At 37.8% G+C, this 144,179-nt stretch overlaps 1 protein-coding gene across 2 annotated transcripts; it reads right to left on the bottom strand.

The window, feature by feature from the left end:
• Positions 1-20,102: 20,102 nt before the first annotated feature.
• Positions 20,103-106,253, bottom strand: LOC121318796 (transducin-like enhancer protein 4). Of its 2 annotated transcripts, none has more exons than XM_041255871.1 (21): positions 105,497-106,253; positions 104,925-105,022; positions 103,992-104,055; positions 103,638-103,682; positions 90,643-90,705; positions 86,510-86,584; positions 72,479-72,680; positions 69,538-69,554; positions 51,179-51,298; positions 50,900-50,953; positions 50,533-50,685; positions 47,990-48,122; positions 45,793-45,986; positions 42,389-42,465; positions 38,820-39,069; positions 36,528-36,775; positions 35,771-35,918; positions 31,653-31,803; positions 31,007-31,083; positions 22,308-22,774; positions 20,103-21,919 (listed from the first exon to the last, which is right to left on the bottom strand). In XM_041255871.1, the coding sequence occupies exons 1-20, from the start codon at positions 105,539-105,541 to the stop codon at positions 22,667-22,669; spliced, it is 2,322 nt and encodes a 773-aa protein (XP_041111805.1). In that variant the 5' UTR covers positions 105,542-106,253; the 3' UTR covers positions 20,103-21,919; positions 22,308-22,666. The 2 variants fall into 2 exon arrangements, with proteins under 2 accessions (XP_041111805.1, XP_041111796.1); XM_041255862.1 differs by having other exon boundaries at positions 72,479-72,683.
• Between the last annotated feature and the right edge of the window lie 37,926 nt (positions 106,254-144,179).

Genomic DNA, 144,179 nt, shown 5'->3' on the forward strand with positions numbered 1-144,179 from the left:
ACTATTGTCATACATTAAACTGTATCACCCACCATGAGCACTACAGCACGCACCCAGGACTAATGACTGTGCTTGTACATTGTGGAAGGGATACTTATTATTATTATTATTATTATTATTTACCCCATGCACTACACATTGCTGTGTATTGCCTGGTATCATTGTTTGGTCACCAGAAGTGGATTGTATAATAAAACTACTTTTCTAACTGGACAACAAATCTGTGTCTGTTCTTTGCGCACTGAACAATGCATGAAGAAATAGGACCATGGGATGTTTACATACTACATTAATAAACCACCTCATGACAATATACCACGCTTAAATGAAACTATAGTTGTCGCCTGCCTCTTTTAAATTAGGTTTTAGATGCGTTAGGTAACATTATTTGCCTGAGTGGAAATTAGGGATTTATTACCTCAAATGTTGACCTTTCGACTAGAAAATGTGATTTAAAAGAAAATCACTGTGTAGGGGAACAATGCTCTCAAAATAATTGCTTATCCTTAAAGGGCCCTCACTACTATTCTTGTTTACTGCTACTACTACTACCATGTCTTTTAATCTCAAAGCTATTGCAGTAGAAGCATTATGCAGATGAATTTCTGCAAAATCCTCCATAAACTCACAAAGAAACATTGCTTGCGCTATTTTGCTTGCCATTTTGAAACTGCTCGCTCCTAACAGACTGTTCAATAACTGCTAACATATGTTACGGGGCGCCCCGAGAGAGTACTCTGCTATTGAACGCACTCCTAGTCTTTTATACCATTGCCTTCTGGGAGATGGTAACTACATCTCTCTGGCTCCATTGCACCTGCAGTGGTACATGGGTTATACAGTCCTAGCAATACAGGGACCAATATATCTCTCTTCTGCTATTCTACCCCATACTTTACCACTATGTATATGGTATACATGGTATAACACGGCTTGGAAAAATAACAACCTCTGATTGGTTAAAGAGCATCACATGACCACATATATATATATATATATATATATATATATATATATATATATATATATATATATATATATATATATATATATATATATATATATATATATATATATTATATATATATATAGCGTATACCATGGCTTGTATACTGGTGAGCTGCTTCACACTGAATAAATCACTATGCACCACTATATTCTAAATTCCATGATAAACTGCCATTTTATTTGTTATTAGTTACAAGACCACTGCCTAAATGACATTCCTCCTTTAATATATTTGGGGATGAAAACAGATAACTGTTACAACCCTACTTCCTGAGTGAAGACAGCAGTTCACCTGAAAATAAATAAATAAATAAATACATGCACCAGCAAAGGTCAAGAGTAGACACCTAACAGTAGATGAGGAACAGCTAAATGAAATAAAAGAAAACTAAGATTTAAAAAAACACTAACAAAAACGACAGCATGTGCTGTTAATGTACTTAAAGGCTGGCTTAAAGAAAAGAAATATGGACATAAATATGGAAATAAGTCCAAAAAATCTCAACAACATTAAAAGGGGATTTTATGCCAGTCCAAGAAGTTCAACTGGCGATGAGTATTCAGTCTCCAGTTTTATAACACTGAGAGCTAGTCTAAATAGATATTTTAACAGTGGAAGTGTTAACATCTCTGTTGACAGCGAGTTTAAAACCAGCAATAATGTACTCCTGTCAGTCATGAAAATTTTTAGAAAAGCAGGTAGACAAGGCCAGACACAACCTCCCAAATTACCGGCCTGGATTTGAAGCGTCTGCGGGAAATTGAGGCACTGTCCCAACACCGCGGTCGGATTGGTGTGTAAAGTCTGGTTCGATCTTAAACTTAATCTGGCACGACGTCAACACAATGGTGTTCAACAACTAGCAAAAACATCTTTTGAGATCCAAAAGGATGAAAACAGACTTTAATATGTGTGTTGCATATAACAACGTCACAAACTCACTTTAAGATCTAGCATCAGCCTCCATCACAGCTGCTCTCCTCAGTCTCTGGCCTTCCTTAGTGTTATTTGAAATTCCGCCCAGACTATCAACATCATTAGCTTGTGCTCAGTCCTCTAGTTTCCAGATGCCACTTTTGATGCATAAATTCACAAGAAACAGAGACATGCAATATTCAGTTCAAAACTGCCACACAACACCACTTTATTATGAAAAGGAATTTGAAATCATCCTAAATACATTAGTACATATTTTTAATAACCTGACTTATCCATAGAAAATGTCTTTTTTACACAGTAAAAAATGACACGTTCAAATTCAGCCGTAACAAATATTACCAAACATTTAAACACCACGGTGCCTTTTTTTTCCAAGTAAATACTTTCAGACATCTTATTATGTTAGAACACAAATAAACATACACATTAATCTGAGAGGCTGGCATTTCACACCAAGTATCAGTTAGATAACGTTTAACAGGAGAACGCCACTTTCCAAACTGAAAGTGTTTGAATGGGCTGTCAAGGAGACTCTCAATAAATATGCTCAGTCTAACAGAAACAAGACCTATGCAAACAAATCAAGTGGTGCAGAAATCCTTTGCTGAAGACCTTAGGCCAGGGCCTTCACGTTGACACCGTGTGCGAGCCAAATTTTGATGTACTTTGATGGCTGACCTCCAACTCCTGACATATTCATTATATTCCAGTGTGTTGGACAGATTGTATTGAAGTGATGACAGCTACAAGACAGCCAACAAGGAATATGGACATTCTGGCAACAGGTGTCCTTTCACTTGTGCTGTGAAAGTTAATCTAGTTTATCATCAAAGTATATTACATTCAAGGGAATGTCATAATTTGAGAGTTCAGGTGACAGATCAAATAGAGAAAGCATTCTCCCATGGAATGTGACATTCTTTTCAACCAAAAACCTTCAATTTGCTGTCATTGTTTATGTTTGATTATATATATATATATATATATATATATATATATACATATATATAGATACACACACACACATACATATATATACACACACACACAAGATTTCTTTGTTTTTGAAGGCAAGGTTTGAAACGTCAATTGAAAAGCAATCAGCTAAGAGCAATATTCCATCATACTCTATATGGTTTGCCAGCCATTCTACATCTGGGAAGGGGGCACAAAATTCATCTATCCAAACCCAAGCTGCAGCCATGTATTAATAGTAGATTATTAAGAATAGATGTTGTATTATGTACATTTAAAAAAAAAAAAAAAAAAAAATCCTGTATTTTATTTCTTAAAGTCATATTTCAAGCTATAAATAATTACAGGTACATAAATAAATGGGAAGAAATGCATGCCATTGTCAGAAGGAACCATGTTATATATTGGCAGCAATAAGAAGCTGTACTAATTCAGTAATTTTTCAGTCAGTTAATTTCTTTAACTATCCATTCAGTTACTTCACAGTGTGTTACTCAACTAAGGAGCTTATCTAATAATACAATATACAGTACATTGTTTGAATATACCATGTAATATATATATATATATATATATATATATATATATATATATATATATATATATATATATATATATATATATCTATCTGTGTGTGTGTGTGTTATTATTAACTTTGCTCTCAAAAATATTAGTAAGCCCTTGGTGGAAAATTAGCCAAATAAATATTTAGCAGAAGCAGTAGTGAGTGGCACAGTAATGTAACACACAGTGTTCACCTTGGGAAACTATACTTGAAATGTGGCCTCTGTTGCATCTGATAGTGAGCAGGTGATGCAGGGCTGTCCGTCACACTGCTGCTGCCCAATAAAGAACATCAACATTCGTGTTGCACCACACTGCTTTAGACTAATACAAGCAATGTCTGTGGCTATTTATAAACATATTATACACGTCTCTGTAGAAATGTCTGCAGTGAAGTAATTTAATTGAGTGGTGGTCCAAGAAACTAAACAGAATATCAATTATTAAACAATGATCACAATTATTAAACACATAAATCAGAAGATAGTTGATTTTATCTTTGCCTGACGCTGACACTACCGAACAAATTAAATAAAGTAAAATAAAGTAAAGTAACAAAACAGAAACCGGGACAAATGAACAATTTTACTGTTTCCGACCTGGATAAAAAATTTAGGATGAAAACTGGGACAATCCCAGTTTTCCTGGAATGTTTGGTGACCCTAATAATAAAGGCAATCCTATCTGTCAAGGTCCCTGCTCATCTTGACTAAAAGAAGTTGGCTAAACCACCACTTTTGGGAATCATAAAGGGTTTGGCAGATTTGAAACACAATAAAATACTATATTCACACTGCAGGATCCATTTAAAGACAGTTTTTAAGTATTATTTTATTTGTTTAGTTTGCTCAACAAAATGGTGAAAAACAATTAAAAACGTATCCAGTGGAAAGATTTATGAAGGCAGAAAGATTGTAGAATGATGATTGATATACATTTGTATTGAACTATTACATAGTACTGTAAGAGTTCAGTGTTTAACTATGCTTTTAAAAGTAGGATTATATGGCAATGTATGTGGTTTGGATTTATGAAAACGGAACTGGCTAAAAGTGGAAATAGAGCCCAAAAAATCTGTGCATTTTTACATACTGTGTGTAGACATCCCTGATTAAGAAACCCTCTGCATTTTCAACATGAGTTGAAAAAAAATCTTCAGAAAGTGGACACTGAAACTGGCTGAAGAAAATAACAAAGAAAAAAAAACTCCATAAAGAGCAGAACACTGAATAGCTAAAGCTTTGGTGGGTTTCTTTTGAAGAGTTTTTGTTGTCCAGTTTGTTGTTCAAATCTTTTGTTTTGTTTGTGTTTAAATATCTTCAGCCAGGGTCTCGTCCGAAAATACATTGACCAGTTCACAATATATAATCAGAATGAATATGTGATTTGTATGATAATGCATGATAAAAGATTTAAATGAGGTTCTGAATAATGAGATGAGCTTTATTCACATCGTTTTTACTAAATGGTGATAATTGTAGTGTGCACCTTAATGTGAGTGATAATTTGTTCATTTGGAAACCAGACTTTAACCACTTATAGACTATTTAAACCTATTTTTCTGGGCTGAAATCTATCTGGAATCATGGTGGCATTACTTGCATACTGAGGCCGTATTGGTAGCTTCAGAAAATGAATTTGAAACAAAATATTTCATCTTTACTTGAAATTTTATGTTTGAATAACTAACAAAATTATTTTGCAAAAATGTTTAAAACCTGTTCCTATTCCACATCGAATACAAGGAACAAGTCTGTTTGCCTCATGAAATTCAGCATTTACTTGCATTAAAGTTTTCATATAGAGCAGTGAAAATTACCTGTAAATAAAAGGATATATTAAGAGTGAATAAACGTGAATGGATGTTATAATTTCTTACAAATAAAAGACGGTTTAAATAAAACACTTAATTCTTAATGGGTACCTCTAGTGGTAGTGCATATAGAATAATTTCAATAGAAAACATGTGGCTGAAAACTTGAGACAATTTATGATATAACAGCATTAAAACAACATTACGCTTCTATGCATTGGGTCTCTCATATGGCGCACAGGATATGATGTCAGGTCAAACACTGCTAGTCTATAGCTGCAGCTAGCAAAATTATTTGCGTCAGCATTTACCGATTATTATGGATTATTAAAAAAGGTGGTGTCACAAGGCTGGCTGTAGCGGTGATGTCAGACCCGGAAGAACACAGACTTCAAACAGTGATTGGCGGGTGCAATTGAACGCAACGGCGCTCTGTATTAATAAATTTTAAAGAAAACAAAGGTTTAAACAAAACCAACACAAACAAAAAGGCACGTAGGCCAAACAAATAAACACACAAATAACAAACAAGCACGCTTAGCAATTGTTACCTTCCTTCACAGACTTGCATCTCTCCTCTGACACTCCTCCTTGAGAGCAGCCAGCTGCAAGCTTTTATATTCTGGCCGAGGGGTTAATGAGCTATTAATTAATTACCTTATTACCCTTCGGCCATAGTCTGCATGAGATTAAATAAGGATGCGTGACTGTCAGCTAGTTAAATAATCAGTAGCTGATCAGTCATGCATCCTCACGAGGTATTTAAAAATAAAAACAATAACCTGGCAGACGGCGTCTCGCTCGTCCGGCCAAACAATACATACTAATAATACAACAAATAATAATAATAATAATAATAATATCGGATGGCTTTCGCATACGCATTAACACAAATAATAAACAAAGGGGAGGGACTCTCTGCCACAGAAGGGTACTTATATGAATCATTGAGGTCCGTCTGCCCCAGTTCAGCTTTGTCGGGCAGCGATAGTGAATATTTAGACTAGGATAAGAAGGAGTCTGCAACCAGCCTAATCTGAGAAAACTGAACCAAGAAGGCCCCAAATACTTTGTGCACACGAGACAGTAGCCATTAAAATTTGTACACCATGTACTTTTAGAGGTAGCGTACTGGAAGATAATTTTATAATCTTTATTAAAGTGTATACTGCATAATAAAAGGTTTATATTAAAAACCTATAAGTGTAGGATTTTTGCATCGATTTCTGTCTTTTCATCTTTCTTGACAGGGGTGAGTGCAGTTTTGACAATGTCTATTCTGAGCTTACTGTCAGCGGCATAAGATGAGCATAGGCAGTATTCCACAGAATCTCACAGAAACCCATAACAATGGCGAAAACTAAATGGGCAAGGATGAAAATGACATGCCTTCCTGTCTTCCGTTCTCATTATATATTATCTGCTTAATAATACAACATTTCTGAGAGTTAAACATGTAGAAATTAATTAATCATTAACAACCACATATGGAAATGGTTTGCATTTCAAATGATGCATGTCTTGTGCTTGAGAGATGAAACTCTCATGTATAAAGGATGACACAACCCAGCGTCCAGGGCTAACATGTCCATTCTACTGAGACCAGAACTAGCTACTCTGATTGTATTTTATTACTACAATAAACTATACCTTAAATTTACTACCTTTACATGTTAGTGCTGTATGTTTTTCTTACAGTACATTTATATGCCACACATACATCAAATTTCTTTCTCTGGAGATGGCGGGGTTTCTCCCTTTTGCACTGAAACCTGGTGCAGTTCCCTCTAGGTTGTGGGATGTTGGGTGGTCGCCCTCCCCACAGTCCAGATACCACCAGTTCAGCCCCACTCTGGCTCCCCCCTCTTGGGTGCTGGATTCTCAGGCTCCCCCTTTTTTGGCACTGGACGCTCAGGCTTCCCCCTCTTGGGCGCTGGACAGTTGGGCTCACCACTAACTCACCACAACCAGAGCACCACTCATCTATCTATAGACCTGGCTGACGTCCTGTGGTGATGCGCCGCTGGCATTGGTTTCTGGCTGCTGGTGTAACGGCTGCACCTCCTCTGTATCCAGGATTGAACAGTCAATAACGGCGTGTCCATACTGCTTGCAAAGGAGGCACCACAACCTTGACTCTCCCAAGCCTCAACGAATGGGCCCAACTCGCCATCCGTCATTGCCTGGGATGTTGACAAGTACACAGAGGAAATCGTGTCTGCCGCCGGTCGCTGCTGCTGAGGTTGCTGCTGTTATGCTGCAGCTGTGTCTTCCCATTAAAAAAAAATATCCTTCTAAAAAATATTATATATATATATATATATATATATATATATATATATATATATATATATATATATATAATTTCCTGTAGTAGTACTCTCCCTGGCCTGACTTCCTGGAGGTGCACTGCTGTGCTGATATTTATTAAATAACGGAAAAGGGCACAAGGGCCAAATTAAAGGTTTTCACAAAATACAAATAAAAAATAAATACATATATTTGTTGAAAACTAGGTAGCATTAATTTTCCTTGCTGTTCTTTCTTTCTCTCTCTCTATCTGTTTCTCGCTCCACCATACTCAACAGACAAATGATTTATCCTGTTTTTTATAGTATGTGGCTGGAGCCCAATTAATCAATAATTAACAATTACCTAATTAAGGCTCCAGCCACATTGTCACATGTATTTCCGGCAGGGAGGAATTTAGAAGAAAGAAGGTTCTTTCACCAAGAACAAGTAGAAGATGTGTGAGGAAGGTTAATAACAATCAGAGATTGACTGCCAAAGATATTCAAAGTGAATTGGCTGCAACTGGGACTGCAGTTTCCATTTCAATCATAGGATGAGTATTGCATGGTGAAGGTCTCAATGGTAGCAGGCCAAGGAAAAAGCCACTCTTAGGAAAACGTCACAAGGACAATCACTTAAAGTTTGCAAAACTGCATTTGAATGATGGATATGAGTTTTGGTCAAAGGTTTTGTGGAGTGATGAAACAAAAATCGAAGTATTTGGTAACACCGATAGTAGTTAAGTTTGGAGAAAGTCTGGTGAGGCGTACAAAGAACACCATGCTTAATGTCAAGCATGGTGATGGTAATATCCTTCTATGGGGCTGATTTTTCTCTAATGGGACATTAAATGTAGTTCCAACACATGGTAAAATTGATTCCGTAGCATACCAAAAGATATTGGCCAATCATCTTAAACCTGGGCAAAAAGGTATTGTGATCTCTCCCATAAACCTGTAACAACCCCAAGACACATTTTACCATAGAAAAGCTGTAAAGCTCTGAATGTTTACCAAAGCATGATGACTGTTAGCAGTCACAGTTTCCTGCTTTCAGAGAGAGCAGTAAAGCTTATATGCATTTATCTACAAAAACATCACATGCATGTTTTATCTGCAAGAAAGAAAAACAGCTTTTATAAGCTTCTGGCTTACTAAAGCTTTAAAAAAAAATGTAATTTATGTAATGATAATATGTGAAACCCTACCTTCCCCACATGCTACCACAATTTAGTTTGATGGCAGCCACTGTAAAGGGTTAAACATTTTTCTGTTCCTCTGTCGGCTTCCTATACAAGCACACATCTTCCTGCTACATGATAACATGTTCCTTTGTCAGTGGTCTGGCCACATTGGGTATGTTAAAGCAAAGCGGGCCAGAAAAAACATCCACAGACGGCCATGGCTGTTGTGGCCAGTAGTGGAAACACCCCTTTTACGACCATCACCGGCTGTGAACAGCCATGGCCGGCTGCGGAGCAGCGAATGTACCGGTACATTCGTACTACTCAAAGCTGCAAGCCCTGCCTGACATAAGCTGTCTAATGCCTCGTTTCCACTCCCTCAAGTCCCCAACTGTCCTTATCCTCTCATCCTTGAGGGAGGGTTAGTTCACAGTCCGGCGCCCTCTTGGTGGGACCGAGACCTTGCGACAGGGGACCCAGGTACTGTGGATGGGGCGTCAGGAGCACAGGCAGGCGACCTGTTGGCTACAGCCCCAGGCAGAGGTGCGAGCCCAGCGACCATAGACTTATCAGTGAAGCAACTCAACTCATTTTATACGGGATATATCCAACGTGACTGTAGAGGTTTACAACGAGTATCCTAGCAATGCGCTGACATTGTTTATCTACCGTAATAGCACTAAAAGAAATGCACTCAAGGTTTTAATGCAAACAGCAAAAGGAGACTTCAACATTGATTAATTGCTGCACCACTAATAGTGACCCTGTATTAATAGATTTTAAAAAGCCATGTGTAGTACAGACTGATGCATCTGATGTGGGTCTGATGGTAGTGTTGTCACAAATGATGAATGGTGAGGAACATCCGGTAATCTAACTAAGTAGAAAATTATTACAGAAGGAGCAGCGATATGCCATAGTAGAACAAAAATGTTTGGCAGTAAAGAAGGCAGAGTGTGGATGAGTGTAAACAGAGAAAAGAATGTTAGACAAAGTGGTTTTTAGCCTTGTAGCCATACCCTTTACATTAAACAGAACTGGTTCAGTAAATAGGAAGGATGGTCTACCCCCAGCACATTGCATCTGGGCTGGGTCCACTTTAACCTGAGGGTTCGAGCTGAGGGGGGGGGGGGGGGGTATGTGGTGCAGTGATGGTCGATAAGTTCCACTGTTAATGAAAAAAACACCTTGTAGTTCCTTTTGGGTGTCCACCAGGTGTCATGATCGCATATATACATCCCATAAAACTTCAAATAATCGCAGGTCTCCAATACTTGCTGGGTCTCTAATAAGCGCCGGGGCTTCTAGGACATATGGTAAATAGACGCCGGGTCTCTTAAATGCCAGGTTATGAATAATAATATAATGCACATCATACTGAATGTTCTAGTCAATACACATACATGACTGTACAGCGAGCTTACCAATTTGTTTTTCAACAGAGATGAAGAGACCTTGAGGCTCAGGATGAATGAAAAGAAAACTGAATTTAATTTATTTTAAAAAGGTACACGTAATCCATACAGTTTTTTTTTAATGACATTATTACTTTTAAAAACAGTTATGAAGCTTTTCTGAGCATGCTGAAAGTAAATAAAATACAAACCTATTTTTTGATATTAACAGGGTTGCCTTTCAGTGTATTTGTACGTGTTTTTTTTTTGTTTTTTTTTATATATTAACAGTATTTCATGCATTTGAGTCTTGCAATGAATATTCATATTTTGCTATTTTTCCAGCATTCTTATTTATCAGCGTACACGTTATAAAAACAAATTTGTTTTAGTTTTGTGATAAAACTGGTACTTGCATTGATTTTATTGTTAATCTTTAAACAGTTTGAAGCATTTTTGAGTGTGTTGTGGGCCAACAGCATGAACTTACTTTTCGTATTAACACAGTATTTCATGCAGTTGTTTTGCAATGAAGATTCGTTGCTTGTTAATTTTTCATTGATTGTCTATGATTTCCAATATACACATTTTGAGGGTGAACAATAAATATAGTATGTGTTAATAAAGATGATACTGCTTTTATTAATTTTAAAACCACCTTAATACACACTTGTGTTGCAATATTTACAGGTTGTCTTCAGTGGATTTTGCTCTTTTTATTATTATTATAATACAAATGGTTATTACCCACTGACACAACCTTTAATGAAGTTGCTGGAATGTTGTAATTTACTTATGTCGTTTCTATAAGGTTGTGCGCAGGCAGCTTTTTCATGATTGCAAGTATTTGAAGATGCTGGGTGCTACTGGCAAATATTGTAAATAAATGCCGGGTGTTTATTTAAAGTTTTATGGTATATCTGTTTGTTTCATTGGAAGAAAATCCATTTTTTTTATGTGTTAAACTGAAAGTGCATATTGTTTGTTTTTTTGCTCAGTTTTTCCTTAAAGTCAAGGACTGCTGATTTATTTTTTTTATTTTTTATAAAGGCTATGACTATGATACTTTTTTAAACTGAACATGAATTTATGGAAGCCCATTTCTGCCAAAAAAAAAAAAAAAAAAAAAAGAAAATCTGTCTCAGAATTTTGACTTACTTAACTGAGCTTGTGTGCTACAATTTATTTATTTTTTCTCCAAAAGACTGGGACATAACTTTTTTCTAGAATAAAATTCCACAATCTGAGATCTATACAAATAAAAAGCAAGATGTGCAGCCTACAATATTAAACACTTAGGCAGATGGAGTTTCCTCTGCTCCTTTTAACTCACCTAACAAACAAGAAGGCATGTGCAGACATCAGAACAACATCCCAAAATGCCAATAAATGTCAGGAAAATCACTGCAGCTACTCAAAGAAAATGTCTTCCAACAGCAGCAATAGTTTTGCAGGTTAAGGTAGGTTCAAGACTGGGGAAAATAAACCAGTCATCTTGAAAGCTGCCAGTGTCTAAAAGGAAACCCTACCACTGCCTTACCTAGTTACAGTAAATTACATACATACATACCGGTACCCTTAACATGGGGGCAGCATTACACAAGCACTCAAACACATATAAATCAACTATACTATACTGTACATGTAACATTGGGCCTCAAGGCCTATGGGGGGGATTCTAAAAGTATTACACACTTCTATAAAGGTTCACATGTCAATATGATATATAAATGACTTATTAGAAGGCGTTGAGGTTCCACCATATGTGTGTGTGTGTGTGTGTGTCTATATATATATATATATATAAAATGTTGGCAAGGGAGTAAAGAAATGTAGCTCTGCTAAAATTAGAAAGCAATCAAATGTAACTAAATATTCTGAAATGACAACTTAAGCAAAGTCTGCTAAAGTAGTTATTCAGTCTGCTGTTTATCATGATAGTTATATGTATACAATCTCAAGTACCTGTACAGGAACACATTTAAGATGTTGTTTAGGGTTACAGTGCACTGGCAACTAAAATTAGATGGGTTTTCAAACCAAGTATGGGTTGGTAACACATTATAACCTAATAAAATGTCCTAAATTGCAAGTAAAGCATTCTTAACATTAGAAACCTAGTTACAATTTGAACAATGAAACATGCAAGCAGTCTCTTTCCTTACTACTATCGTTTATGTTTCAGTATATTTAATGTCTTCATACTCTTTTTTATAGATAAAGGGGATTTATATGTAAAATAAGATTGTGCTCTTAAGAACAGAATTCACTTTTCCTAGATGTATTCCAAACACAGGGTGTTATTCTGTCAGATTTACTTATGAGATGAAAGTTAATAGAAGTATAAACAAAGGACACTTATATTACTTTTAAATGAAACTTGCATTACTATACCACAGATAACCATGACCAGGTGAGAATAGTGTCTAGCTGCTAAACCTTATCCTGGAACTAAGATTAGTTGACAATGTTTTGGAACCTGGAAACCTGTTATGATAAAATTTGCTTTGCATAGATTTTCAAATACAGCTTGTTTAATAGCCAATCCAATCCATTTAATATCACTGATAATGCCACCCTCCCTCTGCTTAAAATCTTAAAATAACAAGAATAACAAGACCACGCCCCTAACTGGTGCAGAGCTGTCCGATATCTACAACAGCCACAACGACAGGGACTCCAGGTAATGAAAAGCTGGATTATTTTGGAAAGAAATCAATTAACTAGTAAATACATTTGAGAAAATTGCATAGACTTTCACACACAGCCTGGAACACTGACAAAGGACTTGAGTGAATGTTGCAATGATAATTGAAAGCATGGTTATTACCCTTTCAATTGGGTAAATAAAGCAAGATGGGACAACTAATATACAGTGCCTATAGAAAGTCTACAGCCCCTTTCAAATTTTTCACATTTTGTTGCCTTAAAGCCTGGAATTTAAATGCATTAAAATAGTCATTTACCTACACATCCTACCCCACAACTTCCAAGTGAAAATAATATTCTAGAAATTTGTAGAAAATTTATTAAAAAAAAAAACTGAAATAGCTTGGTTGGATAAGTGTCAACCCCCTTGTGATAGCAATCCTAAATTAGTTCAGGTGCAACCAATCACCTTCCAAATCACACACCAAGTTAAGTGGCCTCCACCTGTGTTAAATTGTAATGATTCGCATGATTTCGGGATAAATTCAGCACATCCACAGTGAGTGATTTAGTGCTTTGGTGCAAAGACAGCTTATCGTGAATAATGGTGCAGTGTAGTCTGGATAAGTGATGGCCCTCGGCGACAGCTTCGGATCGTGTTCAGTCTTCTAATAACAACAAACAAAGTGGCTCCTTTTGGACCGTCAGTCATGACCCCTTGGTTAACTAGTTTAACCACTCCTCCAATCCGAGGCTGCAATGTCGTTTCCCTTCTGGGTCGTTGATTTAGTGTATCGTAGCTCTGCCCCCTCTCTAGATGACCAACTTCCGTCTAACCCTGGGAATGAATGGTCTGGCCAACCAGTTCAGGGTATTCTGTTCCCCTTACGCAGCGCCCTTACAGGGCAGGAGGGAGATTTATCATCAAGAATCATTCTGTGTTTTTCACAGGAGCACATTCATTTTTTCACACACTTTATTATCTTTTCTCAGTTCTAAGAGTGATTTCTATACAACACCAAAGCAATCAACACACAAACACAAATACTGTATGTGCAGGGGAAAAAAAAACAATAAAAAAACTGTAATTTGGGGTACCACCATTTGTAAACCACAATGGATTACTGGCAAACTGTCACATTATCTACTTGACTAATTTTCAATTGAAAGCTTGCTATGTGAAATTAGTTAGCTGTATGTTAAGTTATATTAACAGCTCAGAGTTTAATATAAATAAGATGTGTAATGGCAGATTAGGCCTAATGGAGTAGGTACTCTTGCTGGCTAATTAGACTGCTTTACATATTAAAATGGAGCAAACAATGCTAATTGGAAAATCATGCTGTTACAGGAATGGAAAGGTATCATTTATATTTGTAATTGTAATGATGTCATCACGCTGTCACAGAACATGTAAATGGAAATATTACAATTCGGGGGGCGACAATTCGGTAGTACCCCATCCCTAGCATACACCATGCTTTTACATGCGGAAGCAATATTGGTTTATTTTTCATCCTTCTTAAATTATAATGGAATAATTAGAATTTGTACATTTCAGATACAATAAGTGGTGTATATGTATTTTTTATTGTTGTTGAACTACTACTACTTGTTAAAACGCTTTATATTCCTGTTGAAATGTATTGTACTGTGGTGCGTTAAAGGTCTGTAGTGGATTAGTTACATTTTGTTTTATATAAATTATACCAAATAGTAATTTCCTGACCCAATGTAAAAGACGGAATACCTTATATTTGTACTTACTTATAAGTGCAATAAAAGCAATATTAGAATCATGGTAAAGCACAGAAACATGGTACAGTATTGTAAAACAGTTGGTATAGAAAATTAAAGCTGGCTCATTTGTACAGAGGTATCAGCGCTATGCTTTAGTGCGAGAGGTCCCCGATTCGCACCCGCCCCCCGGCTGTGAGTTGGTTGCCTCGCCCTGTGATGCACCTGCCTGCTTTAACCAAGATCACTACAATATTCTTTGTCCTCTTTAAAATACTAGCCATCTTTCTTTAAAAATAAGATGGTACACACACACTAAAACAAGCACCTTTTCTATTAAGGAACCTGGAAGGTTTTCTGATTTATATACATACAACGTATGTACAGATGTACTTCATTTTCTCAAGAAACCACAATTCCTATCCAAATGTGTAAATGAACAGTTTGTTCTCTCTAAAGAAAAGGGGAGCTGTGTGTCAAGGCATGTGCAGTTCACAGCACTGGGAGGGTTTAAACACCTTGAAGTAAACAGTCATTTGATTTCCTGCTGTTAACAGGAGACCATTTTGACACCCTTAACAAGTGTGGGTTGAGTGGCATCTGACAAACATCACTTAACTTTCCAGCAGTCACACTTAGGATGGCTGACATCTTTCAAAAAACCAAATCAACAATTTCTTCCTTCAGAAATGTCTTTCATTTCAGACGTACACACATTGGGAAACTTACTGTGGTGTAAGAGTATGATGGCAACAGCGTAGAAAAGAAAGTAGAATGGTGTTTCCCTAGCACAGCAATCACTATGTGCATAGATCTATTAAGCAGCAGGTGGATTTTTGGGGTGCTTGCTGAAACAGTTTAGGGATAAAAAGCTGTAACTGTGATTCTTCCCTTCATTTGATTTTTCCGTGCTGCCATTCAGCCTCTCCTTAGCCCCCTGCATGTTCTCAAAGTGCAAGAATGCCATCTTGGCCCCCTTGTGGCTGCAAGGGATCAGTGTGTTGAACTACCTGGACAACTAGTTGATCTGAGTACGGTTTACCTGGGACTCCGGCTGACTCCCTTACAATGCGAGCCTACCAGTCAGACGACAGAGTGGTGTTGTCAGAAGTTGCTGGGTCTGATGGCCATGTCTTCATCAGCCCTCCAGCTGGGATTACTCCATATGCACCCGCTTCAGGCATGGCTCAATGCCTTCCAGCTACATTCCAAAAGTGACAGACACCGTCGGCTGACCGTGTTTCACATATGCTGGGAAGTCCTGTGCTGGTGGAGGCAAGCCTCTCACATGAATGAAGGTGGTGACAACAGACTCATCCAACTTAGTTTGGGCCAGCAGAGGAGTCTGCGAGTCCTGGTCAGGCCGTTGTAGATCACTGCATATATGTGCTGGAATTTGCGAGCGGTTCACTTTGCTCTTCAGCATTTTCTCCTATTGCTCCAAGGGAGACATGTCCTTGTCAGGATGGACAAAATGTTGGTAGTGGCATTTGTCAACCACCAGAGAGGACTTTGGTCTCCAACGTTACATCACATAGCCTATAGATTACTGAGTTGTGATTACTGGCACAACGGAACCAGTTATCCCTCTGGGCTGTTCATCTTCCCAGAGTGGTGAATCGGGCGACAGACCGCCTCTTGTGGGAGGGTCCTCACCTGACTCCGATGGTAGCGTGCATTTGGGAATGTTTCGGGAAAGCCCGAGTCGATCTCTTTGGTTCTCCTTCCACCGCTGATGCAGTCCACTAGGCGTTGACGCCCTAGTGCGCTAGTGGCCTAGGACGCTCTTATACGCATTCCCACCAATACCGTTGCTCCCAGCTGCCTTAGAGAAGATGCAGAGAGAGAAGGTGACAGTTCTCCTGGTGGCCCAAGAGAATCTGGTTTTCGACCCTTTGCAAGCTACTGCAAGGCCAGCTCTGGGAGATCCCACTACACCTGGATATCCTGAGTCAGACGAGAGGCACTCAGAACCAGACAGACACCAACTTCTGTCTGCCTTATGGCTCTCAGACGCGGTCGTTAGTACACTGCAGGCCTCCTCCACAAGGTTGTTTTATGCCTATAAATGGAGATATTTTCAAGATTGGTGTATGACCAGAGATCATGACCCTATCTCTTGCCCTATAGCAATTATTTTACAACTCCTGCAAGTATTGCGGGAGCCAGGTAAATCCCCCTCTACACTGAAAGTGTGCCTGGTAGCCATATCTGCATACCACATCCCCATTGACTTGGGTGTCCCCAGGCAATAATTTCCCCATTTTCTGAAGGGTGCTCAGTGGTTATGTCCTCCTAGAAAGGATCCAGTTTGAGCCTATACATTCCGTACTCCAGTAAGCGGTCAGTGAGCTACAGGCTCTCTGTGCACAGACTCTGTATGCGCATCTGGAACAATGGAAACAGGGTATTGTTACATACAAACCCCGCATTCCTCCCTAAGGTGGTTACAGCTTTCCACTTAAACCAGTCAGTGGAACTACAGGCATTCCATCCCCCTCCTTTTTCTTCGGAGGATCAGTGACTAAACTCCCTCTGCCTGGTTTGGGCATTGAGGTGTTAGGTTGGTAGAGAGCTCTTCATCTGTCATGGTGTAAGGACCCTGGGCCAGGCCCTCACAAAGCAGCAGCTTTGCAGCAGCTGTCTTACTGGATTGTGGACAGTCTCGACTGCATGTACTAATGCTGGCCTACCCCCACCTGGGCGGGTGGCCGTGCACTACCAGAGGAATGGCTACATTATGGACCCTCTTTAGAGGAGCCTCACTGACTAACATATGTAGTACAGGTAGCTAGGCTACTCCACATACTTTCACCAGATTCTACTGAATTAATGTGATAGATCACTACGCCTTCTTTAAGCACAGGGGTCTTTGAGGTTGCATGCTCGCACCACTGTGGTTTTGTGGTCTCAAGACATCCCTCGTCTGCTGCCTCCGCTAACATGCCTTCGTCTTCGAATTGTAAGGGAACATTAGGCTACAGATGTAACCCTGGTTCTCTAAAAAAGAAGACGACCACCAACCTGTGAGGTCGCATCGGTCACTTTTGCGGGTTTGATGCAAGAGAGGAAGTGAACTGCACGGAGTGACTTTGTTCTCTCGGGAAGCAGGACCGAGGACGTCACTCCCCGGCAGGGCCAATTGGCAGCTCTGACATAAAATGCTCAGTGAATACCTTACCTGTGGCAGGCATACCCCAAAAGTATTATTGGTGGTCGTCTTCTCTTTCAGGGAATCGTTTTTAGTTCTCCCTTGTTTTCTGAAAGATAAGAACTGGCTGTGACCTTTTAACTCTTGACTCCCCCTGCCTCATATCAACAGTTGAAAGATTGCAAAAAGTGAAAAAATAGCAAAAGACAATAACAGGCAGTTACATTGAGCTAGAAAACGATAAAACAATTTAGAATGATTGCAACTCATAAAAAGGTAACAGCAAGGTAAACAAACAATTTAAATGGCACCAGTAGTTGTATGTTTTTTAAAGTTACAGATGAAAAGCATAATAAACAGCAAAATTACTGTGCAAATCTATGGTAACCAGCCAGTTTGGTCTGTTTCCTCATCATGAACAATGGGAGAAATTCTGGTAAAGATTTTTACAGTATCTGCCACATGAAAGCCACCATTAGGTTTCAAAGACTACAAAATAACCTAACAGCTGCAGTTATTTGGAGAATTTGAATTTTAATGGGGCTGAAAAAAAGGTCATCTTTTATGACTAATAAAGCTGTGCCTAATGCAGACGGCAGGCTTGAATTATAAGACATGATTTGAGTTTTACATAATTCATATTTTTTTATTATTATAGTTTAATCCGTGCACAGCATTAGCATGTGCATACACAGTGATTCCATATTTAATAGGTTAGGCAGCTCAGAGGCTTCTGAATTTATTTTATTTTTTCTCTGATTGCATAAAACCCCCAGGGTTATATGTAAGTGCAACTTCTAAACCTTTTGCTCCAACATAGTTCAGTGCTACAAAAGCAGTGCCTACTCCATAGCAACTGGAAATCAATTTGTTTACTCTGTCATATTGTCTTGATTTGCATATTATACAGTACATTGTGTGCTGGCCCAAAATAGCATAGATTGTATAATTATTATATTAACATACATCATTAATTTGTCAAACTTGTCCTTCTAATACCTTAGTTAATGTGCACATAAACCCTGGGTTGTCTATCAATTGTAACTGGTACCATGCTGGACAGCAAATCTATCATACAACTTTTGCAAGATAATTTTTAATGCATTTAATAAGTACATATTCAAAGTTAATTTGTAGCAGTTTTAAGTATGATGTAGGTCTAATTTAGTATTTAACATTGTGGCAGGGGATGTATGTAACCGACATATGTTATTGTTAGTCTGATTTCGATTCATGGTATTATGAAACAGGACAGAGGATCCTTTCAATCACATATCATGCAATCATTTGCCCAGAAGTGGTTGCAATTCCTATTGACATGCTATTATAACAATCCTTTACACCATGATCCATTATTGCTTCATTTAATTTCTCTAAATCAATTTTCCCTTCCGATGTCCTTGAACTGGTTACTGTTGAGTAACCCAAACAGTATAGTCTTTCCAGTATGACTCCCTTTAGTTTAAAAGCTAAAACCAGAAGTGCAAAAGCTCAACACAAAAGTGTATATGTATGACACAATACATTTCCTATTGCACTGCAGAAGTCTAACCTACTGTTTTCTTGTAACCTAGCCAGAAAATAAATTTATCAAAAGTTTTTTTTTTTTTTTTTTAAACTGCGAGGTTGAAATGTTATACTTACAGGAAGGAAAAGGAGAATCCATCATGTTTAGTTCCACTTGGTTCAAGAAACAGACATTGCAGGTGTATTATTTAAGAGCTTGTCAACATGGTTTGCTTAAGTTCACTCTTCCAGGATATTGCACACACACAGCAAGAGCATCATTAAGCTAAAAACTACCATACAGGGGTTGGAAACACCTGTTAAATGTAAAAAGAATGCAGAGCTATCAGTATAAGCAGAAAGTAGATCAGTTTGGCTTGCATTTCCAAAATGTAGGTGTTACATTGACATGATTTACTGGTCATACATTTTCTTTAAAAAAAAAAAAAATCTGGTACCATACTAGGTTAAAGAAAGTGTACTGTTTCACTTCCCAAGTTACTGGTTTCAAAGCATGTCAGTCACTAGGGAAGCATCGGGTTGGTTAGTGACAGGAGACGTTTTTAATGGGACAAATACGCTCTCCTAGTGAACTAAGAGCATAAAAATTTGTGAACGCAAGGAATGCAAACAGGGATTTTTTTTCACTTCTGGTATACATTTAAAAAAAAAAAATGTATATGACATAAGCTTATTACAAAATTATTGAAGCGACACCTACTTTGCAAATAGAAGTGCATGAATGGCTATGAAAGGGAACTTGTGAATCATAGCCCCCCCCCCAAAAAAAAACAAACAAAAACAAAACAAAAAAAATCACAAGATTCTTGAAATTATCATCAATGCAACGCCATAAAGGTTTTTAATAAAGTTAGACACAGACTAGAAAAAAGACAAAATGCATGTTGTATTAAAGAAACACCAACACCTAGCAACAGGTACTTTTTTTCATTTTTTACAGCATAAATGTTTCATTGTTTGTATAAAATAGTATCTTGAACAACTATCCAGTACCAAAGCAAATCCTACTTATCAATTTGTTTTTGTTCAAAAAAAAAAAGAGAGCCATCCATATAAAATGGCGATGATACAGAGCATCCTCTATAAAAATCAATAAAAAATGGGCAATGCCATTCTTTGTACATTGGATGGACAGATTGGTCAGCCATCTGCAGAAACCTTTTCTAAGAAACATTACTTAAAGGCATTGCAAAATATGACAATACTTGATATATTTGTCAATCTCTATAGTTAACAACATGTTTACTTATTTTTTAATATACTTATTTTCAGTCAATAACTAAATGTATCTTATAAAAAGCAGAATGTCATCCAGTCCTAGGAATGCAGGTTAAAAAAATAAAATAGGGTGTTCTTTACATTTTCCAATGGCTTTTAAAACTGAATATTGTTAACTTTTTAAATAAGGCAGGCAGAAAGAGAATATAAAACAAGGTTCTCATATATTTTAAGCTGGGAGACATACAGTATGTTTTATTGGAGGCATGCCATTCTCCTTTATATGACAGAAAAAGCACATTTAAAAAACTGACTGGTTGTCAAACTTAAATACCCTAATATCTGTAATGATGGGATAATGCATCGAATTAGGAAAAATAAACATATCTTTAGAGAGAAAAAAAATCAGACTCAATTGCTGCAAGCTATGCTATACTGTATTTTATGTACATAGGAAACTTGGCCAAGACAGGCTAAAAATCTACATGTTGCGCTTGAGTATGTATAAAAGTAATTTTAAATGACAGATCCACAGACTAACAGCTACTCATATGTATACAGTAGGATTCTATTTTAAGTACTTTAATGTGTAATCGTGTATTACTATGATCAATAAAAAATACAAATGACTCCTCTCTGGCCAAGGTCTCCATGCTTACAACTGTTTCCACCAAAGAAAAAAAATGTGAAACCTTTAGATCACTTTGAATTACTTACAAAACAAAAATTCTGAAATTTTACAACCTGCAAATGTTATGTGCAGTGTTGTTTCACACCCTACTTATCTGCATGAGACTTGCTGACATGGTGCATCAGAAATATATACAATCACAAGTTTTTGTATCAAAACCATTCAGCGTTGCAGTATTCTGAAACTGTTCATGACAAAACACCAAGAACTCAGAACAAAGTTGGCTACCACTTTCAGAACTCAACTAGACAGTCTATTGTAAACTAAATATTGTGTCTCTATACTCTAATACCAAATATAGTACATCTAAACCAATACAATATATTACCTATATTAAAGGTTTGATCTATAGCAGCAAAGGCACTGTACATCAGCAGATCCACAGACTTGGTTCTTTTAAGCATTCAACACACAAACTGTCCAAAAGTATTATTTACATTTTACTTGCACACAAATTAGTGTCTGCTGGAAGGATTTTCAAAGCAAGTCCTGTGAAATAGTTGTCAACAATCCACGCCTGGAGGACATTAACAATCATCTTGCTAATTTCCATTGACTCCTGTATCTCTTCAGGGTGATGGGTAGTTGTCTCAGTTCCATAGGCATCAGTACGAGGAGTCACATAAAAACTTCCAACGCAACTCACTTTTACATAATCTTTAGTAACTGGAATGTAATCCAAAAGCATTAAATTCCAAATGAACATTGTTGTAAAAATATTTGGCTTTTGCAAGAGAACAGAACTTCCTTCCCAAGTCTGGAGATAATTCCATCCTTCTGCAAAAACAAAATAGATGGAGAATGGGTTAATAACTAGATTTACTCCTTTGTAACCCAATGAAATGCAAAAGTAAGACAAAAACACAAGGAATGTGGCTTACCAGAACAAACTGTATAAACTACACCAATAACCTTTTTAATCTATTTACTTTATATGAAAGTCTAGTTGTTATCTGTTGATTTTGCCATCTCATTTCTAAGAAAGGAATGTAGTACTAGATTATATAGAGGCTTCAAAACAAACATATCGGAGTAAATCCACAATTTACCACAATGTTAATTTGTGTAATTAACTAAGACTATTAACACACAAAAAAAGAAAGAGTTCTGTAGTTACATTCAGGTTTTTAAACTACTGAAACACTGGAAAAATAATAAGACGTACCTTTAATTTCAACAGACGTGCCTAGCAGCTCCATCCAATTGAATTTAAGTATTGGTTAGAAAATATTCTTAAATAAATAGAATAAACTATTGTACATAGTTAATGTGTTCAGTTCATGGAAAGTAAGCTCAGTTCATTCTAACAGTTAATTCTGCTCTGAAGATTTGGTATCAGATGTGTTTACTGTACATCCATAATATAGTAGTAAAATAAGTTGAAGTCAGTGCAGCAGATGCCTGTTTCTTTGTTTAGTTTTTTTTTTTCTTTTTTCAACAAATCTTTGCTTCACTAGTCAGTCTTAATGATCAACTATAACAAAGTGCTTCGGTAGGAGTCCTCTTTGTATTCAGATTCTCTGTCTAATAAATAACTTCATAGACGGTGGCCTTCTTGTCCCCGGAGCCTGTGACAATGTATTTATCATCCACAGAGATATCGCAGCTAAGCACGGAGGACGATTCCTTGGACTGGGAATGAGAAAAAAAGAAAACGAAAAGAAACAAATATATCTTTTTTTTATTTTAAGTTAAACTCATTTATATATCAGGATTCATCTTTTTCTCCAGCTATTCAAGGAGAACAAACAGAAACACATGTTTTCAGGCTAAATTAATACATCCCTCCACCATAGCAAACTTGTTTTTATGCTGCCAAAAATGAATGATTTCATAGATTATTTTCTCAGTGGTTGCTGGCAATTGGGCTGCATAAAGTTAGTGTGTTGAAAACATTATCTGTCATACTTGGCAGAACTAAAGACTTAAGTGGTTTCAAATGCATTAGAAATTATAAAAAAAAAAGCTGTTATTTTTCTTGGATGGAAACGCGACCACTCTACCAGATAACCTCTATGGAAAAGAGGCATTAACAGATTCACAACCTTTATGAGTTCCACCACACATGGTTAACATTTATTTGTTATATTGAATAACTGCTGAAAATTGCTGTTTCTGAAGTCTAATTTTATGGGGATTAAAATGTCTAGCCAAAATGAGCAAATTAAAACTAAAATATGAATCTAGTTGTACAAAGAAAAAACCTAGAGAGGATGCAGCAACCATTACTTTTGATTTATTTAAAAAGGAACCTTGTCAAGAAACCATCATTTGGGCTCAGTTTGGTGTATTAAAAAATAAATAAATAAATAAATTCAATTATTAAAAAAAAAGGCCACACATACATACACACAGTGCTCCCTCGCTATAAGGCTCTTGATTATAACGCGCCTCAGATATAATGCTCCTACAGCATATGATTCAAGTAAATACAGTACCAGTGTTCAAACTGTAAACAACTCCTCAGTCTAACCGTTTCTGTCTTTCTCTTTTGATACAGTATCTGAACAGAAGAAAAGCTGCCCTGGCACTTTATAACACAGACATCTTATTCAGCATCCGTTTTATAACTAAATATTAGGCCTACTACGTGGTCTTTCCTAATATATTTACTTTTATGCTGCGAGAGGAGCTGCAGCTTTCTCCGGGAGATGAGAAGCTTCAGCCCTGCTCTGGCAGCTGAACCTGGGATGAGCCCATTCCCTCTTCCCCTCACCCGAGCCGCTCTCCTTTTCACACTTGGTTTGCTTGTCTGTCGATTCGAACTCAACTCCCGGCCGCTGTTTAGCCAGGCTATTTATAATTTAAAAACCGTTAATTCAAATTAACTTTTAAATCCCTTTATTCTATACATTATACGCTTTAAAAAAAAAACGAATTAAAAAAAAATTCCACTGGTGCAAAATAACGTGACAGAACCAATATATAGTATTTCAGTCCAGTTTCAAGTTTTAGTTCAATGGGATCTCAGTCTTTCAGAGAGTGTTTCTCATATGAGCAGAGTAAGCTGTCAACAACGTCTCTCAAAGCTGTCCAGGTCATGTACCATTTGAAAATAAGCAACACCCCCCCCCCCCAAAAAAAAAGGCATGCAGCACTCTCCAACTGCAGGTCTCCTTGGGCAGGGGAAGCTTATACAGCACCCTCCAGACAGGAGCTTCATTCTGTTTACTTTTTTGCTGTATAAAACTTTTAACACTACCACCGCCACAGCTAATTTTTGAATGGCTTTTGAAATTCAAATTTAAATATCTCCGCGTATGTGAATTTCTTGTGCATGTCCGTTCTTAAGTATCACTAAATATTTGAATTAAATACCCACACGGTGTCTCAGCTGCAGGATCGTAAAAATGAATAAGTTATAAGCACTTGCTTCTTCAACCACCAGACCCGCAGTTTATGCGGCATATTGAAATCAATACAATACTGCCGACAATTTAGTCTGGGCTTTGTAATAAAATCAAATTCATTGTGAAAGAATGTATTATATTATCCTGTCGAGTGCTGAAAAACTAATGAAAGTCATTCTACACATCATATTATTATTATTATTATTATTATTAGCAGTTGTCACTAAATATACACATTGAATCACAATAGTATGACATAGCTACGCTACTTTTTTCTAGGCTGCCTGTCCTGTGAATCAGCTCTGAAGTTTGTAACTGTCCCCCTGCGCTCCACTTCACTTGATTTTACTACAGTTTTTCATGTTTATGTCTTTGTGCTCGTTTTGGAAAAAAGAAGAAAAGTTTTATTTTCTATTTAAATACGGTGTTTCTGCTCTGAAAAAGTTGTGTGGTGTTCATAAATCAAAATGTTCAGCTGTATCCGATAGTTTGTTTTCATTTTCATATCAAAGCCGTTTTAAAATGGAGCCACTCCTTTTGCGGGTGAGCCTGACGTATGTAGATTGAAATCTTGGCGGTTCTAGTGTTAAACAGAGGCTCAAGAGCTGCAGTGTTGATCCTGCGTTGATCCTAAATCCGATAGTTGTTATTTAATCATGGAGGCCATTTAATATATAACTAGGACCATCTATGGGCGTGGTGAGCCCTTGGGGGACGTTATGTGAATTGAATTTCCTTGTGCGTAGTTCTAGTGGTTTTTTTAAAAAAAAGAGGGGGGCTTCAAGATGCTGCCAGTGGGGTAATCCTGCGTTTATATATATATATATATATATATATATATATATATATATATATATATATATATATAACAAATAGGCTTCTATTTTGTATGTGAGATTAGCCTTGTGTATATTAATCTCACATATCACACAGAGCTCTTTTTCATTTGCCATGTTTGAAACTGTAGCGCAACTTTTGGCGAGGCGGTAAATAAGTGCAAGGTATTTTTGTAATTTCTAGCAAATATGAACATCTGTATTTGTTAGCCGAATACATGTAAAAAAATATTAGTTCAAATATTTGTCCCAGCACTTTATATTTTTATATATATATATATATATTTACAGACACACACACACACACACACACACACACACACTGTGAAAAGTTTGAGTGCACTTGCTGGAAACTAGGTTTTTTTTTATAATTGACAATGTTTTACGTCGTATACATTTTTGTAAATACTTGAAAATGAAAACACGTTACAATATACAAAACAAAACATAAGGAGTATCAAAGCAATGTTCAAGAAAATTGAAAATTGTCTCTAAATCTTGGATTCCTCAAAATAGCCACCCTTTGCCTTAATAACAGCCTCACAAACACGAGGCATTCTCTTAACAAGTTTCAGCAGGAAATCACCCGACCTCTTCTACAGCAATTCCCAGAGATATAGGGCACTTGTGGGTAGCTTTGACTCTTCTGTCATGAGTGCCAGTTTCTTCAAATCGTCTTGGCCACAGCAGTTACAGACACTTGCAAAGTTCTTGCGATTTGTCTTAAAGATTGACCTTCATTTCTTAAATTAATTACAGACTTTTTTCTTTGCTTAACTGAGTGTATTTTGCCATTTTCTGCTCCCTTACATTCAGGAATGACAAACTTGTGCCTATGCTAACTACATTTATAGTAATCATGGACCCTCACCTGTTAACAATAATTGGGGACAAAAGGTTAATTAGGTAACATGCTAGTTAACTCAGAAAACTTGTATACTTAGGCCAGTGTTCTAACACCGTGTTACACACATTTCAGACTTTTAACACACTTGGGCTTCAGACTGAAATCACCTTGCTTTGGGTGACCATTTCATTGAAACTGACAAGATTTACATTTTCATTTAAAAATAAAATTTTTGAATGCAATTCACGTGTGATTATCAGCTTATATAAGTACATGTATCATATAATGAAATATTGAGTGTTTATAGACACGTTTATACAGTTAAAGCATAGATAATCACGAAAAACCTGGTTTCAAGCAGGTGTACTCAAACTTTTCACTGGTATACACACACAAAGAAATAATTTCCATTCTAAACACTATTGGGTAAATTTTCATTCACAGAAAAAAAAAAAAAAAGGGTTGTGCCACTGTGAAACTACGTTCTATTGAAGCAGTGCCCTGTTCACTTAAATGTAAGGACTACTGTAAAGAGAATCTGTTTTTTTAAAGCCCATTTTGATTTATTAGATTAAGTTTGATCTTAAAACCTTTTAGAAAAGGATTTATTTTCAAACCACTGTTTAACATCTAGAGTCCTTATAAACTCTCAAAAAGTCTTAAAAAAAAATAAAAATCAGGGTCCATGGTCTGTCTGCATAAACATATTTGCCAAGTCACATGCTCAAAAGAATGTACTCTGATTGTCCAAAAGGAAAGTAAAAGCCAGGCCTCTCAGCGAAACATGTTTCTGGAAACATATTTGCTTGTGTATGCTGGGTGCTAGTAAATTCTAACACACTCACACATGCAAGAGCTGAGTGAATTTGCTTACGCTAACAACCAAAAAAAGAAAAATCAGAATAGATTATGCCGTTTTATAATTAGCAATAATTAAGAGAAAAGAGACTAAGTTGAAAGATTTATGAGTGCCTCAGGTTTGTTCCTTGAAGGGGACAATGTCCTGAAATCTTATTCAGTCTGCTGATAAAATATTTACCATGACATTATCCATCTGCATGCCCTGAACCCTCATCATTTTGGTCACTAAAATACATGAGCTGGACATCTAAAATTAGACCACCTCAGCTTTTCCGTACCGTATTCCTTCGAAATTAAGACACCCTCGAAATTTAAGATGCAGCCCAAATTTCCCACCCTCAATTTGAGGGAAAAAAAGTCAAACAAATAAAAATGTGTATTTACAAAGAATCAGCCACAACTGTACATATAAGAGTCATTTATACAAAGGAATGAAATTTAATACTACCACATTTAATACTATCAGCTTTTATTGTGACCATACTACACGCTGTAAGTGGTGATTTTAACATCGTCTGTCACTGTATTGGGACCTGATAAGTAATATTCTTAACATTTTTGAGCTTTGAATTTACCTATCCAAGATTCTTGTTACTGTACTATTTTTTTATTTTTTTAATTTATTTTTAAATAAAATTTAGTCGTCTCCAATTTTTTACCCCGGTTTTTCTCCCCAATTTGGTATGCCCACCGTGTAACAATTTTTTTTATTTTTTTTGGTTCCTGGGTAGTAAGTGTTATTTCCTAATTGCTTATGCCTCAAAAGTATAGAAAATGGCTATTATTCCCCACAAACTTTGCTTTTGTGACCAGGACAGTGATATTTTGAAATTTACCTAATTTTCCAGAACATTCCAGATAGATTCAGTGCTGAGTAAACTTGGAGTAACTTCTAGAACTTTCTAGAACTTTCCAGTAATATAAATAGTAGTATAAATACAGGGGCCTTAAGCCCACCAGTTCAGTTTAGTTCCAGCTGCCTAAGTGGATACATATCTGCATTTTTCTGAGATGGCATCAAGAGGCTGCAAGCATCCGGCAGTTTGCGGCCAATTTATCAAGACAAGAGTGAAAAAGTACTCCATGAAAGCATCTGCTAAGATGTGTGAGGCCTACAAGGCATATTTCTGCATGCCTGTCGGGCATCAAGACAAACCCTGGGCACCTCATTTCACCTGCGAGCACTGCAAAAAAAACTCCGGAAGGTAAGATGGACAATTGTTGCTCGGAATTTTATGTTATAAAATGTGTTAACATTTTTAAAATTGTAAAAGTTTTTAATTTTAAAATGTTTTACAATTTTCAATGTTATTGAAAAAATATATCATATATGAAAAATGTTGCGAGAATCTCTCACACATTAGTCATGGGTGAAATAAATGTATTTTTGTAGGATGGTACAGAGGGGAAAAGAGAGCCATGAAGCTCGCTATCCCAAGAATTTGGCGGGAACCCACTGACCACTCAAGCAACTACTACTTCTGCACGGTGGACCCTTCCAAACGTCGGACTGGCAAGAATGCACCTGCTATCACGTATCCGGACCTTCCTTCATCCATCGCCCCGGTGCCACACTGCCATGAGCTCCCCATACCCACTCTTCCAGAGAGAGAACAGCAGTCTTTAGAAGAGAGCAGCAAGTCAGAGAGCGAGGAAGACGTTGTAGATCTAGTTGACAATTTCAGAGGTGGAGCCGAGGAGAGAAACCCATACTACCCCAACCAAAAAGACCTCAACGACTTGATTAGAGATCTTGGTCTCACCAAGTCCAATGCCGAGCTCTTGACGTCTAGGCTCAAGCAGTGGAACTTGTTGGATAAAAGTGTGCAAGTCGCAGATCAGAGGAAGCGTCACCAACCTTTTTCCAGCTTCTTCACCTGTCAAGATGGGCTCTGCTTCTGCCACAATGTGACCAGTCTGTTCGAGGCAATCGGAATCGCCTGTAACCAGAATGAGTGGCGCCTCTTCATTGACAGCTCATCCAGGAGCCTCAAAGTCATGCTGCTCCATAATGGTAACAAGTACCCGTCTCTTCCCCTGGCTCACGGTGCACCTCAAAGAGGATTACAACAGCATCAGGACCTTGCTGGACGCCTTGAAGTATGATGAGTACGGCTGGGAGGTCATAGGAGACTTCAAAATGGTGGCATTCCTGATGGGTCTCCAAGGCGGTTTTACCAAGTTTCCCTGCTATCTTTGCCTTTGGGACAGCAGGGACACCAAGGCGCACTACCACAGGTGGGACTGGCCACAGCGGACCGAGTTCTCTGTGGGGAGGAACAACGTCAAGTGGGAGCCACTGGTGGACCCCCGGAAGGTGCTGATGCCACCACTGCACATCAAATTGGGCCTTATGAAACAATTTGTCAGAGCTCTAGATAAGGAGTCGGCAGCCTTCAAGTACCTTCAAGACTTCTTCCCTAAGCTGTCTGAGGCAAAGGTCAAAGCCGGTGTCTTCGTCAGACCACAGATAAAGAAGATCCTGGAGTGCAATGAATTCCCCAAGAAGCTCACTAGTAAGGAGAAAGCGGCTTGGAACAGCTTTGTCGCAGTGGTTCGGGGCTTCCTGGGCAATCACAAGGCCGAAAACTATGTGGAGCTGGTTGAGACTCTGGTGAAGAACTACGGCACAATGGGCTGTAGGATGTCCCTCAAAGTCCATATCCTTGATGCTCATCTTGATAAATTCAAGGAGAACATGGGAGCGTACTCGGAGGAGCAAGGTGAGCGCTTCCACCAGGATATACTGGACTTTGAACGCCGCTACCAAGGACAGTATAACGAGAACATGATGGGAGACTACATTTGGGGGCTGATTCTGAAAGTGATTTAAAGTATAATTTAAATCTGATTCACAGTATAATCGTAAATCTCGAAAAACTACTCACTTCTAAATCTTTTGTAGTCATTTTTGTATTACTTTAGTATAAATACATGTTAATTTGGATTCATATGTTGTTTTTTTCTGACTGTGAACGAAAAGACACAAATTCGCCCGTTTTCTCATTGGAAATAGGTAAATTTCAAAATATCACTGTCCTGGTCACAAAAGCAAAGTTTGTGGGGAATAATAGCCATTTTAGCCAGAATAATAGGCATAAGCAATTGGAAAATAACACTTACTACCCAGGAACAAAAATTGTGTTACATAATGTTATCTGTATCCTCAGCTCACTGCTCGCAAACCCCCGCTGACTCGGGGAATGGAGGCTGGAGCGCGCATCCTCCGAAACGTGCTCCTGCCAATCTGGCATTCTTCACGTTGCAGATCTACAGCGAGGCCACCAGACCTATAGTGCCAGAGGACAGCACAGATCCAGATGCTCCACTGCAGAACCACAGGTGCCCTATCGGCCACAAGGGTCGCTGCTGCGCGGTGAGCCGTGGATTCCCCTGCCGACCTAAGCCCTCCCTACGCAGGCAGCGCTCGGCCAATTTGTGTGCTGCCTCTAGGAACTCCCGGTTATGGTCGGCTGTGACATAGCCTGGACTCGAATCTGTGATCCCTAGACTATAGGGTACATCCTGCACTACAGGTGGAGCGCCTTTACTGGATGCGCCAGTACTACTACTTTTAATGCTTTGTGACAAAGTTGTTGATCGCGACACTGACTCAAAGTTACACAGTAATCTGACAAGCTGTAGCTTTCCTGACTCACAGCACCCCCTCTGTCATTATCTCTTAACCCCCACGGTTACAAATTAGCTGGTGTCAGCAAGAGATCATAAACAGAACAGACAAAATTGCTTTCTCTGCGGCTTCATTTTCCACAAGTCCTGCCAGAAGAGAAGGTGTCTCTCCATAAATTACTCTCACTTTGACCAACTACTGTAGGAAAATAATTTAACTTGTGTCTGTAGAAATATTAAATGGAATCATTGCAACACACATTCTGCAGCCACCCTTCCCACTTATTCAAATTATGTAACTCCCACCCCCCACCCCCACCCCCCAGTTTGAGGGTTCTACCTGGAATATGCTGGCTCCGTAAGGGGTCCTCCAGGCATTCAGCAGGTTATCTTTCCCAGTGCTCACAAACCATTTACCTGTAAAAACATTAAGAAAAAAAATAACTTTACTTGAATCAAAGAACAGGCATTTTCATTACCTAATTAAGAAACTCAGTATAGCAGATCCAATTGGAAAGGTTTCAGTTATTGGTCTATAGTTGTGTCTCTTGAGCAGAAATTGCAATCCAACATTTTGAAAAATGCATATTAATATTGAAAAGGAGAAAGATGACATCAGGGGAGTTGCAATGCTGAGAAAGAGTTGATATTGAGTCGGCTTCAAATTAATATGGGCATGGACGTTCATTAAATTGTTAAAAGGTACAAGGACAAAGAGCTATGTATAGACTAACACTACAGGTTTAAGTTTTACTAGGACTTGACACTTGTAGGGATCCAGGAACAATGTTGCAGGTATTTTTCCTTGAACGTATTTCAAGGAAATCAATAAACCCTTTAAACCCGGTGCTGAAGAAAAGCTTTCTGTAGCAAGCTTCTGAGACTGCCCTCTTTCTAACACATGCAATTAGTGAAAGAGAGCCTACATTCCTTTCAAATCTGAAAAGTTAACACATTTTTTAAAATAGACTTGAAAATATCCTCACCACAATGGGCAAATTTCAGTGACAGCACACAGCTCTCATGGAGATGTAACTGGTATTTGTCTGGTTTTGTGACATGCAACACCTCCACATTACTGTTCTCCATTCCCACAGCCAGCCATTCTCCTGTAGGGCAGTATCCCAAAGAAAATATCTGCAATGATAAAATCAAGGGTACCATTCAACAATTTGCATGCATTAGTAAATCTACAGTAGCTCAGCTCAGATACAAACTGAGTTTGACACCATTCAATGAGCTTTAATTAATTTAAAGCTTCTTTTAAACTCTAGTAGGACAAAAGCTATGGTATTCTCTGCTACAAGGACAAATGCTACTGTTGATTTAACTTTAGTTACATTAGATAAAGTCATTGAGTTAGTTGACAAATGTAAGTATCTGGGTATTTGGCTGGATTCAATTTCAATGCCCAAACTGAAATTCATAATAGGTTTTCTGTATAGACTCAGATCTTGTTTTTCTGTACTTACAAAAAAAAAAGGCCAACTGCTTGTATATTTCTTATGGTGACACAGTCTATAGATTTGCATCACCCTTAACATTAAGCAAATTGGAGCCCACATACGTGCAGCCTTGAGATCTGTTACAAACTCAAGTTATAGTACTCACCATTGTGTGTTACATGGTTTGGTTGGCTGGACCTCTCTAGCATTGCTAAGGCTGAAACACTGGTATATTCTTTTATACAAGGCTATACATGTATCTCCATATATAAAGGAATACTTTACAGTCACTTGTAGTAACTAAAGTCTTAGATCACACTTATTTATATATTTTACAGTTCCTAAAGTGGGTACTGAGCCTGCGAAGATAATTTGCTTATTTTACTCCTTGGTCTTGGAATGACTTACAGTCTAAACTTAAGTTGCAGTCCCAAATAACTTTAGTACAATTCAAGAGATAGCTGCACGAGTATCTAATTGAGAGTTGTGCTTGTTTTAAGTAGTTGATTACACTTATTGATTGTCATTAATTGATTGTTTATTTTATTGAGTATGACTCGTCTGTGTTTTAAAAGTATTTTATTTCTGTATTTGCATTTTTGTACTGTAATTTTTTTTTTATTACATTGCTGCTATCTTTCTTGGCTAGGTCTCACTTGCAAAGGAAGTTTAAGCTCAATGTGATCTTCTAGTAAAATAAAAGATTTAATAAAATACATTGCTCGATGCAGAACTTTAATAATAAATGAAGAAAACAAAAAAAAAAAAAAAAGATTTGTTAACGATATCATACGTCCTAGGAAAAGTGGGATTGTTCCAGATTCCAGACTTACTTTCTTGTCCCAGACAGAAACAACAAAATTGTTTTGACATTGTATTCACAGTTTATAAAACTGCAGGCAAGTTTGTTTATATATATATATATATATATAGATAATATATATCTATATATTATAATATATATGATATATATATATATATACACACACACACACACACACACACACACACACACACACACACACAGCATGTCCTCAGACTTACAACACAATTGGTTCCTGAAAGTCGCGTTGTAAGTAGGAGCGTCGTAAGTCAAAGCACATTTTCCCATAGGAAAAATGTTATAAATTGGGGTTACGTTCCTAACTCTTCAGCCAGATAATATAGTTTTACAAAAATCACCCGTTATATTGTATGTAAATATTTATTTAACTCTGTACATTCAGCCCGGTGATTATGCGCATATTACTCAGAAACCTACCTGGCTTGTTTAAAAGTACAGGCTAGGGGCTTTCCAGTGACGTTTTCAGTGTGCGTATACAGTATTGCTACCCGGAATTACAAACGTCTGAAGTTAAGCCCCTCATGTGACAGAGTTCACAACGTAGGTTTCGTTATGAATCAATTGCTCTTATCAGACATTGTTAACGGCAAAAAAAAAACACGCTCAGGGCGATCACGACAAGAACTGTGGTTCAGACATAGAGCATGCGCACATGATGCATGGCTCAGGTCTCACTTGTCGTAAATGGCGTATCGATGTTGTATTGTAGGGTAATAATGCAAGAGCCGTAAGTGCCGTGCGTTAAGTCGAGGATCGCCTGCCTGTATGTATGTGTGTGTATATATATATATATATATATATATATATATATATATATATATATATATATATATATATATATATATATATATATATATTTATATAATATATTTCTATTAAAGGTATAAACCTCAACGGGCTGTGTGGTTCCCATGACATATAACACCCCCAAGTGGTTTATACTGCTTATAACACAGCTACCTGTCATTAATGGGCAGAAAAATAACTAACACATTTAAAAATTAAGACAAAACCAGAAACTTATTGTGTATACATCCGCAGTGTAATATAGTCCCAAATTTAATTTAATTCATTGTTCACTTATTAAAAATAAATTGCACATGTTCGACTATTGTGAATTTCTGCTTCAAAAGTGTCATCTCACTAAAAACTAGAGGACTGAGTACAAGTTGTGATGATAGGAGTTTCAAATGACACTAAGCAAGTAAGGCGTGCAGCTGCGATGGAGACTGAAGTCGGATCTTGAGGTGAGTTTGTAAACTCGTTATGCGGGGCACGTATATTCTAGTACGTTTTCATACTTTTGGATCTCAAAAGATGTTTATGTTAGTTGTCGGAGACATCGCGTCCTAGTCGTGCCAGATTAAATTGACGATCGGACCAGACTTTACGGTGTCTGACCTGACATTTTCTAAGAGTTTTCCTGACTGACATGAATACATTACTGCTGGTTTTAAACTTGCTGTCAGCAGAGATGTTAAAACCTCTACTGTTAAAATATGTATTTAGTCCAGCTTAGCATTATAAAACTGGAGACTGAATACTGGTCCCCAGTTGAACTTCTTGCACTGGCATACAATTCCCTTAATGTTGTAAAAAAAAAAAAAAAAAAAAAAAAAAAATGGACTCTTCTCCATAAAATGAATGTCCATTTGTTTTCATTTAAGTACATTAACCAGCATTTGTTTTCATTTAAGTACATTAACCAGCAGTGTAGTTTTTTGTGTGCTTTTTTCTATCTTTGTTTTCTACTATTTCATTTAGCTTTTCCTCATCTACTGTTGTGTCTGTTCTTGCTGGTGTATTTTTTTTCAGATGGACTGCGGTCTTCACTCAGAAAGTTGGTGGTGTAGCAGTTATGTGGATTTTCATCCCCAAATATATTAAAGGAAATAGGTGAAATGTCACTAATTTCTGGCAGTGGTTTTGTAACTAATAACAAACAAAATGGCAGTTTGTCATGGGATTCAGAATGTAGTGGTGCGTAGTGATTTATTCAGTGTGAAGCAGCTCAGTAACCAATTATATATATATATATATATATATAATATATATATATATATATATATATATATATATATATATATATATATATATATATAATAATATTCATGTGATGCTGTATAACCAATCGGAGGTTGTTATTTTTCCAAGCCATGTTATAAATATAAATTACACACACACATATATATATACACACACATATATATAGATACACACACACACTCACGTTTTAGGCATTTCGGAAACAAATGTCTCTTCTCTTCCATCACAATTTTAATTCCCAAACGACTCGCTCCAAATTATACATAAAGTTTACAAACGATAGAAGCCATTTGGCCCATCTTGCTTGTTTGGTTGTTAGTAGCTTACCGATTCCAGAATCTCAAACAGAATTAGAATTTTGAATGCTTGAATCAGATCGCCATGTACAGTAGTCTTTGTTGTTCAAGACTGAATAGATTCAATTATTTTAGCCTGTCTGCACATGACATGCCTTTGAAACCCAGAATAATTCTGGTCGCTCTTCTTTGCACTCTCTCTTGAGTAGCAATATCTGTGGTAGTGGCTGAGCCTTGATTTTAATATTTTTGAATAAACCTCCCAATTTAAAAATGTAATTTGTAGATCTATTGAAGAGATCTGCAAAGGTGCATTTGTGTGCTGTGTGGCTATAGTAACAACATCTTTGTATCTATAGCCACACATACAGCAGTGAAAAGGTAATCATGACAAATACATTCATAGTATAGAATTCCCAAAGTTTTGGTATATGGAAACTGAATGAACAGCTCAGGTTACTAGGTACATGTACCTGGGAAGTGAAGTCATGTTGCTGTAGCTGCCTTCCTTCTCGGAGGTCCCAGGACCTGACTGTGTTGTCCAAGCCTCCCGTCCACAGCTTGGTGCCATCATTGGAAATATCAATACAGCTGGCTCCATCCGTGTGGCCCTGGAATTGCCTGATCACAATGAAACAAAACAATTTCAGGAAGTTTAAACTACAAAAAACGTACAAATCTCCTTTGATTAAAAAGATCAAAGATCAGCACGGTTCTCCTTGCATTTCATTATTCTTTAATGGAGTTGAATGTCAAAATGAACCAGTTTATTTCACTGTATCAAGACAATATTGATACACCGTATTTATTTTTGTTAGTATTAAATAGGTCAGTCAATAAATATATTTTCTTTCAGGACAATAGAGGCCCGTTAAGAATTAAAAGGTGCTTTCCAGTTCGATGGGCCATTAAGGACAAAATGTTTCCTAAGATGTGTCAGCGCAGTTAAATATGTGCGCATGCAGACAATAAAGCAGATCTGTTAAAACTGTTTAAGCCAAGTGTTAAAAGAATAATGACAGCTGGGAAGACCTACTAGGACAATGCAGAATTGTCAATGATTCTTGAGCATCAATTTGCATACCAAGTCACTGGCTACTTTAGCTTACAAAAAAAAAGAGTCTTGTCAAAAAAATGTAGATGGTCAAGAGAGGCTGAAGAGGTCAGCCAACTTGATTTAGTCACATTTGGCCAGCATTACACCATTCTTTGTGGTGTAGAGGGTCTTACCTGACTAGTGTCTGGTTGTGCAGGTCCCAGACTGCGATGTTGCCGTCACTGCAGCAGGAGAAGCACACCTTGGAGTCAGGACTGATGGCCAGAGCGTAGCAGGCAGGCGCCGAGGACGTCAACTCGGCCTTAATGCGCGGGGTGGGAGCCGCCAGGTCCCAGATGGATAACGTGCTGGCCTCCCCGCCGACAATCAGGGTGCGCCCGTCGGGGAGCAATCTGCAGGAACGGATGTAATTATCTCTGTTCTGTGGAGACAGGAGCCATCAACAGATTACTCATGAGGAAAGAAAAACAATATTAACATAAGTGCATGAATCCACAAAAGTATTGTTTTCCCTCTTTGTCAATGAGGCATTTGTAATGACTACAACAGAGTGGATTAATGCCAGAAAAAAATGACACAGCATTAGGGAAGTGTTTAAACATTATCAACATTCTCTGCACAGCACAGCATTTAATCTTAATTATCATCAGAAAGCAGAGGCCTACACAAAACTCAATGTAAACATAGCGAGACACATTCCACATGGGTTCCTCACTGTTGACATGAAAGACATGTGAGGTGAATGTTAAAATGAACTTGCTTAGATTTCATGAAAATCGAAATATCACTGCATCATGGGAATGTTAATGAAGCCAATGTAATAAAGTTTAAGGATGTTTTCAGAAAATAAGTAGGCTATTGCTAGACAGGGAAAAATAAAATAAATTCTGCTATTGACGATTTGGAATAAAGAATCTAGTCCAGTGTGTACTGTGGAACATTTACTTTGGGGCACAGTTCATTCTTGTCCTAACAGCTTTGAACTTCTGAAACCCATACATTCTTATTGATAAACAGAAGAAAAGGAGAAAAGGCCTTTTGGCCCATAAAGGCTAATCCCGTGTGAGCATACCATGCTTTCCTACCAGGGGGGTGGGCCTAATTTAAAAGCACAGAATCTAGTATTTTTTTTTTTTAAATGTTCCCATGGTTTTAGATCTTACCACTGTACGTCACCTAGTAAGGTATTCCATGCATTTATAACTGTGTAAGAAAAGTGCTTCCTACCTTCCACTCTAAACTTACTTTTACTTGGCTTCCATTTATATCCTCTTGTGCTAACTTTGAAGCAGTGTCTTGGGTTGACTATCTATTACATTTATGATTTTATAGACTTCAAATCAAGTTCCCTATTCCCCTTCTTTTATTAAGGCTGAAGAGACGTAATTATTTTAACCTGTCTTCATAGCTCATGCCGTTAAGTCCTGGGATCAGCCTAGTTGCCCTCTGTATCTTCAAGTGCATAGGATGTATTTTTTTGTAGTGAGGTGACCAAAACTGCACACAGTATTCTAGGTCCGGGGTCAAACTAGGGCATTGTATAATGTTAGGATGACCTCTCTAGACTTGTATTCAGCATTTTTTGCAATATAACCTAACATTCTATTTGCCTTTTTAATTGCCTCACCACACTGGTCGAGATACTTTTAAGGATGACTCCACTATGACCCCAAGATCCTTTTCAGAGTCCTCATCCCCTATTTCTATCTTGTTTATTTTATAATTATAACCCATATTATTACGCCCAATATGCAAAACTTTACATTTTTAACATTCAAATGTATTTGCCACAAGTTTTGCCCAATTACAGAGAAGGTCCAAATCCCTCTGAATTAGCTGGGCTGCAGATTCAGAGTCAACTCCTCCCCCAAGCTTTTAGCTCAAGTAATTAGAGTTAAAGACTGACTAAAGGTTGGGTGGAGTCCAAAATCAACCAACTTTTGACTTCTTGATCCGATCAGGCTGAAACATACTTTGTGTTTTTTTGCCTTGAACAACCTGAGCACCGAGTTTGGTGTAAATCAGAGAGGGTAGGGTGTTACCTGTTGGGTGATCTGTCACAGAATGACTGAATTAATTTTCATTTAATTGATTGGCACCCTGGTACTATATACAATAAACATAAATGGTACATTTTATAAGCTATGTGCCCTTGGCAAGCATCTTTTTATGTTCATATTATGAACATAACATTTTTTGTCATTCACGTTCGTCTATTTAAATACTTTACTAATCATGTGCTGAGAAACAACAGCACAACAATGAAAGTCACGGAAATCTCCAATTCTCTCCTCTGTGACCATTGCGAATGCACAACACCCTATCCTCTTATCTTGTATCTGAAATTCTATAACCTGCTCTACTTTCCACAACCCAGGAACACTGCATACAAAAAGTGAGGCAAAGTTCTGGTTAATGTAAACTGGAATCTAAAAACATCAGTATGGCACTTAACAAGCTCTTACCAGACAGTCCAGCTGAGACACTGGGCTCTTGTTGCCAGGGTGACTGATGTCCCAGACCTTCACACAGCCCTTGCCACCAGTATACACGTGTCTAGTGGGATTACTGATGGTAACTGCGCACACCACCTCTCCGTGACTCAAAGTGTTGATCTGACGGGCATGCCGAGGGATCCCCGGACCAATCAGAGCATCAGGAGGGAAGGGCACAGGTTGCATCTGTCCGTCAGCACTCACATGAAATGAGTATGCTCTATTGACAAAAGACGAAAGTGATACTTGCCTTATGGTACAATATAACAGAGCCAAATCCATCCATCTATATAGACACACACACACAGCCTATTGAAAGTCTACACCCCCTTTCAAAATGTTCACCTTTTGTTGCCTTATAGCCTAGAATTAAAATGCATTAAAATAGTTTTTTTCCCCCCATTTATCTTCACATACTACCCCACAACTTAAGTGAAAAAAATATTCTAGAAATTTGTAAAAAATTTTATTAAAAATAAAAACCAAAACAGCTTGGTTGGATACGTGTCCACCCCGCTTGTAAAGCAATCCTAAATTAGCTCAGGTGTAACCAATCACCTATATAATAACATATAATTTTGTTCTCAATAAAAACTTTTTTTCCCCCCTTAAGTGTGTAGATAAGTGGGGAAAAAAAAAAAATTCTAGGGGACTGAGGCACTGACAACAAGATATGAAAAAGTTAATATATTGCACACATATACAGTGGTTTGCAGAAGTATTCAACCCCCTGCAACGTTTTCACATGTTGTTGGCACCTGAGCGTATTCCACTATGCTTTCAAATTAGACTTTACATGTAGAATCTACACAAACTACTCCATTGATAGTTACAAAATGCATCTAGAATGTAAATAAGTAAGATTTACAGAGAAAAACAGATTAATCTCAGTTGCACAAGTATTCAAACCCTTTGCTACTGCTACTACCTAAATCAGCTCACGTGATTTCTTTGAAAGGTCACAAAATTAGTGAAATGTTTCAGCCTGTGTGTACTCAAAGTGTTTTAACTTGTACATAATTTCCCTCAGGTATATAAAGACTTTCCAACTGCAACTCACATAGTGATGCAACAAAGCAACCATGAAGACCACGGAGCTTTCAAAATAAGTCAGGGATAAAGTGGTAGAGAGACACAGAGCAGAAGAAGGGTACAAGAACATTTCAAAAGGCGCTGATTATCCCTCTCAGCACAGTGAAGTCCATCACTAAGAAGTGGAAGATGCATCAAAAAACCCAGATACTACCCAGATCAGGTCGCCCCTCCCAAACAGAGCAGCCAAGCAAGCTGGTTTGGGATGTCAATCTGAAGCCAACTGACCTTGCAAGATCTGCAAAGTTCTGCATCTGAGATGGGAGTCAGTGTTCACACATCAACAATAAGCCAGTCCCTACACAAAGCTGGCCTGTATGGACGGATGGCAAGAAAGAAGCCATTACTCAAAAAGCCTCACCTTAAAGCATGTATGCAGTTAATGAACATGCATGTAGATGATACTGCAGATATGTGGAAAAAGATTTTGTGGTCACACGAGACAAAAATTGAACTTTTTGGTCTAAATTCCAAATGTTACGTCTGGTGCAAGCCCAACACTGCACATCACCCAGTCAACACTAGCCCAACTGTCAAGCATGGTGGTGGCAGCATCAGGTTATGAGGATGCTTCTCTTCAGCAGGGACTGGAAAACTTGTCAGGATAGAGGGGAGAATAGATGGTGCAAAGTACAGGCAAATCCTTGAGGAAAATTTGTTTGAGTCAGCCAAGACTTTGAAACTGAGGAGGAAATTCACATTTCTGTAGGACAATGACCCGAAGCTCAAAGCCAAAGCCACACTGGAGTGGTTGAACAAGAAAAGAATTAAATGTTCTTGAGTGGCCCAGTCAGTCATGACTTGAATTAAAATCAATAAATTTATTGTAAGACTTGAAGATTGCAGTCCATCAACGATCCCCAACAAACTTACCAGAATTAGAGCAACTTTCCCATGAAGAATGAGCAAAAATTTCGCCATCCTACTGTAAAAAGCTAGTAGAGACTCAAAGCAGTAGTTGCTGCAAAATGTGCCTCTACCAAGTACTGACTTAAGGGGCAGAATAGTTATGCAACCAGTAAGTTTCACTTTGTACATTTTCTGTGCATACATTATTTGTAATTCAACAAACTGTAACATTATTGGTAGGGGGTGAATACTTCTGCAAACCACTGTGTGTGTGTGTGTGTGTAATATATATATATATCTATATCTCGTGCCTCCGCGCTTCAGCAGATAAACTTCAAACAAACAATCACAAGTGTTCAATCACAGCAGGGCATTAGATCAAAACAGACTGCTTACCAGAATGCTTACAGACATTAAACATCTGCCTCTTTTTTATCTGAACTAATGAATTAAATATGCATTGCAAGGTTAGCATGTGTGGTCTCACAACTTCTTGCTTTCCCGGGGAGTCCACTCAGCAAAGTCGCTGAGGGTAAGCAGTCTGTTTTGATAAATACTGTATCTAGATAGATAGATGATTTCTGTTCTCAATCTCTATAAAACCTCAGATTAGAAATGTCTGCATATCTACTTGACTGTTATATAAGTAGAATTTCTTACAGAAGCCTTACCATTGCTTTTGATCTTTTGAAATGTAGTACCAAAAAAATAGTGCCTCAATTATATTGGATAATGTATCATTTGATGCGTCATGGGTTTTGGACTGTACAATTGTTATTGGTTGGAACAATTTTTTTTCACATTACATAGTCTTCATGCAGTGTCAAATTAACAATTTTAGAACAGAATTACAAACACAATATAATTAGCGTAGTCTGCTTATACAACAGTCACAAGCAGATATGCACACAGATTTCTAAATCTGCTGGCTTTATAGATTGAGGACAGAAATCCAAACTGTTGGCTGTCCGAGGCCTCCCCAAGCACACTGTGGAAGAATTAAAGCCAGTTCGTGCTTTTTAACTTGGCTATATAGAACCTACGCTGGCAGTTGTGAATTTTTCCTGCATGCCACATTGTTTAGCCTTTATTGACTTCTAGGATTTGCAAAAGAATTCTCTCTTATACTTTGGTCTTGAAATTGTAGAGGACAGAATTTGAAATTCTCTCATAAAACTAGTGTATAAGTTGTTGGTCAGAGTTGGTTGGTTATCTGTTCTTGGCTGGACTCAAGACAAGACCACAGAGCAGGAAAGGCAGAGCATCGAGTTCTATTCAGTCCTAAATGGTCTGTTGTCGGAATTACAGAACAGCCACAGAGCCTGGCTCAATCAACAGACTTTGCTGAAGGCCACAGCACCCGGTTCAATGGTTTGATACTGCAAACCTTCAATCATAACTCAAATTACAACTACAAGACAGTTATCATAGATACAAAAGCTGATATTTCTTAGTGGTACCAAACTTCTTACAGCAATTATAAAAGAAAGAGTGATGTTGAAATACATTACAGAAAATCAATCAATCAATCTGTGAAGCAACATATTAAAAGTGTTACAAAAATAAAATAATAAAAAAAGATAAGTATAAAAATGTACGGTTTTCCTCCAGGGATGCCAGACAGGTTCGGCGGGATCCCAGGAACGCGCATATGGTGGTGTGGATCGAAGCCAACCTGCAGTTTCCAAAACAAAAGTGATTATATGTATTTATTTGATAAACTTTTATATTGCAAAGCCCTATTTTTGTAAATCACATACTATTTGTTATGCATATTGGGGCATGCTTGTTTACTACATACTATTCTTCATTGGCAAGACTACTGGTTACTTGGGTTCTCTGTATAATGCTACGATATGAAGTCAGGACCAATGAGCTGAATTCCAGATGGTAAAGCACACTGTTCGTAATGAAAAAAAAAAGTTAGATTATTACAGAACCCCGGTTCCCTGAAAAGAGAATGACAACCATTACTGAATGGGAAGAGACGAGCCTCTCTGACTACACTATGTAACACAATTTTTGTTCCTGGGTAGTAAGTGTTATTTCCTAATTGCTTATGCCTCAAAAGTATAGAAAATGGCTATTATTCCCCACAAACTTTGCTTTTGTGACCAGGGCAGTGATATTTCAAAATATCACTATTTCCAATGGGAAAATGGGCAAATGTGTGTCTTTTTGGGTTTTTTTGTATGTACAGTATAATCGTAAATCTCGAAAAACTACTCACTTCTAAATCTTTTGTAGTCATTTTTGTATTACTTTAGTATAAATACATGTTAATTTGGATTCGTATGTTGTTTTTTTCTGACTTTATGTGAACGAAAAGACACACATTTACCCGTTTTCACATTGGAAATAGTGATATTTTGAAATATCACTGTCCTGGTCACAAAAGCAAAGATTGTGGGGAATAATAGCCATTTTCTATACTTTTGAGGCATAAGCAATTAGGAAATAACACTTACTACCCAGGAACAAAAAAAAAAAATTGTTACACGGTGCTATCAATCTCTGAGCAAATATAAAAAAGGTGCCCTATCAGGGCCCTGCTGTGAGGGGGAAGTCCCTCCCACCTCCTGTTGAAGAGGGACGTCCTCACAGTAGCACGTTGCCATTTTCTTCCGAAAACAGAAGTCAGCTGAGGACTCGACCTCAAAGGGTAATGGTTGTCATTCTCTTTTCAGGGAACCAGGGTTATGGTAATAACCTAATGTTCCTTTTCAATTCGAATGACAACCATTACCGAATGGGAAAGCTGTATCAAAGCTGTAGTGGGGCTACAAATTACGGTCAGTGCAGCCCTCCGCCGATAGCCAGAGAGCCCACATGATGCCTAAGGGTATGCTGCCTGCAAAACTCTAGAGCCCAGAGAGGGTCTCGTTCGGTTTGTCACATCAAGGTGGTAAAATCGCACAAATCTCTGACTACCTGTCCATGTAGCAGCATTGCATAACTCATCTAAGGAGGCGCCATGAAGGAAAGCCCACAAAGTTGCCTGACCCCTGGTAGAATGGGCCGTAATGTGTCTCATAGTCGAATGCAGTCAGGTGTCATGGGTGCAGCACTGTCATGGGACATTGCCGTTGGTCAGTCCAGTTTGGTGGCAGCAAGGGCCCCTCAGGGGAGGTCTCTCTTGGGCTTGGGAGGGGCCTGCCTCTGCCTCCCTGCCTGTCTACTCTAGGCTGGAGAGTGGTTTTCAGACCCTTTTACCCCAGCAGGCTGTGCATGCCACCTTGGGTGCTGACTGTAAGCCGGAAGGCGCGAGAACATTTGAGGTGACCTCCGTGGCCTTGTGCGCTGTTTCTTCAACTTTGCATTCGGCAGGAAAAAACACGGTCAATGCCAGGGTGTGCAGCTGATTCAAATCTGCGTGGTTGCCAAGGGCAAGCGCAGCTGCGCTAGGAAAGCCAGAGGATTGAAAGGGAGCGTTAGGCCCGAGATGTTTTTTTTTTGGTTACTGTGATTGATTCAATCAGTGTAGAGGATGACGCCATGAGCCCCTGGGGTCTCCTTACAGCACCACAACAGCTCTCACACGGTGTATCCACTACACAAAGCCTCGTGTAGTGAGAGAGTAATGGTCGCTTGCTAATCCCTGAAGAGGGGTCAAACCAGCTCTAGCCAGAAAACTGACTCGAGAATATAGCGAAAGCCAATTTACCAACTCTCGAGAGCGTGATTACCATGGATTTTTTAAAAATGTATTTGGAAAAACTAAACAAAAATCAGCCAAATTCGGTACGCAAAAGCTATCTACAACCTGTCTCGGAGAGATGAGAGAGAAAGTGGTGACGTGCCACTGTGAGGACGTCTTTCTTCAACAGATATTGAAATTGGAGAAGGAATCTATGAAAAAGACCTAGGAGTTTTTGTTGACTCAGAAATGTCTTCATCTAGGCAATGTGGGGAAGCTATAAAAAAGGCTAACAAGATACTCGGATACATTGTGAAAAGTGTTGAATTTAAATCAAGGGAAGTAATGTTAAAACTGTACAATGCACTTGTAAGACCTCATCTTGAATATTGTGTGCAGTTCTGGTCACCTCGCTATAAAAAAGATATTGCTGCTCTAGAAAGAGTGCAAAGAAGAGCGACCAGAATTATTCCGGGCTTAAAAGGCATGTCATATGCAGACAGGCTAAAAGAATTGAATCTGTTCAGTCTTGAACAAAGAAGACTACGTGGCGACCTAATTCAAGCATTCAAAATTCTAAAAGGTATTGACAGTGTGGACGCAAGGGACTTTTTCAGCCTGAAAAAAGAAACAAGGACCAGGGGTCACAAATGGAGTTTAGAAAAAGGGGCATTCAGAACAGAAAATAGGAGACACTTTTTTACACAGAGAATTGTGAGGGTCTGGAATCAACTCCCCAGTAATGTTGTTGAAGCTGACACCCTGGGATCCTTCAAGAAGCTGCTTGATGAGATTTTGGGATCAATAAGCTACTAACAACCAAACGAGCAAGATGGGCCGAATGGCCTCCTCTCGTTTGTAAACATTCTTATCTTCAACAGTTCTGGGAGGGACTCCCCCCTCACAGCAGGGCCCTGATAGGGCAGCTTTTGTATATTTGCTCAGAGATTTACGGTCAGAGAGGCTCTTCCCTTCCCACTCGGTAATGGCTGTCATTCGAATTGAAAGGAACTGTTTGTATCTGCATATAGGTCTACACCTGCTTATTTAAAAAAAAAACACAGCAATCAGTAAAAATGTAACACTCTCCCTCAGAAGTTGTAGAACTCCAGTAGGCAGGTCTCTATACTGCTGGCAATCTTAAATAAATTACAACTTGTTTAAAGTAGTAAGGACCAAGCTTTAAAATCCACTTTCTCCTTAGTATTACATTCTCACAAGACTAAATAAGACTATTTTCACATTAACGTTTCAAGGACTTTTGAGACTGTTGTAGTGCTAATGAAGGGGGAAATTAAAAAAAAAAAAAGCATGGTTATTGCTCCTTTAACTCTTCTGGCTAGCCCATGTTTCTCGGGTACTCACCACCTGTGATCGGCCGTAGGCAGCAGCGGCTGCAGCGGCTGCAGCGGCAGCACTCATCTGTGGAGAAATGCTGTGCAGGCCAGCATAGGCTGTCCCTGGGCTGGTCAGGTCACCGTTCATGCCAGCATGAGGAACAATGCCAAAAGGAGCCGGGTAAGGGCATGGCACTGCCATGGGGGTCCGTAAACCAGGAGCTGGAAGGAGTCCAACATTTAAAAAAAAAAAAAAAAAAAAAAAAAAGGGGATTGGTTTCAAGCTGTAAGGGAATTTACCCTATTGGCTGTTTAGTATAGAAAATAAAAGATTTGATGCCCCCCCATTAATAAAACAATAAAATAATAAACAGTATTTAAGAATTTACAAACAGTTTAATCCCTTAAGCATCCTGGTTCTCAAGAAAATCCCCACATTGGTGTTTTGGTAAAGCCATTCCATGGACAGGGGTAAGAACATCTACCAATTTTATTAATAATCATTTCTAGCACATTGATGTAAAAAGTCAATAAAAATAGCATGAGTATCAAAATGTGTGCAATGACAATACTGGGGACGGGCAGTGGGTTCTAGTTTTCTACTCCTTTTTTATTTCTGTGATTCAGAATTTTAAAAAATAAATACAAAAAAAAATTAAAAAAACTAGATAATTCCACACTAAAGCAATCTACTGGGATAGGAAATGATCAGATTATAAAGTTAAAGCACCAAATCCCTTGTGCAATTAGCAGGTTTATTTACTTTTCAAGTAAAGAATCTAATTTTGCTCAAGAGTAATTGATGACATCTTAAGTAGCAGAACCCTTATGCTCATCCCTAGTCAATTTATCACGGTTTTTTGACCTGGTGAAGCAGCTAGATTTTACAAACCAAGAAACTAAAGTAAAAACAAATAAATAAAACACAACATAAATAAAATATAATAAAAGCTTTCTGGGATGTTTTCAACAGTCACCTCTGGCAATGTTCAACCAAAGATAATCAAAGGATTGGGAACTTAAGTTTGGTTCCCTTCAACAGGTCGAGATCAATGGGAACTTGTACTATTGTTATTAAACTGTATGCTTAAAAGTAAGCATTTAGGGGATGACTAGTTCATTCTCACCAAAGAGAAATTTTCAGCTCTCCAGAGCAGTTTTGGGAGCTCACAAGCAGCTTAGGAGACAACTGAGCGAACGCATCCTGATTTATGTTATATCAGGTTATGCCATCATCAGTCTCCGATAATCGAAAATGAAAAAAGAACAAAAAAATCACTTGAAAAGCACGATTTTGTACAGAACCTCAGGCTGAGACTTTGTAGTATGCTGCATAATTTAGCTGATGCTGTGACAGGGATAATAAGTGTTCATGTGTAAAGCTGATGCTCATCGTATCTCATCAGGTGATATCAAATCACTGATCAATACGGATTCTTGAGGCCAACAAAAAACAATTGTGATAGTGGTCAGGAAAGGTATGTGATCCTGCGGTACAACATAGCATACAGCAATGCTAAATAATGGGTTTTCTGTAAATTCTACAGCCTGTTCGATAACACTATCCTGAAAGCACCCGGAAGCTATGCTGCTCAAAGATTTTGCGTTCCATGTGCACTTGTAAGCACGAGGTAAGGCGCTCAGCAAAACATTAAAAAGGACTGCACCACATCTGAACAGAAATGTGTACAGCACTGTTAAAAATGCCCATTGTTGGTACTGGAAATTATTGCTGTGTAGATATATCATGCTGTTTCCAAACATCTGCCAGAGGCTATTTACCTAGCAAGATTCTGACATTTTTTTTTAATACTCTTAAAAAATCAAGCATTTTTATATTTATTACAAAATGTAAAATGCACTGGCCTTTAAAACAGACAATTAAAGAGCCAGACTTTTCACTCCTATTTAATTGAAAATAAGAAAAAGGCCTCTTATTTTTGGACGACCCTTTCCTAATGCCTACTAGAAAACACAGCAGACATCTCACTGCTGCCAACAGGCGGTTCCTTGACACAGCTAAGTGGCTCCATTATTGAAGCTTGCAAAGCCAGAGAGCAGACATACAACACACAGCAGTTTCTTGTTTTAATTCAATTTCACTGAATTCATCTAAATACAAACAGGTTTGCCAGGGAAGCTGGTTTACATATAGACAGGGAAACATGCTGCCAAAAGCTTTGTAACCCTGCACACCCTAACAACCCCTGAGCTGTTTCTCTTACCTAATGGGTCAGCTCCTAGTAGCTTGCCAGGTACAGCCCGCAGTCCTGGAGTGGAGTTGCTGCCTGGAGTTGGAGCGTCTGAGCGTGGAGTTGGGGTGCTGGATTTTGACACTGGAGTAGTAGATTTCTCATTCTGGGAATACAACAGATAAGAAATGAGCAACGTCAAGTTTACTTACGCCTTCTTATGCCACTGAATCAAACTGTGACTAAGGATTACTATTGGGCACATATATACCAAAACAGATTGAAGGAATTCTTTGGAGACTTAACACATATGTTTAACAAGGTTGTCCCTATAAAAAGTCAGTTTTACTTGGCTTGTAATGGAATAATTACTCCAACGTAAATGTTTTAAACCACAAGTACCGAGTATAGATATAGATAGATAGATAGATATATATATATATATATATATATATATATATATATATATATATATATATATATATATATATATAATATATTTTTTTTTTTTTTTTTTTTTTACAGAAATAAATTTAATATTTTTTTTTGTTTTTGAAAAAAAAAAAAAAAAATCTTTTGTTTTTTTTACAACATTTAAAGTATAGATTGGTTAGTAGCCATGCAAGGGGCAACACACTACCGGTCAAAATTGTAGTTTTCAACATTTTTTACGAAATATTACGCAGTAGTTTAATGTCTCAATGTACTCTGAAATTAAAGCACAGAACAAATAAACAATTGGAGATAAAAAAGAAATCATGGAATCGTTTTGTTTAACAAAATTTAATCTAAAATTTTGACTCAAAGTAGCCACCTTTTGCAGATATAACAGCCGAACACACTCGTGGCATTCTTTCTACAATGGAAATCAAATATTGTTCAGAAAGTTCTTCCCAACACTGTTGCAGAAGTTCCCACAAATGTGTTGCACTTGTAGGTTGCTTTGCTTTCACCCTTCTGTCCAGTTCATCCCAAACCAGCTCGATGGGGTTTAAGTCTGGAGACTGTGCTGGCCATTCCATGATTTGAAGCCTATCGTCTTGTTCTTTTCTTCTAAGGTAGTTCTGACATAGCCTGGAGGTATGTTTTGGGTCAGTATCTTGTGTAGGATGAACCCATGACCAACTAGGCATATACCAGAGGGTACTGCATGGTGCTGCAAAATGCTGTAGTAGCCGTTTTGGTTCAGGGTGCCACTCACTCTGTACAAGTCGGCAACTCTGGATCCAACAAAAGAGCCCCAGACCATCACGCTTCCTCCTCCATGTTTGAAGGTTGGTGTCACACACCGAGGAACCATCCTTTCGCCTACTCGACGGAGTACAAAAACCCTGCGTGATGAACCGAAGATTTCAAATTTTGATTCATTGGTCCATAAGACCTTCTTCCAGTCTTCAGTAGTCCACTGGCAGTGCTTCATGGCCCAGGCAAGCCTCTTTTTCTTATTTTGCCATCTTAGCAATGACTTTCTTACTGCCACTCGACCTGTCAAACCTGCAGCTTGAAGTATTCTCTTCACAGTTGAAACTGAGACTTGCTTACGAAGCTGTTGTCCTGTGAGCCGCCTATCACGCAAGCTGTTGACTCTCAGAAACTTGTCTTCTGATTCTGTTGTGGCTTTGGGTCTGGCAGACCTCCTCCTGTCAGAGTTTCCTCCAGTTTCCAAGTGCCTTTTGATGGTTTAGGAAACTGTACTCACTGACACCTTGGCTTTCTTTGACATTTCTCCAAAGGAAAGACCTACACTTTTAAGGGTTATAATGGTCTGTCTGTCTTCCTTTGTTAATTGCCTTTGTCTTGACATTATGATAGCAACATACTACTTCCTGCAGTACAATACTGTCCAAATAATGCTTAAGAGGGTGTAGTAACACAGTCTGTTCCAACACTGGTTTTAAGTTTGTAAGTAATCAACAAAAGTTGGGACACCTGTAGGAATTGTTAGCATCAGCTTTCAAGGCTTAATTTGCTGTAAGTTGTTAACCCATTACTTGTTCCCTGAAAAAGGCCTTTTTGTATAACTCTGAAATGTACATTATTTTTCAGTTTTTGGTAACCTAAACTCTTTTTTTAACCTCTGCCAGTTTACCGCTTACCTTTGTACCATTTCAGGTTATTCACTGGACTTGAACTGCTTAAATTTCAATAAAAACTGGAAAAATGGGGGTGTTTTAAAACTTTTGACCAGTAGTGTATATGAAACATTTATCTGTGAAATAATCTGCTATTTCAAGTCTTGTTGGATCAAACTGCAGATTGGTTTAAACGAGTTGATTATGTCACTTAGAACATTTCTAAATTTAGTCAACAATGCTTTACCCATGTAAATATAATTCAATTACATTGATTTGTTTACTGTGGTTTATTGAACAATATTATAGTTTTCATTTGAACTATTCATAACACTTCCTGAAAAAACAGTCCTTATTTTGTACAAATAGCCCTTATAATTAAAAACCCTGAAAACAGATGGATGGAATGCTTTGATACAAGACTGAAGCCCAGGTTTTTGAATTGTTATGAATTCAATGTTACATGATTTTAAGATAAGAAGACCTATCTGTGCCTATACTCACAAGGTTAAGCTCTTTTGACTTTGACGATGGGGTGCTGCTGGAGGAAGCTAGAGAGGCTGGGCTGATTGGAGCATCCTTCTTGATCAAGCGTGGCTTATCCAGGCCATTCTCTCTTGGGGAATGTGCTGGGCTTCCTCGAGGAGAAACTGGGTCCTGAAAATATCATGAAATTGATGTATTTATTTTTATTTATTTAACCAAAATGAGGAACTACTTCACATGTCCGGCTACACAGTATTTCACTAGCATCAAGACATCTTTTTCATGGCAAACCCTTGGATGCAGCTGTGTTTACTCTATATTCTGTGAAAGCTTTAGAAAACGGGTAAAGTACAGAGTTCTGATCCAATGATGACTGGGCACCTACCTCATTAGAAACATCAACCACCAAGTTGTCATCACTCTTCTCTCCATCGCTATCCTGAGAGACAAACAAAAAGATGGGTCAAACAGTCTATCAACTCTCGAAAGAAACACACAAACTTGCTTCTCTGCCTCTTAGCAAGTACTGTCATTTTGATTACTACACCAAGAATGAAAAATAAATAAATAAATAAAAATATGTAAAATACACGACATAGATCATAGGGAATCGTGTCTGGTTCTCATCCCCCTAAAAACAAAATTCATCTACCATGACACTTACATAGCGGGTTGCCAAATCTTTGTCATCAGTCTTCTGTTTCTTGCTGTCCAAGGAGTAATCCGTCGAGTTCCTGTGTTTCTCTCCTGCTCTGAAACTAGCCGATGGTGACACAGACGAACTCTGAAAAGGAAAATGTCTTTAAAAATTAGGCTTTGCTCCAAGAAACCTGATATTTTTCAGACTGTTCCCTTTATATGCACATTTTCGCAACAACCACAATGAATTAAAAAAAAAAAAAGAAGGTTTAAACCTGCATTATAAAACACTATAAATATACTCAAATATACACATGCATGAACTGGACACCCAATGTTAACAAAGACTTGTGTGTTATGTTATAGACTAAAACTAAAGCGTGATGACAGTGGTGTTTAAATAGTGAACACATTAGGACATGGATATACACTTTTAATATTAGGCAATGATCTTATTGTGTCTATTAAAAGGACTCTTCCCCTTTGTCTAGGGAAGTTAACAGACAATCATTCAATTTTTCTGGGTCTGATTACATTTCCTAAAAAATAAAGGTTAGAATATGTAGCAATAGAAAAAGAAAAAGGTATGAAGTTCAAACACAACTAAGTAGATAATCATTTGCTTTGGAAATCATTCCACAGACACGTCATAACTGACAAGATCATGGCATTTTATTATAGCAAAAACATCAACATGACGCATACGAAAATGTTTAATTTATGTTCACAGAAGTATATATAATATTCAACCCCTTGTTGTGTCCCTCTGATACTGCATGGAACATCTCCAAACTATATAGCTGATTGTGAATGAATACATTTAGCTACAGTATTTCATAATTCAGATTAAACATCTGTTTTCAAAAGTGCTTTCAGCAATACTCCATTATATCAATCACTGCTTACTCAAAACATGTGGCAGGCAGTGTAACACGTAACAAAATAAAAACAACTTCAAATTCCTTTGAAAATGATAACTGTTCAAAACTATTTACAATTGAAATGTACTACAAGGTCACGAACATAATGCAAGTAAACTAAAAATACCTAACTCATCACAATGTTTCAAAATCATCCACAAGAAACTACAAAACGTTCCTGTGCAATAAGTCATCTATTTTTCAACCTGTAGGCTTGACAAATTTCACCAAACACATATTTTTTAATGTATTAATTTTAGTAATTTATCATCCTAAATGATAAATCCATATCCGACTGCTCTAGTGCCACAGTAAGGGTGGATATTATAAAAAGGAAGGGGTTTGGCAATTGCCTCCAAGTAGCTTTTCTAATTGGTGCAACAGAAGATTGACACTAAGGGCGGTTTTTATTCTCAGTCGATCTGATGCTTCATTGGTTCACTCTGTGTTCATGCCGTAGTGAGCGTGGTATGGTAGCCAGTCCACATGGAGCAAGAAAGTCAGTAAGTATTTTTTCTGATGTTTGTTACATATGTTTTTTAATAAAATGTCATCTCTAAACAAAGGAATGCAGCGAAGCCACGTGTGGAAGTATTTTGAGGAACCGGACGAGAAAACCATGGTATGCTCACTCCCTCCCCACCACCCTCAGCATACCCCTACTATTCTACCCTCCTTCTCCTGCTCCCCCTCTCGGACTGTGCTCAGTGCTCCACAGTCATAAACACACCATGTGTGCTCTGGACCCCCCTCACCACTCACCTCTTCCAGACATGGCCTCTCTCTCCTCAACACCTCTCTGCTCTCTGTCTGTTGCCTTCAAACAAGCCTGCATCACCCCCATCCTAAAAAAATACCTCCTTGGACACCTCATCCCTCCTGAACTACCATCCCGTCTCCCTCCTCCCACTCCTCTCTAATACCCTTGAGTGAGCAGTTCACTGCCAGCTCTCTGCTTTCCTATCAACACATTCTCTGCTCGACCCCCTCCAATCTGGTTTTCGCCCGTAACATTCCACTGAAACTGCTCTTCTCTCCGTCACAAAATCTCTACTCTGCTGTGCCACCTCCCTCTCCTCTGTCCTACTTCTCCATGACCTCTCTGCTGCCTTTGTTACATTTGACCACTCTATTCTCCTGTCCTCCCTTGCCGACCTGGGACTCTCTGGCACTGCTCTTGCCATGGCATGAGACTCAGATTCAGCACCTAGGAAACTGATTTAGCTGGCAAAAAAGCTAGACCGCTCATTTTTTCTATAAGCTTGATAAAGATGTTAATTACAGTAAAAGCAGATGCTTAATTGGGCCATACACCAACAGATATTGCCTCCAGCACTGCCAACTTTCAGGTAAGGAAACCCTCCAAGTGCCTCTACATTCTAAACATTTGTAACACTGAAAAAAGACTAGCAACTAGAACTGATCCATGACAATATACAGTAACTTTCATTTATATTCCATACTGTAGGATTTGTTTTTTGGTGGAATGGTGGTATTCAATTTCCTTTACTAACCAACTATTTTTAGTACCCTTCACTTATACTGCAAAAGATGTACGTACTCAGAGTTTACTAACTGCAGTAATACTGAACAGTACTTTCCCATCTGTAAAGCCCCCTCTGCTTTGTGGACGTTCAAAAAAAACAAAGACCCTGAAAAGACCCTTTTCTGTTAATTCCTAATTGCACTATACCAACCCAGCATAAAGAAGCAATAATGTTTTCCTCTGTATTAAAGTAAAAAAAAAAAAGAATACCTGCAATTACTGAACTGCTGCTGTAATCTATATAGAAACTGCTAAACACACACACACACACAAAGACATCATAACTGAAAAACATCATAATTGTCTTCCTCTGGGTAAATAGTTTTTTCTTTTCTTTTTTGGTTATTCCTCCAATACAGTTCCATAACTTTGAAGGTCAGACAGGGACCTAACATTACATAGTTTACTCTGCAGTGTGAATTTACCACCGCTGCCTAATATAGGAATGCAATCATATAAACATGTTCAACACAATGCTTAAGCAATTGAAAACATTCTGCATACACATTCCAATGCAAGCACAGAGGGGAGACTGAAAACTGCAATCCAAAAATTTAAATATAAAAACTGTACAGCAAAGGGATTTGTTTTAGTGAACACTGCAGGTTTATTTCCCAGGGCTCTATGTTGGATCCCGCATCTTGCGGTCAGTTTACAGTAAGTACATACTTTTATAAAAACACACATAAATATACATACTGGGGTCCATTCAATTAATCTAAACAGTAGCAGACCTATTAACATCATTTTGATATTTAAAACAGGACATCCTGGCATTTAACCAAAATCCTCTAAAGAGATCTTGATCATTTTAATAGCCCAACTGTAGACACTCGAGCCTGAAAGCTTCTGCTGAATATACAGGTGACATCAGTACAAATATGGAATATATTAATCCAATGTTTGAGTGTTGGTGAAGGAAAATACAATAAATAAATTAATAAATAAATATGTCACCAGAAAAACACTGACAGATATGCAACAAAGGTTTTACGATGATGCAAGACAGCCACATGTAAAACAATACAATTAGCATAAATTTAACAAACCTTGTGAAGCAAAAACAATAAGCTGTTTTGAAGCAAATTTGCTGGTGTTCCATCTAGCTAAACCAAAATTAGTACATTCAAATCACTTACAATATGTACTCATTAACCTTCAACAAAGTAATAAGCTCATAAATTAAACCCTCATGTAAATCCTTCATTAACATGAATCTAAATTAATTTAATTACATAATGACAGACTCAGGTGCTGCTTGACTACTGCGTTTCTGGATATCTGCCAAAGCCAAAGAATGTAATATACATATTCCAAATGGGAAATACTAAAATTACTCTAAATTTCAAAAGAAATCCAGTTTACAAGCTTACAGTTAAATCGCAGGGCAACTAAGGGGTAATTTAGAGAGTCCAATCCACCTAGCCAGCATGTCTTTGGACTGTGAGAAAACCCACGTGAATACAGGGAGAACATGCGAACTCCACGCACAGACCCCTGAGGCCAGAATCGAACCCAGGACCCTGGAGGTGTGAGGCAGCAGTGCCAACCACTGCGCTGCCCATAGGTGACTGCAGATATTGGAGATATATATATATAGATATAGATATAGATATTCTGCCATACTGACATGATGATTTTAACAATATATTCAGCAAACCCAAACATCAGTCCACATTACTTGTCAAACAAACTAATTTGTCACATCACAAAATGAGAAGTGTAAGCTAAAAAGGTTTGTTCTAGCCAGTACTTATGAATCAATGGTTGCAGTGGACCAGTCATCATTAACAATTGTCCAAAAGGGGTCAACTTTAGACACTATCATTCTAACTTCTGGCTTTCTATATAAACTTAGCTGTGCATATTTAAATTTGACCAAATTCTGATAGAAACATCCTCCATAGAGATTCAACTGAAAGCTCATTAATCAACTTTTAACAGTAACGCAATGAAACAGGTTACAGTTGCAAAGCAACCCACTGATAGAATGACGGTGAAAAGAAGTCAAACTGCAGGAGCAGTCTAGATATTACTCAAGTAGCTACAGGCTACAAAATGGTTAGCTCTAGGAGCCAGGAGCCATTTCCCCAGGGGTTAACGAAGACAAAGCCACACAGCGGAAAACGCTCCGCACACACACTGTGTTCCAATCACATGTCCGCCATTTCCTCTTTCAAATGTAGGTCACGAGCACCGCGAGAACATTTTTCTTGTGGTATCTGCAACCTACCTTTCTCTTCCTGACAGCAACTGAAAACAATTACTAGGCTTCACTCAGCCTGAACACCCCAAGGGAAGAACAGGAATCTCATTTATTCTTAACATCCAAGGACCACTGCCATAAAAGGCTGCTGGCAAGTACAGCCTGGAGGACATAGGCCCAACCATAACCACACCACCCAGTCACAGAAATGTGAAATGTTTGATGACCAGAGTAGGGCAACTTGTTGACTTCATTATGATCACCCTCACAAAGAACAAAATGGGGATCGAATATTTTTCTGGAAAAAGGGGGGGGGGGGGGGGGGGGGCGTGGTGCATTCATTTATACAATTTCTAATTCTCTTGACAACTGTCTCTTTAAAATTGTACGAGTTAGCCACTGCCATTAACACCATCCATTACACACCATGACAATATTGCACTACTCTGGTTTTTGACACTTACAGGTTGCAATCAAAAAGATTAATTTCAACAGCCCCAACAGTAATTTAGATTTTTGATTTTGACCACTAGGCAAAGACAGCTCTCAAAGGTCAGATGTACTAAACAGATATTATTTTCAACAAAAAGGTGGCGTTTATTTTTTACTGCTATAGCCAGCCAAGCACAGAAACTGGTGATGGAGAAGTACCAGACAATAAAACAAAGAGGAAGTGAAAAAAATTACTTATTACCTATAACTAATTACCTGATTTCAAACAAGCTAGGGCTCCACAAGTACCTATTTGTGTGTCCTCCTTTCCCCTCAATAGAAATCACTATTTTTGTCAAGCACTGCTGTTATCTCTATCTTTTGTTTGTTCCCATTTGTATCTAATGCCTTTGTCAACAAACCGACAAAAGGAAGAGCAAACAAGCAGTACAAACAGCGGGTCTAATAGCACCAAAGCTAAATCCCCCACAATTATCCACCCAGCTGCTCAATCCATGTTCAGACTGGTTATCACTGACAGCACAGTCAACAAAGGCAGTGAAACCCAATAGCTGCGTGGGTCAATACTGTCACTGTAAATCCTCTGGAGCAGGAAATGCTATTGTTTCAACAAATTCGAAGGATAACTGAAGCACAGAGGGAGTGTGTGTTGGTTTTAGGGTTGACTGCTTGTGAACCATACACTGGCAGCCATTCTTAAATGTTCCTATTTACAAGGCTGCGCTGGGTGGCTGCTAGAGGTTAATGCAGACCTATCACCAATATGAAAGATGTGAAAGGTATAGAGAAGACAGGGGGTAGGGGTAAGTGAATGACTCTGTACTGGGGGGGGGGGGGGGGGGGGGATACAATGGATTAATAATGAACTGTAAAAAAGTTGGCAGGGTGGCAATTCCCTGTGTTTATGTGTCAACCCTCTGCAATCTAACACCGTGAATTTGAGAATGAGAGGGAGGATTTAAAATTTGGTGCTGAATGCAGTGATGTTCCAGCTCAAATGTCCTGTGTATGGTGCATACCTGTAGTATAGTGAAGGGGACTTTGAAAACTTGCAAAATTCTATACTGGTTAATCACATGCTACCAGTAGGTGTTGCTAAGAAGGAGGCAGTGCAACACTAGGAAAGGAATTGTCACAAATTACATACAAAATATTAAAATACCTAGCACAATGAAGTCTATTTATTATTTTGCTGTAATGTTTGGTTTTCCCAAGACTTTATACTTTCAGTTTGACACAGCAGGAGTGAATTTATCCTACCCTCCTGTCAGAAGACTAGGACATTACTAGGAGTAGGTACTAGGAGACTAGGAGAGTACTAATACCTGCTGTACATTACACATTTACATTGTGTTTGTAGGTAATCTATAATCGCAAATAAATACACACATAAATAAAATATATTCAAATACACTTCTTAAAAACTAGCCCCAAGTCAGACCACCTATTAGAACAAATATTTTGTAGCCATACCATAGCTACCTGACAAGACTGCTACAGATCCAGTAGCGAGTCAGACAGCTACTGTCAAAGGTTACTGTTGCTTGCAGCTCAGTGGCATGGGGATTCAGCACTAACGCCTGTTGTCTGAGCTTTCAGTTTGTTCATCAGCTGTCACATACTCCTTAACATTCACACATCATGGTGGCGACCAGCTCGCATTCTACAGCTACTTTATAAGTATGGCTGAGGTGTCGTTTGATGCAGACTGAAACTTTGCTTGTCCTGCCATTTCTTCTTTAATGTATCCCAATCTGCCCTTGCACTGTCAGGTTAGCTCTCATGAAGCACTGTGCCAAACTACCTCATTCATCATCTACCTTCTTCTGGAACTTCTGCTTTGGCATACATACAGCCCTTTCCTGATGCCCTCACATTAAAAAAAAAAATAAATAAAAAAAAACCCTTTAGTACACATTTAGTGCATAGATAAAAAGGATACACAGGTTGTATGAATTACTGAAGAGGCCGCTTTGTATTTAAAAAACAGCAGGTTTTTATTTGTTGTCTATTTCCTCTCTAGAAACCGCTGCAACACAAGTAACCCACAGCAGATGTTTATAGCTGCAGAAGTGCAAACAGCTGTCAGAAGCCATCTTTGGGGCATGCCACATAGAGCCTACAATAGTTGCAATGGCAGATTGATTTGTAGACAGGCTTCCCAGCAGCCAGAGGTGGCATACCTCAGAGCTTACCAACAAATACAATAAACAATGGCAACAAACATGAAGAGACAAGAAACAAAGTGGTGGCTCCACAGAAAAATGCAGTTTTTCAAACATAGTCTTAACAGCTGGATGCTAATAGAAATGCTGGACAGAGACAGTTGGGGGGGGCAAAAATTATAAATTCATCACTGAAATTTATAAATTCATCAGTTATTTTCTTTCCTTTTTTTGCCAGACATAAAAAATAAAACCTTCACTAATGCCTACATTTACTTGAAAATGTTCTATTAATTTCCCTGCTGTAGCAGAAAGTAAGCTAATAACATCCCACCGAGAGTGCTGTCAGGCTAAATCCCTCAACCACTGAAAGCGCTGCCTAGATAAATCTCACTTCACTTTTCCATTCCGCCAACCACTTAGGGCAGGGCCCAGGGGAACTCTCCAGCTTATCCCTCCTCATGCAATGTCAGACAGAAGCCAGAGTGGCCCAATCAGTGCAAAGAAAAAAAGAATAAAATAGAAAGATTAAATTCACAGATGTTCATGCATTGCACATACGCCATGCCCTGTGGTCTGTTGCTAGGGCAACCAGAGACCACCAGTGAGAGTTTTATTGGCTTTATGAAGTGCATCTTAGAGACTATAGTCCAAGAAATGCTGCTTGATAATAGCGAGGGTTTCAGAAGCCTTGTTCTGCATTTATCCACATTTAACCCACAGAGCTTTATCAAGCAGCACTGCCATGCAATTCCTCAGAACAAAGAGCAAATCAGTTTCACACAAAAATAACAGAAAATAAATGAGAAGTGATTGCAGTGGTGGTGTGTAGGGAGGTAGGGATTGTATTGTGTTTGCCTGGTCTCTATTCAGTTAGCATTAGTAAAGTGGATTCATTTTAAAATCCAAATCGTAGCGTCTTGCTCCAAGCTGAATTTTGGGGTTACGGTATCCAGAAGTTATTGGTCGATTCTAGCAGGATTAGCACTGGTAAAAAAGGAAGGGGTAGTTTTGTGAATACTATGGATATGGCAGAATCACCTTTCAGCAATTAAAGGCTTAATCTTGCTGAACTAGTTGTTATGAAGACTGGATGCTAAATTAGTTATTAAAAGGGAATTTGCATTGTGTGTAACAGGAGCAGGCTTACTCAAAATAGATTAATTTCAAATACAAATCTCTGGATGGTAGAAGGCACACTGCTTTTGTGCTTACATTCGTAATTACAGAGGATAAAAACCAAGCCTCAGTACAACCAATATCTTGCATTTCAAAGAGCTATGAAAACTCTGCTCTTGCTAGCTTTTCCCCTTAAGTGGGATTCCTGCGAGCGTGGAACACAAAAAAGTTACATACATTTTATTACCCACCACTTACATTAATGCTTACCCACTAGTTGTGTCTAAAAGAATAAGTGCAATGTATTAGACTCTATTATTAAAATTGCTTTTCCCCCTATATTTTGGTAAGATCTCAAAACTGACACCATGATTGAAAAATCAATAGATTTCCAGAGGACCTCATCCAGAAGAAACTGTCTATGTATATATTTACTGCTCACTTTATATTTATGAATGCATGCATCATGCACAAAGACACACACAAAGTGCACAGCAGCAGTTATTTTTATGCTGCACCAGTAATTTTCAGTATTTTATAATTTAACGTGTAATTCGTATAGACCTTAATATTAATTGACATTTAGTATACAAACAATTTCAATTAATAAGTCACCTAAACAATCAACTTTTTTGCACAATATATAGCCAGACCAGTGCTTATCACTAGGCACAAGCTGTATAGACCTGTATGACACAAACATTGACCCTTTTTATTCCAGTCACAAGCCCTTACGAGCAGGATCTAACAGGACCAGACTGGTCTGGTGGATTAGTGTTGACTCAGAGAAAGTGTGAAAGATCAAGAAGAAGAAAACAAAAAAAGAAAAAGAAAAAACAGCCCACAAAAGAAACCCTTGCCGGGAAAGCGATACATACAGAGATCGTTATTTCCTGGGAAAAAGCACTATTTTAACCCTGAACAAGAATAAGCTTATTCAGACTGCCCCTTGCCCCTTTGTGGCAATGTGCTCCATGCATGACAGCAAGCCAGGGCCCCTTAATAGGATTTTTATATTATTTTCAACAGCTGCCTAGAAGTTATTTGTTTATGTTAAGGGGGTCAGAAACAACTCCTCAATTCAGACATCTGCTTCTAGGGCACTTCTTAGGAGACCACAGAGAAAGCGGCTTTGTTGCCATGGAGACCTATTTTTCCCCCCACTCTTTTACATTATTGGATAGTATAGTGTTTCTGATTTTGTTTTGCTTTTTTAAAGGCCAAGTGTCTATCAACTGAGCAAATCAACTTTTAAGCCCACTGCATTAAAAATATCATATTTGATCCCATTCCCAGAGCTGTCAATTAAACAGTTTTTTTTTTTTTTTTGTTGTAGCTGTGTGCGAGTATTTGAAATGCATACATCCAATACTCCAGGGAGTACAGAGGTGTAAAAATACTAATTGCACAAAATGAGTACATTATAACTGAGTGAGGTTTTATCTAAACCAGAGGTTACCCTGTATTGGATATTCACTATTCCAATATTTTTTTTCTTTTTTCTTTTCTTATAAATGTTTTACCGTGGGCTGCTGAGATGGAACACTGCACATCATGCAAGGTCTTTCTTGCTCATAATATTTAAAGCAGGGAGGCATGAGAATCAGAAAACCTGCCAACAATCACACACTAAGTGGCCAAGGTGGGATTCAAACCCACTATCTCCTTGCCATTAGACTTTTAGCTCCAACCATTAAACTGTTATCTGCATAAATCCAGTATCAAGTTGGTAACAAATTTGCAAGGAATTGTTCATTACAAAGTACCATATGTAAATACAGGGCCAGCTGATGTACTCAGTTGTTAAATCCTACCTGAGTGTCAGTTTGAATTACAGCTGCCCAAAGTGGGTGGACTTGGTAGTCCAAGTAATTAAAGGGCTACAGCTCCTAGTCCTACAGAATGTTCTGCTCTGGTAGCTTTGCTCTAGGCATGAGGTACCATGTCCATTATTTAAACAGAAGGTAAAACTTACATGTTTAAATCTGTGTACTGAAGGCACTAGCCAAAACATTTCTCTATTTTTTTTTTAAGTTTCAGCCTATTGTTTATATAAATTAAATGCAACAGGCCTAATGCTTGTGTCTAAACTTTGCCATAATTCTGATTTTCAGCTGCAGGTAAGGCTCCCATTTTCACACTGCCTACCTTGTGAGAGACAGGCATGTTACAGGGGGTATTGCTGGGATAAAAACAGAATGCGCATAGGCTATTTATCATGATCATATATGGGAGTATAAGCAAATATTCCATGCAGCTTAAAAAATAAATAAATAAAAAATAAGTATAGCACCACAGTAAGATTCTGGCATTCACTCAGCCTCTGCCCATACCTTTAGATGTATTTCCAGGGAAACTCTTAAGCTGTACTGCACATAGCTAGACAAAAGGCCAAGTTTCAAATTCTGCAACAAACCCAAGCTCTCTAGACATAAATCACAGTCTCAATGTGTGCAAGAAAAATATAAAAGCAACCACATTGCAGTGAACTACCAGAGTAGTGATAACCACTTCACTAGTCAACAGTACAATGAATCAAAACTTGTCAAAAAGCTGTGTGAAAGGATTATCCAAACATACAATGTAAGGTCTACCTATGTAATAGTTAGGGCTTCTGTTTTTATTAATTTAATTTTTTTTTGGTGTTCATTTTTAGCTATTTGAGTTTTACGTAAACAGTTTTTTATATACTCTATGAAATTACTGTTTTCGGTTAATTTATGTATAGTAACTCTACTGTATTTGCACACTTCAAAATTGTACCTTCTTTCCTTTGCGGTCTTCCACAATGAAATCCTTATGGTCACAGGCACATTCTTCTGGCATTTTTTTTTTACCTTCCGCCACAATTTGAAATTCTGTTTTATTCTATCTAACTGTAATACAGCTTTAAATCCTGCAAACAAGCCTTCTAATTGTAATCTTGTTTTAAATCTCACAAGCAGAGTCTCCAATAAAAATGTATAAATTTGCTGCCACTCAGTACTGGGAAACGTAGCTTGTTTTCGGTTTTTGTAGTAGTTTTAAAAAAAAAAAAAAAAAAAAAAAAACGGTAAAGGGGTGAAGTCAGTGTGAATTGAAAACCATTCAGTGTTTTTCTGCAGTTTTTCTAGTATTTATTGGCTATACACACATTATGTTATATTATGTTTTGAATGGGGGGGGATTATGTTTTTTTTTTTTTTTTTTTTTTTTTTTAAAATCAGAAGCCCTAAATATAGCATACAAATGGTGAATAGTACCAGGATGTATACATGCAGACATTTACTATTTTCTTAGACTCACCAATCACATGCTTTTTTCACCACACATTTAGCTTTTTGGAGGATGGTTAATAAAATGAGAAGGTCTTTTTTTTTTTAACAAAGCACTAATGAAATAAACAGCTAGGCTAATGCAACAAACTGTGCTTTGTGAATTCATATTTGTTTTACTTCAGTGGACAGTTGCTGGATTAGACTATAACAAATAACGATGTCATATCCAATTACATCACTAATCTATCCACGTACACCACCTGAGCATTTGTCATGCCCCCAAGATATTTATTCATTTGTTCCACAAACAATTATAATCCATTTTTGAGAATTAAAAGGTACCTGTTAGGTTCTGTGCATTCATTTGCCAGAGGCAGAGATCAATTATTATCTAACAAATTGCTACAGCTCACCTACTGGAACACAGCCCTTTAATGAAACAGCGACGTGTGATTATTTGCCACCCTTCCTCACCGCTGCCTTTATTTGCAACATCTACACATTTACTCAGCCAGTTAATGTAAATAATGAGTTGAATACAGAAACTGTTCATTCATCATTTGGCAACGGCATGCATTCACTTGCATTTAATTTCCAGTACTTACAAACCTCTAACCTCTGGAAAAGCCCAACTATAAATTCTAGAGCAGGGATTCTAAATATAAAACATCGTGTACCTTGAATAAATCGGTCCAAGCTCAGTGTTTAGAGATTTCACCACAGAATACTGCCAATGTGGGACTAAAAGCATATTTATAATTAAGGATATGATTTTGGCACAGTCATTTCTAGTACATTTCACGGACGAGTTGTGGAAGAATCCACGCAAAGGTCACGGAAAGGCCACGAAACAATGTAGGTTTGGCTACATCAACACACACAGAGCTTTTAAATAGTACACCAAAACCAATAATATAAAGACTATTTCTTTTGACTGCTTGAAGTTTAGATGTTACTTTAGCAGTATAAATCTTAGTTAAAAGGTCCTTTCACGCCAACATAATTCTTTTTTTAGAATACTGTATGATGCAGACTTTCACACCAGCCGTGTAACGAAAGACTGTCTGACAAACTGTGTCCTATTTCTCTGTGCGCATCCGGCATAAATGTACATTATATATATATATATATATATATATATATATATATATATATATATATACAAAATCAGCATGTCAAATAATTGTCTGTCACTCTGTCAGACTGGAAAGGAGGCAGATAGAAAGCCTCCAATTCCACAGACTGGTTGACATGGAATGCCAAGATAGTCTTCAGCAAGGCAGGATTGGTACGGAGAGTGACCTTTGACCTGGCCTCTGTAGAAATTAAGTAGGCTTTCGCAATGGAGTATGCCTGCATCTCACTCACCTGCTTTACCGAGGTGAAAGCGAGCAACTTTAACCCTTAGCGGTCCATTTATTCAGCGCTTGTCAGGCACGTCCTCGTCCACCACTCAGTTTGTCACCCATGCAGATGCACTGCCTGCAGCGAGAAGAGGTTCTCGTGCATCCACAGCAAAAGATTGTGATGGACGATGGTTGACTGGTCGACCTGAGGCCGCCTTTGTGGTTGATGCAAGCTACCACTGTTGTCATCTGGACGGACAAGCACATGTCTCCCTGCAGCCTCCTGCAAAAAATTCTACATAGGCCAGGTACACACTGATGTGAAGACCCTGCCAAAGGGGGGTTTCCCACACATCTTGCTCACTAGGGCCATTCCACACGAACTCCCTTCCGGATTACACTGCCCAGCGCTACGCCTAGGCGTAGATTGGCTGGCTGTGTCTGCCAAGAGAGTGTCTTCAGATAGTGGTGGGACAAGTTCAATATGTGGTTGCAGTTCAATGTGGGCTGAAAAATCCTGCTATTGAAACAGGTCTGCAGAGGGTGCATGCGCAGGTGATCCAGTGGAAGGGTCTGAGAAGCTGCTGCCATCAAGCTCAGAAGTTTCTGGAACATCACTACTGTGAATGCTCTGTTGAGATGAAAGAGTTCCAAACAGGAAACTATTCTGCACATTCTGCCATTTGACAGTGTGGCTAGCATGGACCCGGAGTCCAAGCACACCTCTAGATAGGAGGCTGTCTGGGAAAGCGAAAGCTGCCTCTTCGCATGATTCACCATAACGCCCAACTGGGGGGGTGATGACCAGTTCTGTGCGAGCCTCTGCTGAAGACTGAGTACAAATTAGTCAATTGTCCAGAAAATTGAGCACTCCGATGCCTTTGAGTCTCAATGGGGCCAAGATAGCTTCCATGCACTTCGAGAAGGCATGGGGAGCTGGAGAGAGGCCAAATGGCAAGGCTTGTACACAGCTCCCTGAAAGGCAAACCACATGTACTTCCTGTGCACTGGCTTTATGGAAATGTGGAAATAGGAGTCTTTGAGGTCCACAGCGGTGAACTAGTCACCTGGCCTGATTGATTATCAACATTTTGAACCTCCTTCAGCTTAGATACAGATTTACTTGACTGAGGTTGAGGAACGGCCTGAGGCCACCATCCCGCTTGGGCATGTGCAAGTACCTGGAGTAGAACCCTTCCTCCAACTGGAGGGGGCACATCCTGCGAATAGCCTGTTTTTGCAGCAGAGCTGCTACCTCTTGAGACACCACAGCATCGACATGTGTGTGCGTGTCTAATGTTACAGTCAAGCCCTGAAAATGGAGGGGGAACGTGCTTGAACTGCAGTGAATAGCCAATCTGAATAGTAGTAAGCACCTAGATGTCTGTGGTGCACCAAAGCTAACAGTCCAGATGGCTTCCCTGGTGGACCCTGGGCCTGTGGCAGCAAATTCCTAAGGCTGCTTAGCCTGTAGCTTGGCCTGCGGCTTCTGTCTGAGCAGGGCAGTGAAACCTATTAAAGCCTCGATTGCAAGGAGTCACGGACCGGTTCCAAACATCACCTCTGGCAGGGGGTGCAGCCGGTTATGCCAGTCTTATGCAGTGAATGCACTGTGAGAATAGGCTCTCCTTTAGAGGATCACCTCAAAAGACCCAGCACTGCTTGTTAGGTTAGACAGCGTCCTTAGATAGGAGTGCTAAATTTGACTCCTGGACGACAATAGAAGCCTCAACCAGTGGAAAATAGGCCAGGCCCAGCTTCTCCACATCATGCACTCTATATAAGGTGTCCATCAACTGGGAAAAAGCAGGAACTGTTGCTGGACGGTCCCAGTAAGACTAGAATTCAAAAAGAAAATCTGTGTCAACTAGGAGGATATGGGAGAGGTGGTAGGCTTGTCGTCAAAAATCGACTGCCTTGTTTCTCCTGCTGTAGGCCCTGGCACATGCAAGATTGCAGTGGCCCTCTTAATTAGCGGCATAAGCTCTGCAGACAGGGACAGCTTAACCGCAGCTTAATTGTGGTGTCTGACCTCCCGCAGGGGACGGGAGGTCAGACACCACATCCTCAGACAGGAACGACAGCTCCTGTTCACCCACCTCCTTTGAAGAGGCGATGGACAGTATATCCTTCTACAGTTTCAGGCCTGGGCTATTTTCCCGGGTGCGTCGTCCACTCTCACTTGGCACAGAGCCATGAAGTGAGGATGCAGCCATCTCACTAAAAGACGGTGACGGGGAAAAGTGCTAAGTAGGAGTAAAGGACGCAGAGCTGCAAGGATAGCCGTTTCTCTTGGTCCTGTGCTGCTGAGCCCAGCAGCTGCTCTTGCTGCATGTGTGCTGAGCACCACACTGCAGACAGGCCTACGTGTACTATCTGTTGGGAGGTGGTGAAAACACACACAGAGAAAACTCTTTCAACAAAATACAGCAATTAAACAAATAATATAAATGGCTTGTATGGTGCTAAAAAGCAAAAACAAGAAATAAAATAAGCTCCAGCCAGAGCTATGCAGCCTTGGGGGAGAGCACAAGACAGACAACTTATGTTGCTGGATCCCTGGGAAGGAGTGACTCGAGCTGCTGGCTTCATGGCGGGCATAAGGCCACAATGGGACGCAAGAAGCAACAGACTGTAGTGCACACAATACGTGTAATTAGTAAAAACTATTACAGCAATAAGTTTAAATATCACTTAGATTTTGTGTAAACACACAAATGTGAAAAAACAAATGTGAAATATATACAGATTGAAGCAACAATGAACGTATCTGAACAAGGCTCTCCGATCAGGTCAGTCTTGAAAAGAAAAATGGTGTCCTTTTGTGCCTTCCGGGGCCTGCCATGACTACTTTGGTTTATAGTAATTATTTTTTTTATACTCCACTAGTTAACAAATTACATCAATGGAAACAGCTACTTCAGACCTTTCTATTAATATATCGGGTTTTAAATTCTGATTTATGGTTAACAAACAACAAGCAATAAAACACAACATGTTCATGTGCATGTCCAAATTTGGGCATTCTAATTAGGCAGCAAAGGGTTAAACCTGTGTGCTTTTTATGAGATTACTTGAAGAGCAAGTCTAAACAGTTTTAGATTTAAACCATTAAACACTCCTCCATTTAACAACCCACAAGATGACCTCTTCAAAGCAACAGAAATATTGCCCACAATTGAACCTACTGTAGATCAAGGTTGGGCTAATCAAATATTTCTGCTGCCTATAAAATAAAATAAAAACACTACTCATAAAAGACTAAATGCAACAATATGTCTTTAAATAGTATTTATTTTTTTTTTTCCTTGGTTGTGATTCAGAGGAAGAATTACTTTGGAAGGACAGACAGAAAAAAGTTCAGGGATCACTAATTTAAATATGTACTTCCTGACAGACTGCCAGAAATCACTTTGTATTTAGGAGACAGTTCTGCCTCTTTGCACATTAGTTAAGGAGAAAAAGGTGGTGGTGGTGGGGGAGATTAAATGCCACAAGAGAACAACGTCGTGTTCATTACTTGTTAAACGTTAAGTAGCATTACCCTAATAAAGAAATAAAGAAATGCACACTCATGCTTGCTGAACAACCCTGCAAGGCGCCCAGCAAACAGACATCATATAAAGCGTCTTTTTACACAGAGCAACTAAAAGGGGCAACAGATCAATAGAACAAGCAACAACTGAGGTTCTGGGCAGCATGGAGAAGTAGTAAATTGCCAAACTATTATACCTTGATAGGTTGGCAGCAAGCTCTTAGTGCTAAAAGGAATTACCCTCACGTTTTTAAAAATCAGCAGAGTAAAGAAGTGTCATGATTTACAGACTTAATTCTAGATTATAAAATAATGCAAAGCCAATTTACTGCAAATCTCTAAAGTCAAATTTGACCTCAAACTGTCTAGAAAGTTAGATGAAATTTGAAATTTCAGGCACTTGGATAAATATACTAAAGTCTCTGCATACAGGAACACCTCCTAAGAGAACACTTTGCCTAAGGGAACACCCTATTAGGGCTTTTCACATTGTAAATGCTCTTGCTTAAATGAACACCTTCTTGGCACCGATAGTGATTAGTTCACAACGGATATAGTAAAGCAACTTGTCACTGCGAGAGTGTCTTATTAAATCTTTCCAGAACCGTGGTCATATAATTGAATTGTTTTGTATTCTGATTTACACGAGTGCACTTTATTGCTACAAAATGGCATGTAAACAAAAACCGCAAAATGCATCTCTTGCTGCACAAAGTTGGAAATTGTTCGAGCTCTTGAAAAAAACCTGAAATCAGACAAGTCGCCAAACAATTTTGGTGTTTCCTCTTCTGGAGAGTTGCTTCACCATTCTGTTAAACAATGTGCATGTCTTGTATATTGGTGCTGCATTTTGTAATGTGTGTACGGATGCTGTGTTAATTTAGTTTTACAGTTTGTTTATTGACGCTAAGTTAACCCCAAGTAAAGCCCATTATTTTTGCATCTGTCTCGAAACACACCCGGCAGCTAATTTCATAGTACATAGTGTTTTAAGCTTTGACTGTGTTGTTTTGCTTTAGTTTTATTAAAGTTAATTTGTTTGTTACTTTACTATAAGTAACTCCATCTTGGAGAACACTTCGGCTATAGGAACAATTTCCTTGCTTCCCGAGGGGTGTTCTCTTAGCTGGAGACTAATACGTAACCACCAAAAAAAAAAAAAAAAAACACACCACACGATTGTTATGAGGATATTGTAACTCATTAAAATGACACAATCAGCAACATTGATCACACCACAACTGGAAACAAGAATAATGCACTAGGACTTTTTTGTACACCTTTTTAAAAAGTCTACAACTTAAATAGGCAGTATAATAATAAAACATGTAAATTATCATATTTCAATGCCAAATCAGTAGTTTATAAAGTCAGCTAATTGAATATTGCCACAACTGGGGTTACCAACTTCAGTATTTCTTGGTAATAATACAATAAAAAAAACTGAGGAAAACAGATTCAACCCACATATAAAATGCTTCATTTAGTTTTTAAAAGACAAAGAAACCGTTGTTTTTATTGTTATTACAGTAGCAAAAAAATAGCACACTTGAGTACAGCCCTCTTTGTATAGTAGAATTTTGACCAGAAGACAGCTGTAGATTATAAAAGGATCAGTCACCTGAGTAATGGGGGTCACCAGTTAGCACAGAGGTTTATGACAACCCACCAAACCATGGTGGTATAAATACCTTAGTTTAACAATACAAATACTGTATGTGCCCTGTTGTGTGTTTACTTCTGACGATTCATAACACCTATGTGTTGTTTTACTAGGCAACAAACATTGTTTTGAGTATATACAAACACAAACTAGCATAGCATAAAGACTTCTTACCTTTACAGAGTCTCTATCTGTTGTTGGAACAGACCACATCAGTAAGGCATTAGTTGAAGGTTTCAGTAAAGAAGCATGGGGGGAGGAAAAACAATGAAAAAGACATTGTTATGAAAAACAATGTTAACAATTCACCATTTTATTTTATTGGGCTGATATTTTTTGAATTGTTAGTAACATGCATCCCCCGCCGTTGCTGTAAATAGAAAATTAGGCCATTTAAAAAAATAAATAAATAAAAAAAAAAGAAATACCCACACGTACATGTAAAAAATGTAAACAGTGGTAAGAAGACTTCAGTGAGGTATTGCGATTGTTCTCTACTAAAAAAAAAAAGTACTCTAACCAAAGACAAATGTACAAGATGTAAACCCCATGTGGCATAATGGCATTTCATTTCACTCAAACATGGGGTGGCTGAGAATGTTCTGTTCAATCAACATGGTATACGGTCTACCCAGTGATAGTGATAAGAAAAACTGTTTTTGCAGGGACTGCAGTACATGCAACAGATAGAGTATGTTTGGTTCTGTGGAATTGGTATGGTAAGTCAGTGTCATTTATTCATTTGGAGTTAACCTGACACTTCTAAAGCCCCTTTCACACTGGTACTTCTACCGGGGTCCAGACCTGGGTTCTGGCTACCTGGATCACAATCTTGCGTAATGTGAAACCACATACCCGAGTCATACTCAGATTAACCCGTGTCCCAGCAACCCACCTTGGGATGTGGATTGACATGCTTTGACCCGGGTTGAGCGAGACAAAATACATTACGACCGACGAAATTTAACAAACAGACACCTGCATGAAGGTTTCACTTCTGCAAGAAACATTTCTGTGTATTACATTTAGCCATATTTTTTTGTTGCTTGAGACACACCATGAGCCAGATTGCAGAAGGGATGAAGAAACAACTGCTGTTATCAACATTTGGGCTGATGGTTCAATCCAGAGAAGTTTGCATAGAAGTGTCAGTACCAAGCTGCTTCAGGAGGCATTGACACCCGTATTGTTTACTTGCGTTTGCAATCCAAGTCAACCCTGCTTTATCAAAAACAGTGTAAAATCATGTAGTCGACCCGCTTGACACCAGGTCCTGACCCGGCTAGGTTCCGACTCAGGTAGAGCAGCGGTTTTCAAACTGGGAGATGCGTACCCCTGGAAGTACTCGAGCGCTCCTCAGGGGGTACGCGAGATAAATCCTGTAATGGCGGACAACAGATTTGTATTTATTTATTTATTTACTTACCACATTGTAGTACTTTGCGACTTTGCAATTAACAATGTTGAATCTCCTTTCAAATAAAACCACAGCACCCTACTCCAGACCTATTGAGTGAGTTCAAATCCTACAGCAAGTGCCCATCAACAAGCTGTCTGGTAGCTTATTAACATGAACAGGCAACTGAACTAAACACTAACATGTAAGCATTTTGCTAAAAGTCATTTTTGACTGCAAGATATAAATGTCACCTTTCTACTTTAATCTAAATTTAGTTTTTGGAAATATTCACTTCAAAACAATGTGCTTATTCTGGCTGGATTCAATACTGCACAAGACACAGACAGCATTTTAAGTGTTAAACCATAACATTCAAGATAAATAATTTTTGAAAAACAACACACACACACACACACACACACACACATTTAATGTGTTATTCAATATTCATAGTTCTGCATGCTACCAGATTTTTTAAAAAGATGCCTGTATTTGTAAATTTTAAATAGTTTTTATGCAAAATGCCCCGTATGTTTTCTCTCTACACTTCTGCATTTGTTGAAAGAAATGCACGACTTGTTGAGAATTGCTTTCTGATTTCATATTAAATTTAGAACCCTAGTTTTGTTTTCAAAAGCATAACCTGATTTTGGACTTGTTTTGCCACTTAATGGTCTGGATATTGAAATAATTTTAGCATTTTTAGTTTTCATTTTATTTTAAATTAGTTTAACGGCAGTTTTCCATAATTGGCTGAACTCTAGCCCCTCCTCCTTCCCTGTGCCTTCTGAGCCAGCAAATCAAGTCTTGTTTATTTATTCATTTTCTTTTTTAATGACCCACTTCAATTTTTTTGTAACTTGAAGTCCTATTCGTTCATTTTAAAATACAGAATAACATAACCTTGTCTAGGGGCTGCATTGTTTACTAATCAGGGTGTAGTTTTACTGAAAACTGTGATAAAAAACAGGCACATCCATCACATTGGTAGGTAAGCATTTAATTAATTTTTTTTTATGTAAGTAAACATTAGTAAATACTTAAGCCTAGTAATTAGAAAATACAATTGTTTTCTGTTTTCATAGGTATATTATGACCCTATCTGAGATGGGGGTACACGGTAGACTAGATTTTTTTGAAAGGGGTACAGGGCAGAAAAAGTTTGAAAACCACTGAGGAAGAGTATGCCAGTGTGATAGGTGCTAAGCTCTTCTATACGTTCATGTTGTGCTGCAAAACATAAAACCCCTTCATCAAGTAACTTCATTGATACAGTTAAAATGCTGCACTGCACTGCACTTTTGTTATGTCCATTATCTTAGTTGACTGGTTGATCGCCAATTCATACAGTGATAAATTAGATGACAACTTGAATTACAGATGCAGCTACTGTCACACAGCATTTCAAGAGATCATTACTACTGTGTACATAGCTGCAAAGCTTCTGGCTCTGAACACCAGCACTACAAAAGGTCAACCGTAAGTATTCACCCTTTAAAAACTTCCAGATGTTCAAACGCCATTCTGTTGATGTCTTTTGATAACAGCTTGGCCGAAACTTGGTGTCAAGATTTGTAATTGGAAATATATTTGTAGTTTTTAAATTTACATTTGTTATGATTGATTTCTTGGCAGCACCAAAAAAAGCGGTTTATGTGTATAAAGAGAAAACAATTAATATGAATGTAAAAATGAAAAGTGTGTGCATTTTCCTACCTCTTTGGTGATCATTCTCATGGTGTTTTTTCTCATCTTTGATTGGCAGTTGAGGATGTCCACTGAGCACGCTGGACAGGGCCAGGAGACCTGCACTGCTGCCCATGGGAGGGATGGCCGGAGGCTGCAGACCAGAGGGGTGGGGCGTGAGGGGAACTGGAAGGCCATGCCCATGTGACAGATGCTGAGCCTGAAGCTGCTGCTGCTGTGAAAAAGAGACAGATATCTTCTATCTGTTCCTCATAAACAAGTCGATGTCAAAATACAAAATAAGCAACAGGAACGCATTAGGCAAGATTCGCAAAGCTATTGACTCGAGGTGGAATTCTAAAACGCCTCGATATATATAATTTTTTGGGGGTTTTTTTATTCTGAAATGGATTTGGGAATATAGACTCAAAGATTAAAAAAAAAAAAAAAAAAAACAATATGACTAAATTAAGCAAGTTGTTTTATACTAGTTTTGTAAAACAAAATACGGTGCACTTGAGTGAAATCGGTAAATATTTTTTTAATATAAAAATCTGAATTATATAAAAAAAGAAATGAATACCAATGACACAAATGCCCTTTAAAGCAACACTGTTGGGGGGGGGGGGGGACATAGCTGAACCTAGCCTATATTTTGAGAAAGTTAGTGTTAAAATACATTGTCAGCACTTGAAAGAGAGAAAACCTGAATTAATAACCCAGAAAAGGAAGCTAGTTGCAGACACTATTTTAAAGTGTCCTCAGTGGCACTTGAGCAAATTACTAAAGAAAATCTAATGTAGCGAGGCTTGGGTCCTCCTGTAGGCTTGCTCAATAATGCTGCAATAATTGGGCACTCTGCGCACGTTTAGTGCTGCTCGAATGAAAAGCTAGAGGCCTGCCCTTGTACTCTTCTCTAGCTGCAGAGTCTGTGTTTTGACAGGTTTATTTGAGTGGGGCTGTGATGCATGCACCAGTAACTGTGCTGACAAGAGTTTAAAGTCAGTTTTACCAGTACAGTGGCAACACAGAGAAAGCCCTTGAGAAGCTAGAAATGGAGTGCTTGACCTCGGCTGAGGCTGCATCAAGCTCAGTGCTGTACTAACCATTTTGGGATAGATGGTTTGCTGTTGCTGTGGTGGACAAGAAAATGCTATGCTGTTTAGTTGATATATGTGCCTTACATACTGGTTTTCCAACATCACAAATCCCTAAAAGTACATCAAGAGCACAATAAATATTATACATTGATATATATCTTTTCATGATCATGCATCTATCTCCTAAATCTATTTATTTTATTTTTTTTAAGTTGAAAATCGAGGATGCATAAAATGCGACGACAGTTCCAATGATTAATGCACACACAATGCCTCATGACCCAAACTACGCACTGAAGAGATGAGAGCAACGCCGAATGATACTAACAATGTGTGGCACTAAGAGGGCAGAGCTTCAATGTGCCTGGAGCCTGTCCTGGAACGACCACCATCAAGCGAGGAAAGGGGGCTCACTTCATCTCCATGCTTTTTCAATCTGGGTCCAAGTAGTGCAGATTCTGCTAAAAGCCCTGTTACTGTAAGACGAGCCTGAATTTCATCCAGCCAACACAGAAGGTCATGAAAGATTTTATATTGCTCTGTAAAGTTTTAACAATGAATTCGTAATGCCTATTTAAGGTGGTGGATTAAAACCTGTCCTTGATACAGTCCAGCTGCCATATCTTCATCAAAAAGTAAAACACCACCTTAAAAAGGACAGGAAGGGCAATTTTTCTTGAAACTTTAGTTTCTCTTGTTCACATCCAATGACCCACTGAACTATGCACAGGATTATTTCACACTAGAATAGCCTTGGTATAAAAAAAGAAAGTTTATGCAGATTAGATCACGGATGAGGAAGAACACCCTTCACGCTATTGCAGTTCTCAAAGAACCTCTTCCCAAGTCATAATTTCTCCAGGCAGAGAGGGGTCACGCTTTTAAACTGCTAGTACTAAATAAGCTTGAAGCAATGCAATAGAAAACGACATGGCACAGCATGTTCAGACCAGTCTTTAAACCTCTCATGGCACAATGTAAAATCTAATCACAGGTCACAGAATAAATGAAAATGAACCTTGAATACAAATCACTTTTGGCAAAGATAAATAGCAGCACAATAGATGGAGTAGATTTTGAATGTCCCCATGGTTTCGTCACTACTTTCAGGTATCTGCTAAGCAAAAACTGTGTGAACCATCACATGATCTAATAACTATTACAAAGCCACAGACAAAACGGTAACACTTAAAGTAAAGATGGTTCACAATGATTTATCCAAGTAGGTCTGATTTTGACTTTTTTCCACAATTATCACAGATTTCCGTCAAATTTACCCATTGCCATATAATACATAGTTCGTGTGAACATTTCCATTTCTGAAATTGGGTCAATATAGGCCTACATATTTTTTAGCACTTAAAAATAAATAAATACAGCAAATGTTTGCTTTACTGATGCACTATAGTAGCCATCAAATTTAGGAACCTGGTAGATTTCTTTTTTTTTTAATAAAATCACAGATGGTAAAAATAGAGGAGGATATAAAAGACAAAATAGTGTATTGTGCAATTCAGCATTTACTCGTGTTCAGGTAAGTATTTCAATATTTAGTAATGTTGTATAATAAATTGTAGAGAAAAAAATGATCAAGTTTGAATGTGAAATTTGCTATTTTTTTCTGCTTTCATATTAAATTTTAAATCATACAATACCTATTTTTAGACCATTGTGTCATGAAATGTGCCATTTTTTCTTTACCCCACTCATCAACAACTTTGCTGAGCCTCTCCCGTTAACTGATACAGTTCCTGAAGGCGGCAAATTTATTAACTTGTTTCCATTGTTATTTTTAAGTACAGTACCAATATAAATCAGGTCATCGTGTTTTGTGCAGTTGCCATATTTAGGATAGTATGTGGCTCTTGCATTGCTGTCAACGGAATAAAACACACAACCAAGCCAACCCACAGATGGTTGGAATTGCTAAACAGGCATAAGCTCACTGGGCCCGCCTCCAAACAGGATCGCAAGTGTCAAAATAATATGTAAATAAAGTAGCAGCTAGTTTAAAAAATAAAATAAAATAAATAGTCGATGAGGACAGGCAATTCCAACAGTTCTATGACCACCGATTTCTGCAAGTGCTATGGCATATTATATTTATTTTTAAAGGGATTTGGGGCAAGTGTTAATGGGATGCTCTGGTTTTACCCCATCTCCAGTGCACTGCACAGAACTTTTGACAAGTAAAGTGGGATAAAAAAAAAAGCCACAGATGAATTAACCTCTAATTGTCACTCTTTTTAATGCACACACACAAAGCCCATTTCTCTGGAACAAGTCCAGTTTTCCACTGGAGCATTTCCAGAGATTATGTGTCACAGTAATCCTCTGCTTTCCCACTTACAGCCACTAAAGTTGTCTGCCAATATCCAAACTGCATCATCAAAACCCGACTGGGAAACACTTCTAATCTTCACAGAGAGAGCCTGTTCTCTCACAGGTATTGTAACAAAACAACAAATCAAATAAAAAAAACACATTGATGAACACACACAAAAAAGACAGTATCTTCTGTTGCATCAAAACAGAAATGAGTATTGTGCAGCATAGGCTAGAACAGTGGTTCTCAAACCGGGGGGGTGCAGACTGTATCCTGGAGGAGGGGGCGTTCGAAGCTTCAGGGTTTTAAAAAAAATCAATAAATCAATAAATAAATAAATAAAATAGTTTTGTTTTTTTATTCCGTGTACATCTCAATCTAGGCTATAGCGTATAATGGCCGGATACTTTATTTGGGTTTTATTGGCTGTTTTGATTGGATCGCCAATAATACTTCCACCAATCAAAGGGTTGCATACAGTACGAGTAGCAATCCCTCCCTCTGGCAGACTGGTTCACAGAACAGACTAAAAAAGCGCTGGACAAACGAAATAATGTGTCAGATACCAAAGTGGATATGAGAATGGCATTAGTGAAGCCAATTTGCTTGAAAACATTTAATGTAGACCAGACATTTCCATCAATGGATTTCAAAAACTGTTATTGATGATGCGATCAGAAACCCAGAGGCACTGTAAACTGCCTGCTACTGTAGTAGGACTATTTTTTTTTTTTTTTTTTTTTTTTTTTTATGTTAAGCATATATATTTTTTTTAAATAAAGGTTTAATTAAGTAACAGCCAGAATTGTTTTTGTCAGACTTGTTGAAAGTCTGTAACAAAATGGTTGGTTGTTATTGTCGGTACTTTGTAGATGGGCTATTAATGCAGGCATCATGCAGGTATCGCAAAGTCCAGAAACAAAACAAAAACACAATAACGTGATGTTCCTGTCAATATCTCTAGAAATTCTGTATCCAAATGATTTAAAAAGGGAAAGTGAAACACGCATTAGTCTCTATAGATGGCTAGTTGGAGAAGGGGTAGACCATTACATAACACAGGTCCCATCATAATGACTTATGCACACCCTGCCTATTTCTCAAGGGAAAATCCTGTCAAACTGAGGGGTGTCATGCTGTCCATTACTGCCAGGATGCAATATTGATATCACAACCTTGGGGGCCAAGGTTTTTTAAAACTAAAACCTTCCAGATCAATGTTTCTGAATGCACTCTTTTGCACACACATTATACATTGGATTTCATTAAAAAAAAAAAAAAACCCACAAAAATAAATAAATAAATAAACCAACAGACCATTGCACACACTAGCAAGCATTTATATGTTTCTTAACCACACCCAGGGTGACCACAGCAAAGTGTCTGCAGTCTATCAAAAAAAAAAAAAAAACCTAAGCTAAAAAAAATAAGCCACTTTGCGTGCTGTGACAAAATACCTGTACTGGAGTAGGCACTGTTGTAGACTGGAAACATGTTTATAAAATACAGGGTAATCACTTCACAACTAAAATACTGATGCAGCAAGACTATTGCTATAGAATCTGTAACCTTCAGAGTTTCCTTTCAACATCTAACAAAGATAAGTTTACACACACTGCTGCGAACACCGCCTAAAGCAGGTAAAAGAAAATACATTCAAACATTTTTTTTAAATGCTACAAGTATTATTCATATTTCAGAATCTGGCACTGTGATTTAAAGAGAAGTACAGACAGAAGAGTCAGTCAGTTGAACACACGAGGCCGAACTGCCTGTCAAAGCACTGGGGCCAAAGCATATCGACCAGAATGCATTTTGCGCTGGCAGACCGATCTAAATTTGCTAATTGGTCTATAAATCAGAAGCACCGACATGCTTACAACTAATCAAAAAAAAAAAAATCGGTCCAAATATCTGCAGGTGGTCTGAAACTTTTTGGGAGCTTTAAGCCCCCACAGCATTAAAAACCTTCACCGTATAAATTTTCAAAAAAAACTAAAACCATTTGAACCACCTCTTTTGCTTACATAAGTAACATTAAAATAGATTTAATACATGTTGCTCCAAACCAATGAATTATGAGTTTAAGCCCATTCAAATCTAATGTTTTTTTTTTTTTTCTGAACTGAGAGGAGAGAGAGATTTAAAGCCATTGAATTTTAATATTTCAGCTTGAGCTGCGGGAGGCAGTGGAAGTCCAAATGAACTGTTTCATCAGCCCCATTCAAGCATGAACATTTTAATCAGTTTTAGTTCCTCACTGTTCTCCAACATAGTTTACACAATCATTTTGAAAGCTCTTAACATGGCAAGGAGCAAAAAGCTACCAAGCCTTGTTATTGCTTGGAAAATTGATGGTGAATAATTTCCATAGGCTTCCTACTATTCTGAATGCTGCCAGCTAGAATGTGCAAGAGGTTCTGCACCAGTTGTTTGATCTACTTATTTTTTAATGTAAGTGTTTGGTTGTCTGAACAAGAACTTTTATCAGCCAGACAAACACCACCTCTGCACTGTAATGCAAGAGGTTCTTAAAGGCGAACACAGACAAAATGCACTATAGACAAACACTCAATAATAATAGCTATTCAATATGTATGTGCATCTATGTTATTACGTTTCACTCAAATGTATATACACTGTATTTTTAGTTGTTACTGGCAGATGGACAATGTCAACATTATTAATTTTTACAATATATACAAAATGTATATTCCATTTTTTTCCTGTAATTTGACACGCCAAATGCAAAATATTTATGACTAAACGTATTATTACTAAAGCTACAAGTATATTTTTAATATCTATGCAAAAACTTGCTTGCTTGCTTGCTTAACTGAACATGTTACAATCTCTTGCATTTTTTAAACTCAAAGCATGGAAAAAATTCATTATAACAATGTTTCATTTCATTAAACACAACTATTTTATTGTCAGGAGAACAAGCAGTCTCTCCAGGTTGCAAAGCTGATTTCAATATTTTGCACTTAAATTCAATGGATCGCTGATTCACTTAATTTGCTGGCTACATCGGCATAATTTTATAAATACGTTTCATTATATCGTATTAAAAGTGCACGCCAAAAAAGTACCACCCTACAGTTTTGCTATTATAACATGAATATATAAATGTGTCATTTCTGATGGGGGTTTTACAAACAGACATGGTTGTTTTAAAAAGAAATGTAGAACTGAATAGAATTAAAGGCTTTGATTAACAAACCTGTCATTCATTATATTAAATTTCATATATAGCCAGCTGAGTCCACAACAACAACAAAAAAATAATCAAGTCATTGGTATCCTAAACAGACCTCAGCCTGATCACAAAATGCCATTCAAATATTGTGTACCAAGGGACAAGTTACTATCTTATATAATAATTTGAATTACTTTAACAGAGTTGTACTCGATCCGCCTTTGTTTAAATCAACTGAATAAAACCCCTGATGTCCAGTTTGGGAAAATGTTGTGTATTGAGAAAAATCATCCAATCTGTACCGAAAAGAGAACGTCTGATGGGTTTATCAAATAAGAGTATAGTCTACTGGTCTAGAGATCAACACTAGCAGTCCATTTACTGCAGTTTTACATCTATTCAGTTATTACTTTCTTGTATGCTTTTAACTTATGCACAGTGAGTTCCTTATGAGAGATGATATTGGAAAATATAGCTAGCAATGAGGCCCCAGCATGGTTGAAAGGTAATGCTACATACCTTTATACACAACCGGTGGCACTCTCTCAAAGATATTAGGAATGTCACCACCACCAGTTTTTATTTTTGTCACTTAAAGGCAACAATGTATACAGTCAGCAATTGAATCTTTTTTGTAAAGTGATGTCTCATAGCAGAGCTGTTGTTATTTATGGCATCTCAGGTCTAGTATAGCAAAACCTTCAGTAGTTTCTTCATGTCTTTGTTTTCCTAGATATAAAAAGATGACATTTGTAGAAGGCATCACAATGTTGATAGATAGACAGACACTCTTTTTCCCCCCTAGTAATTGGCCAGTAAAACCACCAACTCAGTTTGCTGATTGTGCTCCTTTTGGTAAATGCACAAGCAAAGTAACTCTTCTCCTATTCAGCCTTAGTTGTAACTCATAGTTGGAAAGACTGAACAACAGGTCACTTGTATCTTTTACTGTTCTAATTACTACTAACCCCTTTTCCTTTTCCCATGGTGAGAAAGCCTTCCTAGACTTCAGGGTAATTTAACAAATTACTAATCAAGCACCAGACAGACCACCTCCAGAAGCTGTAATACAGTGATCAGACGGTGCTGATCCCAACCCCCAGCTTGCTTTAAAAAAAAAAAAAAGAAATAAAATAAAAAAAAAAAAAGAAGAGACCTAATTGAAGCACTATCCTCACTTTAGATTGATTATTCAGGGGCCCATATTCTCATCTTCACTCAGCAATTTAAAAATCAAAGTAAATGCACCAATTAGCATTTCAAAGTGTTTTTGATATGCTGAACAAAATAAAAAGCAAAATACTTTCATGTACAAATCATAAATAATGGAAAGTACAAAACAGACTGGACACATACAACTTTAGGGGTCTTGTAAAAGAAAATAGAGCCGAAAACAATTGCAGGCACCTGCAGGAGAGCTGCAGTCGTGATTCATACATCATTGAGATCAAACACATTCTCACCTTTATGCCACTGCAGTGTGTGAACAACCAGTACATTCATACTCTCGTAGGCTTCAGCAGTTATAAAGCTCTTTGTTTAAGGATAATTCTGTTTACCAGTAAGCCTGCGATACATTTCTTCAGAAAATATTCTCACTTAGCTCAATAAAGGGAACTGCCCCAGTTTTAAAAGTATACACACACAGGAGCAGTCAATAAAAGCAAAAAATATATTCTGCAAGGTCCAAATTAGCTCTGGTGTAAAATGCCAGAAAAGGCATGTTTAGTTTTACTGAAGAAAAGTAATTTCACTCCAAGCACCTCTATTTCTTTTTTAAACATAATTTGCACCTATGTACCATACAGTACACAGCTCTGAGCACCCCCATTAGCTGTCCTTTGATTAACTAACAAGAAACAGAAATTTAAAACAGACACCAGTCAATCAACTGTAGCAGACATAGTACCATTATAAAATTATACACCAGGTTAAACTTGAAAAAAAAATTCTCAAAAAGGGTGTTCCTGTTGAAAGCTAGCTATTATGAGTGTCCAGAAAGCTGCCCTATAAGATCTTTTACACGCTATCTGTGTAACCATAGTCTCTCTCTCTCTCTGAGAAAAAAAAAATTATGAAGTGGGTCCGTTGCACTCATTTGGATACTCGATGGTCTGCCACATTAAATTTTAAATTCTTATTTCGCGAGGCCAAGGTTTTTGGCAATCTTTTTACATGAGTGCAAAAGAAGAACTGGACCTGAAGAAAAAACATTTTGTTCTATTTCTTTGGGAGTTTTTTTTTAAATTTTTTCACAAGGTCAGTTATTTTTTCATGATGTTCAAAGAGTACTATGATGAAAAAATTATTTAGAAATGTACTTATTTTATCAAGAGGGGTTCTTCTTTCGTTATCTGTTGAATAAAGAATTTGGACAGCCACCGCCAAGTCCTTGAGAGAGGTTTGCCCAAGACAGACAACACTTCCCTGGGCAGCAGTGTAAGGTACCTCCCCTACATTTTAATTGCCGATATCTCAGCCTCTGTTCGAGTTAGAAAGATACCCCACTGCAGCTGCTATGGACTCGGGCTCTGGACAACCTATGCTCCACCCCTTTGCAAGCTATGCGCTGTTCCTGGTTGTGTGACTGCAAACAGCCCAGACACAGACACACTGCCCAGTACCTTGGTACTTTGCCCATGTACTTGGTGCTCAGTGCTTCGCTGCACCCGAGTCAAGCCCACCGTACCCTCGGTGCTTCGGCATCCTCTCCGTCTCGAGATCTACAAACCTCTGCGCTTTGACGCCACAACGGCCTCTCGAGCCCTGTGCAGCAGCGCCCTTGGTGCCACGCTGCTCCAGAGCCTCACTACCTCGGTGCCTTGAGGGCTACATGACTCAGCATTGACACCTTGAGATTTTTCAAGTCCCATGCTTCGGCGCCCTCAGTGCCCAGACGCTCCATGACCTCTGTGCTTTGGCATCCTCGGTACCTCGAGAGCTACACGCCTCTGTGTCTCGATGCCTCAAGGCTTTTCAAGCCCGTGCAGCGGTGCCTTTGGTGGCAACTACCGCAGAGCCTCGGTACCTCAGCATTTTGACCTCCTCTGTGCCTCGAGGACTCCACTCCTTGGCCCCTCGACGCCCTTAAGGTTTTTGGAGCTCCGTGGATTGCAGCCTCGATGCCTCAGCGTTGCACCCCAGTACCCTCGAGACCCTCGGGCCCCTGGGACTCCATAGCCACGGTACCTCTGTATTTCAACACCCTCTGTCCCTCGAGGACTCACTGCTATGACGCCTGCGGTGCTTCACCCAGCAATCCTCAGGGTTTTTTCAGTGCCTTGGTGCTTCGGCCCCGACGACACTCCAGAGCTAAGCACCCTGACTGCAATGTCGACTTTCCACCTGTGCACATCCTGCAGGAGGAAATTGCCTCTGCAGGACAAACACACCCTGTGTGTGAGGTGCCTGAGCATTGAGCACGCCTCTGCTGCCTTGGCAGACAGGTCATCCTGCTCTTGTTGCGCTGGGTCCGAGGAGAGCACACTACTAAAAAGAATGGCGCTGTCCTCAAGTAAGAACCTTGCAGCCAGCCTAGGAGAGCCGTCGGTGGTCTCGGAATCCCAGGCCTCATCCCCCCACCCTCAGGGTCCTACGCAGAGTATTTCTGGTGCGCAGTTTCCACAGCGCCCTTGCAATCAATCTAGATCTCCCTCAAGGAGCAGGAAGAGATCTAGCATAGAGAACCAGGCCAAATGGCACAAATACTCGAGCAGCAGGCAGTAGGTGCCCCCCCTGCGCCTGCCCCAGCTCTATCAGCGCCTACCCCACAGCATACCCCGGCTTCACCAGCGGTTGCTGTAGAGACTGGCCAATAGGACGTGGTGATGAGCGAGGAGAAACAAGAAGAGCTCTTTCTAGCGGCTTCTTGGGACGAGAAGTCCTTCTTGTGGATGGAGACTCAGGACCCGGACCTGACTCAGGTAACGGCCCCCAGCTTGTCTGAGCGAGAGATTCCAGTGCCCTTGATCTCCGTTTGGGCACTGATGGAAAGGGCCGCCAACTTCCTCCAAGTACCCTGGAAGGCAAGTTCTGAGCAGTGCAGGTCTGTTTTCAGACCAGCGCAGACTTCGAACCCCTAGCCTTTTCCGGTGTTCCCAGATTTCCTGGAGGTGGTCAAATCTTCTTGGCAACACCCAGCCTCAGTGCCGAGAGTGTCCAAGAGCAGAGGTGGTAGGGCCATACATTTGGATCAGCGGTAGAGGATATTTTGCAATGCTCTCACAGAGAGCAAGAGGTGTCCCAGCAGGTAGCTACGATGCTCCCCTCCCATGCCTCAGCACGGGGAAGGGCGAGGTGTTGCTGTCCGGGAGTTACCATGGTAACCCAGACTATCCCGGTCCCTACAGCACCATGGAGCGACATGAGGCACTGGTTATAGTATCGGACATGGGTTTGCAGCGATCCTCAATTTCTAAGAGTGGTAATTGTGGTGTTGTCGTCTGTAGCAGAAAAGCTACCAGAAAGTATGTTTAGCACACAGGTGGTACAGCAGACTAGATTTCTATGATACTCAAACTCACTTTGACAGTAGACAAGTAACCCTCTTTCTATCCATTGATCCATCAGAAAAAAAAAAAAAAACACAATAATCCTTCAGTTTGAGCAATTCCGTGACTAATTTTGTATTAAAAACGATGACTACACTCATTGAATCCTGGCATGCACTAAACTGGTGCTGCAGAAAATGAATTACAGTATGCTAAGAGGGACAAGACAGGAATGATATTAACATGCATTAAAAACAAAATGTATCTCCCAAGAATTAACAAATTACTGCAATCGACAGCCCTAATAATTTATTTATATATATATATATATATATATATATATATATATATATATATATATATATATATATATATATATATATATATATATATATATACACACACACACACATTATATATATATATAATATATATATATATATATATATATATATATATATATATATATATATATATATATATATATATACACACACGAATCAGTCCTTAAAATTCTGCCCTGTGACTGGTTAAAACCTCATCACATGACCAAAAGCCTGTGTGACACTGCTTTCGGTCAATAGTTTCTCAAATTCCGTCATCACGCTTAACGTCTTTCCTCAACAAAGCCAAAATAGCAGACAAACCTGCATCTTTGACATTACAGAAAAGTGAATTACAAAATATACTATAAAACAAAAGATGCGGCAAACACTAAAATCGTCATAAAAACTTCGCTTTCAGGGTTTTCTAACTTCTTAAAATTCAAACAAAACCAACTGGCAAGGCACAGACTAATATTTTTAATTTATGGTTTTATCATTTTTTGTAAAGGAGCAAATAAGTGATACTGCTTCCTTAATACAGGAACCTGACATTTAAATGCAGCAATCAAGTAACCAAAGAAAAAAAAAAAAAAAAAAAAAAAACACTGCCCACCAGTCGGCAAGTTATTAGCAGATTAGAAAAAAATGTGTTCTATAATTTATAAAAAAAATATTAGCAAACTAGGTTAGCAACACAAAATCAAAAGGAAAAAAAAAAAAAAAAAAAACTTTACATTTTTTGCAAGGGAAAGTTTGTCCTGAATGCTTCAAAACAGTAAACTTAACTTACTGTACACGCTTGATCACAAAGTTGATACATGTTATAAACTGCACAACACTATTCTTTTTAATCTGCCACTAATACCTTAGCGACTGTGATGGGGTTTTTTTTTTGGTTTGTTTGCTTTTTGTAACTTTACTAGATTGCCACATTTAAAATGTCAGGTTCATGCATTAAGAAAAGTACCATCACTTATTTGCCAAATTAACAAAAAAACGTAAATACCTTAAAATGTAAAAGATTAGTCCGTGCATTGCCGAAGCTCTTTTGGCAGCCATTTCTGGGTTTCTCTGTAACCACTCGATCATCTTTTCCCACAGCTAGCCATTCAGATGTGATAGGGGTTGGACATAAACATGTTTGTGTGTAGGTGATAGACTTCCACAATTCAGTTTTCAGAAACTTGCGTGGCTCTCTAAAAAATACACCCGGAGTGTCTTTCTAGCAACTGAACAAACATAAGAAAAATACATAAACAAATATTACTTGTCTCTACTGCATGTATTTCACATCATTGTGGTCTGAATCATCTTTTGTAGAATGACTTAACCCTTAGCGGTCCATTTACCTCAGCGTTAGTCAGGCACGTCAGGTACAGTTTATTTTCACAAACGCTGTTTATTTTTTTATTCCCCCCCCCCCAAGAGTAAAACAGTTTTAAAAGGCACTAAATCGCAAAAGGACACCGCAGTACTGCATCTCCAGTCAAGCCTGACACTCCACTCTTTCTTCACTGTATTTTTCACATACCTCTTCAAAGACATAGTGATAAATCCTCTCCTGATCACTCGTTTTATTACGAAACTCATCAATAATGCGATCCAAGTCATTATTTTATTACTATAACATCTCAAAAATCTCTGCAACTGTCCGTGATATTCTTTGAGCGCTGTATGCTATCGCTGTGGTGCAGGGGCCATGTGTATTGCTCAGATACGTCCCCTTTTTTTTTTTTTTTCTGGCTTCATTTGGTTCCTAAGTCTCAACTCGGCCATTGAAAGGTTTTCTCGGCTTTTTCCGGAGAAAAATCGATTGGAGATCTGTGATTGACGTCTTTTTAATGATGTCGGACAGGGTCCGACATCAGACTGGAATGGGAAAATTACAATGTCAGACCTGGATTGATATAGGACTGCAAAGGGTTAAATGGCATAAATGTATCCACTGGTGGTAAGCAAGAACATGGATTCCTAAAATCAGTAATACTATCAATGGCAAATTCAAACATGTAAAAAATATATATAAAATTAAAATCTCACAGTAAACTGGCTTAACTGTTTCAGACCATACTTGCCACAATTGCTAGGAGCAAATTCCGTCCCATGGTAATATGCTGTAATATCAACACCCCCGTGTGACTTGTTTTGATCAATCAGGATAGAGCATTTAGAATACCCATTTTATAATGAATATCACGTAATCAAATAAACTACAAAATTATTTCACAAGAGTCTACCGGAAGACATACTAGTACAGTATTTCATGTTAGATTTCGAAATGTCATATTTTTCAATTTGTCAGTTTTCATTTAGTATATGGAAAACTGCAAAGCAGTATGTAATTCAATATGTTACCATATCATTATTCACCAGGTCTTATTCAACTTTATGAAACATAATTAGTTAATTCTATAGGGTGATGCAAAACTGGCTATAGCTGTATATGTGGTCTCTAATAGCACTACTCTATTTTTTTTTTTTTATCTGCGGCTTTGTAAGGCTGTACACAAAGGATTTAAAATTAGGAGTAGAAACCCACTCCCACCAGCCACTTGCAAAGGACACAGAAAAGAATGGATCATAGTATCCTTCATAAACGAGACAGGGAAAGAGCACGTACCCCAATGATGGTGTTTAGCTCTGCCATGGTAACCTGCTTGGCTCTCTCCACTGCTTGGACCACTTGCTGCTGGTGCTATTGGCAAAAAAGATATACAAAAAAACACATTACTAACATAGATCAAATCAAAACAATATATAATTATATATACCTTTATTTTTTTTTATCACCCAATATTCTTTGCTTATTCGTTTATATGAACCATCCATTCCCCTTGCCAGTGGCAATATCTGCATTAATCAAATTTCTTCATTCAAATCCCAAAACAGCTTTGTGACAGATTCAGTTGAAATGTCCCTCCTATCAATCAATCTTTATTTCTGTATAGCACCTTTAACAAGGGCTGCCACAAAGACCTTCACATGGGAAAAAAAAAAAATTAAAATCAAAAAAAGTAATTGTTATTACAAGAACAATACCCATACACTAGACAGAATTATTTCACAAGAGTCTACTGGATTTTAGATAACGATATGCCATCCTATAAAAGTATGTTTTTAAACCAAGATTTAAATTAATCAACCAAGGGAGCTTCCATTACAGTACTGGGCAGGTCATGCCATAATTTCAGAGCAATGTAGCAGAAGCATCTACCAGAGTTTTTTTCTTAAACATGGGTATAGAAAGTAAACTGGCATCCTCAGATCGGAGTGACTGATTGGGGATTTAAAGCGTTAACAAATGGAGCAAGGAGGAGCAAGGCCATTTAGAGTCTTATCGGTTAAAAACAACACCTTAAAATCGAACCTAAAAATCTGACAGTGAACCAGTATAGGGATGCCAGCACAAGAGTGATATGATCTCATCTCAGTCCCAGTTAAAACTCTCATCTTGTACAGGTTGCAGACGTGATATCAGATTGCTATCAATACCAATTAAAAGACCATATTACAATAATCAATTCTTGACTACATAAAAGCATGCATTAAATCGCTCAGCATCCTCTCTGGAAAAAATACCTCCCAACCTGGCAATGTTTCTTAAATGAAAAAAATATATATATTTTTGTAACATTTGCAATGTGTGCCTCAAATGAGAGGCCTGGATCAAAAAAGACCCAAGTCTGTTTATTTCTGCTCTAAAGGCTGTGTGGTCCAGTGGTTAAGTGACTCTGCAGCTGATGCACAGTTCGCATACCCTAGTCTCGTAACTTGGAAAGCGCTGTGTGATGGTGGTACACTATGAAAGGTGCTATATAAAAATAAAGATTATTATTATTATTATTAATAATCTGTACATGACAGATGAAGATAAACCTCCTCTCCTGTGCCAGAACCTGAAGATTACCCACCATTTACAGAATATGCAGTCTACATAATGCCCCATTTATTTCACATATCTGTGTGAAATGATGCAGTCTCTCATGTGATTTTCAGGCATTTAATGACAATTTTGCTATATAACCACCTATGGAGTGCCATTTGTGCCAAAACTATCCAGCTGTTAGTTTGTCAATTTGTTTGTCAATTCATAAATTTGTCAATTTATTTGTCAATTCGTGAATTGGTCAATTTGTCCATAATTTGTCAATGTATACATAGAGAAGGAGATGTGATACCTTTTATTGGAATAAAACACACACAGACATACACATTTATGCAATGTATATAAACAAGTACTGTAAATTGCAATGAGGCAGAAAACCAGTAACCCAATTGAGTGCTTTGTTTTTTGAGTCCAGGAAATTTATAAAATTTAAGTTCCCAAATTTTCCTGTCTTGTGTGCTTTTGACATTGCCTTTTAAAACAAGAACTGTCCGATCATGCAGAGATCTTGCTACAATTAATCATGTAGATTACATTTTTGGATCTGCAGGTAAATGATCCTTTTATCTCCAGTTTTCCTTGTGCTGTGAGGATGGTATACTGCGTAGAGATATGGGGACTGGTTTTGCATCTGTTGGTATTGCAAGGTTTAGTTCCATTGTGTGCATTGTTTAGGAAAGTTGGTAGTTTGCTCTGGATGATAAGCTGGGACAGGTTAGGTGGTTGTCTGTAGGATAGGAGAGGTGTTTCCAAGAAAATATTGGAGGGTGAAATCTTCAGCTAAAATTGGGTGTAATTCTCGGATGATTTTGCGAAGATGTCGTAGGGATTCAGTGTTAGACAAAGGTTTTACTTTGTATTCCAACAATTTTTCTCTTTTCATTCTGATGGCATGTTCCATTTCTCTGTCAATCCTTGTTGGACGAAAGCATCACAAAGACTGCAAAGATGTTTGTTTGTATCAGTAGTTTCAGAGCAGTTTCGGTGGTAACAAATAGCTTGACTGTAAATGACAGATTTATGTGTGTGATGTGAATGAAAACTAGAGACGTGTAGGTATTTGTGGCCATCGGTGGGTTTTCTGTAGATGGATGAAGTAATATTGCCGTTTTTGATGATTATTGTTGGTGTCTAAGAATTGTATAATTTCTTTTGAATAATTCATTGTCAGTTTAATGGTGGGATGGTAATTAATGAGAGCATGGTGGAATTGGTGTAATGAGGCTTCACTTTCTGTCCAGATAATAAAGATGTCATCCGTGTATCTTAAGTAAAATTGTGGTTTGTAAGGATATTGCTCTAGAAATTCATTTCCCAGATTGGCCATGAAAGGGTTAGCGTATTGTGGTGCCATTTTGGTCCCCAGAGCTGTTCCCATGATCTGTTGATAATATTTGTTGTTAAAGAAGAAATATTTGTGTGTAAGAATAAATTCAATTAGTTTGCCAATGATGTGAGGGGGAACTTTAAGTTGGTATCTTTTTCTAAGAATTTTAGACAGGCTGACATACCATGATGATAAGGGATGTTGATATACAGGGCCTTTACATCCACAGTGACTAGTATAGAATTTTAGGGTGGTTGGTCAAATTCCTTATGTTTTTTTAGGAAGGCCGTAGTGTCCTGCATGAAACTATCTGTTTTTGTAACCAATGGCTTAAGTAAGGTTCTATAAATTCAGAAATTCCTTCTGTGAACGTTCCTATGGCAGACACAATGGGTCGGCCAGGATTACTGGGTTTGTGGATTTTGGGAAGTAAGTAAAAAGTATCTGCCCTAGTTGTTTCAGGTATGACATTTTGCAAGGTGTATTGAATGTTGTCTGGCAATGATTTTATGATAGTATTTACTTTTGTTTTTTTTTTATTATTCTTTAGTAGGAGCTTCTAAAAGTTCTTTATAATAGGAGTACATCAGACATTTGACTACTTTAGAAATACATAACATTACAACATAAAATATTAAGACACAGCAATATAGTACAGAAAAGAAACTACCAGCATTTTTTCTTTAACATGGCGAAAACCAGCAACATTTCTTACACCTGCCTTAACTCTCCATAGAATTTTTTTGCCTAACTCTATATTCCAAAATGCTTTGCGTGCAGTGAGACGGAAGCCTCCACTGAAAATCAGCGGAGTCGAGTATCTTGTTAAATAGAATATCCTTTGAAACACCCTTCTAAATCTTATTGGCTGAAGCAGTTAAGTGAGGCTGGATTTTCATTGATTAAAACATTAGTGTGTTCTCCTATTGGCTAGAAAGGTTGCAGTTTTTTCAGCACAGTGGGAGATTGACAGTTTGTCTGGTTGATTGGAAATTTGCAGGTCCGTACAGCCTCTCGTATTAATGAATTGACAAACTACTTAATGAATTATTAGATGAATTAACAAATATGTTTATGAATTACTGTATGAATTGACAAATTTATTGACGAATTGCTGGACAAACTGACCCATTCACGAAGTGACAAACAAATTGGCAAACAGCTGGATAGTTTGGCACAAATGGTGCTACATAAGAACCTTTAGCAGCATATTGCCAATTTCTCTAGTAATTTTGTAGAATAAATAAATAAATAAATGACAGAATTTACAAGAATATCCCCTACCTTCAAAATCCCAAAACGAAATCCTTTAAAACAGCTGCCTAGACTCTGGACAACAGAACACTTTCCATTGTACAGCACAAAGCATATACAAATAAATTACTAAATTTAAACAGCATGGCTCTAAACAGGATGACCATGTAACTAGAAGTATCTGAAGTGAATTACAAGTTTTGAATACAAGATGAAGCTTATTTTCTTCTTTATAACCATTTAAATATTAACTGACAGGTCTGAAAGTACCTCACCGGGTCCTTACCTCCTGGGATAAGAAGGGAATAACTTGGGCACAAATAGCATTCAGCCTCTTGACAATCTCTGCCTGTAAGGAAAAAAGAAAATAAAGCCCACTGGTGTCAAAACAAGATGCCTTTATACACGTTTTTCATATATTTATTAAGTTTTCTAGAGAAACTGGCCATACAGTCTCACAACAACAGGCCCATAAACACCATTGCTGCTTTCTTTGGACATCATCTAATTTGCTGCCCTTTGTGCTGTAGAATAGGTCTACAGAGACTGGTCAAATTTACAGAACTTACAGGCTTCGGTTACTGTACAATAATACATACAGAAGCCTACTTTTTATTGTATATATACAGTCAAACCTGTATGAAGAGACTACTCAAGGGACAGTCTAATAGTGGTCTCAACAGGTCGTCTCTTAAAATTGGGCTCATAACTTATGAATTTTCTATTTGTAATTTTCTATTCTGTAATTATGTACAGTATGTCTTACATACACTGTAAAAGCCAGCAGATGTAATATGAACAAAAGGAAGTATGTAATTTAATAACATTCATTTAGATCATGCATTTACAAAACAAATAATTTTTTGAAAGTAATCAATGCCTGCCTGTCTCAGGTCACACAAAATGTTTTAAATCCTTTGCAAATTTCAATACCTGTGTCTGCCTTTCAGTTACGTGTTTCAGTTACAGCATGATCATTACACAGGTGCACCTTGTGCTGGGGACAATAAAAGGCCACTCTAAAATGTGCAGTTTTGTCACACAACACAATGCCACAGATGTCTCAAGTTTTGATGGAGCGTGCAATTGGCATGCTGACTGCAGGAATGTCCACCACTCTCTAACATAATACGCCTCCAACATCGTTTTAGAGAATTTGGCAGTACATCCAACCGGCCTCACAACCGCAGACCACGTGTAACCACGCCAGCCCAGGATCTCCGCATCCGGCTTCTTCACCTGCGGGATCATCCGAGACCAGCCACCCGGACAACTGATGAAACTGTGGGTTTGCACAACCCAAGAATTCCTGCACAAACTGTCAGAAACTGTCTCAGAGAAGCTCATCTGCGTGATCGTCGTCCTCACCAGGGTCTTGACCTGACTGCAGTTCGGCGTTGTAACCGACTTCAGTGGGAAAATGCTCACCTTCGATGGCCAATGGCACGCTGGAAAAGTGTGCTCTTCATGGATGAATGTACCCGACAGATGGCAGACAGCATATATGGCGTCATGTTGGTAAGTGGGTTGCTGATGTCAACGTTGTGAACAGAGTGCTCAGTGGTGGCGGTGGGGTTATGGTATGGGCAGGCATAAGCTATGGACAACGAACACAATTGCATTTTATCAATGGCAATTTGAATGCACAGAGATACCCCGTGACGAGATCCTGAGGCCCGTTGTCGTGCCATTTATCCGCCGCCATCACCTCATGTTTCAGCATGATAATGCACAGCCCCATGTTGCAAGAATCTGTACACAATTCCTGGAAGTTGAAAATGTCCCAGTTCTTCCATGGCCTGCATACTCGCCAGACATGTCACCCATTGAACATGTTTGGGACGCTCGGGATCGACGTGTACAACAGTGTGTTCCAGTTCCCGCCAATATCTAGCAACTTTGCACAGCCATTGAAGAGGAGTGGGACAACATTCCGCAGACCACAATCAACAGCCTGATCAACTCTATGCGACAGAGATGTGTCGCGCTGCATGAGGCAAATGTTGGTCACACCAGATACTGACTGGTTTTCTGATCCACGCCCCTACCTTTTTTTTTTTTTTTTTTTTTTTAAGGTATCTGTGACCAACAGATGCATATCTGTATTCCCAGTCATGTGAAATCCATAGATTAGGGCCTAATGAATTTATTTCAATTGACTGATTTCCTTATATGAACTGTAACTCAGTAAAATCTTTGAAATTGTTGCATGTTGTGTTTATATTTTTGTTCAGTATATATACACACACACACATACCACACACACACACACACACACGGAAATTCTGTCATTTTGTTCACCTTTCAGTGGGACCTAATAATTTTTTTTATTTGGTCAAATGATCCTTAAAACTCTGATTTGAGAGAGAGAGAGAGAGAGAGAGAGAGAGAGAGAGAGAGAGAGAGAGAGAGAGAGAGATGCTCAATTATTTTACTCCTAATTATCTCCCCAATTTGGAATGTACAATCTTTCTTTTTCCCCTCAGAGCAGCAATTCCCTACAACGGGAACCTGCGCTGCATGACCCTGCAAACACACACAAACACACTTCTAATGGTATTCCCCCCCCCCCCCCCCCCCCCCCCCCCCCCCCCCCCCCCCCTTTTTTTTTTTTTTTAAATGGAGTAGATCTAATGGTGACAAGCCCAAACTTTTTTCTTTTTTTTTGTCCTGCACGGCCACTAAAGGATGTAGGTTATTGCTGTTGTCACCATTGATATTTGTCACTGTAATGTAATTAGGGGCCTAAAATGATGCATTACAGCCCTTGGCGTGGTTTTTATTAAAATCTTTTCTTCTGCTCACTGAACCGCGACCCGATATCTGATGAGAAACAGACAGACAGCTTAAGGGTGAGGAGCAGATTCATCAAAGATGTATTTTTTCAAAGAAAATGCCACACAGTGCATTTTAATTTCATTCAACCACTTGAAATTCTGATGGCATCTGATAAATGTCTCTTAGACAATAGGTCTCAAACTTGTGATTCATGTGATCCAAATAAAGATTTCTAATCTGTCATCAGTTGGTCGAGCCAGCAATACTCCCAGAGTTGATGCCCGGAGTCAAACGCATAGACTAAATGGGTCACAGAGACTGGACCTTTTGCATTCTTTTTAAATAAATACATTCAGGAATGGTACTGGTCAGGGCCAATTTATGTTTTAGCAGCAGCAAAAGCAGACTTAGAAGCTTTTTAAAAACGGATATTGTTAGCAGCTGCATCTGTGACAAGTCTGAGCAGCATGGATGATCTAATAAAAAAGGCCATTTGTTCGAGCTTAAATAGAGGGTTTTAAAGCAGTTTGTTCAGCTTGGGGGGTCTCTTTTGTGATTTCATTTCCTGTACAAGGGAGTAAATAACTCCAACAAATAAAGGCTTTTAATTGAATATATTTCCTTAGGGTCGCTATCAAGAGTGCATACTGTTATTCTGGTCCTCAGTGCTACAAGGAATGTATTCTAGTCTCCTTCCTGTTACAGGATACCCAGTTAAGTATTATCTTACCGTGTCAAATGGCTTACAGAAATGATAAATGTTGAAATGTGAAAGCCCACCCCCCCCACCCCCCAAAAAAAAAATGTAACCAAAACACTAAAAGTATTCTAAAACACCCAAGCCCAGAAATTAATTATATATATTTTTTTTATATATCTCAAGAATGTATTGATGCGCATCAAAGCTTTTTTTTTTTTTTTTTTTTTTATAAAAAGAGGTGCTGACCAATATAAGACACTTTGTACAGTAAAGAATGTTTCCACGACCCATAAACCAGTTCTTTGTAATGATGAATTAACCATTAATCCATACCTGTGAGTCACAAAACTTTCTGGTTGAATAGAAATATTTTTAAAGCAAATTAAAACGCAGAAAATTTTGCTGCTCAACATCAGTTGTCATGTCTTCAAGAATATAGTTTTTTGACTATTTCATTTAACGCTCTCTCAAGATTTCCCTTCTCAAAGTACTGCACTTATAGAACAGTGACATTTGTTTGCGATTAGATTTCCATTTTGACCCCTTAGTCCACACCTTGCAACACCTAGTGAAAAACGATGCACTATATGGAAAAGAAATATCATCAGGCCTGACCGTACGTCGATTGCTAAAAATACTCTAACCTCGTAAGGTAAGCTGATCCCACAATACAGATTCACCCTCACATTTTAAGGAGCAAATAATTTCACTACTCAAGGCATCTGTATCCATCAACCTCATACATATTTCAAGTGGAGGGGTCTGTCAAAACTATTGTACTTCTATCTGTTCAACTACTGGCTACCAGTCTATCAATAATGTACCAACATCTACTGATTGCAGTTAATAGTGCCTTCAAGAAACCTATAGTGAAGCAATGACATTTCAATGAAGTTGCTACTGTCTCCCTGCCTCTTGAGCCACTCTGCATTTCATCCCTGACGTCAGCCCCTCAGTTTCAAGAGACGTGGGGTTTTCTTCTGCATTGACCAAAAACAAAATGGGAAAAAATAAGACAACTAAAAAAAATGTGGAATCTGTTCTTTGATTATTGAAGAAAATAATTTGGAGTATGTATTTAAAAATGCACATCATACTGCAGTAGAGTAATACAAAACTAAACAAAAAAAATCTATTCTAACTTGCTGTAGCTTAAATGTCAAGCAAGTTTATCAAGAATGCATTAATGCACACTATTGAATTAGGCCCCGCACATACTGTAAATATCAGTGCCAAAATAGCAGGCTTTGTTTGTGAACTGCATGCTACATTATGCATGGTTTTGTGAAATGTCAATTATCAATACATTGTTTATTCACAGAAGATACAAATTAGTGTTGGTCCTGCAACTCAAAATATAACAAGCTCCATTTCTGACTTGACCAGATCGCTGACTGAAGATGAAACATCAGCAATAACAACACCAACATCGTCATTTGCCATATCTTCATTATGTTTGCTTAACACCATTACATGTTTGGCGGTAGGCGTAAACGTAACAAGTGACAGTGTCAGGATATATTATCCAATTATTTTTTGTTCTAGCATAGTGACCAAATTTAAGAATTCCTAGGACAGATGCAGCATCAATCCGACTAGTATTGTGGCCCCACTGTGTGCAATACAATCAACATTCCTATAGAGTTTTTAGTGGAGAACAAAATTGCACCTAGCTAAAAATTTTCTGGTTATTTTGTTCTCCAGCAGTCACAGAGCAATACTATAAAGTTATAAAATCAGATGCCAGGCCTAACCAAGAAATGTGATATTAACTGTTGATGAAATCAAAGTACAAGCAAAGGTTAGGTTGGTCAGTAGTACATCCCTTGCAGCCAAGCATACTGAAAACAACAATGGGAAAGCCCAACCCTATAAAACACACACTATATATATATATATATATATATATATATATATATATATATATATATATATATATATATATATATATAAAAAATCAGACAAACCACGCAGATCGCAGGTTCTATAAATTAAACAGGTTCTACTGACTTTAAATTTAATCAGAGTGTAGTTAAAAAAAACAACAAAGAAAATACACAAAATCACCAAGGTAACAGAGCTCCTACTGTAAGAATATAAAGTGGTGCGTAACAATAGCCGCATATTTTAATGTCCATACCCTTCTACTCTCCTATCCATGTCTCAGTTTCCAAATATACATTCCTGGACATGCACCGGAGATGGTGTACCCGTACTGTTCTTATTGAAGAGCAGTTGCTGTTCACTGTACCCTCTTCCACCAATTCAAGTTATTCATACAGTACTGCACATTATACAGCAAGATAAATCTTCATAGTAAGAGCCATGTGCAAAATTGTGCTGATTACTTATTCAGCACAAGACACTGCATAAAGTATCGGGGAGGCTGAATTTTCAGAATCCAATTTACCAATATACTCAACAGCTCCCAGGTTGCTTCTACATCCAGGTAATAAGACCCACTTCCTGGGATAGGTTGTGTTGCCCTTGAGTGCCAGATCTGCCCTGCTGTGAAAACATTCAGCAGAGATTACATTGCAAGTAATCCAGGTTAAATTACAGTGAAAGGTGGGGGTTCGATTTCTCCATTTAACTTTTAATTGTCTAGCTGTCAAATTAAAAGAGAGCTATAGGCCTAGCATATTGAATAACCAGCATTTATCTATTTAAAGCAAGAGCACCTTCTTTCAAATGGTACTTTGCGGCCGGCAACAGGTATGCAGTATTTACAGGCTCACGTTGATTTGATCAGCATAATCTATATGTCAATATCACTGGAGCTTTAGTTCATCTACTTTAAAAGAATGAGCTATTTTAGACTGAGGATTAAATCAAGGAAGCTTAAAACAAAATTTTGAAATTCAAGCTATCACATGGCACAACCCAAAATTTATGCAAATTACCAATTAATCCATATGTTACAGTAAGAGTCAGAATACTGGCAAATCTTAAGATTAACTGGTAAATGTCCAAAATAAACATAACGCTTTATTTCATACATTTACCAGTTAATCTTAAAAATACCCAAGTGCCTTTGGCTAATGACCGATTGTCTAGCTTGCATGCATTTTAAGGCTTTAGGAGTGACTCCAAGTGTCACAAGAGTCTACCAGGCTGCAATACATAAGTAAATATATCTATTCAGTGCCTGTATTTGTCACATTTTGTGTCAGAACCAAAGCGTGACTTTGTTGAAAAAGCGAAAGGTCCTAAATGATTTAATTTGCATTTAACAGAATGTTATTTTTCAAACTACTGCATATTTGGAGTACAATATCCTTCAACACCAGTGTGAACTGTTTTACATGCAAATTCACCAGAATGTTGGTTGTTCTACATAAGTAGATCACAACATGGTTCAGTACCATGTTGAATTGCTCAATTGTGCATTACTGTAAGCTCATTAATGATTATTTTGTTAATGGAAAATGTGTAAAGAAATAAATGCATTGTTCGACATGTTATTTGTATGCAGAAATACATATATTGTGCAAAAGTTATTTTGCAGGAATAAATACATTCTTTGATGATATACCTGCATTTACCAATACGCTTTGGTAAATCATATTAACCAGTAAATGTCCAAAAAGCTAATTATTTCTTAATATTTCAGACATGTTCCACCTTATTTGGTAAATGTTGACATTTAAGAGTAGCTTCAATAACAAGGCATCTTATATTCTCATGACTAAACAATTATTTTTAAATCACCTCTTATATAAAATCCAGAAACACGATCATTTCAACTATAGTAGTCCGTCACGTATACGACTGCAGTGGGACCAGAGCAAGTGTGGATATGTAGAAAGTCGGATAAATTAATCCAGTTAAATTCCACTATACACAGCTGTACCAATTACTATATTCACAAAATTACTGTTTTATTAAGGAGTTCCCCTAAATCCCTTGTTTAGAAATCTACAGAGTATTAATGCTTGTGACAAGGTAGCCGTCTCCCGTGTCGGTGCATTAGCTGCCGAGTGACAGGCAGGAGATTGAGATGGAGGTTGAAGTCAATACACCCTACAGGCGAACAGGATTTATTTACATATCCACACACTGAACAGCTCACATGACACTACCAGCAACAGTAATGCACAGCGTACATACAACATGGCGTATGAAAACTTTGGTGGGATCTACAATCTCTGAACTAATCTTCTCTGTTCAATAATAAACAAACTCTGGCTACTCGCCCGGCTGTCGGCAGTTTTGACTTGCTTACTCACTCTTCGGTATCCAACCCTTGTGTTCTTTCTTTTTCTCACTCATCAGCAAATTTTAGCTTTTCTAGGCCAGTTGGCTTTGCAGCAGCCCTGAGGTGAATAAATTGAACCTTTTCATACCTGACACCCCGCTGGAACACACCTACCTGCTGATTAGATTCCACACCTGCTAATCACACACAGCAGGCAGGCTCTCCCAGGAGTGGCACATACTTAATTACAATAAATACATATTTACACAAAAACACCTTTTCATGCAAAGTGCTTAAACATTTACATTCGTGTTGGGTCATTTATACAGCAGCAAAATAAATAGTAAAAAAAAAAAAAAAAAAAAAAAAAACTAAGAAAAAAAAACTTTAAGCACAACTTGCTTTTGCTTTCCTGCAACCATTTTGTATTGGCACTGTACACGTGGGTGGCACTGCGGAAGAGCTTGATCGTAGCAGATAAACAGTTAATTTGGATATGTGATGGGCGGATACACAACAGATTTCTGTATTTACAACTGATAAGTTGTAAACCTGTCAATCATGTAGTATACAATAGCTTGACAATCCAGTACTTACTGGTGAAACAAATAAAAACCAAAACCGTGCAGACGTGAGGCTTTATTAGTTCCTGGAAACGCTCAAGATCCTGCAGGCTTGAACACCTAAATTATTTTAATATCAAGCACCAGAAGGCCTAAAGAGGTTGACATTTAGCCACCAAGTTGCCTTGAACAAAAGCTACAGGGAATCTGGTTTGTTAAAAACAAAAGAACGAAATAGCACTTGAGCACCTCCAGCCCATTAGATGACTGCGTCTAGCCTTGTCTTCTATTAACTATGCACAATGTAGAGCAGGGGCGGGGGGACATCTTGCATATAACTCAATTTAATTGATAGGCATTTGAATTGAGGTGAAGAGGAAAAAAGCTACAGTCTGTATTTTACTCATTTCTTCAGGGTGTCTGCATGACAGACATCTAAAACAGTTTTGCACAAGCTATATTTGTGTAGATAATGCTTAAATCCATTAAATGTCATGATCAAGCCTGTGGTTCACCAGAGCTATACAATATGGACAATGCTACCTCATTTTTACCCTTTTTAGTCTCCTCTACTTGGTTACTGCCCTTCGTGCTAAAGGACCCTGTAGTGGAGACCATGTTTAATAACAGATTATCTGTTATGAGGACTGTATCTTAATCCCTTAAATCTAACCCCAAAGCAAAACCGCTTGTTGTTGCTAAAGTGATTACTTTCTTGGTTGGTCTAAGCTATTTGCAATAACAGTTGGAATTTGCATTCCTATTTGTTTGTGTTTACATAAGAAATGTGACTGCGTGTGTGTCACATGCAGCAATGAATGGATTTTATAAATCCAGATTAGGTTTAAGCACCTTTGTAACCCTGCAAGCTACTCAATGTACTCAATGACAAATATACACTAGTTTTAAAAATTAATTTGCAGGGAGTGCCATTCAATGATTACTTCCCAGGCAGTGACCATAAAAAATAAAAATTTATGCACAATGCTGTTCTTAACTGTTTGTCCTTTCTTTGACCTAATTATTTATGATTTAAGCTTCATCATGTCTCATATTATGAAATATTCTGATTGTTTTTTTAAATACATTTTCATGCCGTATATATTAAATCTTACACAAGACCTGCTACCATTACCAGCAATTACAACATAAATAATGCACACACACAGAAGGATATACACAAGTAAGTGAAGGAAGTAGAGTCATATTTGTCAAAGAATATGCACGGAGACTACAGTCCTGTTCAATGTTTCAATTCTTTCACTGACTGGATAGAACACTTTAACCCAGGAAACAAATAAGGCCAACATCTACAGACGAGATACGATGACAATATCACATTAACAGTTATCTAACATTTAGCGTTTACATGACCAGCTTATTCAAGCAACTACTAAACTACAATAGACTTCAAATGTAGCGTACAGCCCCAATCCAGAAAGCACACAGCAAGGGGGTGAACACTTAAAAAAAAATACAAATAAAAAAATCATGTTACAGCACAATGTCCTGATTAGGAACAATACATGTGTTTACATTCTAGTCTGGCTTTGCTCACATTTATATAAAACAGTATTTACAAACCAATGCTCTTCAACAAGTTTCTCATTTGTGGTAACAGGCAGTCCATAACGTCAAAAAGGGGGAAAATCTCAAGAACAGCAAGCATTTTCCCAACATTTTCCTAACAAACTGACACTTTGTTTTTACATTAATATAACAGAACTGCATCAGCATTCTGAAAGACAAATGCTAATCAACCTTATCTGATCATAAAAATAAAATACATTACGCGATTAGTTGTCTGTTACTCAGCAAAAGAGTCCTATCGCTCTTGGAATGCAGAAAGTGTTAATACACCCAGACATGGCCTGCGATCAATCATTTCTTCTTCGTCTTGCTTTAGCTCCAGAGCAATTATTTTATTACTTCTCACTACTTAATTATTCTAAGTGTCTTCTGTACCAGCCAGCCCTGACTTCACTTATTTACACATTAACTCTGGACTTCTTTTGGCAAATCCACTCTATTCCCAGCACCACGCAAGGCTTTTATTCTGCCCTGGACACCTTTTTTTTCAAATAGATGAAGTAGATGCCGATTGATTTGCTGTCGAGCTTGGTAAGTTAATAGCAACAAATTGCTGAGGGCCTCCATCTTACTGCTCCACCATGCTCTGGCAGTTTTGCTTTATTTGCTCCATGATGGGCAGCAGTCAGGCCTCTTGAAGTCAATTTCTTCTTAACAACCTGCAATACGTTTCAATGGTGAAAACAGAGCCGTTCCTTGCAAGTCAGAAATCAATATTCCTATTGCCCTTAGAAAATGCTAAACAAGCAGTATTGGCAATCCACTTGGTACTAGAAGGTATCAGATATAATGCAAATCCATACTGCTTTCCTCCTCGTAGTTATTACAGTTTGCTAAAAGGGTTCCTAATGCCATTTATCATCATTTAAGACTGACTGGTATAGCTGACTAGGATATCCCATCAGCCAGCCAAGCCCTTTCATTTCTATTCAATTAATATTTCAGCAACTCTGCTATTGCCGAGTCTAATACTGAAATTTACATTAGTCGGAATGGAGCGTTTCACTGAAGCAGGGCAAAACAATTAAATGTAAAGGTATTGCCGTCTACTGCTACAAGAACAAGAGAGACAATAAGGATTTAAAAGAACCATGTTATCTGTTCTGATGGCTATAAATAAATCTCAACTAGACATTTTTAGCCTATTTAACCAAACTTCTGTAAATATGAATTTGCATATGTATACATAAAATCACTTTTGTTATAGCTTACTCAAATGCAACAAAAATATCCTTCAAAACTACTGAAGCATTACCAACCGTTTTCATATAACATGTAAATATACGAATATGCAGAACACACACACACAGTGTATGCATCAACTCCCACACAGTTTCTGCAGGATTATCCTTTCTGTCAATTTATTAAGTCACATAATCATTACTCTATTAGAGACATTATTTTCTGTTCCAGCAAGAAATCTTGCGAGAAAATAAATAAGCTTCGGCCACAGGATGCCAAGGAAAACCAAAGCTTTATCAGAGCAACATACACAAAGGTTTCAAATATCAGGGCCACCAATTACTAACAAACCTCCAGTGACTCACCGCCCCCCACCCCCCACCCCCCACTCCTGCAACACAAATCTAATAATGAATCAGCCTAACTTAATCTCAACAACTAGGTCCAATTGTGCCGCAGGACAATCTCCCGGCATTACTGCCCGTTTCCCAGCCAAAGAGTACAGGAACCAAGGTTGTCTGCTTAAAAAAACATAAAAGCAGTTATGGCTCTCAGCTTGAACAGAAGCAGCGTGTATGTGGACGGATTGGATAAAAGAAATAAATCACTAAAGGGGGGTTTATTTTTTGTCTAAAGTTAAACATGAATATGATCCAGCTCCAAATTACAAATTATTTTTGGAGAGAACTGTATACCACACTAATATCAATGCTAAAAACGGATCATTTTAATGAGGCACGTTAACTTAAACAAAATGTGTGCAATTTCAAAAGATAATGATTTGCTACATACACTACAGAAAAAAAAAAAAAAAAAAAAAAAAAAACACACACAAGACCAGCACTATTTGAAAAATTTTAAAACATAATTATAGTAAGCAAGGGTGAAGGCAATTATTTATTTATTTAAACAAGAATAAGTCCCATTGTTTATAATGGGAGCTTGCTGAGTAACGTCAGTAAACATGTACCTTCAACAGGCAACTTCTAGAAAGATCAACAAGATAAATTAACTACACATGTCCACCTACTGGGAGCAATGATTGAGAAAGTGTTATACCCAGCAAATATAAAATTGCAAGGCTCTGATCACTTTGTCTATTATGACTTCTAATTACTGGTGTACAATTTTTCCAGAACTCTGCGGGCAATTGCTGTAGATAATTTAAGATTACTCTTGCAGAAGATTGTAAAGCTACACCTACAAAATTAACCTCCCCAGTTGTTGCTTTCTCGCATATCCCATTGGACACCTTCGCTTTATTAATTTAATAATCAATTCTGCATTTTGCTGGGGACAGTAGAAAGAAAGAAAAAAACAACTTTGTCTTACACCTGTTTATTTTGACGACTGCGATGCCAAGTACAAGGTAAAATTAAACTGTTTGCATGTTCTTTGTGTACAGAATTGTATTTTGTATTAAGTGGCTTACAAAATCAAATGATCACCCCCTGTGCAACAAAGGTCAGCAGTTGCCGTTTCATACATTATGCCCAGGAGAGTGTTAGGTGGGCATGTGTAAACCAATCTATTTTCCCTGCAGGGAATTGAAAGCCATTGCCGCCCGCTGTTTCAAATTGCCATTAGATGATCCCCAGCCTGAACTAATGACCAGTCTGTGCGAGGTAACAATCTGACCCTCACTATCTCCTATCAGCCACTCTCTCACAGGGTGAATTTTTTTTTTTTTTTTTTTTTTTTTTTTTTGAGGTAAAATAACAGCTACGATATCCTGATTAGACCTTGCCTAAGTAGTGCCAAGGGACCAGAAGAACGATTTTAGCCTAATGACTTCAAATCTACAGCAACGGTTAACAAGATACACAGAGGAACCGGAGCAAATCTATGTCGCATTTAAGAGCAAAATATATATATCATTAAGTTATAATATTATAGTATAATATATATCTATAATATATATTATATATATAATATATATATATATATATATATATATATATATAATAAACAGTGAGTGTCAAAAATTTATTTATTTAATTGAAAGGAATCATTTGGATTATGTCTTCAACACTTACTTTCATAAAACTGCAGTAAACACATGGGCTTTCTAGACTTAATTTGCTTTAAAACCAGCGTTTCCAAGAGCATTTACTGAGCATTTTAATATTAAGCTATTTAAAAGTATTTCTCTGAACTAGTTTCGTGCAGGAGTTCACACTGCCCAAAATTGAGTCAATCATGAATTCTTTCAAGTCCGTCCATCCCCACCATTACATAACCCTAACAGTCTTTAAAAGCAGAAAACGTACCTGTTTGTGCATCTCTATGTTCAGTCCATACGACATCTCGTAATACTGTGAAAGAAATTAAGACTGATGTAATGGTACCAAAAAAAAAAACAAGCATTCTAAAAAGTCGAAAAGATGCGTCTCTAAATAAAGTCAGAAAATGTTTTGCATGACAGCACATAACATCTATCAAATGGATCACATTAAATGTTAAATCTAAGACATTCGGCACAAAGCGCTATTGAAGTATAAGATTGCCACTGGCACCCTTGTACAAACAATGAGAAAGCGAAGGGCTCCTTTCTGCACTGCTCATCTTACAAAACACAGCACTGTACATAAAGCCTTCGATAATTTCTTATACTGTTCTCTCACCATGACGTAATGCCGCTGCATTTCAGTCTTCTCACTAGCCAATTTTTCACATTCCAGCTTCAAACTGTTTAAAATAAGAGAAAGATGACTTGAAGTTTACAGAGCTCCAGTATGTGTCACAAATAGTCTTCTCTGTGTTTATGTAAATTGAAAACACACATACTTAGGCCAGTGCACTAATTAAGGAATAACCATGTTTATTGTAAGAGCTTTCTACCTAAATCTAATAAAGATCCACATTTGAGTTATGGCATGGTGTGCCATCTCTGCAATAAGATTATCCTGTTGACACAATGTCTCTGGATGACATAGTAATTTAAAACAAATTGTTATATTGTGGTGAGGGATAACAGGCAATAATAATAATAATAATAATAATAATAATAATAATAATATAATAATAATAATTTGTTAAGCTCCTTCCTTTGACTGGTGGTTTCAATGTCGTGACTACTGTTGCACACAAGTCTTTCTTGTCACACAAAGAAACTGTTCTTTGAGTGGTTAGGTCAGAGCAGTATCTTTATATTTGTTTTTTTTGCTTGGACCCCACATTTAAAAAAAAAAAAAAAAAAAACATTTAAAATGTGTAGTGAGAAAGGCAATTCATGGGACAATTGAAATTAAAGGGAATTTTAAATATTCCAGCACAGGGTTATTCAATTATAAAAAGAAAAGAAAAGGAAACAAACACCGTTTCCTTGGGTAATAAATACAGCCACCCCATCTGGTGATTGAAGTAGTAGTTTGTATTATTGTTGTATATCCGATTCCACAGTAAGCAGCAAAAGCAATATAATATACTTCTTTTAAAAAAAAAAAAAAAAAAGTAAAAAGTTTTTGTATATATGGAAAATTATAAAAAAAAAAAAAAAAAAAAAACACAACAATGACACTTGTATTATTAAAATAATAACTGGATATAGAGTTTACCTGTGGTACTGAGCCTGTAAAAACTGAAACTCTTCTTTAATCCTATCGCAGGACTCCGATATGGTGAATTTAAAGGGCTGGGCTGGTTGATGTGGAGCCTAGAATTAAAACGCAAAAATAGCTAAAACACCTAGGTGCATGGTAAATTGAAATCATTGCATTCAAGCAGAGTATGCTATTCTGCAAACCACTCTTTAAATGTAAACAATGGTATCTCCCAGTGCACATCCCAAGTAATGGTTACATGGTCTGTAAACCACAAACCATGGAGGGTCTACCACTTGTCTTATTCAAAGAAAAAATCCCTTTTCCAAGAAAATAAAAAATAGAAAGTTACCTACAATTGCACGAATATGGTTAGTTGTGTACTAGTCTAGCAATCTATGCGTTGGTTTGGATTCACATAAATCAACTATTGCAAAACATTTGCTGTAGAGTGCAGTGGCAAAGCAATAGACTTAATTCGCATCTTGAGTTCTGTGCGGGATGACAGAAATATGAAACTAGCAAGCGAGCAGTCAATTTCGCGTGGGTACCAGCATCAGAAGCTAGGATTTCTCCCTTATACTTACTGGGTGCCTAGCCTGGGGGTACATCTTGCTCAGGTCTCGAATCATCAATATGGTATTTATTCCTTCCAGGATGTTGACAATATAACAACTTCTCAGTTATTCACATAAATTCGACAGCCCTCATTAACACTCCCGTCTTCTCGGAAGCGTAATTTCTTCTAGCACAGTTTCATGCAAGAACGCTTTGTATCCGCTTATCCCTTCGCAAATAACGTTGCAACATTCCAGGTGTTTTATCTGAAATACAACAGCAAGTATCTTCGCTTCCAATGTAAATTCGATAGGATTCTGTCAATATTTTAAGAACTACGAGCGTGTTTATTATTAACCTTTTGTTACTGGCTCAAGGTCTGCCGACTACTAATCCGGGTTGTAATGATCGGAATTTCACATTCGTATAAAAAAGCATCCCATCTCCCTTCCAAAGATTTCCTTTCACCTTTATGATTTTTTTCTTCCTTTCGATTCACTTTTAGTTTTTACTATTGTTTTTGTAATTGTTCTGTTCATTTACTAAGCTCAATATTTTATTATTTTTGTGTTTTACTTATTTCTTTCCTTATTTGCACATTTCCTAACACAATCCAGACCCATCGCCGTGAGAAGAAACGTCTGCAAAGTGCTCCCTGTACAGCGCTAACAACAAGCCTTCTGTAGTGACTTCTTTGACCAAATTTAGCAGAAGCAAGTCATTAAAATTCTGATATACACTCACAGCAACCCGCAGGGGTGACTGTAGCCTTCCGGGTAATGTAGTCGCACCGAGTCATTCGGTCTTAGATTTTCAACGTGAAACCCTCTCCCTAATAACTACAATTTCCTGAAGTCTCTGCGTACAGTCCCGAGGCGAGCAGCAAGCTAAGAGGTGTAGCTGGCATTAAAGATAACCAATCAGATTAGACCATATTTGAAACCTTGTCCGTGTTTTTATGTCGATCATTGCAGTAAAAGCCAATCGTAGAAGTGAGGCGGAGTTTGAGGTCTGAGCCCCACGTGGAGTAATGACGTTTTCTCAAAAAGTGTCCAATAGTTAGCACCGTGTCACGCTCCGCCCAGAGCAGAACGCCCCTGTTTGCTGACGCTCTCTCAGCGATCTAGTAACATGTGTTCAGCTGTCAATCAAAGTAACGTGGTGGTTATTTCTCTTGCTGGCAGTGAAAACGACAAGTGGAATTTCTCCCATTTTGTTTCGTCTGTCCTTTGCCGACATCTAATACCATTTGGAATTCTGGTTAATTAGTTGTTGAATGTCCTCTTAAAGAGACAACATCCTCTTTTTTGTGGTGCCTCGGCTCTACTACTTGGTAAAATTCACTAATGTGTCCTGTCCACGTATCTGCAGCGGTGTTGCTCAAGGTACCATTGTTTCAGTAATTAATACATAAACGAAAGAAAATGAAACCTCGACAATAAGTGGCTTTAACGATACGGGCGGTGGACATGTGTTACGATTCACGGGGCAGTAAAACATACATACTCTGCCTAAGACTTACCTAGATTCAGGTTTCTGTTGTGGTAATGATGGTACTGTAATTTACAATAAAACCAACCTGCCATATATTTACATGAGCTGTGCAGTGTATTTAGTTAATGAAGGGGTTGGCAAATGATGCCCCATTGTCACCCTTTTGCTGTGTTCTTAAAAAAAAAAAAAAAACAGTGCATTTGGTGTTTCACTCAGGCATGGTGCTGGCCTTTCCCAAGGAGTCAGTCAATTGAGATTGAGATGTGATATAGGGGCCAAATTACCATTTGAGTCTAAAATGAGCCCAACAAACACATTTTTCTGGGAGGCCAGTGAATGATCCCACTGCAGCACTGAGCCCTGTATCATCTGAATTTTCTGCCCAGTAGATTAATAGGACTGTGTTGTGCCCCCCTTGAGGGAGGCACAGCTGGTTTGTGGCTTCAGACCCCCATTCTCATTCACTGCCAAACCTGAGAAACTGAAATCATTTGTTGGTTTTACCCCTCCCTCTTCCTCTGCCTTCACTACAAATGGCTGCCTTCCACCACTGGGACAAGGGGAGGGGTCATGGAACATTACACTGGCCTTACTAGTTGTTTATTAAATTCATGACAATGCACCAAGATGAATTAAAAGGAAAATAAAAAAATTAAAACTTTTTTTTTTTTTTTTTTTTTTTTTTTTTAATTAAAAATACAGTTTAGCAAATTCTACTCGCTCCCCGGAGAATTAAAATGTATAATTTGTATAAAGTTAAATATTTATAGGTTTGTCTACATTATTTTCTTGGCCCATTTGAACAGTGACATTGTCAGCAATTGAGATGCAGCAAATGCATATTAAATTCAGTCCAGAAAGTGGCCCTCAAGCAAAATGTTGCTAGCCTGAGCTTTTTATCCTCAGGCACCTCCTTCCTGCTAGTCTAGTGTCATTACAAAGCTGACATTTTTTAATAGGCGCACTGACACTGCTATTACACCTGTTGCTGCTTCTACTGTGACTACAGTTCTGGCTGGTGATCTGTAGTGAATTCTATAAAGAATACATGACCACCAAAGAAGTTAATTAAATCATTTTGTGTATCATAGCTGTTCAACAATTGGGCAAACTTATGCTACTAACATATACAAAATATCAGCATATTAATTACGTTTAAGTCGAAAGAAGGTTCCAAATACTGGAAACACCTGCTCCAGAACATTCTCTCCTACCACACATACACCTTACCTTTATTATGAAAACAAGCCATGCATCCTCCTGGAATCAGTGCTACTTACATTTGTATGGATGGACTTGTATTCTTTGTATAATTGTAACAGGGTCAATAATGCCCCTGTTATCTTTCACATATTTATTTGTTTTATTTATATAAAATTTTATTTTTTGCACATCTTATTTATTATTGACTAACACTTTGTAATTGATTTATCACTTTTTAGTAGCTTCTCCACTCAGTTCACGTGTTATGCCTTACTGGGTTCCGACTAATTGAATTATTGATAGTTTTATGCACCTGAATATAGCCTACATCTCTTGGAAACTGGATGGCTATCCTGTTCTTTCTTTCTTTCTTTCTTTCTTTCTGTCTGTCTTTCTGTCTGTCTGTCTGTCTGTCTGTCTGTCTGTCTGTCTGTCTGTCTGTCTGTCTGTCCGTTCATCCTTAGTTGTGGTTTTGTTTGTGCAGGAGTAGGAACACAATTTTAGTTTGGAACGGAGTGTAACAGAGGGAAGTGAAACAACCCTATACATGGACTTTCCTGATGATGAGTATTTGTCGGGCGTACAGCATGCAAGTTCGAACTATGAGCGTAACTGAATTGAGAGTTTTTAGCCTGTCGGTAGCTGATCGGAACCTATGGCATGGAAAGTAAGAGATTGTTATACAAATTTTTCTCTCAGATGTTCCCTCCCCTGCAGAGACAACGTATGTTTTTACAATGGTCAGTGTTTGTATTATTATCCTCTATTTAATGCCTGGTTAGTGAACCGTACCCTTACTACATGCACTAACCACTTTCTAAAGAGCAATAGTGTAGTCTGCAGTTTGGTGATTTAAAATTACTACTGTGTTTTCATAAATTATTATATCATTTAATAATTATGATGATCTGTTAATGGAAACTCTGTTACTGATCACTTGGAAATTTAACAATGTGTTGTACCTCCTTTTAACTGTGCTGTCAAATAAAAACATTCTCACTGATTTTATATGCATCTATTGTCTGTGTTTTTTTGGTGACACTGTTCTCAGTATTTTAGCTCTGTATCTGAGTAAAAAGAACCTGATCACTTATCTAATATTGTTCTGTGCTTATCGCACTGATCTGGCGTAGTTGGACTATATATTAAAAACAACCCCTCTGTTTGTAGCTCCTCTGAGTGAGCAGGTGCTACATAATAACCACCCTGTATATTAATTTAATGTTAATAATGGTCACTGGTATGCTAACTGCAGTAAATCACTTCTGTGTTGATAAGGTAAATAGTTATCTCATTATAAAATACAAATGATAACATTGTTACCTAGATGTCTGGAAATACAATGGGAAAAGATGGATGTTTATCTAAGATCTTTGGAGCACACAGCAGGCCAGCTGAGACCAAAAGCTATTATCCAATGTGAGAAGTCAGAGGTCAGTGTATACTTTGTTGCACAGTACATTTTCATTTAACAGAGAAGCCCCTTTACCAGACATAAAACTGGTCACTAGTTTCAAAATGCAGTGTGTGGAAAAACTGGACTGAGATGAAGGCCCCTAAGGTCATGTTAAAGTTGCAGTCAAAAGTTTACATACCCTAATGGATATTTATAATTTCTAGAAATTTCTCAAAAACAAATAATTAAAGGAAAAATCTTTTGTAGCAAAAGTTTTGCTTTTGTGGATGAAAGTTACAAGAAATATATGTTTTCTATTATTTATTTCAGGAATGTTTTTGCAAAAATGCTAATTCAGAACTTTACACTACAACTGTATTAAATGGCTTAAAGTCCACATCTTTTTTCCTGTGTTGTCCTTAGTTTATACATTATATAAGAGCATACATTAAGTCACTTGGCTAGTGTATAGCCACATATGCAGTGGATTATCTAACAGTGCAGTATACAGTGCAATTTGTTTTTATTCTGTCACATTGTGTTTCCCTTGTTCTATGCCAGTACCCTACGTAAGCTAGATAAGCCACAACATCTGTGGTGATGTCATGCCAGCCCTTTAAATACAAAAAACCTCTGGAATTAGAATAAGGTTGAACTGTACAGTATGTTGTGGACATTTATGCTCAGTTAACATCATTCATAGCTGCCTCAAGTCTGAAGGGTTTTAGGTTGAAATCCTGGGATGTAAAATGGCATTCCTGTCTGCTCTGCAAGCTTGCACAACATCCCATAGTACTTGTGGGATTATAAAAGAGCAGAGGTAATTACCCCATGGCATGACTATAAACACCTGTCTATTGTGTCTCACAATTTCAGTTCTCGAATCTGCTCCAACATTTTCCATATAAGTCCATAACCAAAAGTTGAACCTTTTTTCACGTAAAAATCATCATGTTGAGTCATAAAAGATGTAAACCATTCAACCAGATATAAGAAATTAGCATTCACGAAGAAAAAAAAAAGGTCATGCAGTATCATTTGCATGACCTTGAGACAGAAATAGGTATACTTTGTGTAAATAAAACTTCATGCTGCTTTGAACTGCTAAAAATGCATATCAAACAGCCAATCAGAGTGTAACGATAACAACGTCTGAGAAACTGTATCCTTTAACAACAGCCAGCGACTTCCTGCAATCAAAACAATGTTAGCATGGGGCTTGTTCAAATAAAGTTTACTGGACTGAAGCCAAACAAAGAGAAAAGTAATTGATAATGTGGTTTCCAGAACCCTCACATCTATCAAATATGTCACTCCATAATATTTTATTTGCTTTTTGAAGAAAGATCTTTAAAATTCATTGTGTGCACTTAGGAAAAATGCTTCCTTTTTCATTTCATTGTTTATTTACTCTGACTGGATCACAGCTTATTGTAACAGCCTTCCTTCTGCAACTTGGACCATATTGTATCACTATAGTTGCAGGGTTCAATTAAATTCCATTACTTAGAAATATGATGAGCTAATTAGAAAAGGCCAATACTCTTCCTGTGAGCAAAAAAGGGATTGGACACTAGACATGAAAGTGAAATGACGGCTTGTATATTATATTTTGTACTAAGTATGTGTTGATGGGAAGCAGTACCTCCAAAAAATTCCCATGGCTGATTTGTTATTGCATTGCATTTTATAATTTAGATATATACTGTACACATGTATTTTTTATGTTGCGTGATTTTGTTTTCTTGCCTCAAACCTCAACATAACTGTTAAATGAATAAAACAGTCACCTGCTCTTACTTGCCTGTGAACCCTAATAATACAAGTAAGTGACAGGGGGATAGGACCCGTCTTAATTAGATGCAAATGTTTCCCTTTGGTGATTCGTTAATTTGTGTACTTTGTCTGGATAAGAATAACAATAAGACGAATACATTAGTACTAGCCACATTGTATTACTGTGCAGATAACACTACATTTATCATTAGAAGGTTACAGATCTCAACATGACAGTTGAATGCACTTTGCTATAGTGCATTGACCCCAAATGTCTAATGCTTGGGAGTTTTCATCCTGACATTTCTGGCAGAAAAAAACAATACAGGATATGACACTATAGGGCTGATGTAGTGAGTCTGAAACCTCAATGAAGGGGCTTACAGCTTTTCCTGCATAAAAACGGGGCTGGAATGAGGGGTCTTCCACATTGTAGCCAGTTCACCTATTGCTGGGTGAAAGGAAGGCTGCAGCCACCCAGGCCTGCCTCTACCAATCAGAGCTGCTTCAGAGTATAGGTCATCTCAAGATGTAATCGCTAGCTAACAAATACAAAATAGATCGGGCTTGTCATGAAGAATACATTCTCCTTATGAACACAGTTCTTATTATAGTATGTAAACAGCATTTCTGGTTCAGCGACTGTCACAAACATGATCTTTAGGTCAAGAGAAAGCTAATTTCCCTCATCACGTCTAGACATCCAGTACTGTTGCTAGCTAGCCTCATAAATGTCTGTCAGTTCATGTGCTATAAACAATACCCTCTGCTGGCTAGCAGAGGAAGGGCATTTTTGCTGCAATTAAACATTTACAGTCGAGAGATGGACCATTAATATTGTGTGTGCTACCTCTTGAAAACTTGCTATTGACAATAATAATAGTCAAATTTAAAGGCATTATGTGAAAAGAGTGATAACCAGTTAGTCTTCATTCATTTAGTTGCATCCTACTTTCATTATTATTAAAAGTCTTGCAAGAGTGCCTGGGAAGGATACAACTAGCTTACAGATACACTTACCACCATACTGGTACAAAGCTTAAACCCAAGCTCACCACTTATACACAATATACACAAACACTGGGAGAAAAAAAAAATAGAAATACCTGCAATATGTAGCATACACTTTTGTGAAAATAGTCTTCCCCCACACAACTGAATATTTTGTCCAATTGATGCCATTGTTGTTACAATAAAAGCAATAATAAGATATGACAGATATTTCATATTAAAGATGTTTTTTTTTTACTTTTTGTCCAACCCTTTATCTATGTATATATGCTTCTACGTATGTATGCAAGCATTTATGTATGTATGTATGTGCATACCTTCTAACATTATTACATACAGAAACCCTTTTCATGTATTAGTATGTGTAAATAGAGGCGTGCCGTAGTTCTAGAAGCTCAGCTCAGCTCGCTATGCTAATCCTATTGGTTCCTCAACCTATATAGTCCAGGCTCACCTCCCACTGCTTGTTCTGCAAGCTTTTCTCCTCCACCGCCTCCTTTGCAACTGTATCTCCCTTCTGGGGGTCAAAGGTCCTCCACCACCCGGCTTTGCTGACCTCTGATCGACATCGGAGGTCGCACCTCAAACGAGGGTGGCTCCTATCGGTCCAGAAGGGGAGATCCTCATCCTACACCACACTTTACATCTTACAGTGCTGAGCTTCGATCTTTGAATAAATATAATTTATATAATTTATAATAAAATGATGCTTCCCCTGAATTAAATTAATACAAATTTAAAAACATGTGGTAAATTAACAATAAAAATAAAACCTTTGAACAAATACTGAGTGCAAGGAATAGTAGGAGGCAGTGGATGCAATATGAATACAGTATGTGTGTTAGCTTGTGCCCTGAACGCCAATCACTTACTATTCTAACCCTCTTCCAGTGTTCTGTTAGTCATTGTGCTTGAGTTTGCTCCAGCTGTGAATGAACGGGCCTTCTGCTGCCGCAATTACCTTTTAAAAGTATTCTACATATTAATGCCAAATTGCAATGCTGTTATTGCTTTAGTACGCCAAAGAGAATTGTGAAATGCATTTATAACAAGTGGTTCCTACATTACCTGTTGTAAAATATTTATAGAATACCAGACACTACTAATTTTGTTAGTTACTTTCAATTAAAAAATAATTTGTAGTTACAGATCTGAAGCCAACTACATTCAGCCAATACGATTATTCATTCTCTACTTATCTCTATCTAGGTTAGCGTAGTTTCTCATCATTTAATTAGTATAAGACCACACAATGGAAGCTGAGATGTAAAAGTGATTCAGCATGAAAATGAGCTTAAAATACCAGTGTCAACATAGAAAATACAGTTCAATCAATAAAGTGAAATCAAAATGTAGTATTAAATACACATATTTTCAAATGTTAAGATATATATTTTACCCTGTTACACATAGATCACAGGTGAAATTAGTTTGATGGCTTTATTCTGGTCTCCTGTAGGAAATAGTCACAAACACAAAATATTTCTTGTTCATTTTGACACCAAGGCTGTCTTTTAATTTAAAGTGTACAAAAGCTGAACTTGACTGACTTTTTCCACATCAGAGCTGTGATGTATTGTATGAACATTTTCATACAGACTCTATTTTGCAGCTCTAGCACTAGAAAATAAACAAATGTAAAAATCACATTAACTTGTTAAAGTTAAACAGAACCAAAACATTTTAACAAATGGCAATATTTATTACCGGTGTTAGAAATTGTCATGTAACAGGTATGTAGCTGGAGCAACACCCTTAATGCAATTTCCGTTGTAGAATTGTATAAACATATTTATTTTAGTTTTTCTGCCTTTCATTCTTTGTTCTAAATCTTATATAAAAAACATCTAAATGTCAAGTGAGGTTGCTTTATATCATGTACTGTCAATCAAAACACAAAGGCTTTAATGCATCTGTTGCTGGCTTATTGGCACTTTCCTGAAGAGTGACTTTCAGAGAGGAACCGAGAATAAGTAAAGATGCTTATGGCTAGTTTCTCATTTGTAGCTAAGGAATCGAGGCACTTTTCAAAACTTCATATTCAGCCTGATACCCTGAAGATTGTATCTTGATAATTCTGTATGGAACAGTTTATCTGGGAGGATTAGGTAAAACATGGGCTCCCTATTAACACAGGATTCAGTCTATTTCTCTGGGCCACCTCTGTCGCTCACTATCTGCGCTCTTACATATGTCACTTAATCTTATCTAGATCTGTTCAACTCCTTCTGGCAAAGCTGTGCTATCCATGCCTCAGCCTCCTGCAATCCCAATGATATACCTGACTTTAACTCCTTCCACCAGCCTTACCAGAAGTTCTGAACCACGTTCTTAATAATACCAACTAATACAGGTTTTTTTATGATTTAATGAAAGGTGATTATGAAGTATTTAACCACTGTCCTCTAACTGAAAAAAACATCTGAGCTGTTAAAAAAAAAAGTATCAATTCTAATCATACAGAAATCATTTCAGAAATTTTCAGAAAATTTCATACAGAAATATAAAGTAACATTAAAAGGACTTTTAAAACATGACCCAATGGCTTAAGCCAAAACAGCTTGAAAAAGTATTCTCATTATTTAAAATATGAATTACAACAGTCTGGTTATGACTCACACAAAATAAAGCTAGTAGTTGAGTCAATGACGTAGCTGAATTAGTCTTTTTTTTCAAGTGACCAACAACAGAACAACAATTCCTCACACTTTTCTACCTGAGGCCCATTTTGATGTCTATTTGGGACAGCAACCCTTACAGCACTCCATGTACAAATACAGACATAACAGAGGCCGTTGAAAACAGTGGCAATGTCTCCATCTTTATTTGTTCATGTGCCATACACTGTGTATCCCCTAGGCTGTTCCTGGTAATGTTAACCTTTTACAGGAGTTCCAGATGAAAATATGAAAACTAGACTTTGGGCAGAATATAATGTAATAAAGATTTGAACAGAGTTGATAGGTGACAAAGGCAAAGGAAGAAAAATAACTACTTAAATGACATTTATAGCTGCATGCTGTGACAATCTTGGAAAATTAAAATGATGATACGAAAGACATGGGTTACAGTCAAATGTTTACTATGGTATCCCATGATGAAAGTACATCAAAGTGCAGTAAAGCATACTATAATATAAGGATAGGAAAGCACGAGGTAGTATTTTGTATGGATCCAAGGTTTAATAGGAGCAGGTCAACTAAAAATGTGATCACTTTTTATTTTTACTAATTATACAAGCATTCTGAGCCAAGAGATTACCACATGTTTTTAAAAAATAGCTTAGTACTGAATACCTGCTTAAGGCTAAAGTCTAGCAGATCCATAATCATGCATGCAAAATATTTAGGGGGATGACTTTTAAAAGTCATAAATCCTTCCTCATTACTAATGTACTTTAACTAATCCAATCCTGTCTCTTGTTTTTTTTCACAAGGTGTTCCCCAGGCTGTTTAATTATGTATTTTGATAAACAGATCTTAAAACTTGTGTGGTAACAATATGACATTTCTAGTAAACATGGGGACTGGGAAGCTGAATTACAATAGGCTAACTATACGACTACTTAGAAGTTTAATTGAACTATTTAAAGGTAATTAAAAAATCACTGCACTAATCAAGCTGGAAAGTTTGGTGTTATAATATATTAACCTTTGAAAAATAAACTCAATTAAAAAATGTTCAGAGACAACATCAGAACTGCTTTTCACACAGATATTGCAACCTAATAACCCTAACCCTAACCCTAACCCTATATATATACACGTTCAAAGAGCCAGCTGCCCTTCTTCTTCTTCTTCTTCTTATTGTTTCCTTAACTATTTCTGGTATGGTCATTCAAATACCATTAACAATATGCAAAAATAGAGACTTGCTTTTAGACATAGGTAAGGCCTTCATAATTTCCCATAGGTCTTTAGACCAATAATTAAAAATGACATGTTCATTTTTAAACAATACTGGAATCATATCATAGATGAAAGACTTTACATTAAACTAAGGGACACCAATGCCTATTCGTTGGTTATAATGGTATCGCATTGGTATTACTGGGATTAAAATAGAGCTGTTCATATCATGCTGCCAGTCACTCAGGCCTACATTATTATTATTATAAAAGCTAGGGATCCCTCTGATTATAAATCCTTCTTTCACACTGTGTTTCAAAACAGTCAGTGAAAGTATGACTATAGCCTATTCCAAATCCTTGGTTTTGTATAGCTTAGGTTTGTTCTAAGGATGCTAAGTAATGAAACGATTTTGCCTACATATCACTGGCCAGCATATACAGAATCCATAAAAAATACAATTTTCACTTCAAAAAGCAACTGTGCATGGATTGTTCTATATTTCACTTTCCTCACTATATCTCTTTTTGTGTTATTACTTCAGCTTGTTGTCCAGCCTCCTGGATTCATTATTTTTCAAACCGTGTCAATTGAAATTCAATCCAGGGGATTCCATTTTGTATTAGTTATAGTTTTATATTGCACATATTGTATAGTATATAGACTCAGCAGCCTCATGCAACATGTGGCAGTTTATAACATTACAGTTATATTGCTGGATCTTTATTTGACCATTACTTTTTAGAAACCATGAAGGTTACTGTACAGTCTAGGAAAGATAACATCACTCATTGTATACTGCTACTGCAGTACAGGAAAGATAAAAAGCAGACATAAGGAAGTAATATGTATTCTACTTGTGTCCAGGTTAAACTGTTACTGAGGATTTCAATATTTTTCCAGGTCTGATTAACTGCACTGATGCAATAAAGTCCAGCAGAGTAATCACAGCATCATTAAAGACTAAGTAGCGGGGTTCCAAAAAAATATGCCGTTATCCATCCCCACGTGTTGCTACAACTGTTTAAATAATGTACCTGTAAATTTCTTTTCATTGTTAATATCCTGTCAACTTTAAAGTCTATTTCAAAATGCCTGCTCTATTGCACTGGGGTTTGAGATCTGTCCTCTCAATCACTGCAGTAAAAAATGAAAAAAAGAAAAACCTCACAAGCACTTTGGCTTTTCTGTCCCATCATGGATTGTTATTGCTGTGTTACCCATTTAACAATGCGGGCAATAATCCTTACACTATTATTACACTTCAGTGGACATTTTGAAAAGAGCTTTGAAACAGGCTATAAAGTTATGTGTAAAAAGTTGTCAGGATGTTAACAATGAAAAGAAATATTACAGGTAGATTATTTTTCGGAAACCTGCTACTTACTCTTTAAGCTCCATATGTAAATCTTATTGCACTTCAAACCTGTTTGCACAGGAACATGTTATACTATTGCAGCAAGTTGTATAACTTAGCAGTATTTCATTTTGGGAAAACAGAGAGTTATGACTTTTCAAAGTACGAAACTAATGAAAAGTTTACATTTGGCTGAAAATGAAACAATGCAAGGCTATTAAACAGCAATTCACATTTTCTTTATTTAAAAATCAACGAAAGCCATTTAACTGTGGTATCATTTCATTGGCGTTCAGTGAAATCATGTACATAGCAATTCTTTAATAAATATCATGACTAATTTAATTCAGAGTGCAGTATACTTAAAGGGATTTGTATTCAGGCTTTATAACTTAAGACCACAGAGGGATACATTTTATTACAGATTTACTGCTGTGCTTCTGGGACCTGAATATGAGTCCCCTTCGCTTTTTTATGGTATGAGCAATAAAGCAGATCTTAATGCAAGAAAAAAAATACATTGTATTTCTTTTTATTTCTGCTAAAGCAATACTAAACTTTGCCCCAACAGATTGTGAATTACTTGTATTCAACTCATTGTTTTACTCTACCGTATTTAAAAAGGAATGTATATATTAATACTATATACATTTTTCTATAATAAAACATTTGTTACATTACAGATAAAATAAAAGGGAGCCATAAAAAATATTTAGAGGTCAGCAATAGTCAGAAAGGAGGTTGTGACAGGGTGGTCAAGTGATGATGTCACTTGCAAATGCGCTCTTATATAATCCCAACAAAAGGTTTAAACAAAACAAAAGACTTCTTCAAGACAAAATGGCACGGTGGCCAAAACAAACAAACACAAAACTGTACACACACTAAATAAAACAAGTATCATGCTGGTTTCAAGCCAGCACAAGTAGCAGTTGTTATTTTTATATTGTACTTCTTACATTCCTCCTCTCTGAACACCCCACCCTGATGAGCGGCTGATCCTTATATATACATGGCCATCTCCAAATTGGTAATCACTTAATTCATTTGGAGATGGCCACATTATGCATGTCTTTAGCATGGATGGGGAATTTTAACCCTGTCCATGCTTTAAAACAATAATAACAAATATTTTATTTTTAAACAACAAAACACATTGAAATCATAATAATACACATAAACACAGGGGAGGGGTGTACCTTGTCACAGGGGTATAAAGCATTCAGACACAATTGATGTAAGATAAATTGAAGAGGCATGTTTTCTGCAAAACAGTTGTTCTATCTGTAAAACATATTGTGGTTTGTGAGAGAAAAAGTTGCATGAGCCTAGTTGGTTAGCCAACTCACACATTAACAGTAAAAGCATTTTAAAAAAGTCTATAATTGCCAAACCACAGGCCCTTTTGAAAGAATCATTTGTAGTTCCCCATATTTATTAAAACATCTCAGACACATCAATAAAATATTTCCCTTTCAAAATGTAAATTTGTATAGCTGTTTTAGAGAAAGTGTTATTTTGCATATTTCACAATCTTTAACACCACAATTGGCCATCCAAGTGTTTTCTGTAAACCCTCAAAGCAAAGTAATGAACCAGCTGTGTTCATATGTGAGACTGTACTTTGTTCTAGATACATTAATGGCTGAGCTAACCGAAATTATGTGATTTTTTTACCACAGTGTCTTGCAATCATTTTACAATCATTTGAGATCTTGTCAGCTTGCTCAATAGCACTAGATGTTATTTTAGTCACAACTACCAATATATCACAGATACATTACTTTTACATATCTGTAATTTTGTACATTTTCCTTAAGTAAATAAAAAATTACAAGTAGATTTGCACAGTAATTTTGCAGTTTATACCAGTGGTTCTCAAACTGGGGCACATAGAATGTATCGCACAGGCCTTAGGAGGGTCAGGATTTATTTATTTATTTATTTTAATTTAATTACAGCACACATCTTAACCTAGGCTACACCATATAACAGGCAGATAATTTACTTTGGCTTTATTGACGGTTTTGATTGGATCCCCAATAATACTTCCGCCAATCAGAGGGTCGCATACCATGCTCACAGCGATCCCGCCTTCTGGCAGACTGGTACTGTATACATTGTGTTCGGTTTATATCTTTATTTTACATATATTAAAATAGGGATAAAATCGGTCAAACAAATCATTTTTAATCTCAGTAAATACACTTTATGTGTGGAATGTGATGTGTAGCAGTTCTGGTTTCTGGTTAACAATGTCCCTGGCATGTATGATGAAGCAGAATCTGTGCAAGTCGAAGCCACGTTTTCCAAAGTTAGCTGGTACTTTGCATACGTTTGGGCAATTGCTGTGCTGACAGAAATAGTATCTACAGAAGGTATGAACATGACCTCAGCACAAAACAAGCCAGGTTTGTTCACCTTGAAATCATAAAAAGAAAAGAAAATGGACAGAACTGGACGGTGCAAGCCATCAGGAGACGCGTCAAAAATCACACTGGACATTTACATCAATGCATTCCATAAGTTTACCAACTAAAGCATGACCATTTTCTGTCAAACATTTACGATTAAGATTGTTGGCGTTGATGGACAGACAGTACTGTCACACGAAGTCACCAATACATACCTCTCTGTAATAAACAGTGGCTGTCCAGCAAAACTCATTAACAGCCATTATGTGCTTTATTTTTATTAAAGCTTGTGTAAAACCACATAAATTGATTGCTTGACTCTCAGTTCACTTTCTTGTTTTGTTAAATGTGTCACTTATTTTTCAGTAAGTTATTTTATTGTCAGTGCAATCATGTACCTCAATGCAACAGTATTTGCAGCGCTATGCATCCTCTGCCTCATTTCTGCTAATTTTACTTTTTGTATACTTTGAAAAATATTATATTTTATGCAAATATTTAATTTTAGTTTTTGATCAAGCTAGTAGTTACTACGCCCAGCAATTACGACAATAATCAGACTTTGATTGGCCAACATAATCGGGTGATAATGTGTTTGTGAAACGACAGAGAACCAATTTTGAACGTTTCTTGATCCTCTGACATCTAAACGTCTGCTGTATCCTAGGATACAGTGTAGGTCTACTTATTACAATGTTAGAGTCAAAATAAAACAGCATTTTAATCACAATTTTGTGTATTTCCTAGAAAATAGTACCAGGAAAATATTGAATAATAGACAAAAATCGGGTATAAATCAGTAAAAACCAACGTCCAGTTAAAAAAAAAAATCCTGCAATTTTTTGGTAAAATTCGGAATAAACTGCAAACGCAGAACACTATGTATACAGAACAGGTTAAAGAAGCGCTGGACTATAATAAGGGAAATAATGTGTCAGATGACAAAGTGGATATGAGAATGGCACTGATGAAGACAATTTACTTGAAACCAATAATAGACTGCAAAAGTAGACTGGACATTGACATCAAAGGATTTACAGTTTTTTCCAATTGTTTACACACTAAAATTGGAACTTGAAACGCGATCACCGAAACCTGAAACTCATGTACCAAATCTCTAAACCAAGTCTGCAAAATTGCAAGCACAATTCCTGCTTTACACTCAGTTTCCACTTCTATATCACACTTTTTGCAAAACACTGCACACAGTTCTCTACATTAGGCACAACATTCAAAATGAAAGTCTCTGTAGTCCCTTTGGAAAGCAACGCCAATCACAATGCCAAGCTCTATACACCAATTGGCAACATCCACTCCTCACAGGTGTAAACACTAGTTGCTGAATTGTTCACTTAGAAATCAGAGCTTTAGCACTAGAAAAGGCCACAGATGAGCTCTCCTGTTTTGGAGGAAAATGGAAGTCAATGATGAAGCAAGAGTTAGAGGTCAAGGAGTGAGAGTAAGAGTAGGAAGAGGGGGACAAGGACAAGGAAGGACAGTTGTCTCAGATGAGATCAGGGCCACATTGGTTGACCATGTGCTCAACCATGGATTGAGTATGAGGGAGGCTGGGCAAAGAGTTCAGCCCAACCTGAGCCGCTACATGGTTGCATCTATCATCCGTACATTCAGAAATGAGAACTGGTAAGTTACCTACCATCTACACTATGCTTTTTATGTATATATACTGTAGTATACTGCAGTCTGACATATCAGGAGGCCTATGTTACTCAGTGATTGTTGGTCAATGTTACAGTAATGTCATTTCATATTGAAAGAAAATAGATTATTTTAGATTACTGTAACCAATCATATCATATTTGTGGATCTTCTGCAGAACTGAGAGACGGCCAGGCCATGGTGGAAGACACCGGCTGTTCACACCAGAACAGGAGACCGCTATTGTGAACATGGTGGTGGCAAACAATACCATTAGACTACGAGAAATCCAGAACCACATAATTGCAGACAACACAATATTCAATAACATTCACCAGGTGGACTTGTCTACATTGGACCGTGTATTACAGTGCAACCTAATCCAGATGAAACAGGTCTACAGGGTGCCATTTGAGCGAAACTCAGAGAGGGTTAAAGAACAGCGCTATGAATATGTGCAAGTAAGTACTATACTGTGAATTTACTATCATATCAGCACTTTATAGACACACTACAGTACTGTAATCCAGTGTATTGTGCCTTACCATATTGACTGCTCTAGGTCTATTTCACATATTGTCTTCTTGTCTTTTTCAGAGAGTCTTGGAGCTGGATGCCGCTGCAATTCAGCACATTTATATTTACATTGATGAGGCTGGCTTCAACCTAGCCAAAAGAAGGGGACGGGGACGGAACATTATTGGCCACCGTGCCATTGTGAATGTCCCTGGACAGCGTGGAGGAAATATCACCATGTGCGCAGCCGTTAGCCAGCAAGGCGTCGTCCATCACCATGCCAACCTTGGTCCCTACAACACCGCCATTCTCATCACATTCCTGGACACACTACATGGCATCCTCATTCCAGCTGAGCAGAGGGGTGGACCAGAGCAGCCAAGGTATGTTGTCATCTGGGACAACGTGAGTTTCCACCGGGCTGTTCTGGTCCGCAACTGGTTCATCGACCACCCACAATTTATTGTTCTATACCTCCCACCATATTCCCCATTTCTAAACCCAATTGAAGAATTTTCTTCGGCATGGCAATGGAAGGTGTATGACCGCCATCCCCTCCCATGCATGTCTCTTCTCCAGGCAATGGAGGATGCATGTGGTGAAGTTGATGTGGGGGCTTTCGGTGGCTGGATCCGTCACTCCAAAAGATTCTTTCCCCACTGTTTAGCCAGGGACAACATCGCTTGTGATGTAGATGAGGTGCTGTGGCCAGACCAAAATAGGAGGCAGGATGCAGTCTAATTTCTTTTGTCTTATATTTTGCATGTGTTTTTGTCTTTTTGTGTTTAGAGTTTTAAAAGAATGAGCCACTTTCATTTTTTATTTTTGTACAGAAAACCCTTTATCTTACTGAATGTTTTTCCTGGTTTTCTCCTGTTGGGTATGGAAAGTGTTACATACAAAACACAAATGTTCAAAAATACTGCATTTTGGAAATAAATGACAATGTTTTTGTTACTGTATTGCATTTGTGTGTGTTTATTTATATATATTTGAGTAGGTATACATTACTGTGACAATTTTTTACAACCAGCTGCAGTGTAACACTGAAAATGCAAAAGGCATAAACCTACTGATGGGATATTCATAGTAATGTTTTGTGTTGAGCACATCAGTGTGTTGTTGGTTGGCAGACAGATCTATTGATATGACGCGTGTGTGTGTCATTTTGATGCAAAAAAACATTTTGGAAAGAGATAAAACAGTTTTGAATGCAGTGTTTCCTTTTTGCTAGAGATTTGTAGAGTTTCGCATTTTGTGTTTGTGGTTTTGTGTTTTGTGTTTAGAGTTTTGGGAAAATGAGCCAAAGATTCAGTAAACGTGTGTAAACAATTGGGAAAAACAGTAAAAAAGCTGGAATTGATGATGCAGAAACCCAGAGGCAGTGTAAACTGTGCTTGCTACTGTAGTAGGACTGTTCTTTTATATTAAGCACGTTTGTGTGTGTGTGTGTTTTTTTTTTGTTTTTTTTTTTACAAAAGGGTTTAGTAAAGTAACAGCCAAAATTGTTTGTGTCAGACTTGTTAGAAAGTCTGTATCAAAATGGTTGATTGTTATTGTCGATACGTTGTAGATGCGACTATTAGTGCAGGCATCGCAAAGTCCAGAAATAAAACAAAACATTAAAATAAATTAGTTTAACACAGTACAAAACTGAGCTGATTTTGCCAGTGCTGAACTTATTTTGAAGCAAATTAAAGCATTTTCGTTTCTGTTTTATTTTTAAAGATTTTAATATTGTCCTACAATTACTGCATGTTAGTACTGTGATCATTCCACTGTGTTATGTTGGGAACCATAGCTAAGTTTTAAAACTGAGAGATAGCAAATGCTTATCGTTAAAGTTTACTGGTACCTTAAAATTAACGGCCATATAAGAACATTAATTACTATAACTGATTAGGACTTCTTTGTTGTTCTCCAAGTTACTGCAGTGAAGTTGTAGATTTTTAGCAGACATATTTCATTAAGTAAACATTAATTTTAATGTTTTTGGAATTAAAAGTATAATTAAAAAAAAAAAAAAAAAAACGTGTGGCAAGAGCCACAGACAAGAGGAAGGGGGACGAGGCCCAAAAAGTTTTAGAACCACTGGCTTATACAATGACCATAGTTTATCATGCTCTTAAACCCAGAAACTGGGTTTTTTTGTTGTTGTTTTGTTAAACGTGTATAATGCAGGAGGCTGTCCTTCTGCAACCAGCAAGAAGGGTTTAGGTCCATAGTGTTTGTTTCTCTCCCTTTATATACTGTGCAATAATCATGAAATTAGCCCAATACCATGATTTTTTCAATATTCTTAAGAAATAAAAATTAATTATTTCATAATTATTTGTATTGCATACAAAAAAAACACATTAACTCATATATTAGCTTTGAAATCTGTATCTTTATAAATGCAATAAGCTCTGTGTATTTTTCTATGACAAGTATTATTTTCTCCTCCGTCATTTTGGATACTGCTGCACCCTGCCGGACCACGTGCACTTGTTTTGTGATTGCTCAATTCCCTAATTGTCGTGCGACAAAATCACAGAAAATAGGATCCAATTTATTTCGCGTCACACCAGCATCACCCCTGCTTCGCCTGTGGTGTGAAAGATACTTATCAAATTTTCGTTTCTGTTTTATTTTTAAAGATTTTAATATTGTCCTACAATTACTGCATGTTAGTACTGTGATCATTCCACTGTGTTATGTTGTGAACCATAGCTAAGTTTTAAAACTGAGAGATAGCAAATGCTTATCATTAAAGTTTACTGGTACCTTAGAATTAACGGCCATATAAGAACATTAATTACTATAACTGATTAGGACTTCTTTGTTGTTCTCCAAGTTACTGCAGTGAAGTTGTAGATTTTTAGCAGACATATTTCATTAAGTAAACATTAATTTTAATGTTTTTGGAATTAAAAGTATAATTAAAAAAAAAAAAAAAAAAAATGTGTGGTAAGAGCCACAGACAAGAGGAAGGGGGACGAGGCCCAAAAAGTTTTAGAACCACTGGCTTATACAATGACCATAGTTTATCATGCTCTTAAACCCAGAAACTGGGTTTTTTTGTTGTTGTTTTGTTTCTCTATTAAACTGTTTTGTTTTTCGTTTATAGAAGGCTAATATCTGGGAGCTGTAGCTAAACAGCCAGCATTTAAACCCAGACTACGCTTCACCATTGTGCATGTATAAACCTGTAAATCACCACTTTCACTGAGAGCACTCACTCTGGACTTGTGACTGTGTTGTATTTATGTGTGTCTTGTTTAGTGTCTATTATTATTTCATGACTGAACCCCGTGGTTTACCTCCGTGATACACATTGTTGTGTAGAGTCGGGTGTTATTATTTCTAGCTGCAAAACAAGCAACCCAGCCAAATAAATAGCTGTTTAACTGTGAACTGTGTTGTTTCAAATCATTCCTGAGCACTGCATCACTCACTTTGCCACAGTATCAAATAAACAATAAATAGTAGCTTTATAGCCAAAACAACACTCTTATTATTCTTTAAACAAACCTATAGGTTAGTATGACAGGAAGGCTGAGTGGTGAGGTACCCAGAAGCTGACACACGGACACACAGACAGGTACTAAACGCTGTGGTGAGTTTTTATTTAAAATAAAAACCATTAAACTATTTTCTCAGAGCAAAAATAAAAGGTTTAAACAAAATAAATCCTGAACACATAATCCAATCACAGTCTCCTTCACTGATCCTATTAGGCTTATAAGGTTTGAACTATTTTTCTTTCTCCCATCTCCCATCTCTCTCGCTCTCATTCTCCTTCCACACCCACACTGACCAGCAGAAGCTGCAGGGTATTTATACATGTGACCAATCAATCTGGAGATGGTCACATTCTGCACGAGTTTTCGTTTCCATGGCCGACAGTCAATTTATCAATAATTACTGACTGCCAACCACACATTTGCACAAGCTGTCTGGCAGTGACGAGCTGCCAACACCGCCTCTGTCTGACCACATTTAAACTACACAATATTTACAATACATTTAAATCATAACAATCAGCCTTGTCAACCCCTCAATACATATATTTTACATGCAGGGCTTTGCCCTGCCCTCTAACAATGTGCAGGGCTCTATCCTACCCTGTCCCAGTTAGGTAGTGCCTACAGAACACCTCTCTGAGTTCCTCAAAACTGCTGAACTCTTTCAATGTTCTTTGTGTGGTGTCTTTTTCAGGTCGGCCAATCAAGAACTACATTCATAGCAGAAAAATCAGTCAATCAACTTCCCCTCAAAAGACACCACACTAATCCAGTTTAATTTAAATCATCTCATCTGGGTAATGGATAGCCATCTAGGTCCAAGGCTTCGCCTCAGTGTTTGAGCCAAGATGGCTGCCAGTTACATCAAGAGTACACATACATTTTCCCAGCATAGGGCCTCTGCCCTGTCACAAGAAGGTAATATGAGTTTCATAAATAAAAGAACATGTTAAGGTCAAGAGGTTTTTGAACTCTCATGTGTGGATGTTAAGTGTTGCGTGAATCAATAACATAATTAGTTTTTTTCAGTTTTGCTGCACAGTGTATTGCATTTGTGTATTTGCTCAGGGACCCTGAGGAAATTGTAAACTAACTTATTTTATTGTGCTACCCATGTAAAGCACAGAATTGACCTGTCTAAAACCTTTATAACATTGTTGTGACAGGAAGGAGGACAGGTAAAGGTAAACGTGTATAATGCAGGAGGCTGTCCTTCTGCAACCAGCAAGAAGGGTTTAGGTCCATAGTGTTTGTTTCTCTCCCTTTATATACTGTGCAATAATCATGAAATTAGCCCAATACCATGATTTTTTCAATATTCTTAAGAAATAAAAATTAATTATTTCATAATTATTTGTATTGCATACAAAAAAACACATTAACTCATATATTAGCTTTGAAATCTGTATCTTTATAAATGCAATAAGCTCTGTGTATTTTTCTATGACAAGTATTATTTTCTCCTCCGTCATTTTGGATACTGCTGCATCCTGCTGGACCACGTGCACTTGTTTTGTGATTGCTCAATTCCCTAATTGTCGTGCGACAAAATCACAGAAAATAGGATCCAATTTATTTCGCGTCACACCAGCGTCACCCCTGCTTCGCCTGTGGTGTGAAAGATACTTATCAAAAGTATAGGTTCTATTCTATTTGTCTCATCGCTGCACATTTGTGCTTGTCACATCGTGTCTGGTGTGTTGTGCCCCCTTTAGAGTGTGTGCCTCTGAGACTGACATGAGGGTGTTTGAGACACCACATTTGCTGTAGTGCTCTACCTAGCCTTGATTTCATTAAATTAATAATAATAAAGCATACACTGCTGTACAAAAGTCTTAGACACTTTGCACATTTTTTTTTTTTTTTTTTGGGGGGGGGGGGGGGGGGGGTGGATACTTCCATAGAATCAACCTGTACCATCTACAGAAGGTCATGTCACATTTACATTTATTTAGCAATTTTTTTGGATGCTTCTCGTGCCCCCTCCACTGTTGAGAACCACTGGGTAAATGTGACGGACTAGCATCAACACTTTAAATTAGCTGTTCACGTATAGTTTACTTTGAGTTGCTGTGATCACAAGTTATTGAAGATTCTGATCAGTGTGATTATATATAATCATATATATATGATTATATATATATATATCAAATATATATATAGTAACCCCTGAATGTGTCTAAGGCTTTTGCACAGCAGTGTAACAGTGTATTTGTTCAAGCAAAGTGTAGCGTCCTACCTTACACTGGCGACGAGGATGACAGAATTCATGGTATCACCCTGTGGCCAAGAGGGTTGCAGTGTGCAGTTGTAGAGGTGATGCAGTGTTCAAGTAATGACAAACACGTGAGTTCAAGGTCCAAATAATTTTTATTTTGATACCGTTTATAATCCAGGTAATTATGACCGTAAATGATAACACTATGTGACACAATTTTTGTTCCTGAGTAGTAAGTGTTATTTCCTAATTGCTTATGCCTCAAAAGTATAGGAAATGGCTATTATTCCCCACAAACTTTGCTTTTGTGACCAGGACAGTGATATTTTGAAATTTACCTATTTCCAGTGAGAAAACGGGCGAATTTGTGTCTTTTCGTTTACATAAGTTCAGAAAAAAACAACATATGAATCCAAATTAACATGTATTTATACTAAAGTAATACAAAAATGACTACAAAAGATTTAGAAGTGAGTAGTTTTTCGAGATTTACGATTATACTGTAAATCACTTCACAAATCATCCCCCAAATGTAGTCTCCCATCATGTTCTCGTTATACTGTCCTTGGTAGCGGTGTTCAAAGTCCAGTATATCCTGGTGGAAGCGCTCGCCTTGCTCCTCCGAGTATGCTCCCATGTTCTCCTTGAATTTATAAAGTTGAGCATCAAGGATATGGACTTTGAGGGACATCCTACAGCCCATTGTGTCGTAGTTCTTCACCAGAGTCCTTATCTAGAGCTCTGACAAATTGTTTCATAAGGCCCAATTTGATGTGCAGTGGTGGCATCAGCACCTTCCGGGGGTCCACCAGTGGCTCCCACTTGACGTTGTTCCTCCCCACAGAGAACTTGGTCCGCTGTGGCCACTCCCTCCTGTGGTAGTGCGCCTTGGTGTTTATATTACTGGAAAGTTCTAGAAAGTTCTAGAAGTTACTTCAAGTTTACTCAACACTGGATCTATCTGGAATGTTCTGGAAAATAGGTAAATTTCAAAATATCACTGTCCTGGTCACAAAAGCAAAGTTTGTGGGGAATAACAGCCATTTTCTATACTTTTGAGGCATAAGCAATTAGGAAATAACACTTACTACCCAGGAACAAAAAAAAAATAAAAATAATTGTTACACGGTGTAATCCCAGGCAATACACAGCAATGTGTATTACATTGTTAAACACGGGTTACAGTTCCAAAATAATAAACACAGTATTTAAACACACACACGATCACAAGTCCACAATGAATGCTAATGTGCAAGTGGTGAAATACAATGTATTCATGCACAGTGGTGTAGTACTGTTCGAGTTTGGTGCTGGCCTTAAGCGACAGCTCCAGATCGTGTTAGCCATGTAACAAGAACAAACAAGTACAATTAGACTCAACAAACAAAGCACTCACAGTACGTTTATAGTTCTCCTTAGCAGTTCGCTGTTAACCATACAAAGGAACATATCGCCTCGCCACGTCCCATTTTGTACTGTCAATCACGCCCCCTTGGTTAGTGAGTGTAACCGTTTCTCCTCCAATCCGCGGTCACCACAACACTTCCCTTCTGGGGCGATGACTTGGTGTACCGTAGCGCCGCCCTTTTCTAGATGGCCGAGTTCCACCTTTCACTGGAATAAGTTGTCAGGCGATCCAGACCGGGGCACTCAGTTCTCTTTACACAGTGCCCTCACAGGTCAGGAGGGAAATTTATAATCAAGATTCAGTCTTTCTCTGTGACACCCCCCCACTTACGTTTCTTGCTCTACCAGGCGCCGACCCCTCCAGTCCCCTGGACGAGATATCTGGATTCTCTCTCTACATACCTTTTGGCTTCAGGACTGGAAGATATATAGGATTCTCGGCCATCCAGCTGCACTGTTTAGGCGTAGAAGGGCAGCGAGTTTTTGATACTCTGGAACCTGCAGATACATACAAGGCAACTGTAAATGTACTCACAGCACATTTTGGAACTAGACACAATGTTTTAGTTGAGAGGTTTTAATTTCGGCAACACACACAGCAGGAGGGTGAAATAGTTTATTTCTGTATTGTGGGAATTAGCAGCTAATTGTAAATTCGGGACTTCATGCAACTAAATGATTTGTGATGAATTCATTGGAGACATGCAATCCTAACATACTTGAGTATTTGCTGCTCAAACCTGATTCTCCTATGCTAGACAGGGCCCTGGATCCTAAACAACTTGCTCAGGTGGGTCAGATTCAGCCCACAGTACACAATCTCTCCAGTTACACATCCAGGGAGATGCAGGAATTGCGGTTCTACACGTCACAGAGAAGGGGCTTCTGACTGCCCAGCAAAGTCAAGCAATGTCACAATTTTGACAAATACAATCATTTGGTGTAGTGGTGCAGACCAGTGATACTACAAAAGCATCAATCAACAATAGTAAAACGTTCCTCCATATAGTTAATGGCATGTGGAATAACTTCAAGGTTTGTGACCGATTTTTTGGACAATATTCAGGTTCCCCTCATTATGGATAAAGGGGCTAAAGTTTTTTTCCTAAGTTTCATCACTTACTTTGCTCATCATGCCCTGGAATCAACAGTTACTTCTTTGACTGGCTATGGCTTCTCCGCATTAAAATTAAAGGCACTGTCACCATTCCTGTCCAATACTTAGACCACAAACTACCAGCTTTTACATTCTTTGCATCAAAGCATGGTGCAGATAAATTATTTTCAGAAGATAATATGCACTGTGTTAGCTAGCATCCCAGGCCTGGCTATATATCTTGATGATTATGGCACCTCTCTGTGTGATCATGATGCTAAACTAGTACAAGTACTACAGCACCTTCAGGAAAGATAAGTACACATTCCAGGCTCAGGAAATTACTTTTTAGGGTATCAGCTATCTGGTCAGGGTGTCAAATCCCTAGTCCAACACTGAAGCCACCCTACAGCTCCCTGATCCCCAGAATATGTCCTGAAGCCACTCAACTGCAACTTATGATGCATCTTCTGTAGCATTAGGGACTGCACTGTCACAAATACAAGGTGGACATGAACTGCCTGTAGCATTTGCCTCCAGAGCACTCATCTACAGAGCAAAAATACTCTGTATAGGAAAGGGAAGTACTAGCATGCATTTGGGCCTGTGAACGATGGCATACCTACCTGTATGGGCGACATTTCATCTTGCGCATAGATTATGAAGCCCCCACCCCTCTTTTGGCTACCTCAGGCAATGGTCACAAACCACTTTGCATCTACCGTTGGTCTGACCGATTGTATCAGTATAACTTCACTGTGGAGTTTAAGACAGGGAAGCTGAACCGTGGCAGACAACCTTTCTAGTCTTACTACACTCTCCCGTTCTGATTTTATGGCTGAGAATGATCTCATGATGATGCTTACTAATTCTCTATCCAAGGTTATCACACCTGATACACTGGAGATCAAGAAATTACTCACTTTATAGAGAAGTATGACAATACATTACAGAGGGCTGGCCAAAAAAAGTTAACGACAGCGCCAACCCGGTTTGAAAGAGGATTGTTTGTGACAATCTCACTGGCTCCATCCACAAACTGTGTTCTGCTCACTTTATCCTCACCCCTTCTATCTTCACACAAATATGCATGTGGGGATCACTGGAAACTCAATCATTATTTGAAACTTTTCAAAACCTTCTGTAACAGGTAGAGTTGACACGTTTTTACTCAAGTGAATCCTATTCCAAGACTGTTTTCAACTTATTTCTGAAATAATTATAGTAAATATGCAGAGTTATTGAATTTCCATGGTGCATAGAAATTATAGAATTTGTAAATGCTGTATAATTCAATGTCAAATGAATCCATTGTTTGAACATATACATTCTTAATCTGATAAAATATATGAATGCATTTTTGATATTCATATATATTGATATATTTCTGATCAAATATATGGTTAGTCATTTTCTGAACACACTTAACTTATTACAAAATGAGTTATTAGAAATCCTATACAGATACCTTTATCATACCTAATTTTGTTACATTGAAATATACATTTATATATCAAAACAAGAAAATGTAAATAAATAAACATCTGAACAGACACTAATTTACAACGTACTGTACACATTTATAAAACTGAAACAATAGTAAAACATTTTTTTTTACTTTTCAACAGCAATCAGTTTATAATCAGATGAGCAAAAGTAACTGAACAATGTAGATAAACATTTTACAGAAGTTATAAAAAAAGTCTAATTTGTTTTTCTTTTTTTCGACAAATGGGTATTCCTTTGCCTCGAGTTTAAGGCTGTTCAAAATCAACAAAGATAATGCTTTTCTCCATGCCGCTTTTTTCAACTGTCCAAAGTATTATTTTTATTGCACTTGCCCACCTGGCATTGGAGTCTCTTGCGGCTCTCAACGAGGTTGCCAGCTTCAGCTGTGGGTACACGCTATGCAGTCTCCCTCTGTTCCAAATGCTTCTTGCGAAGTTCCTGTGCTAACTGTAAAATATATTCTCTCCTTGGTAAATTCTTCTACGTGCAGTCAGTGTAACGTACCCAGGAGTTGATGGCTGCTAGTTCCAGTACATTGTAAAACACCTGAACAGACCACCGTCGGGAGCAAGCTTTCACGGAATTCTTCCGTACCATCTAATCCAAAACATCAACTCCATATTGAGGACTGGTAAACAAAAATAATAAAGCAGAATACCTTCATTATAATCAAAATACAATTGTTTTCTGTGTGGCCGTCAATGTGACTGTTCCCAGGGCTTTTAGGTATTATGTAATATATCTCCTTTATTTCTGCACTCTCGCATTTCATGCTTTATGAGAATATTTAATACATACAGACAGAAAGGTACAGAACATAAAAGCGCAGCCCCATATGTGTTACACGACTAGATCAAATTACATTTTAAAACCAAAAACCACCAAAATGACCGCTGCGGGGCTTTTAGTGTTAGTGGAGAATATTGCTTAACATATTAAACTAGACTTATACAGCGAACATTAAAAAATGTATATATTTACTTTGTTTATCCTAGATAGTCAATATAAGTTAAAACATCCCCCACAGGCCTACAGGAAGTTGGACCAGCTATCTGCATATTTCAAGGTGGCTCTAAATAGCACAGAAGTAGGGTAGAGTGTTAGGCCCTGTGGCAGGACAATGTCACTGGCAAGGCTGCTATTAGCAGGAAGGAAACTCAGACAAGGAAGCTGCAGGTTTAAACACACTAATGCGCACTTTAATAATAAATGCAAATAACAAGCAAAACACTGGACATTAAACAGAACAAAACACCCTACCAAAATAAAACGGCACAAAGGCCAAAATAAAAGGTCTACAAAACACTCACAGAAATGTAAACAAACAGACGGGACGAGAGCATGGAACACGGAAAAACTTCCACCTCACACCAACGTCAGCTCTAATCATTATTCCTATTCTTAATCATTATTATTGATTTAATTCACGGCTAAAGCCACATTCCTATGGACTATATTCCCTGCCAAAATTAGAAATAAATAAAGAATAAATAAATGAATGAATAAATAAATATCTAAATAAATACATAAATACACAGACATTTATTTATTTGTTTCGAGATTTATTTATTTATTCATTATTTATTTATTTCTAATTTTGGCAGGGAATATTCTCCATAGGCAGCATACATGGCTGCCCTCTTTGTAAAAGAGATTATACATCTCAATGTTTGTTTCCTATGCAATTAAAGCATCTAAAATAAAGCTTTACCAAAGGTACCATGACACTGTTGAACTCTGATAACCAGGCACCAGAGCAGTACACAAGATTGCTAAATTCCTTCATTCTGCTAATAAATTTATCTGCATCAGTACCCACGTTTGAGAAGTTTTAAATATTTTCTGTGATTATAATATTATTATTAATTACATAAATAAATAAATAAATAAATAAATAAATAAATAATCACTGTTTTGTATGCTGAAAAGTTGAAAGATGTCGGTTTATCCAATTTAGACCATGATAACAATACCATCTCCAAAGGACAGTAGGTAATCACAAGCTATTTAGCATTCCAGTCCCGTGATGTTACAGCCAGAGAAAATAAATCAGCTACACAGCAGGAGGGGGTTACATTTTTACCATTGAGGTGTTTAAGAAAATCACTGTTAAATAGTTAAAGGCCAGGGACCTCAATCATTACGAATAAAATACTAATTTGCAATTTTTTAATTTTTTATTTTATTTCGGCGTATCAACCAAAATACTGCTTACTGTTGATTTCCCTATTTGCATCGACCCAGTAGGAAGTTAATGAACACTGCTGGGCCACCTTTGAACTGGCAGATGAATCTTTGTGTATTTAGAAGCCATGCTTGTTACCGGTATTCATCTAGGATCTGAAGGTTATTTTTTCTTTTTACTTCTTGATGCTGCCTGCATCAGATAGACTGTCACCCAAATTGCAAACTAATTAGTGATTCCAACATTTTCAAGCTGATTGATGACAGAATAATTTACACTTGTTTCCTAGCTTCCAGCTGTCACAGACTGCTGACTGGAGCCCTAATTAACACCAGTGCATCAGTCATGTTCTGTCAAGGCACTACATACAATTAAAAGGCAGTTTAAATGGAATATCACATTAAGAGGGCTGGCAAATGCAAATTGCAAGGAAATAACACTTTAGGAAGAGATGACAAAGCACACAGACACAAGCAGGAGTGTAATTTTTAATTACTATTCACTGGATGTCAAGCAGGGTGTCCTGACACTGCCCTGGTAAAGGCAATGTTGTCTTTCCCTGCAGTAATGCCAGTTGGCTGGGTGAGGCAGAGGGCTGGTTGCCACAGGTTCCTCAGAGCCTGCTGGGTTCAGTTAGTGCCTACTACTGATTAGCAACAAGCTCAAAACATGGCAGCAGTGGTGGCACCAGGCTTTCCCCAGTGAAGGAGCTGAGGGGGTCTAGAAAAACATTTGATGAGGCTACACTGCACGTTGGGTGGGCATTTACAGTGTCAATGTTTCGATGTCTCTCAAAACCTGAGTATTATGGTGGAATATAATGCAGATTAAGTGCCTAATAATAATAATAATAATAATAATAATAATAATAATAATTGAAAGTTGAAACAGGGCTGAGGCTGGGTGTGAACCAGCGACCCCGCACACCTCAAGAGAGCATCCAATCACTCCCATGTGAATGGGGCCTTAGAGCAAACATTCCAATATCGAAAAAAATAGGTGGTCTCGGCTCGTTCGGGCAATCAATCCTGGTGCAGATCTATTCTTTTTGCCCTGTGTGAATGCTAACTTGTCTGGGGGTGGATCTTTGTCACACCAGTCCAGGGCTCACACAGCATGTATTATCACATTGATTTAAACACGTTAGTCTTCATACACTGTGAAATTTCTGCTACCTCTGGAAATCAGATCTATTCTACGGAGTCATTTGGTAATACGTTTGATGCTAATAGTAGTCCCAGTCCTTCATTTGACATTTTTTGAATGGGGTTTTTAAGCATACAGATTTTAAAGCGGAGGAAGCAGATTCTAAAATGGATACATTGTATGCTGTTTGTTTAAGTCTGGGTTGGTGCACAGTTATATACAAAGTTGCAATTTTCAACTATGGTATTCTTGCATAATTGCTACATTGTATTGCTGCGTGTTGCAAAGAATAAAAATCCCACAGACAATGTAACGTAGCAAAACTGTCCAATTTCTTTAATCAAGAACTAGCAGAAACACTACTTTCCTATCTATATTTGATTAAATGTTGTAGTTATGGGAGAATCCATCTGAAGAATGTTTTGTTAAAGGTGGTTGCAGGTAGTTTATAAACCTTGACATTTCACTGCGCAGGGGATACGTTGTTGTAAGGCAAATACATTGACTGAGCATCTTTTTTCTTATTCGCCATTCTTGACATATATCTACGGAAGCGTCCTAGTGCCAACTTAAAAAAAAAAAAAAATCTCCTACATAGGACTTTTTTTCTCCTATGTAGGACTTTTTATCTCCTACGTAGGACTTTCTAGCTTCATCGTATGATCACGGATGGAGCATTCGAAATAACAAAACAATGGAAGAAGCCGTGCATCTCTATTTTGAACTTGGAATGGGTTACCCAGAAATTCTGCGTACAGGTAAGATATAGGAATTTTAAAAAGGCAACTTATTAAAATTAACATTTGCAGGATGTTGTAAGTCCTTTTATAAAATACTGGGGGGGGGGGGGGGGGGGTAAATGATGTTGGGCAGCTTTTTTCTCTGGAGATACCCGACGAGGGGTATCCCCACTACAAGCTCCAATTGTACTTAGCCTGGCCCAACATGGTTTTCTTGGGCAAAACAGTGACTTAACCTGTTAAATTCAAGGCTAATTATACAATGCAGATCAATACATTTGTGCACTTAGACTAAATAATAAACTTGCGAAGAAGCAGATGAGTGATTGGCATATGTGGCAGGTTTGCACGCTGTTTTACCCCAGAAAACCACATTTGGCCGGATAAATGCAATTGGAGCATGTAGAGGGGATGCCCCTCGTCATGATCTGCAGAGAAATAACCGTCCCAACGCGATTCACACAGCTGGACTGTCCACCACATCATAGCCTACTGCAAAGAGAAAGCTGTCAGACTGCCTATTGTTGAAGATTCTGGTGGACAGTAGAGTTGATATTTGTGTATCCACTACTAACATGTTTCTAGTAATATTGTAGTCCAAAATTCCATAACGCCAAGCAAGTAAAGGTATTTCTATTCGTTTAAGGACAACTTCTAAAATACCTTATTGCTGTATTATAAGCATATATTAAGTGTTCTCTATGATAAAATAAACATTAGAAAAATGTATTTAAAAAATATTTGGGAAATTGTTTTTGTTCTAATATTTACAGTGTTTGACATTGGTTATTAAGTATTGGTAACTTGTGAGTACAGGTGCGCTCCACTTATAACCCCAGGGGCCATGACAATCACTACTTTATAAATGAAGTACGTTGTAACCATCATAATAATTAAAATGCTGGAAAAAAAACAATTACTTCAAATATAATAAAACCAGGAAACTGCCAGACAACAAGGGCTTATTATTTGTATACATGCTGTGTATATTTTCGCTAGTTTAACGCCATCAACAACAGAGTAAAAGTAAATATATGCAGCGTGTTTAAGACCTTGTGCAACTTTAATAACTTTGGAAGTAAACATGATAGACGCAAACTGTTAAGTTTACTCATATAACTGTCCAAGAAGTATAGGAAATATAGTAGCAATCTACAGTTGATTCACAAAATTATATTCACATTGCACACAAATATCACTATATAGGCGGTACAAGATGTCCGGTAAAATTATTATTATTTTTAATTTCAGTGGCGTTCAGTAGAAAACATTAGGTATCGCTCTGTAGCGCTCTGCCTACTGAACCCACCCTATTTATTTTCCCGGATATACGTTATATCCATCAAAAGATCTGTCTGGAACAGAAAAATTGTATGTTTTAAAACTAATATACGTTATAAACTAGTCAGTTTTAACCAGAGTAATTCCACATTGAAACCCATGTTGTGTGGTTGGGACCTGCCTTTTCAGCATTGTAAACGGAGGTCTGTTCTAACTGGATCCGTTATAAGAGGAGTGCACCTGTATAACTTAATTTTTACACCCTAAAAGTGATTCCTCCCCCCTTACCTATGTGTTAAAATTAGAAAAATGTACATTGTAATAGAAAAATAAAAATCATAAATAACTTTAAGGTTTTTGTTTTATGTTGTAAAATCTGAAATAAGCATTTTTCGAAAGACTTATAACTAATCAGAAATCACATTTTCTTAAATTAAATAAAATTCTTAAGCATACCAGCTGGGCACCCTTCAGAATCTCAAATGGGACTCCCTGAAGTACTCACTTCAGCAAAAAAAATACTTAATGAAGTATTAATATGCAACTTTGCGCTTACAATTTTTTTTTTGCTTTCTGAAAAGCAAATGTCTTGACCATAGACAATGTTTAATCAATAAAATTGGAAATGTATTTGTTAGCTGTACACGTTGTTATGTATTACATAAACAATAACATTGAAAACAAACTAAAATCCATTAAAAAATAATATTTTTAAATTACCTATTTTAACAGCCACCTGTAAGACAAAAATAGTGCTTTTATATTTCAAAATTATTACAGTTCTTCTACATATCTGGCTGTAATAAACAAAAAACATAATTACCCTCAATGAATTGTTAGAGGTATTTAATTCAGTTGTACGCCTGAAACATAAATAAATAGAAAATATTAAACCACATACTCTGTTCAGTATATGGAAAGTAAATTAAAGAACACCCACAAACTGACAGCTTGCTACAGATAAACTAGGAAAGGCAGTGGACACAGTGCAAAATAAAATATACGTTGTCAGTATACACAGGCACCTTCGCTAACAACCTGTAATTACTGTGACATACATGAAAAACCATTTTCCAACAACATTACAAAAAGACCTACATGTTTAACAAGAATCAATTACAATACTTTTATCGAATGTTAACCATTATGTTAAACAGTCACAACTGTCATGCTTCGATAAGAAATGATGAAAGAAATCATGAAAGACACCATCATTTTCCATGGAACAACGTCTGACTTTATAAGTTGCAATATAAATCATTATTTCTCTCTCACAGTGTTCTGAACAAAATAAAATAACTTCCAAACCATACCTTTAACATTAAGCTAAGTTGTGATTAAAGCCAGGATAATAGGATTCCTTACACAGTCTAAAATTAAAGGGGAAATCAATGTTGTGTGTGTTCCCTTATGTTGCTACAACTGTTTAAGTGTGGTATGTGTATTGTTTTACTTTTTTTTTTTTTTTTTTTTAACATCTTCACCACTTTTTTACACTATTAAATTGCTGTCTACAGTGCTCCGTTTCCAAGATGTCTTCACATGTACCCGTCAGAAGAACTTAAGCACTACATTTCTAATTATCCTCCTGCTCACATATGTATGATGGGGGTGATGGGAAATGTAGTTCTCAAGTTCTTCTGAAGGGTACATGTGAAGCCATCTTGGCAACAGAGCACAGAGGACTGAAATTTAATAGTGCAAAAAAGTGGTCAGGATGTAAAAAAATAAATACAAAAATACATACACCTTACTTAAACAGTTGTAGCAAGTTATGGGAACATGTAACACACACACACACACACACACAAAAATCAACTTTAATGATCATTTTCTGCAGTTGACTCGGACGAAGTCCATTACCCAAATATTGCTCTCTAATACTCTGTCAAATTCACTGCTGAATTCCATGAAACTGTCATACTGTTTTCTGAGCTGCAACAAACACTCACAGGTGTGTCCAACTGGCCTTCGTTCAAAGTCCGTCATTGGTACCAACTCTACTGTGATTTTGTCAATGTTCAATACATCCAAGCCAGTGCAGTAGCGAAGGAAGAGGCCTAACTTTCGCTTTGGTGTCTGGACCATTTCCTTGTGTGCGATTTCTAGCAGGACTGCTAGAATATTACTCTCCTTGAACCTGGTCCGGCAGTCGTGTCTGCCCAGTGCTTCAATTATATCTTCATGGTCGACACTGGAAAAGTCTACAGGGCACTTTGAAAGATTTTTTTATCCTGAATGGCAATGAAAGTATAGAAGTCATCAAGTAGCTGCTCATTGGAAATCATAAGTTCTGGGAAGAGGCAGTGATGAATAAATGTTTTTGATAGCTTTATTGGCCAGTACCCCATGGCTTTCCAGCTAAAAGCAAGCTCTCTACCTATGGCTTTCCATTCTTCTCGGCCTAAGTTATGACGAAGACATGGGACCTTGACATCCCTCCCAACAGTGCATTTGCTATAGAGTCCCTCCCAGAATTCTCTCAGTGTATCTGTGGCAAAGCGTAAGCCTTGCACAATTATATATGTAGTTTATTGTATGTTTTTGTGTTGTTACAATTGATTTAATTGTTTAGCTGCTGTGGCGCTCCACTGGGGACGATTACCCGTCTGCGTGGAGCAGCAGCTGAAAGCAATCAGCTGTTCCAGCAGGCAGGTGGGCGTGTCTCAACAGAGCGTCAATATAAAAGCATGGCGATCGCTGTGATCGGGGATGCTGCAAGGCCTGCCGTTTTCACGGCACCTTTTGAGTTATAGTTTGGGGTAGTGTGTTTTATTTTGCACTTTTTGTACAGTTTGCTGTATTTGTCTTCTGTGCGCTACCATCGCTGGTAACGTCACATGACCGCCTTTTTACTTTCGTTTTCTGTTTTTGTTAATAAATCCTGCGCGCCTGTGCCGGCGTTTCAACACCACCTCAGTCTCTCTGTATGCTTGAACAGCGGCGACCCACACGTGTGACCCAAGGAAGACCCTGTCACAGTATCATTTAATACACCCCAAATCATGTGCTTTTTCAATGTCACCATTTTGCACAATGTTTATTTGTTTGTTTAAGATGGTGGGATCCTTGAAGTTACTGCAAATCTCAGTGAAAGCCACTGGGCCGCGATGAACAGTCATTTCAAATGGTGTGACAGGAATGGTATCGTCCAAGTCACTGTTTGTGCTGTTAGAAGTCATCCCAAAATTTAACTGAATTTCAGAATCACTTAGATCATCCAGTATAAAAACGTCACCTCTGAAATTTCTGAGGAAACTGTGCATTCAGAGCCCTCATCACTCTGTGAAGGTGTTGAGGTGAGCATACTTTCAGTGGTACAAACAACATCGTCTGCTGTTGTTGAAGCCACTGGGTTTCCCCTACCAGTGGATGCACCAGTGTTTTGGCAATCTGTCCCCTGGTTGTCATCAGGCAAAAAACTTTGTCAGTTCTGGCTAGTTTGCGCTTTAAAAAGCTGTGTATGCCTGGTGCTTTTCTTCTTTAAAGACTGCTGAGATGAAGCATAGAAATTCCTCAGCGCAACTCCATCACCTAACTTTTCAATGTATTTAGCCAGTGTTGGGTCGTCAATTCCCAGGACAGTTTCAGCATCAACCTTCAAGAACAACAAGGACAACAATATTAAAAGAATGAGATTAAACTATAGACTATACCTTGTCTTCTCTCAATCCCTCCAGTACAGACTCCAGCGCTTTACGCGAACGCAGGAATGATATGTTTGTCACTCATGATATCTGAATTTCATTACACTGTGAAATAAATTGAAAAAGAATATTTAACTTTCAAACAATGGATTTCAATAATTTTGTCTGTTTTTTACTTTTATTGCATTATTTAGTTTATTAATTAAGCCTTTACTGTTCACGTAGAGCTGGAACGGGGTTGGGTTGTTTCGGTATCAATAAAAAATAAAACAAAACACTGCGACAAACACAGTACCTACACAATACTTTATTACCCATCACAAGAATTTGCTTTACATTACAGAGTCTCTGACAAGCAGAATACACAAACACAAAAAACACATATAAAACACAAAATCACACCAATTCCATCATTATAAATTCAGACACAGTAATTAAACACAGTACTTAAAACTACTAAAATATACCACCATCATAAAAGAGCAAACACTCTATTAGCTGGTTTCACAGACCCCGATTAGCACTAGTCTTGGACATCCTTGCCTAAATGAACATTGAGTAGTCCAAGATTAGCACTAATCTGGGTCTGTGAAACCAGCCATTAAACTATTCATCATTTAAGATTTGTTTAAAAATCGAATACTTATTGCAATAAATTATTTTAAAGCTCTCTTTGCTCAATCGTGGCACTAAATACCGCCGGCCAGAAGGTAATAAAGTATACTCCCTATGTAACATATTTGACGTGTCGCTTACAATTCTAAATGATAAGTTTAGGGCTTGTGCTGGATAAAAAAAAAAAGAAAAAAAAATGTGGAAAAACTATTGAAAGGCACTCCAGCAATTTGTTACCAATTTTAATAATTTTATGTTGCTTATTTTTATTTTGAAAAAACTTTCTGAAAACAGGCTTTTCTTGTGTAGATCATCCAGTAAACAACAATATAACAACCCACAGTATTTAGCTTTAAAGTGGCTTTTAAGCGGCTGAGGTAAGAATACGTGCAAAAGGATTAGCATATGCAAAATGAGAAGAGGTTGAAACAATCTGAGTGCCGAGTGCCAGGACACTTAGCGCTAGGTGTCCTGGAAGTGCCTGAGTGGCCTGTATTGGAAACTGTATTGCTGTGAGTGGCCTGTATTGGAAACTGTATTGCTGTGAGTGGCCTGTATTGGAAACTGTATTGCTGTGAGTGGGCTGTATTGGAAACTGTATTGCTGTGAGTGGCCTGTACTGAAAGCTGTATTGGTATGACTGGCCTACAGATCAGTGCTGGCCAGCAGCACCACCATAATAGTCACACTCAATTTTACCTGAGTCAGCCTGACAGAGGGGCTCCAGGAGTTCAAAATGAGGTAGCGTGTCAGTCTCATATGAGTGTCCTGTACTGTGTTAAATAGGCTGTTCTCTTGTGCCAAACATTCTGAACTGTTTTAGTGTAGGCTACCGTAAAGATTAATTTCAATTCAAGTTTCAAATATATATAGTAGGCCAAGTGGCATTTTGTTAGGTAGTAGGCCTAATACAGCCTATAAAAAAATAACTAACTTTTAATTTACATTTTTCATGTTAACCCAAGGATAAAACATAATGTATACACAAATAACTAAATAAAATAATTAACTGGAAAAAAAAAAAAAAAAAAAAAAAAAAAAAAACAAATTTCCTTGGCAGTCAAACTTTGATACTTCACTAACCTAAATTAACAAACCTTTTTCTAATCTCTCTGTTAACTTTTCTTAGTCTGTGGTACTCTCCTTCGCGCTCTCTCTTAAACCAGATGTGAGCAGGCAGATTTTTTAATAATGTCAGGTGTTGCAAATATAGTATTTACTGTATCATGCATATCTAGTCAAATAGAAAATGCACAGATATAAATCAGAAAATAAAATGGAAGATAATATATGCTTTTCTCCCAAACTGGTAAACATGTCTGAACTGCCACAGGGGGTGATGGGAAGGGTGATTGCCCAACACAGTGTATTGCAATCAGGACCAGGGAAAGCAGGAGAATAAACAATCTGAGGCAGGGAGCAGCACACACAGGCAAGATCACACTAATACTGTATACTTCTTTCATTCTCTGAACTGAACTGTCAGATAGTGAAAAGTTGATAATTGCTGAATCAGGTGATCAGGAGAGTCAGTGCAAATGAGGGCTATTACTAATTAAGACAAGACAAAAAACAACTTTTAAATATTGATGACTGCAAAATGCATAACTAAATCATAAAAAGACTACATAACATAATTATGACATAAAATATTCTACTAAATTGAGTATTCAATTTAGTAGAAGCAGCACATACAGTCGTCCTTAATAATATTACTGATTAAATAACAAATATCCAGTCAGTCTACTTGGATGCATGTTTGGACTGTAATTGATTCTTCAATCTTGCAACATTGTTTCCACTATACTAGTACAAACATTGCATTGACATGAAACGTCTATCACAGAAACTACAAGAGGTGCAGATACTGCAAGAACATAAGCAGTTTATTACTGACATGTCAGCACTGGCCCAGTACTGAGGGGAGAAGGGGTTTAAACAATGTGACTATCACGTAGGTACGTAATAAGTCTGTTTTTTTCTTTTATTTCTGAGGTTCAGAGCTTATGTAGTTAGTGGCACAGGAGTCTATTATACTTAGCAATATCACTTTTCTTATCCATGTATTTTATGACCCAAACAAACTTGAATTAAAAATAATCTTTAAAGTAGGCTACACTAATGAAAAAAAAAAACAGTTAAGCATATTCGGCACTCTGAGAACAGCCTTTTGAACACAGTACAGGACACTATGACACCGCAGTCCTCACACAGTAAAATACTATCCTATATAGGCCACTCAAAGCAATGCCCTAGTAATATAATCTAATACAGGACACTCGTACAGTAGCCTAATATAATCCAATGTAATTACAATGCAGGACACTCACAGTGTACAATATAATGCTATGCAGGACACTAACACCAGTGTTCTAGCAGAGTACACATGCCAGTTTTTGCACGCAGATTATAATTATCGTGTCCGACAATACCACCCCAAATAATTCTATACTTAATTATTAATAAACATCATAACAGCAACAACAGCAACAGTATTAACAAAAGTATTTAATACCAAGACTTTACCATAAAATTATTAGCAATAATAAATGGAAACTAGAATAGCACCCACTACAGGTAGCAGGCACGTCTGCGCGGCTTGAATCTTTGGTAGTGAAATGAAAGCTCAGACCACTCAGTATGTATATAGTGCCTTGCACAGGCAGCTTCCTCACAATGCATTATGTT

Source organism: Polyodon spathula, chromosome 1 (genome assembly GCF_017654505.1).
Source record: "Polyodon spathula isolate WHYD16114869_AA chromosome 1, ASM1765450v1, whole genome shotgun sequence".
Classification (NCBI taxonomy): Eukaryota; Metazoa; Chordata; class Actinopteri; order Acipenseriformes; family Polyodontidae; genus Polyodon; species Polyodon spathula.

Coding starts and splice junctions, on each gene's coding strand:
- LOC121318796 (XM_041255862.1), bottom strand. CDS start 105,541: ATGATTCGAGACCTGAGCAAGATGTACCCCCAGGCTAGGCACCCA. Junction 50,686..50,899: donor TGGTTGATGTTTCTAATGAG/GTAGGTGCCCAG, acceptor TGATATTTTCAG/GACCCAGTTTCTCCTCGAGG. Junction 22,775..31,006: donor ACGGAGCCAGCATATTCCAG/GTAGAACCCTCA, acceptor TCTCATTCCCAG/TCCAAGGAATCGTCCTCCGT.